The sequence below is a fragment of the Xyrauchen texanus genome, chromosome 37, assembly GCF_025860055.1.
Source record: "Xyrauchen texanus isolate HMW12.3.18 chromosome 37, RBS_HiC_50CHRs, whole genome shotgun sequence".
In the NCBI taxonomy this organism is placed as follows: domain Eukaryota; kingdom Metazoa; phylum Chordata; class Actinopteri; order Cypriniformes; family Catostomidae; genus Xyrauchen; species Xyrauchen texanus.
In genome coordinates this window covers 15,863,858-15,985,753 of record NC_068312.1, presented here as the reverse complement: position 1 = coordinate 15,985,753, position 121,896 = coordinate 15,863,858, and the positions used below count along the sequence as shown (strand labels likewise).

General features: G+C 38.9%; 4 protein-coding genes across 7 annotated transcripts; 3 read left to right on the top strand and 1 right to left on the bottom strand.

Annotated features, from left to right (window-relative positions):
• The first annotated feature begins 250 nt into the window (after nucleotides 1–250).
• On the top strand, nucleotides 251–61,711 carry LOC127630885 (titin homolog). 3 transcript variants are annotated; one of them, XM_052108734.1, is made up of 13 exons: nucleotides 251–911; nucleotides 11,486–11,570; nucleotides 17,358–18,669; nucleotides 24,818–24,896; nucleotides 26,232–29,438; nucleotides 29,536–29,661; nucleotides 50,709–50,824; nucleotides 53,355–53,511; nucleotides 53,690–53,858; nucleotides 54,067–54,209; nucleotides 57,389–57,525; nucleotides 57,654–57,743; nucleotides 59,614–61,711. In XM_052108734.1, exons 3-12 carry the CDS (start codon nucleotides 17,366–17,368, stop codon nucleotides 57,733–57,735), a joined length of 5,520 nt encoding a protein of 1,839 aa, XP_051964694.1. In that variant the 5' UTR covers nucleotides 251–911; nucleotides 11,486–11,570; nucleotides 17,358–17,365; the 3' UTR covers nucleotides 57,736–57,743; nucleotides 59,614–61,711. The 3 variants fall into 3 exon arrangements, with proteins under 3 accessions (XP_051964694.1, XP_051964693.1, XP_051964695.1); XM_052108733.1 differs by having other exon boundaries at nucleotides 251–949; XM_052108735.1 differs by lacking the exon at nucleotides 251–911 and adding an exon at nucleotides 10,963–11,100.
• Nucleotides 61,712–72,784: 11,073 nt separating this feature from the next.
• On the bottom strand, nucleotides 72,785–75,289 carry LOC127630965 (beta-crystallin B2-like). 2 transcript variants are annotated; one of them, XM_052108886.1, is made up of 6 exons: nucleotides 75,229–75,289; nucleotides 74,928–75,019; nucleotides 74,717–74,835; nucleotides 74,007–74,139; nucleotides 73,270–73,412; nucleotides 72,785–73,104 (listed from the first exon to the last, which is right to left on the bottom strand). In XM_052108886.1, the coding sequence occupies exons 2-6, from the start codon at nucleotides 74,988–74,990 to the stop codon at nucleotides 72,936–72,938; spliced, it is 627 nt and encodes a 208-aa protein (XP_051964846.1). In that variant the 5' UTR covers nucleotides 74,991–75,019; nucleotides 75,229–75,289; the 3' UTR covers nucleotides 72,785–72,935. The 2 variants fall into 2 exon arrangements, with proteins under 2 accessions (XP_051964846.1, XP_051964848.1); XM_052108888.1 differs by having other exon boundaries at nucleotides 74,928–75,016; nucleotides 75,229–75,266.
• A 3,300-nt stretch (nucleotides 75,290–78,589) lies between these two features.
• LOC127631211 (kazal-type serine protease inhibitor domain-containing protein 1-like) lies at nucleotides 78,590–84,200 on the top strand. Its single transcript, XM_052109259.1, has 4 exons — nucleotides 78,590–79,235; nucleotides 79,610–79,770; nucleotides 80,026–80,173; nucleotides 82,976–84,200. Exons 1-4 carry the CDS (start codon nucleotides 78,734–78,736, stop codon nucleotides 83,059–83,061), a joined length of 897 nt encoding a protein of 298 aa, XP_051965219.1. The 5' UTR covers nucleotides 78,590–78,733; the 3' UTR covers nucleotides 83,062–84,200.
• Nucleotides 84,201–88,848: 4,648 nt separating this feature from the next.
• Nucleotides 88,849–115,004, top strand: LOC127631068 (docking protein 2-like). The gene is made up of 6 exons (XM_052109033.1): nucleotides 88,849–88,972; nucleotides 91,333–91,464; nucleotides 93,003–93,170; nucleotides 97,706–97,808; nucleotides 113,016–113,191; nucleotides 113,375–115,004. Exons 1-6 carry the CDS (start codon nucleotides 88,913–88,915, stop codon nucleotides 114,374–114,376), a joined length of 1,641 nt encoding a protein of 546 aa, XP_051964993.1. The 5' UTR covers nucleotides 88,849–88,912; the 3' UTR covers nucleotides 114,377–115,004.
• The last annotated feature ends 6,892 nt before the right edge of the window (nucleotides 115,005–121,896 follow it).

Genomic DNA, 121,896 nt, shown 5'->3' with positions numbered 1-121,896 from the left:
CTGTCATATCAGGCATTCTACTATTTACTGTAATCCTCAAGAACATTATATCATATGATACAATATTTTTAGTAAAATAGCCTATTGTCATACTGACTGGAACTCTAAATATTCATGTGCGTAATAAAGAAGTATTTGTATAATACCCGCTCATCCACATACCATGGCACTAATACTGTCAACCAATTACAGTAATAATCCACAACAAAGTTTCAAATGTGAACTGTTAACACCACCTCAAACTTATTTTTTTACTATTTTCAGATCACATCACAATTGTTTTGGAGTACATATCATCTCAGACATAAAAACTAGCTAATATGTTAACAGGTACATGTGAATGGTTTAAATGCTTTAAAAAAAGTTGGATTTTTATTATTTATTTGTACTCAGGGGTAATACAATTATGACCTGAATTACTATGAGACTCATTACAAATGTTAAAATAAAATAATTGACTTTTGCATATATGCACACAGAACAGATTGTGAACGAGATCCTCTATCAAAACACATGCTGAATGTCACTTTATCATCCTCCACAAGGCGGCGCACTGAATGACGCTCCCCCTCCACACTGTCCCAGTCTGGCGAACCAAAACAAATCCTCCATCCTTCCGTGCAATGCGATCCCACACCACCTTCCGGCTCCCGCAGCAAGTTTGTGTGAGCCAGTCATGCGATAGTGTTCATAGAAAGACCGCACACTTTTGCCAGATAACCATCGGAGCCAGCGTTAGTAATAAAGAATGGTGTCCCAGTGAGAACCGTCAAGATAGAGCACCCAAATAACGAGCCAGTCACCGGCGGATAAGACGAACACAGACCGCGATCAACAGGACGCTTCAGTCTTTCCCGACAGGACACCAGCGAGGATTGCTTGAGCTCACATCCCAAAGAGCACACACGCAGGTGGGACAGACAGACGTCTATTGGAAGTTCTTGATAAGGTGCGTTAATGAAATGAAACGTCTCTCTTTTCCGTGTTTGTGAGTTTTACCTGCATTTGTGTCTCATCTGCAGACGAATAAGTGAATTGGTTATAAAGCAGGCCAGGCAACTCAGCTGAGCTAACAAAGAAACTCAAATGACGAGCTATTTACATTTCTGCTCATTACGAAACACACCATGGAAACCATAGTTTCCGCCAAAATAGCTTACTATGTTCTACTGCAAATTGCGAAATGAAGACAGTGACGAACTTGTACATTTTTAATTGGGAACATTTTGGTAATCTGGTAATAGCTAACACTGCCAACAAAATAGAGATACAGCTAAAAGAAATAGGCTAAAGCAAAATGAAAGAGATTGTGAGGCTTTACACTGCTCAATTATTAGGCAAATTGTATTCCTCAGGATTAATTTTATTGTTGGACAAACACAATGCTCTCAGTCAATCCAAAATGTTATTGAACCTCAAACCTGAATGTTAACAACGAAAAAGTGCATTTTGTCTTTCTCAGGGGAATATATAATGTGCACAATTATTAGGCAACTAAAATACACAAATATTTTCTCCCAACTCAATTGTTTATTCTCAATTTTTAGAGTAGGTGCAACAAATAAGTAACACAAAATGACAATTAAATAAAAATGTTGGGCTCTTTAAAATATGCAGTGACCAATATAGCCACCTTTAATTTCAATAACTGCAATGAGTTGTCCATCCACGGAGTCTGTCAGTTTCTTGATCTGTTCACGATCAACTTTCACTGAAGCAGGAACTACAGCCTCCCAAATGCTGTTCAAAGAGGTGTATTGTCTTCCCTCACTGTAAATCTCACATTTGAGAAGGGCCCACAAGTTCTCAGTAGGATTTAAGTCAGGTGAGGAAGGGGGCCCAAGTCATTATTTGGGCATCTTTGAGGCCCTTGCTGTCTAGCCAAGAAGTGGAGTACTTGGATGCATGTGTTGGAGCATTGTCCTGCATAAAGATCATGGCTTTCTTGAATGCTGAGGACTTCTTCCTGTTCCACTTCCAGAAACTGGCAGTAGGTTTGAGAGTTGAGTTTCAGTCCATCTTCAACTCGAAAAGGTCCAACTACCTCATTCTTAATGATAGCAGCCCATATCAGTACCCCTCCTCCACCTTGCTGGCACTTGACTCGAAGTGGTGCCCTGTGTCCATTAGTTATCCAGCCATGGGCCCATCCATCTGGCCCATCAATCCAGAACACATGAGTCACTCTCATTTCATCTGCCCATAAAACCTTTGAAAAATCTGTCTTCATGTATTTCTTTGCCCAATCCTGATGCTTCAACTTGTGAATATATTCAGTGGTGGTCGTGTTTCAGCTTTCTTGACTCTGAGCACTTGACACCTTGTACTTCTGGACAGTCCAGGTAGGTTGCAGTTCTGGAATATGGTAGAACTGGAGGAAAATGGGTTCCTGGTAGCTTCACGTTTTATTCTTCTCAAGTCTTTGGCAGTTTATTTGCGCCTTTTCTTCTCCATGCATTTTTTGCACACCAGTTGACTATTCGCAACAAAACGGTTGATTGTTCGGTAGTCACGCCTCAATAGTTTAGCTATTTCAAGAGTGTTGCATCGGTCTCAAAAGCATTTTAAAATTATTGACTTTTCAGTATCAGTTAAATCTCTTTTTTGGCCCATTTTACCTGAGGTAATGAAGCTGCCTAATAATTATGCACACCTTGATATAAGGTGTTAGTCACACCCTCCCTCATTACACAAATACATACCACCTGAAAATGATTGAATCCAATCAGCATTCAAGTTTATATGGATTGGAGTTGGAAAATTTGCATGGAAACAATGATAAGATCAGAATACTCACTTGCCTAATAATTGTGCACAGTGTATACAATGTTTGAAGGAAATACCAATTTTAAATTAAACGTGTTATGATTTTTCAGTAGGAACAATAACTGTATTAACTAGGGTATTTTGGCTGAAACTTTGCTATAGGGGTAATTCTGTGTACGTGTCTTTGTGCCTTTATTCTCCATTATGGATTTACATTTATTTTAAGCTTTAAATGTTTGGGACTTTTCTTTTCTACATTTTCTCATAGTGTTAATGTACAGTAAAAGGCTCATACTTGCTTGTGGTTTATTATACTGTTATTTTCCAAACTTTATTTTTTTCCTAAACTTTTTTTGTTATTTTTTTTATTTTAACTTAAGGGGGTCGCATAGCGGATACTTCTGGTGGCCGACATAGCACGTTCAAAAATTTGAAACAACTGTTTTCAATGAAGGTAAACACACCCCCTTGTCGGTGGCGCCCAGCTACGTCTCCGGAGGCTGCTCAAATTTCTGCCGCGCCAAAGAGCACAACTCACATATTTTACATTAAATTTGACCCAAATCATTATCAAAGGACATAGATTATTTACTCTAGCATTGTTCATTCTTGAAGAAGGGAAACCTTGGTAAATTTAGTGTTTACTGTCTGCCTGCTGAACCACATCAACATACCTGGTGGTGTTTGATACATGTGCTGTGTCCTAGCTGCGACGTGGCGTGGTGCTTCTCATCCGGTCTGTGACCACCTTTACAGTTTTCGCATAATAGATGATAAAAAATGGGAAAAACCCCATAGAAATGCATTGATGGAATGTTCGTTAATTCAAACTCCAACTGTCAAAAATTCAAATGTAAACAAACCCTAAAAAAAGCATTTAATCTGCTTTAAGCTGCTCTTTCTTTGTCTGTCTGTCTTAGTGACTATCTGCATATAGCTAGCTAGCTAGCTGTTTGTCTTACTGTAATGTCTGCATAACCATCAAAATTAAAACTTTCGTTTAGTTTAAACTTTCAGAAAAGGCGTTGTCACGGCAAAATAAGTTTACTAATAACTTTACCTACTACAGAATCTGGTTTATTAGGATATATTATGCATTGAAATTATGATTATTATTGTTTTTAGTGTAAACATTAAGTGAGTTCTTGCTGTTTATTTCAGGTAGTTGTTATTCAAGTTTTTCTCCAACGAGTCAAGCTGTGAAATATAGTGGATCAATTGTGTACTTGGTAACATTGTAGCACTGTATACATGTTATAGAGTTAGCATTGTTCTTTTTTTAAAACATTTGCATACAGTTCCAAGAGGTCCGGTCTCTACATTACCTTCCCAGCAAAGGTCAGGACAGTATGTTGCTTACATTTTTTTTTTTTTTATATTTTTTATAACTTGCCAGGTGTCAGATAACTAGCACAAAACTTCAGAGCTCTGTCCGGATTTAATTGTCCTTCGGTTTGGATCCGGACCGGAGTCCTCCAATTGAGTACCTCTGGCAAAAAGTATATTTGGAGGTTGTTAATGTAGCTTATGTGTCAGAGCAGATGGTCGAATAACATTTAGTTGTTTTGGGGCTTGTGGTGCTAAGAAAACTCCACTTTCCCTGTAGCCTTTCCTGGCTCAATCACAGTTGAACTTAAAAGATTTTCTGTTATGTTGACATTTCTGTTTCATTTACGCACAATGATCAGGTATGGATGACCGACTGGGCCAGTGCCCAGGGGTCCTTGACTACCAGGGGCCCTTGACTGCCAGGGGGGGACCTGGGATTTAAGGTTGCACAATCCAGTTTGCCGATCCCCCTGCTCGAAAACCCATCAACAAATGAGGGGGGCACTTGGAGATAATTGGCCCTGGGGCCTTTGCAATTCATAATTCGTCCCTAACAATGATTGATGAATCGGGTCAGTTGTGCAGGTGAACTTGAATCGGTTCAAGTGCAGGTGATGCAGGTAATGAGCCACACTAGGGAGGCTTCCATGATGTGTATTGAAGCATTGCCAGTCGTGTTCATTCATTGCTTTTGTTCTTCAGGTAGAATATGTAAAGTATTTTCCTGCTGCAAAACTGGCTGGACCAGTGTTAATGGTGTACACACATGCAGGATGAAAGAAAGAAAAAAATCATTCAGGCAGGAAACACAGTGGCGTCAAGAATGCTTCCAGGCAATTGGTTGGTCCTTGATATCTAGGTACTTGCCAGGTTAGTTGAAAGATTTGCTGTGGTAAATCTGTTTGTCATATGCTGAAAAAAGTGCAACATTCTTAAAGCATCATTTTTTTTCATTTATATTTTATTTAAGATTCAAGCAGTTTGGCTTTTTTTATGTTTTTGGTCAGATGCCTCAGGCTTTTTCTTTGCTAAATTCGCTGGAAAGAATGTGACGTCAGGGTTTTTTTGTTTTTGTTCCTATTAAAACCGGAACCTTTTGCATTTAAGAACTGTTATGTTGTTGCAGTGGTTATAAAACCTACTTACCACCTTTGATGAAATCAAAACATCCAAGTACTAGCTAGTCTCAACAATGTTCCAGAGGGACTTCACGGTCTGTCAAAAGGGTCCATGGACAACAGGGAGGTTTTCTGGAATCTGTTTGAAAACAGCGATTATTTTAGCATTTCCATTTAGTGATGCTAGTGGCACCTGGGCTCGACAATAAGGACTGCCCGATGGCCCGGAGCCAGTGTGAGAAAGATTAGGGCCAGTTGCTAGAACTGTCACTTACCCGATCAGGCCTGTGCTGCATTTATAACATTAGTGCAAGCAAACAACAAGCGAGAGAGCAGAAAAATTACACAGATCGAACGATGTCTTCTAACCGAGGAGTTTGCGCGAGTATATTTATCTCGCAAAGACACGCAAATGCTTAATATACTGGACGCGCCAATGCACAGTCGTGCAGAAGATCATGCAGAAACCGAGCGCACTCTCTTAGCACGGTGCTCGATCTTTTTCAAGTGTCTTAGCAGCAGCTATTACCAATGTGTAGAAAATAGCAGGAAAAAACCCACTCTCTCCATGCAGCATAGTCTGTTTAACAATCATGTGCTCTTGTAAAGGGACAGGGCGCTAGTTTTATTCGCATTTAGAGATGAAGCGGCGAATGAGACATAATAAACTTTGTTAAACCCCAGTTATACACGTGTCTGAAAATCACAAGCTGCTCAATATCCAAAATGTAAGTATACATTTAATTAGGTAATATTTCAAAATGTAAATTTTAATTCGACATGACAATGCCATTTTATATGAAAAGAAGCAAGATCATTATGGCTATTAGGCTATTATTATAAGATCTGTTCAGCTGCAGGGTGAGTTAAATATTTGAAACAGTCTACTTCATATCATCCTCATAAAACACCTGTTACATGTGTCATTTCTGGACCATATAGGTATTTTTGCTTTTGTTCTTTGTATATCAGTCAGTATTGGTCTTGTTTGGGTTGTCTGATTTCATGTTGTATACACATTGTTAACTCACAGATCAGGCCTAACATCTACCTACTGTATATTACACATCATAACCGATTTAGCAAGTCTGTTCTCTCAGCCAATAATCAAATCTTTAACTCTGTGACTAAATCTTTGATCCTTCTTGTGAAAACACTACACATGGGCAAAAGTTGCATGACAGCATGACTAAACGTGTGACCATAAACCCATCATCTCCTCCACAGAACTCTTGGCTTAAAAGCACATTTGTAAATGGCAGGACGGCTAAGGTTAATATTATGTATTTATGAATGTATATCTGTAAAGTGCATATATGGGATTACATAAGGCATAAATCATATCTTGCAAATTATAAATGTGATAAAACTTTGGGGGACATTGTATTTTTTTTCTCCCCTTTTTCTCCCCAATTTGGAATTCCCAATTCCCAATGCTCTAAGTCCTCGTGGTGGCGTAGTGACTCGCTTCAATCTGGTTGGCGGAGGACATATCTCAGTTGCCTCCGCGTCTGAGACCATCATCATTATCACGTGGTTTTTGAGTGCGTTACCATGGAGAATAGCGCGTGTGGAGGCTTCACGCTATTCTCCGCAGCATCCATGCACAACTCGCCACACGCCCCACCGAGAGTGAGAACCACATTATATTGACCACAAGGAGGTTACCCCATGTAACTCTCCCCTCCCTAGCAACCGGGCAAATTTGGTTGCTTAGGAGACTTGACTGGAGTCACTCAGCATGCCCTGGATTCGAACGTGCGACTCAAAGGGGTGGTAGTCAGCGTCTTTACTCGCAGAGCTACCCAGGCCACTGTAGGATATTGTATTAAAAACATAAAATATGTAAAAAATATTTATCTTCAGACATATTTTTTAAAGCCATAATGGTAAAAACTGCTATTTGTCATTTTTGTGTTGGGCCAGTGAAAATGTTTAACCGGGCCAGTAGAATACATCCTTAGCGTTGAGCCCTGGGCACCAAAATTACACTTCAGCTTAAATGTTTTCAATTATTGATTTATTTATTTTTATGGAGAAACTGAATAATACATCACCCTTTTTATTGATTATTACAATTAGGCTGGTAATGCCATTTAAAAGAATAGTTCGCCCAAAAAACAAAATACATTTATGTACATTTTCAGTGAAAATCTTGTCATCCGTTGTGTTTATAAGAGAAGCTTGTTCACATGAGAACTTGTGTTGTTTTTTGCACTAAACAATGCAAGTTCTTGTGTGAACACACCAAGCCAAGCTTTTCTCATCACGTGCATGTACACAACAGACTTAAAGAGTTTAGTTACAGTATCTCTCTGTATTGGACTCCTTAAATCATTATATCTTTGTGGTTCCTTCGAACAATCATTCCCCATTGATAACAGCACAGTGCATTGAGTATTGAGTCCAATTTGTGTCTGTGTATGTATATCTATTTGTAAACCTGATTATCTTTTTTTGCCACTCCCTGTTCATGAGCACATTTTACATCCACAGCATGAGTCACTCCTCTGATCTGATTTTCTCAGGAGCTCTGTTAACTTGTTCAGTTCAAATGAAAGATGTTAGTTCATGCTTTATGATTGACAGCTAGTGTTGTGCCTGTGGATGGTTATCTTGAACAACATTCCACTGTTGGAAATATGATTTCAGATTAGATCTTGTGATTTTGCTGCCCTTTTAAATTATATTTTATGTTCCTGGAGTTAGTTAAGGTGTTGGCTTTTTATTTATTTTTTTGATTAATGGTGAAGGTCAGGTCAAAATGTTGAGAGCAACATGGTGGGAACGTTTTTCATACAGCTTACAAGTTTATTTGATAGCCATGACATATTTTGTACTGGCCTATATTGCCACTCATCTAAAATGTCGCTGGTTTAACAAGCTGTTGATATACTTAAGTGCTTTTTGGACTACGTGTATCTGGTAATAGTTAATTTTGTCAACTTAAGAATACACTAACCCAGTGGTGCTCAAAGTGTAGGGGTGCCCCCAAAGTGGGACATGGAGGAACCGAAAGGGGGCTCACTAATCTCGTTAAATTTCATACATTCAAATTTGCTGTGGTTACAATATACACGCAAGAACCAATGTGCACAATTTCTTTTCCTCTGCTCTTTTCTCCTTATTTGGTGTTAGATTTGCTGCTCACTGCACTTACATATGTAAACAAAGACGTTCTCCCGTGCATGGCTTCAGAAGGATTGAAATATAGTGCAAAAGTTAAATGTTTGAGTTGTATGGTGCTTTTATGTGCTTTTGAAGCTTGACACTCACAATCACGATCCTCTCATCCCTCAGTCTTGTGTTTCACGGATGAAAAAGTCATACTGGTTTGAAACTACATGGATGACTACATGATACATTTTTATTTTGGGGTGAGCTACTACATATTAACATTACTCCTCCTGCAAGTATCATCACTTTATTAATTTTATTTTTTGACAAGAATATAGGCATACTTTAAATGTCTTTGTTTAAATTAATTTATGTAACACTGTGAAATAACAACAATGAAGGCCTATTGACAAAAAGTTCATTCAGATTCATTTCAGTCCTTCATTTTATTTTTCCAATTACTTTTTTCATGACATGAAGTTAAAACAAAATTCATTTAAAGTTTTAAAAGCAGTTTTTTTTTTCATAATAATAATAATAATATATATATATATATATATATATATATATATATATATATATATATATATATATATATATATATATATATATATATATATATATATATATATATATATATATATATGTATATATTATTTTAGCTCAGATATGGGGTAGGGCGCAATTTTATTTCTTGTTTCAAAGGGGGACTTCACCAAAAAACAAAAAAGGGAACCTCTGCGCTATTGGCCAGATTAGAGGTATAAAATCAAATCACTTTGTCACACTACCATGCACACAAGTGCAACAGTAGGTGAAAGTCTTGTGTGCTGTTCAAGTACTATGCAGTGGTTTCTTCGTGGACTTCAGTGGTTTCAGCACACAAGAATCTATTAAAGCGTATTTCTATATTGCTTCGAGTCACTGCTGCAGATGATGAGAACAACACAAGAGACTTTATGTCAGTATGTACAAAACGCATTGATCAGAGGAGTAAAAGCAGCAGCTCAGTCATGGTGTTCAAGACATTATTGATCATGAGCGTATCAGACTCCAGATTGGATTGTGATTTAGAATTTATAGGAATATTCTGGGTTTAATACAAGTTCAGCTCAATAATAAATAAAAAATAATATTGAATACCACAAAAAATTATTTTGACTCGCCCCTCCTTTTCTTTAAGAAATCCAAAACTCAAGATTACAGTGAGACACTTACAATGGAAGTAAATGGGGGTCAATCTGTAAACATTAAAATACTCACAGTTTCAGAAGTATAGACACACGACATAAACCATATCTGTGTAAACATGATTTTAGTGTGATAAAGCTAAAGCCAATTTTACAACTTTGTTGCCATGACAATGTAATGTTTTCAAATCTAAAATCCCTAAAATGACTTTAAAACTGATGATGTAAACTAATTTACATCTTAAATAATGGATTAATTTTAATAGAATAATTAATTTAAGTGCTTTTATAAAATTATAATCTTCACATTTCTGCCTTTTAAACCCTCCACAAATTGACCCAATTGACTTCCATTGTATGTTTCTCACTGTAACCTCGATTTTTTTTCTTAAAGTAGGACAAATATATCAGGTGTACCGATAAATCAGTACTGATAGTTGCTTTTTGGAACTATCATTATTGGCAAAAATCTATGGTGATAGTTGCCGATAGTTTTTTCATTTTATCATTTCAAAATAAGAGTTCAGGTGTGTTTCGGGTTTGTTTATACTTAAAAGTCCCATGTTATGCACCAAATCTTAATTTCTTCTTGTTATTTTGGGAATTTGGGTTGAACAATAAACTGCATCTGGGATTTTATTCATTTAGGACTCTTTGTCTGTTCCCATCATAGTAAGGAAAGAATATGTTTTTTTTTTTTTTACATTCTATACATTTATTAAAAATATTATCATCAGATTAATCTGTTATCTGCCTTTCTCACCACCTTAGTTATCAGTATCGGCAAATTCCACTATCGGTCGACCTCTAGGATAAATGGCTTAAATAAAAATGGACTAAAAGCATCCAAACTATGAGTGAATCAAGAAATGTTTGAGTCATATTTCAGCCATTAAGATTGCACTGTCACATTATTTTCATGGCAGTTGATCTCATATCTCCCCTAAAAGTCGTATTACTGTAATGCAAAATATTATCATTCCCATTACTGTAATGCGTATATGCACAATAAACCTTTTTTTTTTTTTTTTTTCTTAGCATTTTGGGGTGATATTTCAGCATTTTGTTTTTGTTTAGTTTTTTGTTAAGATTCATTCAATTGCTGTTTCTAAGAATCAGTCTGATTTCTCTCTGCCTAGATTTGTACATCTACAGCACACCCTTTTGACAAATGTAATCCTACAATATAACTTTATTTGAAAAAAGGGATAGCTATCATGCAGGGTTGTACAAGTCTATTTTAATGTTTCTATCTCAATGGCTATATTGTGTTTGTGTGTAAACGTCTCTGTGGAATGTCAGAACTACTTCACTAAACACTGGGTTTGAAGCTGTAGATATTAAACATTCCAGCTTTGCAAAGGCGTTTCCTGTCTACGGACTGCCAGTCCACATACTCTGACCAGGATCCTCCTCCTTTCTCTTTCTCCCTCGTTTTCTTGCTGATGGTCTGTTAGCTGCCCCCCTCCTTCCATGTACAACTTCTGTCCCCCTTGCGCAACCACACAGCTAAGATTTCACTAACGGAGCCATATCAAATGGTTTGTTTGGTGATCTGTAGATGTAGGTCAATTGGTCTGGTAAATATCTTGCTTCGGTCGATGTGTTTGCTTGCTTTGTTCATTTGTTTGAAAAAGAGATGGATTAAGTCTTTGCATGTTGCAACACATGTTCCATTTAAGTATGTATTTACTGTGTATTTGTGTCTGTGTTATGTGTACAAATGCATCTCAAAAGTCTTTGTAAACGTTCTTGTTTGAGTTTTCAATCATGATGTTTAGTGATTACATCAAGCTTTAATTAGCACACAGCCCCTCTGGCAACAAGTGTGTGTGTGTGTGTGTGTGTGTGTGTGTGTGTGTGTTTGTGTTTGTGTTTGTGCATGTGTGGTAGTTTATTACAAAGGACACTGATGCTTAGATGTACAGAATTATCTGTCTGACCATGCTGTATTCTCTGCAACAGAGTCTGGCTCCGCCTCCTATATGACATCACTCTGCGGTTACCACAGAAACCAGGGCTCCACTGCAGACGGTTGACAACCAAGCAGGTGAGTTATTGTTGTGGTGTTGTAAAATTGCAGACAAAGCACAATTTGATAACTGCACTGAGAAGCATGGCATACGCATGTGCATTTACACAGGTATGTGAATGTGAAATGAAGCACGTTTTATTGGTGTGTATTGAAAAAATCTGTGTACCCATCTGAATGTGAACACGTGTATGATAGCACGGGGCTTCCAAGACTGACATGTGTATTGCATTAGTGCATATGGCTCACTGGATCCTCCTATAAATTCCTAATGTTTGATGTGTATGTGCCTTAAGTAGCAGAACCAAGCAGGATTTTTACACAGACCTATTCTCAGTCTGCATTCTTAATTCAGCAAATTGATCCATCCCTCCTCGGCAATGTCCAATCATCCTGATTTAATGCAGCCATACACACACTGCATCTGATTAATGGCATGTCAGTAAAGCGCTCGATGTGCTCTTGTGAGCTCTTTATCTGCCAAGGCAAAGTCCACAGCAATGACGAGGAAGAGGGTAAGAGAGCAATGTGATTTTGCTTTGGGTTCATAGACACACCCCACCACAAAAAGATTTCTGAGATTTCTTTTTTTTAATTATTGTTCTGATTTGTTTGGGGTTTTAAAATGTAGTAATAACACTGACATTTCGGCCAGGAAAATGTTTGGCCAAACATGCCATAATATGCCATTTTCGGTTTTCAGCCAAAAGAGTAAATGTGTTGAAAATCTTGTGCAAAAAAACTCAACTTGTTACTTTTAAAATCTGATAACTTCCATCTTTCATATGGAGAAAAAAACAATGTGAATGTAAAATGATCCAGCTTTAATTGCATAATGTAAACATTGGTAGATGATGGATTACATATTGAAGCAAGAACATAATTTAGTCACTGATAAAAGTTTGAAAATATTTAAGCTTTTTACAATTTTGGTTGTTATTCCAAAAAAATTCTACAAAGGCTACAATTAGTTTTGGAGTCCAGTGTATCCATAAAGTTTTGTTTTGTTTTGTTTAAGAATTACATCAATGAAATGTACAGGCCCCATCGACAATACAGAAATTTTTCTGCTTGTCTGTTTGGCCCAGTAGTTCAGATTCTTACTTGCCCTGCCAACTTTTGGAAAAAACAATATATATATATATATATATATATATATATATATATATATATATATATATATATATGTACGTATACTCACACACACACACACACACACACACACACACACAGTACTGCGCAAAAGTTCACTTGTGAAAAATGTTATGAATGTTCAAAAATAATGACATAAATAGTTTCCATTTATTATTTAATGTCAAACAAAGTCCAGTAAACATAAAAAAGTTAAATCAATATTCGGTGTGACCACCTTTGCCTTTAAAACAGTAACAATTCTCCTAGTTACTCTTGGACACAGTTTTTCTTGGTTGTTGCAGATAGGATGTTCCAAGCTTTTTGGAGAATTTGCCTAAGTTCTTTTATCAATTTCTCAATTGCTTCTATCTCTTTAAGTAATCTCAGACTGACACACTGTTCGGTGGGGGGGCTTTGTGGGGGCCATGGCATCTGTTGCAGGGTTCCCTGTTCTCCTATTCTAAACTATTGTATTTGCAAAATTAATGTTTGGGAGTCTAACATTTATATTTTCTATTGACATACTAAAGCTGAAAATGTAAATAACCATAAGACAAGAGCTTTTGTGAAACATCTTATGTGCCTAAGACTTTTGCAGTCTGTGTGTGTGTGTGTGTGTGTGTGTGTGTGTGTGTATATATATACAGGTGAAACTCGAAAAATTAGAATATCGTGCAAAAGTTCATTAATTTCAGTAATTCAACTTAAAAGGTGAAACTAATATATTATATAGACTCATTACAAGCAAAGTAAGATATTTCAAGCCTTTATTTGATATCATTTTGATGATTATGGCTTACAGCTTATGAAAACCCCAAATTCAGAATCTCAGAAAATTAGAATATTACATGAAATCAATAAAAAAGGATTTTAAATACAGAAATGTTGGCCCTCTGAAAAGTATAATCATGCATATGTACTCAGTACTTGGTTTGGGCCCCTTTTGCATTAATTACTGCCTCAATGCGGCGTGGCATGGATGCTATCAGCCTGTGGCACTGCTGAGGTGTTATGGAAGACCAAGATGCTTCAATAGCGGCCTTCAGCTCTTCTGCATTGTTTGGTCTCATGTCTCTCATCTTTCTCTTGGCAATGCCCCAAGATTCTCTATGGGGTTCAGGTCAGGCGAGTTTGCTGGCCAATCAAGCATGGTCATTGAACCAGGTTTTGGTACTTTTGGCAGTGTGGGCAGGTGCCAAGTCCTGCTGGAAAATGAAGTCAGCATCTCCATAAAGCTTGTCTGCTGAAGGAAGCATGAAGTGCTCTAAAATGTCCCGGTAGACGGCTGCGTTGACTCTGGACTTAATAAAGCACAGTGGACCAACACCAGCCGATGACATGGCTCCCCAAACCAACACAGACTGTGGAAACTTCACACTGGACTTCAAGCATCTTGGATTGTGTGCCTCTCCATTCTTCCTCCAGACTCTGGGACCTTGGTTTCCAAATGAGATGCAAAATTTGCTCTCATCAGAAAAGAGGACTTTGGACCACTGAGCAACAGACCAGTTCTTTTTTTCTTTAGCCCAGGTAAGACGTTTGACATTTGAAGCCCATGTCCAGGACCCGTCTGTGTGTGGTGGCTCTTGATGCAGTAACTCCAGCCTCAGTCCACTCCTTGTGAAGCTCCCCACACATTTGAATGGCCTTTTCCTGACAATCCTCTCCAGGCTACGGTCATCCCTGCTGCTTGTGCACCTTTTTCTTCCACACTTTTCCCTTCCACTTAACTTTCTATTAATGTGCTTTGATACAGCACTTTGAGAACATCCAACTTCTTTTGCAATTACCTTTTGAGGCTTTCCCTCCTTGTGGAGGGTGTCAATGATGGTTTTCTGCACAACTGTCAGGTCAGCAGTCTTCCCCATGATTGTGAATTCAACTGAACCAGACTGAGAGACCATTTAAAGGCTCAGGAACCCTTTGCAGGTGTTTAGCTGATTAGAGTGTGACACTTTGAGCCTACAATACTGAACCTTTTCACAATATTCTAATTTTCTGAGATTCTGAATTTGGGGTTTTCATAAGCTGTAAGCCATAATCATCAAAATTATATCAAATAAAGGCTTGAAATATCTTACTTTGCTTGTAATGAGTCTATATAATATATTAGTTTCACCTTTTAAGTTGAATTACTGAAATTAATGAACTTTTGCACGATATTCTAATTTTTCGAGTTTCACCTGTATATATATATATACAGTGGGTACGGAAAGTATTCAGACCCCCTTAAATTTTTCACTCTTTGTTATATTGCAGCCATTTGCTAAAATCATTTAAGTTCATTTTTATTTCTCATTATTGTACACACAGCACCCCTTATTGACAGAAAAACACAGAATTGTTGACATTTTTGCACATTTATTAAAAAAGAAAAACTGAACTATCACATGGTCCTAAGTATTCAGACCCTTTGTTCAGTATTTAGTAGAAGCACCCTTTTGATCTAATACAGCCATGAGTCTTTTTGGGACAGATGCAACGTTTTTCACATATGGATTTGGGTATCCTCTGCCATTCCTCCTTGCAGATCCTCTCCAGTTCTGTCAGGTTGGATGGTAAACGTTGGTGGACAGCCATTTTCAGGTCTCTCCAGAGGTGCTCATTTGGGTTTAAGTCAGGGCTCTGGCTGGGCCATTCAAGAACAGTCACGGAGTTGTTGTGAAGCCACTCCTTCGTTATTTTAGCGGTGTGCTTAGGGTCATTGTCTTGTTGGAAGGTGAACCTTCGGCCCAGTCTGAGGTCCAGAGCACTCTGGAGAAGGTTTTCGTCCAGGATATCCCTGTACTTGGCCGCATTCATCTTTCCCTCGATTGCAACCAGTCGTCCTGTCCCTGCAGCTGAAAAACAACCCCACAGCATGATGCTGCCACCACCATGCTTCACTGTTGAGACTGTATTGGACAGGTGATGAGCAGTGCCTGGTTTTCTCCACACATACCGCTTAGAATTAAGGCCAAAAAGTTATATCTTGGTCTCATCAGACCAGAGAATATTATTTATCACCATATTGGAGTCCTTCAGGTGTTTTTTAGTGTCTTGCACTGAGGAGAGGCTTCCGTCGGGCCACTCTGCCATAAAGCCCCGACTGGTGGATGGCTGCAGTGATGGTTGACTTACTACAACTTTCTCCCATCTCCCGACTGCATCTCTGGAGCTCAGCCACAGTGATCTTTGGGGTTCTTCTTTACCTCTCTCACCAAGGCTCTTCTCCCCCGATAGCTCAGTTTGGCCGGACGGCCAGCTCTAGGAAGGGTTCTGGTCGTCCCAAACGTCTTCCATTTAAGGATTATGGAGGCCACTGTGCTCTTATGAACATTAAGGGCAGCAGAAATTTTTTTGTAACCTTGGCCAGATCTGTGCCTTGCCACAATTCTGTCTCTGAGCTCTTCAGGCAGTTCCTTTGACCTCATGATTCTCATTTGCTCTGACATGCACTGTGAGCTGTAAGGTCTTATATAGACAGGTGTGTGGCTTTCCTAATCAAGTCCAATCAGTATAATCAAACACAGCTGGACTCAATTGAAGGTGTAGAACCATCTCAAGGATGATCAGAACAAATGGACAGCACCTGAGTTAAATATTTGAGTGTCACTGCAAAGGGTCTGAATACTTAGGACCATGTGATATTTCAGTTTTTCTTTTTTAATAAATGTGCAAAAATGATTAAATGATTGTGAAAACTTAAATGATTTTAGCAAATGGCTGCAATATAACAAAGAGTGAAAAATTTAAAGGGGTCTGAATACTTTCCGTACCCACTGTATATATATTTTAGCAAATGGCTGCAATATAACAAAGAGTGAAAAATTTAAGGGGGTCTGAATACTTTCCGTACCCACTGTATATATATATACAGAGAGTAAGATATATACATGCATGCATGCATGCATACACACACACACACACACACACACACACACACACAGTATACACAGATCAGCCACAACATCAAAACCACCTGCCTAATATTGTGTAGGTCCCTCTCGTGCCGCCAAAACAATGGCAACCCGCATCTCTGAATAGTATTCTGAGATACTGTTCTTCTCACCAAATTTGTATAGAGTGGTTATCTGAGTTACCGTAGACTTTGTCAGTTCAAAACTGTCTGAGTAAATTCTAGAGACTGTTGTGCATGCAAATCCCAGGAGATCAGCAGTTACAGAAATACTCAAACATCCCATCTGGCACCAACAATCATCCATGCGATTATCTAATCAGCCAATCATGTGGCAGCAGTGCAGTGCATGGAATCATGCACATATGGTTCAGAAGCTTCAGTTAATGTTCACAGGAACCAACATAATGGGGAACAATTTTATCTCAGTTATTTGGAGCGTGGCATGATTGTTGGTGCCAGATGGGATGTTTGAGTATTTCTGTAACTGCTGATCTCCTGGGATTTTCACTCACAACAGTCTCTAGAATTTAATCCAAATGGTGGCAAAAACAAAAAACATCCAGACTGGTTCGAACTGACAAAGTCTACGGTAACTCAGATAATTGTACAATTGTGGTGAGAAGAATAGCATCTTTATTTTTGAGACCAAATGTAATGCAGAGATTCTGTTAAACTTATTTGGAGTTAAACAATGCTTTTGATTGATGTGTGATACCACCACTGATCTCATTGATTTAATTGATTGTCTATATATTTTGTTCTTGTCCAAGGTGCTGTGATGGCTGCCCAGGTGGAGGTTGATGCTGGGCGGCCAAGCATGGTTGGGGGTCGTCTCCATCTCAGCCCTCTCATAGACTCTAGCAACAAGAGCTTGTTGGAGGATTCCGGTGGCCCCCAGGGGCCCCTTATTATTTCCTCAGAACCTAGTAAGCCTGTCCCTGGCCCCAAGCCCAGACTTACCCCAAAACCTTTTTCTGTGGAGAAAAATCCTACAATACGACCTATCCTTGCTCCCAAACCACAGCCAAAACCTAAATCTGAATCCATTCGGTCAGGCTCCTACAAGCCAGACCCACCCAGCACCCCTAAACCACAGCCAGCAAGTAAACCAACTCTACCATCCACAAATCAAAATCTGCCTGCATCCACTGCCTTTAAAACAAGCCCCAAGCCTAGTACATGGCAAACAAACAAACCAGTGGCACATCCCTTCAAACCAGCATCTACCATTGCCTCCAATGATTCCAACAAATCTACAACGCCCCAAACTAGGGATGTAATGCGAAGAACAAGTTTTGGAGCCACCCCAGCTAGACCCAGGACTGATGTTCACGCCTCCACTCCAGGTGCAGATTGGCCTTTTCCTTCATGGAATAAACAACCTGGTACTTCAATCACTCGTGCTAAATCAATGGGTTACCTAGCAGAGGTTGGGCTGAATTATGAGGACAGTAAAGAGGATACTGGTGCCAAGGTGGACTATTCTCCTGCTGCTCTTCGGCCCCAATCTAAAGGTTCAAAGCCCAGGCCGGTGTCAGCTGTGTTTCTCCCAAATCCAGCACAGTCTAAGCCTGAGGTGGAAACCCCTGCACCTGCCCCTCGTTGGGCAGAAAGGCGACCTCTTTCCTCTGACCTTACCTCAAAATTTGAGTCAATTGGGCTGGCCCAACACCGGCGATCTGCCAAGGAGGACAGCAAAGAGAACACTCCAGAAACACCACAGAGGGAGAAAGAAAATGGTGCTGATAAGGCAGAAGGGCTGAAAAAGACCCCCGAGCCTGAGAAATGGAGTCAAAAGATGGAATCAAAAGATGACTTTAAACCTGAGGATGAAGGAGGAAGCAGTATAAAAAGGCGCATCAGCCTGCTTTTGGACTCCTCTTCCTCACCCTTCTCAGTGGCACATGTGGATACTCAAGGGACTGAGCCTCGTTCACCATTGCTGTCTGTCTCAGACACTGATGGAGCTGTGGGCGTGAAACAACGGATCAAAGAACTGACTGAAGACGTCCCTACTACGCCATCACTGCCCCAGAAGCCACAATATAAGCCACGCAACTTAGTGTCTGATCGCACTAAAAGGTAAGGTCCAGTAATTTTCTAAATTGATTTTTCAAAATTTACTCTACTCATACATAGGACCCTCCATGGACCTTTTTAAATCAACATTTTGGATTTTGGGTTCAAATTTATATGAATGTACTGCATAAGGGAAAGTGTCTCTAGTCCTTAACTAGTCACACGTTTTTCACCATTTTTGAATCACCTCTTTGTTGTTCATTTGAAGGCAGAGGTAGGGTTGGGCGATGTCCCCTAAATTGGCAGTTGACGATGTTGACAGTAAAATATCGCGATGGACGATGATGTTGTCGGTGGGGCGGGGGGATTATATAATTTTCAAAAATTATATGAAAAATTATAATTTCGTTATTTTACTAACCCAACTAATGACTCGTCGGCGCTTTATCAGTAGGTTGCACGACACGTGAAGCATTTTTTTTTTTTTAGCTTTCACTTAAGAGTTGTGCACTTTTTATTTTAATATATCTCTTTACAATACTACAATAAATATTATTTTCCACTTAAAAACTATAATTTCGTTATTTTACTCACTGATGAGCAAAAGGTCGAGGCAGAAATGACCATGTACCTGCAGGAAATGGCCATTGATGGGGAAGAGGACCCGCTGACTTGGTGGAAAACGAACGACAAAAGGTTTCCGTTCATGGCAAGATTAGCACGGAAATATCTGTGCATATGTGATACCAGTACTCCATCAGAGCGGGTCTTCAGCACAGCGGGTAGTGTAGTTACTCCAATTCGCAGCTTATTAAAACCAGATAAAGTGAATATGTTGGTATTTCTGGCCAGAAACATCGAAATTTAAACATGGTCTATGGTGAAAGATATTAGACTTCTTTACGCATTTTTCGCCATCCGTTATGGAGCTATTCGATTTTGCATATTATTTTTTAAACGTTCATTTGTGTAGTTCATATGACCACTTTACAATATTTCAATAACATAATTTATTTTGTAGCCTGTGCTGAAGTTAATTGTGCTGCTAATTATAAGTGAAATGTTAATGCCGAGTTTCGGTCTGAGTGTTGTTCCGTTTTCTTGTTCTTTATTTGTTGTTCTTCTATGTTTTAATAAATGTGTGTTATTCATATTCACCTTGATTCTTTCATTTGATTTGACATTATGGATTTATGGCCAAGGAAATTTTTCTTTAAAAGTATTAACCAGACAAAAGTTATTTGACGTTCAGCTGGTCTGGGTTTATCTTAAACTGCCGCTTCAGTGTATACAAGAGCTATGTGACAATGAGCAAGATTTTCTGAGACACTACAACTACTAATAATTAATTAATAAAGGCTATTTTCTTGTAGCCTACAACATAAAATATTTTAATCTAAATGTACAGTGTAAGACAATTAAAAAAAAAAAACAAGAAGCTAACAATGTCAAGATCAATATTTGTGTAGCCTGCCTGACACGGTATTTTCACAGACTAACACGTCACGTCTCTGGCATATACTACAGTATTTAAAATAGCATATATGCATTAGTTATATTCTCAATTTAATTTACAGAGCAATCCCTGCAAAGTTTTTAGGTTAACTATAGAAGAGACTAGGATTAGTGAGTCACACTAGCAAGACTCGCAAAAGGGGGCGTGGCATCACGATGGTGGCTCTACATCGTGATGTTGGTCAGCCATCACGATGGACGATGATATCGTCCATCGGCACAACCCTAGTCAGAAGCTTACATACACTTAGGTTGAAGTAATTCAAAAAAAAAATTAACCACTCCACACCATTATTAGCAAACTATAGTTTTGGCATCTACTTTGTGCATGACGCATGTCATTTTTTCAACAATTGTTTATGTACAGATTGTTTCACTTTAAATTGACTATATCACAATTCCAGTGGGGCAGAAGTTTACATACACTAAGTTAACTGTGCCTTAAAGCAGCTTGGAAGATTCCAGAAAATGATGTCAAGCCTTTAGACAATTAGCAAATCAGCTTCTGATAGGAGGTGTGCTAAATTGGAGGTGTATCTTTTGATTTATTTTAAGGCTTACCGTCAAACTCAGTGCTTCTTTGCTTGACATCATGTGAAAATCAAAAGAAATCACACAAGTCTGGTTCATACTTGGGAGAAATTTCCAAATGCCTGAAGGTACTGCATCCATCTGTACAAACAATAAGACGTAAGTATATACACCATGGGACCACGCAGTCTTCATACCTCTCCGGAAGGAGACGCATTCTGGCTCCTAGAGATGAATGTAGTTTGGTGCGAAAAGTGCAAATCAATCCCAGAACAACAGCAAAGGACCTTGTGAAGATATCGACATAACCTGAAAGGCTGCTTAGCAAGGAAGAAGCCACTTCTCCAAAACCACCATTAAAAAGCCAGACTACAGTTTGTAAATGCACGTGGGGACAAAGATCTTACTTTTTGGAGAAATGTCCTCTGGTCTGATGAAACAAAAATTGAACTGTTTGGCCATAATGACCATTGTTATGTTTGGAGGAAAAAGGGTGAGGCTTGCAAGCCGAAGTACACATACATGCATCATGTTGTGGGGGTGCTTTGCTGCAGGAGGGACTGGTGCACTTCACAAAATAGATGGCATCATGAGGAAGGAAAATTATGTGGATATATTGAAGCAACATCTCAAAGACATCAGCCAGGAAGTTAAAGCTCGGTCACAAATGGGTCTTCCAAATGGACAATGACCCCAAGCATACCTCCAAAGTTGTGGCAAAATGGCATAAAGACAACCAAGTAATTGGAGTGTTGGAGTGGCGATAACAAAGCCCAACCTCAATCCGATAGATAAGTTTTGGGCTAATCTGTTTGTAAACTTCTGACTTCAACTGTATGTGCTAGTTTATTTTAAATTATCTTGTAGTATGACAGAGGATTCTTTTTTTAAGTTCAGATATTTATTGTAGTCTCTCAATTAATTTGAGGTCATAAAAGCTGCATGCATAATAATTATAAAATATTTTCCAAGATGCAAAAATAGTTTAAATGGAGTGTAGCAAAACACATTGCAGGACATATCAACTACCAACACTGTAAAAAATATAAAGAATTGTTGAACAAACTTAGAAACAAAAGTATATTTACAGTGAGAAAAAAACTATACATAGTCTGCAATGTAATAAAAGATGGCCTTTGGCTATGCCAGAAGTGTCCCAAAAGCCCTACAATAATTTAATCATTTAATCAAGTTTCATCGCTGATCAAAGCCACAACTCCTTTCTCCACTTGCTCAAAGCACTCTGCTAGAGTGTCTCTGCGCCTTTGTTGCCTCTCCTGCCCTGTAGGCCTAGGCTCACTTAAAGGAAAAGTTCACCCAAAAATGAAAATTCTCTCACCATTTACTCACCCTTATGCCATCCCAGATGTGTATGACTTTCTTCTGCAGAACTCAATTGAAGATTTTTAGAAGAATTTCTCAGCTCTGTAGGTCTATACAATGCAAGTGAATGGGTGCCAACATTTTGAAGCTCAAATCATATAAGCCAGCATAAAAGAAAACCTTAAAACTCCAGTGATTAAATCTATGTCTTCAGAAGTGATATGTGTCTTCTCCTATAATGCATAATGAGGTTGGAGAATACATGGCAAAAGATCTGAGACAATTCCTCCATACAGAATCTCTCTAGATGTTTAAATACATGAGGCCCACATGGTAGATTCTCCTCTTCAGTTCACCCCACAGGTTTTCTATGGGGTTCAGGTCAGGGGACTGGGATGGCCATGGCAGAACCTTGATTTTGTGGTCAGTGAACCATTTTTGTGTTGATTTTGATGTGTGTTTTGGATCATTGTCTTGCTGGAAGATCCAACCAGGGACCATTTTAAGCTTTCTGTCTGAGGCAGCAAGTCATTCAGGTTTTTTATTTTTTTATTTTATCTGTTGGTATTTTATAGTCCATGATGCCATGTATCCGAACAAGATGTCCAGGACTTTTGGCATAAATAAGCCCCACAACGTTAAAGATATAGAACATGTAAAGACCATATATAATTGTGGCCATGAGTTACTTTACAAATGGGAACCCGGTCCCATTTGAAGATCCAGTAGTGTCTGCCAACCTGAAGATGCTTGAATTTGTTGTTGGATGAGAGCAGAGGCTTTTTTCTTGAATCACTCCGAAACAAATTTTTGTAATGTAGGTGACATCTGATTGTAGTTTTGGAGACTTTCTGACCCCATGTCCCAACTAATTTCCAGCTGTGATCCTTGGAGAATTTTTGTCCACTTGAACCATCCTTCTCGCCATTCTTGGAGACAATATATACATGTCCTTTTCCAGTTCAATTCTTAACATCTCCAGTTAATTGGAACTTCTTAATTACTGGCCTGATGGTGGAAATGGTAGTAAATAATACATTGTATTCTAAAGCCGCTTTTTGTATTGTCTTATCAATGATTAACTCTTCTGCCACAAGAATGTAATGCATTTTAATTATCTGAATATTTTTTTATATATATATATATATATATATATATATATATATATATATATATATATATATATATATATATATATATATGGGCTGTCGATTTAACGTGTTAATTGAGTGCGATTTAATTTGACAAAAAAATAACGCGTTAAAAAAATTAACACAATCGCATGCCCACGGACCATAATAAGGAAGATTCCTGAGAAATGCAAGCTTGTAGTACCACCTGTTTATTCCACAGGGAAGTAAGTGAAATTTCAGCTGTATGAGCAATGCACAGTTTATACTGTGAAGAAAACATTGTCACTACTCGATCCACAAACATGCGTTCAAACATGCATTCAAAACACTCGAAGGAGCGCAAATATGATCTAAGGGATCTCAAGATGTGTTTAAAGATTGAGTATTAAACTATATTTAACTTGACACAGTGACCTAAACATTTTATGTTTATCTAACACACCCGAGACGTCTGACGTAGGTGTAAATTGACGGGCCCTTAAACAAGCCCTCATAATAAATCTCCAACTGATTGACAAATTGACTTATGATCAATAATATGGTAGTAAACAATACATTGTTATATTACATTGTGTGTATAATACATTCTAAAGCCGCTTTTTGTATGGCCTTATCAATGATTAACTCTTCTGCTACAGGAATGTAATTATCTGAATATGTTTATATTTTATTTATTTATATATATATATATATATATATATATATATATATATATATATATATATATATATATATATATATATTTTAAATATTTAAAGATAACTATGTATAGTAATATATTGATATAAATATGTATAATCATTATATATTGAGTTATTGTTATATGAGGGGCTTTCTCAGCAAATATTTGTATATGTGATTAATCGCGATTAATTAATCGGGACACCATGTAATTAATTAGATTAAAAATTTTAATAGATTGACAGCCCTTATATATATATATATGTGTATATTAGAATAATAGTAGTCATCAAAACTATGGAACAACATTAATGTAACTATGGGAATTATGTTGTGACTAAAAATAATCCAAAATAAATCAAACTGTCTTATATTTTAGCATCTTCAAAGCAGTCACCCTTTGCCTAGAATTTGCAGGAATGTGTTCTTGACATTTTCTCAATCAACTTCTTGTGGTATCACCCAGATATGTTTTTTAAACAGCACTGAAGGAGTTCCCATCTATGTTGAGCACTTATTGGTTTCTTTTCTTTATTATTTGGTCCAAGTCATCAATTTCAAAAACTTTTTTTTTATTTTTAATTTGTATTTTTATAATGAAATAAATTAATATGGTGGCACAATTATGTATGCAAAACTAATTTCAAACACTTAAGCATACGTCTTCAGATCCAAAGATTTTTAAGATCATGAAAAACATTTCAGTCAAGTGTTTCAAAACTTATGACCAGAAGTGCATTTTACTCATAAGAATTTCTAGGGGTGCCAATAATTGTGCCATACATATATTTGATTGCAATTGTTTGATAGCTATATAATTGTTTGATATTTTTTTGTGAATATTTTGAATGAAAGATCAAAAGAATAAACAAAGACATATTTTTCACAGACTTCTTTGCTCATATTTAACAAGGGTGCCAATTTGGCCACCATTGTATTCATGAACGCTCATCTTGTACATACAGAGCATTCATTCCGACGTGACTTGAAGGCAGCATTTGTTTCTAATTTGCTTTATTTGTTTACAGATTTGAGGCAGAGCATGACAGCCTTTGTTCCAGTGAGCCTAGAGGTTCCGAGGAGTTTGAGGAAGATCTTGGCAAAAAGGTATGGGAATATGAAACACTGCCAATTATAATTCTGTTGAAAATCTATCAATCAACTATCTTTAAAAGTTGCATTGTGACACACCTTTTGTAACTGAGTGCTTCAAAGTCCAAAATCTAAATGTTTGGTTATTATCAACATATTATTATTATTTATTTTTATTTACAAATGTAAGCACAGTATACACAATCACATTTGTCATTCTAACTCTTTCACAAGTTGATTGACCACTCACTGATTGAACTAATTTTTATTAATTGTGCTCCATTTACTGTGACTGAAGACAGCCTAATAGTTTAACTAAGATTAAGTAATCTCTCACTTAAAACCATTTTCTACTGTTTTTATAAATGCAGGAAAGCTTTGATATTTTAAACAAGGAGTTATTTATTTGTGTTCCAACTTTACACATTCTTTAAAAAAGAGAAAGATTTGACTTTGAGGGAGAAAGAGAGGAAAAACAAATGAGGTTCAAAAAGGCACTTCTGATGTCACTGGAGGTGTGGCACTCCAAAGGCCGAGTTGTAACCCGAGTTGTAGCTTTAGTCATATTGTGATTATGAAACATGCATACTTCGAAGGGATGGGAGTGGGAAAGGTCAGTTTGTAAGAGAAGAGGACGCTTTGATTATGGCCCCTTCATGCCCCACCCTGCTTTATGGGCTTTGACAAAGAGCATATAGATCCCATTTCACTGCTCACAGTCACACACAGCAAACTCATTTGCTCCTATTGTTTGCCATCTTTTTATTTCAGTCTCTTCTCCATACTTTCTCTGTTTATTAAGTCTTTTCCAATACTCTAATTTGCATAGCAGTTGTTTCTATCTGTTTCATTATCTTGCACTTCCCCCTTTTTATCTCTCTGTTTATACCCTTTTCTGTGAAATAAATGTGCAATATTTGATAATTTGCTTGTTTAAATCTCTGATTTAACTTTAATTGTGCAAATTTTTTCTTTTGTCTGCATTCACACTGGTCTGCTCACTAAAGCAGACATTTCCTCTATTCCCTCTCAAAGTTTACCTCTAAATCAACCATGAACCACTGTAATGAGGGCTCATATCTGAGCAAAGAAATTGTTACCTCTGAATGCCATACCTGTCAGTGCAAACTATAATTACACATGGGGTTGTCAAAGGAATGAATTTGTAGACAGAGCATACTTTGTCAGACTAAAAGTCAAATTAAGTTTTTGGTTCTTGCCTACTTATGAAACTTTTCAGGAAAGGAGATAAACAAGGGAATCTGAAAGTGGATCTGTCAAAATGTTTACATAGTTTCATCTGTAATTAAGTCTGTTTACTAAAAATATATTTTTTTTTTTATCTTATAGTTCGAAGGACGATTCAACAAACAGGAGGAAAGAAAGACATCATCCCAGGGTGCTCAAGACTTTCCCACCCACTCTGATTTTAATAGTGATGCAGTGCAAACGGTACGAGCAGCTATGTTTGAGAATGTGGTGGAGAGGCATAATGTTCAAGTGATTGAGGATAGTGCCTCACAAGGCCCAGGAATACAGCAGGAAAACACAGTTGTACCTAGATGGAGCCACTCTTTGCAGATTCGGGACAACACCTTTAAAGCTCTTGAAGATGATGATCCTGGTAGTTTAGTCAAAGCAACCTATAGAGAGCAATTTTCTTCTTCCAATCCTGTATGTGTGGAGCATGTCTTTGACACTGTTGCTTTGTTTGGAGAAAGCCGTGCTGTTAGTGAAGCTTTACCAACTGCTCAGCTTGAGGATAGAGCTCTCACACTTCGTTCACGGCGATCAGCTCCCCAAGGGGAAGTGGACAGACCTCCCCCTGAAATGAGTAACTTGATAAAGGATGAAGAGAGTACATCTGCTGCCCCTCCAATGGAGCCACGCATTCCTCGTTACCTCAGAGTGGGTGCGCTACAGAAATGGACTGACACAGAAGTGAACCGAGAGATAGGAGCTGAGAGGGAGCGACAGAAAGAAATGGTGAGAAAGATGGAAGAAGAGATACAAAGGCAGATGGAATTACACATGTCTGCAGTAGCAGCATTGGCGGAAGAGGAGGTAGATAGCGAAATGGAAAGGAAGATACAGATAGAAGCACAAAGAGAGAAGGAGAGGGAACGAGAGGAAGTTGCAGCTCCCAAGCGGCCTAAGATGCTAGACTCAGAAGAGCAAACGAATAAACCTAGAGCCACATACTTTGCTCTGACTGGTCAGATTCAAGAGCCTGTGCACCAAGGTGAGATGTTGGATGAGGATGTAATCTTTGGGAGAGGTAAACATGTATGGATGGGTGGAGAAGACAGAGCGATGAATGAGTTGCCTTTTGATGAATTCTCTTTTAGAAAAGAGCAGTGGGGTCCTCCAGATACATTTGCTCCATTCAAAAGAAATCCTACATTAGATGCTGCCATGCAGAGAGATTTCCAAGAGGAACTATATATTAATGACACAAGACAGAAGTTAGATCACAGATTGCAAGAAAGGGAACGAGAGAAAGCAATCAGGGAAGAGATGGAAATAGAGAGAAAAAGACTAGAGTTTGAAAAGTTGAAAGAATTAGAAAGGCAGCGAGAAATTAAGCAATGGAGAGACTTGCAGATCAAGAAACAAAAGGAAATTGAGAGAGAGAAGAGAAAAGAAATTGATATACTAAAAGAGAAGGAGAGACAGAAAGAGTTGGAAAGACAAAGAGAGCAAGAGAGGGAGAGACAGAGAGAGCTGGAGAGACAAAGAGAAATTGAAAGGCCGACGCAGCGAGAAAGGGAACGACAGAAACAAATTGAATATGAGAGAATGAAGGCTGTGGAAAAAGAGCTTGAGCAGCAAAGAGAGTTTGAAAGGCAACGGCAAAAAGAGTTTGAGCGAGAGAAAGAGAGAATGCTTGACCAGGAGAGGCTTAGGCTTAGAGAATTTGAAAAACAAAAGGAGATGGAGATAGAAAGAGAGAGACAAATGGAGTTGGAGAGTCAGAGGGAATTTGAAAGACAAAAGCAGAGAGAACTTGAAAGAAAAAGAGAGATTGAGAGGCAGAAGGGGTTAGAAAGACAGAGGGAATTGGAGAGGCAACAAGAGCTGGTGAAACAGAAAGAGATGGAGAAGGAAAGACAGAGACAGTTGGAAAGGCAAATAGATCTGGACAGACAAAGAGAGCTTGAGAGGCAGCAAGATCTGGAGAGACAACAGGAGATGGAAAGACAGAGAGAGATAGAGAGGCAGAAAGAACTTGAAAGACATAAACAAAAAGAGCTGGAGATTGAGAGATGGAAGCGTCAGAAAGCAGAGGAGAGGGAGAACAGGAGAGAGCAGGAGGAACTTGAGAGGATAAAGGAGCTTGAGAGACAACAGCTTCTTGATTTTGAACTGCACAGACAGCGAGAAAGGCAACTCCAGCAAGAGAAAGGGAAAAAGAGAGGGAAGGATAAAAAGGAACGAGAGGAGAGATATCAGCAGCCTGAACGACAAAGAGGAGTAGAACGTCAGCGGTGGGAGGCAGAGCAAGAAAAAATTCCTACGTCTCCACTTCGGCCCAAAGTTCTAGATCTAGACTCTGTCTCGCTGGATGTTTGGACTGGTCGAGACAGCCACGAGAACAGTCCCACAGCCCGATGGATACAGCCGTCACTTTGTGTTGATGAGCCTTACAAACCAGCCATCTTGGACATCGACTCGTTCAGGAGCCAAACCCAACCAAATACCTTCCCTGTAAAAGGCTTTGGAGGTTTAGAGTCAAGAGGTGTTGGCTCAATGATTCAAGCTCGTCCACAGGCCATACAGCAGAATCTTCTCCAGTCCCACCCAGCGCCTCAAGTTCAGTCTCCTACTCAGACCCAGTTCCACCCTCTGTCCCAGGCTTTCTTCCAGCCCTCACCTGGAGAACGGATGAGAACTCAACTCCCGCCACCTCTGCAACCTCAAATTCTGCACCAAGCCCAGCCTCATTCGCTGCCTCTTGCTACAGAAAGATCTAAGCCACAATCTCACTCATTTATTGAGACCTCCAATTGGGCCTTTGGGCAGCCAAGTTCAGCATTACCCCATGCTCAAACTGAAGTTTGGGGACAGACTCAAGTAGAGTTGGCTGTAGATGAGCCTCTTTGGGTGTCAGCCATGGAGGGATCCAGAAGGCCCATTAGCACCAGACCATCCAACTTTGAGCAACAGCTCTTGCGGCAAGAAGAAAGAGGTACCAATTTGACACCAACTTCAACCTCCACCATATCTCCCATCTTTACTCCTGTACAGCATCCCTCTCTTGCACCACCCATGGTTTCCATTCAAACTCCAACGCTGGTTGTTCCACCAAGTCTTGGACCCTCTGTAGCCCCTATCCTGACCCCAGAAAGATGCTGGACGTCATTGCCTTTGAATGGCGGGTCCATTGAGTCTTTGTTCCCTTCTTCTGCAACACCTTTAGCTAGGAAAGAGTCTTCTGTGCCCAGTAGTCAAGTAGCTACCTCCTCTGTCACTGATCCTATATGGAGCCCAAACTGGGAGCTGGTATCCCAGGGACAGAGAGAGAACCGTGCAACACACAGGGACAAAGGACAACAGGTGAGGAAAGACAACCTCTTGCATACATATTTGGACACACACATTCTTTCACTGGAGGGTTTGTGTTGCTTTTAACTGTGACTATCTTCTTGTATAGAAATTGCGATCTAGGAGTATGTGTCGAAGGTCTGCCCCCGTTGAAAGTTCTACCGATGCCCCACTTGTCCACATGAGAACTCGCAGAAGTCGCAGTGCACACAGAGAAAGAGCTGGAGAGAGCTCGGTGAGTATGAGCATGCTCAGACTTACAGGCCAAAATGGGAACTTGTTTTGTATACTTATCACTTTTGCTCTGTCCTATATACAGTATATTCAGTATTGTTTTATTGCTGATATAAAATTTACTTTTTTTTTTTAAATCAAAAATAGATTTTAAAAACATTTTATGACTCTTTAACCTAGTTTTTGAAATAATAAAGCCATGGAATTTGGCATAATGTTAAATCACAAACAAACAAGCAAAGACTATAAAATGAACCGTCATCATGTGTATGCCAATAACATCAAGTTTTCTATAGACTTTTTAAGTAGACTAGTTTTGTGCTCACAACTTGTCATGACTCGAGAATATGGAAGTGCTAATGCAGATATATTTTACGCCACATCCACACAAAAATGTTTTTGTTTAAAAACACATCTTTTTCTCTACGTATACAAGGAGATGCAGTTTTTGACAGTGAAATCAGAGCTTTTTGAAAACGCTCACCAAATATATTTGAAAACACCTTCTTCGTATTGTAGTGTTGACTAAGAAAATGGATATATCTGAAAACTATGATTCATTTTTCATCATGTGATGCAGTCATGTGGTCCATTCAACCCAAAATAATCAATATGTTGTATCAGCGCTGTTGTGCCTGATATTTGTGTTGATTAAGATAAATGTTACTTTGTACAACCTTCACATTGCATTCCTTCAAAGGCGAAGGAAATTGGAGTTCAAAGATGGAACACAAGGACAGTTGCGTTTCAGATCGTACATGGAACAACAGTGTTTTTATATGCGCTGTAAGGGGAATAAAGAGTTTTCATATGTTTCAGTGTGGACGAGCAACTTTTTGGAAAATGCTTGAAAATGACAACGTGGACAGAGAGAGTTTTGAAAACAAAAACGCTGTTTTCAAATGTATCTGGATTAATGTCTTAGTATATCTCTAATTCACCTCAATTGCAAAAATGTAAAGTTGGCATATTCTCAATTTATTTCTATTAATCAATTCTTTCATCAATCAACTGTCATTTCATTAAATCAGTTCAGAACATTTGTTCAACGAAAATACATGTTTGTAGGCAAATATTGCTTGGAAATACTCCTGCAATTAAATATTTTGCTTCTAACTTGGCAACAATGGCTGTTTGATTGAAATTATGGATTGTCTGATTGAAAAAAATCACTTAAGCCATATCAGAGCAAATCCACATATCAATATCTTTATTGAATATCAGAATTCAAGATATAATTAAGCTATATCATCTAGACCTGGTTTGCACATGTACCAGCATGCAGACGGGCCACTTCGATTAATATCAATGGAAGAAATTGGAATACGCAACCAAGAAGCTCTAGCACCCAATGATCAACAGATATAGAAAGGAAGTCCCACATTACAGGTAAAAGAGCCAATCACCTTTTAGATACAGATATTGCCTGTCAATTATCCCGAAAATACACGTTAGCTATACAAGCCGGGGAAATTACATTTTTAGCGTAATCTGAGGTAAAGCACAATTTATGATATCAGTTTTTTTTTTTTTTTTCAGATTTCACTGCCGATTTACAATATGCTCTTTGATCGTAATCTTGACCAATCGTTTTTGAGTAGATAGGAGCTGCACTGTCATGACTAGAAATGCCTCCTGTGAGTGTTCCAAAGATGCCCGACAGTGGGCTTACTAGCTAGAAAGACATTGATAAGAGTCAAGAGTTTTTCGCTATGTTCTCATTGAAATTGTACAAAAACAAAGAATGGAGAGATTGCTTGGTGGGTTCTGATGATGTCACCAGCTTTTAGTGGCCAGATGTTGGAGAAGTTCCCTGAAAATGTGAAAAACAGCCATCATATGACCCTTTCTGGCATGCGGTGCTTGGCTAGCAATGTTTAAATAGACTTGTTATAGATAGAACATATTGATATAGTTATATAGGCTTAGGGTCATTAAAGCTGTTTGTATTTGTATGCTGGTTTGTTTAACTGTTGTTGGCTATGGAGGCTAAAACAAGATTGTATGTTTGAGTGGGTGATGCAGGAATGCAGTCTGATGGCAGAAAGGAGTGCCTCAAAGTTACTGTGTAATGACAGAGCTATTGAAAATCTTTCTCCCAAAATTGCAACATGTTGCAGTGAATAAAACTGTAACTCTTAAGGAAAAACTGACACGATCATGTTCATAGAGCAAATTGAAAAAGTTTGGTCAAGGTTAAAATGAGTATGCATATGTGTGGATGACACTAGTTGCTGTATATTTTCTGCACTTTGTAAGATAGTTTAAAACAGCTTTCCTGATTTTGTTGACAGATTCATCTGCTGTTGTAGACATTTCTGGGTGATTTATAGATTGTATATGTATGTATTGAGAGAATTGTTTTTCCATTGAGATCATTCCACAAGGCAATCTTCTTTGTGGAGTCCCTCTGTGTGTAAATGCATTGCCATCTACTGTATGAATGGAGTTATTACACCATGGATTGTGAAATTCACATTAAGTGTAGCTATAAACTCTGGCAGCTGAGAATATCCTCTTTCCTTCAGTTTTATTTGTATAGAAAACTTAACTCCACAAAAATAAACAGTAGTTGTCTCACAGCATAAGTGTTTTTTGAACAAATGAGAATATGTAGAAACACAAATAAGTTATGTTAAATACTCTTATTACAAGAAATATTTCCATATTTTAGTGCTTGAGTTTATTGTTGTGGTCCCATTGCATGGTCTGCAAGTAGTCTTAAGAAGAAACTGTCTCTTGCCTTTTGCACCCCTCTCTCTCTCTCTCTCCTCTCAATATTGGTCATCAAGTAAGAGTCATCGCTGTGTGCTCACGGGCACAAGAACACAGATATAAAGAGAGAGAGACAGGTTGAGATATAAAAACAAAATGAGCTTGGTATTATGCACATTCCAATAAATGTTTCTAAAGTGAAGAGTTTTGAATTGTAAGGCTTTGTTGGACAAACCAAGTTTTGTTTAATATAAAGATGGCTTATTGCTTATTTTCCTCGTGCTGTTGGTGGTTATGGGTAAGCATGCTTTATTTATTACTGTTGAGGTAGTAATACTAACATGCCACAAACCACAACATGTACAAATAACTGGCAGGTGTCATAGAGAGACAGAAATCAACCTAGTCTGTTACCTGAGTGGTCATATTGAGACACCATTCTATACTTTTGTCATAGGTTGAGTGAAAATAAATAAGTCTGAATTGTATATGTAGCACTGATGTTTTTTTATTTGTATTTCTTCTTCATTGAACAGGTATATTTCAGTATCTTAGCAAATGTGTTTGTGAAGTGGTTTCTTCCTTTTTATGATGTATTGCTCTGTTCAATATTATCATTTTCACATGACCAAGGTGAGGTCACTGCAGATACTTCCTGATGTCAGACTAATTAAATATACTTTGTTTTTCCTGAAAATTATTCAGATGATTAGTTTTTTTTAATGAACTGTGCAGGGGATTAATTCTTCCTTGAAATAATATGATGTGGAATTTAGGTTGGGCTTGTACAGTTTTAAAATCAAACTTTTAATTTAGTACATTCTACTACTGTTGTGTTGGAAATACACGATGTCATGAAATTGCATTTTTAATAATGAATACAAGCTTTTGTCAATGTTTGACATTTCATACACATTCTTAACAAAAAATTCAAAAGGTTTTGACCTAATAATGAAAATTAGGGCTGACACAATTATGAAATTTGGCTGACGATTAATTGTCAAACAAATCATTGCGATTATGACGATTAATTGTCTGTTTTAGGGCTATGCCTATTGTCTTGTTTGGTCTTTCACGAATATGCTCAAGCTTCTGTGAATGCATTTACAAGATTCATTGTTTCTTTGTTCATTAATCACCTATTGATATTTGAGAACTTCCTGGCGTTTTTAATGCTCGTTAACATTGGCCTTATAAATCTGGAAACAATGTATTTTTGACTACCTTTATGTAGATCTCCTGTTATGGTCATCATGGATTTAGACTCTTTTACCTTCTACTGCTCTGTTTATCCAAGCAAATAGTGTCTTCTTTGGAATCCAGAATAGACTGAAATTATGATCCGATAATTATAACAATGGTGACCGTAAGGAGATACATTTGTTAGGCATGTTTCTCATTGTAATTTCTGTGCATGGCAGCATTTGAAGTTAAATTTCTACTAGCTTTGGTCAGCCTTTCGTTTTAAGGATGCGTCCTAGTCTGTGATTTGTTTTGTACAGTGTGCACCAAGAAACTGTCACTAAATGTGTGCAGAGTGACAGCCTTCTGTCTTGTAGTGAGCTTTTGGGCTTAGTTGCATATCTGATTGATCATACGAGAATCGTCCTGATGATTGACTTGAAAATTGGCTTGTAGTTCCATTTAGCCAGCGCCACACTAGCATACTCCAAAAAACTCTATTTTGGCAGAGGGTGTAACACATGCGGAGATCTCGCTCTCTTCAGTAGGAGGAATGACACTTAAAAAATGGTAGAGGGATGACAAACATAACTCACTGTAACTCTTTCTCTTTGATTCCCTGTTCCGTGGAGCTCACCGAAATTACAACAGGAGCATAAGCAATTATAATAGAGTGATTTAGGGCGTTTTAAGACCTGTAGCTTTCTTGATTTGTTCAGAAACTATGGATTACAATCAGCTGTTGTGATGATATACAGTTGAGTGGGATTCAGTTCAGCTCAACATCTTGTCAGTTCTTCAGTTAAAAAAGAAGCTCTTTGGTCACTTGAAGAGAACACAAAAGCCCACCTCGGTGACAGAACAATTTTTTCAAGCAAAAACAAGTTTTTTAAGCCATTAACTCAGTAGGAACTTCAGTCAGTCAAGTGATTAACAAACTTCCACTGACAGATGCTCATGCACGCTTTCTCACCTACTGGCTGGCAATTATAATCAAGCTCACACCTGAAAAACACAGATAGTGTTGTGCTGGCTTTAGCAGTCATTTGATTTCTAAAACTATAACACCAAAATTATTTCTATCAAAATGATACTTGCCATGTATACTGTCACCAATTGTACAAAGGTGCCTCTGTTTGTTCCTGGCAGGCAGCAGATGCCTTATTCCCACCCTAATCATAACCATATATAAAGCCTGTCAGCCTGAGTCCCCTTCCAGGAGCAACCTGAGTCACCTTTCTCCCATCGCATATACTGTCTAAAAGCGGCATTACGTATAAGTGATTTCAGTTCTCTGACTGGATTTACCATCAGGCAGATGGCAATGTCATGACTCAAGACCAGTCATATGACACTATGACTCCCTAGAATACCAGGTTGATAATATAATGTGACTCCTTGAAGTATGATCATCATTTTACCACTCAGAACTATGGCTAATGCACATACTTAATTGACATCTGGAAGGAAGCCAGATCCTGTTAATGTCGGTTTATGTTGAAGCTTTCTTCCAATTCTTTGTCTCTATGCTGATATTTTGTGATGGGATTTGTGTTTGTGATGTTTGCACTACTTTTAAAGTAGAAGCTCTATGTAAACCCTAACCTCTGTCTTTAACTATTCCCCTGTCTCTATAAAATGAACAAAAACCCATTTGCCATCGATTTGGCTTTCGACATTAATAAGACTCTCTTGTCTTGCTGTTCCGTAATTTAATCTCTAAAGTGATTTTTATGTTCGGTACCAGCTGTACCTCTGAAACCAAAACCTGTATTTTTTCCATTTAAACAGAAATCTGATACACATTTTAAAAACTAATGGTATAAAAAATGTGACAATCTATGTTTGCAACTTTGCTTCATGTTTTATATAGGGACCCCAAAACAGTAACAAAATTGTTTAGCGTTCAAATGTAATTTTCTTAAACATTGACATTTATTGATATTAATAGTATTAATGTAATGTTGATTTGAAAAGAATGAAGTAAAAAAATAAATATTAATATTGGAGGCCAAGAACTGACCAAACAAAACACATTGGCCCCGATTTACAAAAAATGTGCATGTATAAACGTGCTAACATAATAATAGCACGTGCAAAAATGAACAGAGCTGATCTACTAACATACTCTTCTAATGATTGCATCTTTCTGATAGCACGTCTTGGCAATTTTTGGTGCATTTCCCAAAGTGAATATGCAATTTAGAGGTGTGTATCCAAATGCACATAATAAAGGGTGGTGCCAATGCAAATAAATGAATTTGCACCATCAGTGAGATTTATCAAGCCTTAAAGTAATTTTAGAAATGGAAACCGTGAGAGCAAATTAATTTGAATGAAAGGTAGTTATTAATTTGATTCGCACTGTGGTTCATGCTGTCGTTGTAGCAAAACAGAGACTTTGAGAAAAGAGAATACATAGAACTCCCATTGATGACGCACATTATTGTGAAATTAAATCTCAAATTTAAATAATTTTTTCCCCATTATTTTAGAACTCTATATCATAACTGATAACATAGCCTACTGATGGTCATACAACTCCTATAACTCTTAGGAAAAAAAAAAAAGTGCCTATCAAAAATGTATGTCTGAATGATTTTTTTTTTTTTATTTAACTGGCAAAATATTTTAAGTGGTGGATCTATCCAGTGCTCGATTGAAGTAGGCCGGCCGGTACACAACAGTTTGCTGAGCAGGTGTGTGTGGTTCCCGCAAAACCAACAGTGAGCACTGATTCTCTCCCATACAGCCTCAGTGTCTCTTGATATTTACGATTTGAAATTCAGATACTGTATCATTACATCAGTGGTGCAATGGCTTAATGTGTACATAATATTGTATTATAATATTGGAGATAAAGAGAAGAGTGTCATACACAGGTATTCTCATTAACTAGGCAACTCTTACATTTGCTAAATAGTAGGGATTTTATGATGATTGTATATGCAGTATTATATTGAATAAAACAAAATAGTACTGTACGTGAGTGTACATTTGGTGCAATTGGAACATGCAAAAGTCTTTATTTAGAGGGTGTGTCCAACATATTTGTACGTGTAGCACAGTTTGCACTGTTGTGCAGTTTTTCTTAGTAAATCACGCATAATAAGCCCACAACGTGCACATGCAATTTGCAAGTGAACATAAATGTAATTTAATATGGGTTGTATTTATTTACTCAGCATTTGCATTTTGCATGATTTGTCCTGCTCTAGGTGACCCTGTCAGAACTTGTGACACATTTTAGATTGTGACCCACCTGCTTTATATTGTTGTAATAGGTAAGTGTTTATAATTGAGATGTAAATAAGGTCTCATATAAGGTTAGTCATAATATAGAAGTACAGAAAATGATGTTTATGAATTTAATGCACTCTCAGTCCACTAGGGTATGCTGAAGTACAGTGAGTGGGTATGGAAAAATAAAATTTCAGGCCAGGGAAGTACAGCAGGGTTTGGTTGGTCTTTAGGGATTTTTGCATGACAGAGGTGTCCATTTGCAAGACAAACTCATTCATGGTAGCATGTGCTGTGACAGCCACTTTCACCTCTTTAGGAAGAAATGCCTAGAGCTTGAGCTTAATTTGTTTTTTACTTTACCATGCCAATTTTAATCACTTTGAATTACCATTTGTATATGTTATGCCATATAAATAAACTTGCCTTGAGTGATTTTCTCTGTATAACATTCAGGTATTTCGTATACGGACTCACATATTGTATGCTTCCATTAACCCATTCTTTCTTTTGAATCCTGTCATCAAGGCACTGTTCTACTCTCAGCAAAATGAGCCACTGACAATATTGCATAACCAATGCACCTCTCTCCATCGCTCTCTCTCTCTCTTTCTCCCTCTTTGTAAGCTGGAACCATAGCAAGGAACACTGCAGTGCATATATCTTTCTCTCTCTCTCTCTCTCTCTTGCTCATATTACTGGCCCCCTCCCGTCTCTGCTCTCATTCTCCTGCCTGTGTTTTCTCCTTGAGCACAAGTCCTGTAGAACAGGGGATCGGTGGCAGGAAAGCTGACGCATTTGTGGTCTACCTGCCAGTACCTGCAGGGACATCTAAAAGGACACAGAGGAATCAGAGGATAGTTGGACTTCCCGGACGACATCTACGAAACCAACTGGATACTTTTGGCATGTAACTTCAATGTTTTACCGACAGACTTTTATCCTGGAACTCCTTGTACTGAATGAAATAAGGAAGAACGAGATTTAGTCTCAAGATTTCGTTTGACCCTACGTTTGTTGGTTGGAAATCTTCTAAAAAGCTTTTTGGGACGTTTGTGAGCTGCAGTTGTGTTGAAGTAGCTCACGCTGCCGGACAGATTTAAGACGTGACTGGAAAAGTGTGTGTGTTTGAGTGAGTGTGTGCTTGACAGCTCTGATTCATGAGTTGACTTGCATTCGAGTATGTGACTGCTGACAGTTCCACTCAAAAGACCTCTCAAACAAATGTTTCTGTTGAAGTGGTGCGTTGCTAATCAAAGACCTTCTAGAGTGATGCAGCTGTAAGTGGCATGCTAGTTCTCTTCAAATGTGAATGAGATTAATGTTTGTTCCACTTAAAATGTAACCATTAAAGAACAAGGCTTAATGTGACATAAAAGTGGTTATCAAGTCAGTTATGTTAGTACATCACGGCCCTCTATTTTACGTTTCAAGCTGTTATTGCCGGTGCATCTGTAGTTACATAATCACAGTAACTTTTGTTGTTTTGCTGCTTAGCATGAGGCGTTGCAGAGCTGCTGTGGACAGTGCCGAGACCTGCATTTACTATCCTAATATGATATTTTGGGTCTTGGAAAACTGTACTGCAGAACAATGATATAGTGAAGCCCCATTTAACCATGAATTTTATTGAACTGCATAATCAGTGAATGCATGCATCTGACAGTCTGTACATTAATATATAGCTTTCGTTGGCAGTTAAAGACGTAGTCCTCAAGTTGAGGTATGCTACTTAAGTCAAGCATGCTGGGAAGTTAAATTGCAGTTGACTGCATGGTGGTAATTTGCAACTGTGCTTTGCACTGCACTGCAGAGAGTGGATCACAATCTTTTCTGCCCTTGCTGTGGAAACACAGTATAGCAGAATAGCACTTTAATCACTGGACTTGGCTAGTGGGAAAGTTCCTCTGTGCCATAAAGTTTAGTAGCTTCCTAAAATAGTCGAGGACTGCTCTGCAACTATAGAGTTTAAAGAGAGATGAAGTTTCAAAATAACTTTTTGTTGGATTCTGTTTTAAACAGAAGTGTTCCTTGGAAGGGGGAATTTTAGCTTCTCCATTTGCTAATCATGTTTTGGATTTCGCTTGATCTACACCTTGTTTCCAGCTAAACGAACCCCTTGTACAGCTCATCTTGACTTTGAACTTCATAAGGACGTAATTATTTACTGACCACATGCCATCCTTATGATTCAAATAACCTTAGAGACTTCGGCATCTCCACCATTTCATAGTGCTGTTTTGAATGTCTTTGGATCTACACCTTGTCTCAAGCTAAACAAACCGCATTGATAAAGCTCATCTTGACTTTGAGATTCATAAGGACATAATTCTTCCCTGACCACACAGCATTCTGGAGATTCAGCTGACCATTGAGACTTCAGCGTCTCTTCCATTTGAGAGTCTTGTTTTGGATGTCACTGGATCTACACTGTGTCCAAAGCTAAACAAATCCCATTCATAGGGAGCTCATTTTGACATTGGGCTAAACAGATATACATCTCACCTGACCATAAGCCAACCTTGAGATTACTTACTCCTAACTGAGAAGAATGGAGTACATTGGCGACAAGTTGTCAGTGGCCCACTCTCAAGTGTCAGGCTGGGTGGGAAACGTGCGCCGTTCCTTCCAGGGTGCCCTAAACTTGGTCTCCAGCAGCATGGAGAGAAGAACAGGAGGAGGTGGAGAGGACGGAGGTGGATTTAAGAGGGCCGCCTCCCTACGTAGCCTGGCCAGTCGTAGTCAAGAATCCTTTCGCAGATTTAGCCTGCGCAGCCAACAGCGATTGTCTCTGCGCAGACGGACCACCTCACTGGCTTCACCAAGCACTCCATCCTCTGTAAGAGAATTATACTCTTTTCTCTACCACTTTAAGCAATATCATCATCTTTCAAACAGCCCATCTCTCCACAAATGCACAGCACCAAACATACTAATTTCCTTTCTTGCGTTTTGTAGTTCTCAGCCACTATGTATGTGGTCACTGTCAATTTAAACCAATCTGCTTAAAGCCTACATTTTGTCATTGAAATCTTCTCATTGGCTTGTCTGCATAACTAGTTGACTAGTGTAACTGACAGCTGTTCAACAAATAAATAGGCTAAATAACTGTAAACTTTTATTACACAAAACTACTGTAGACCTCAGGAAAAAATTTGACTTAGATTATGCTTGATAATGGGAAAATTACTCAACAGCAGACTATTTGAAATCCCACATTTGAAGTGCTTTGATGGCATTTGCGGCATAGCTTTAAAAGGGTTGAATTTAGAGACATAACTTCTGGAGAAGGTTTTAGCATACTGACAGTCTACAGCTGTTTTAACTGTTAGACTGTCAGTATGCTAAAAACCCTCATACATTTACATTTACATTTATTCATTTGGCAGACGCTTTTATCCAAAGGAAGAACATCAGCGAATCATCTTAGGGAGACAGTGGTACAAAAGTTGCATATTACAAAGTTTCACTATCATCATAATAGTATACAAAACAGATTTAAGTGCAACAAGAAATGTAAATATATATATATTTTATTATTTTTTTTTTTTTTTTTTTTTTTTTTTTTTATTGACCGGTTAAGTGCTTTTGGAAAAGATGTGTTTTTAGCCGTTTTTTGAAGATAGAGAGTGAGTTAGCTTCCCGGATTGAGTTGGGAAGGTCATTCCACCACCGTGGTATGATGAAACTGAAAGTCCGGGAAAGTGTTTTGGTGCCTCTTTGTTTTGGTACGACAAGGCGACGTTCCTTAGCCGACCGCAGGCTTCTGGTGGGAACGTAGCTCTGCATAAATGTTTTTAGGTATGCTGGAGCAGACCCAGTGACTGTTTTATATGCCAGCATCAGGGCCTTGGATTTAAAACGGGCATGAACCGGCAGCCAGTGGAGAGAGACAAAGAGTGGTGTAACATGTGCTCTCTTAGGTTCATTAAAGACCAGACGTGCTGCTGCATTCTGGATCATTTGGAGAGGTCTAATAGCACATGCAGGAAGGCCTGCAATGAGAGCGTTACAGTAGTCCAGTCTAGTTATGACAAGGGACTGAACGAGCAGTTGTGTGGCATGTACAGAGAGGAAGGGTCTTATCTTCCTGATATTGTAGAGTGTAAATCTACAAGATCTTGCAGTTTTGAAATGTGGTCTGTGAAATTTAGCTCATCATCAATGGTTACCCCTAGATTTCTGACCATTTTGGAAGGCGAAACTGTAGTTGGACCCAGCTGCACGGTGATGTTGTGTTCAACAGCCGGGTTGGCTGGAAAGACAAGGAGTTCGGTCTTGGCAGGGTTGAGTTGAAGGTGGTGTTCCTTCATCCAGGCCGAGATGTCTGCCAGACAGGCAGCGATTCGAACGGTCACTGTGGTGTCGTTGGGCTGGAAAGACAAGTGGAGTTGCGTGTCATCAGCGTAGCAGTGGTAAGAGAAACCATGTGACTGGATGATGGGTCCCAGTGATGTTGTGTATATGGAGAAGAGAAGTGGCCCAAGCACTGATCCCTGAGGTACCCCAGTAAGTAACTTGTGTGGCTTGGATACTTCCCTCTCCATGCTACCTCAAAGGACCTTTCTGAGAGATAAGAGTTGAACCAGTCAAGCACAGTTCCAGTGATACCCAGTTTAGAGAGGGTGGAGAGTAGGATCTGATGGTCGACTGTGTCAAAGGCAGCAGAAAGGTCCAGCAAAATCAGAACGGATGATCTCGATTCAGCTCTCGCCTGTCTCAGCGACTCGATGACAGACAGCAGGGCAGTCTCAGTGGAGTGTCCACTTTTGAAGCCGGACTGATTGTCATCCAGCAGCTTGTTCTGTGAGAGATAGGTGGAGATCTGATTGAAAACTGCCCTTTCAAGTGTTTTTGCCATGAATGGGATGAGAGAGACTGGTCTGTAGTGTTCTATCTGTGTGGGGTTAAGTGCAGGTTTTTTCAGCAGTGGGGTTACTCGAGCCTGCTTAAATGTAGTGGGAAAAGTGCCTGCAAGAAGGGATGTGTTAATTATGTGTGTAAGTGCCGGTAGGATGGATGGAGAGATGGCCTGGAGAAGGTGTGATGGAATGGGGTCAAGGGAACAGGTTGTGGGGTGGTTGGAGAGGAGGAGTTTAGAGACCTCAGTGTCAGTTAAAGGAGAGAACATAGGGAAAGAAGGGTTGCATACAGGAGCCAGGTGTTTGACAGGGTGTGGTGCTGTGAATGTATTGCTGATGGCTGTAACCTTATCAGTAAAAAATGTGGCGAATATATCTGCTGTCAGTGATGTGTCAGGTGGTGGAGGGGAGGGCAGAGAAGTGTGTTAAATGTTCTAAACAAGCTACGAGTGTCTGTGGTGCTGTTGATCTTGGTCTGGTAATATGAAGTTTTTGCAGTTTTAACGTTATTTGAAAAAGTTGCGAGCAGAAGCTGATATTTACCTAGATCAGCTGGATCTTTAGATTTCCGCCATCTCCTCTCAGCTGCCCTGAGATCAGTCCGATGTTCACGAAGGACGTCAGACAGCCAGGGGCTGGGTGGTGTAGTCCGTGCTGGTCTAGAGGAGAGAGGACAGATGTTGTCTAGACAGGTTGTTAAAGTAGAGCTAAGTGTGTCTGTGGCAGTGTTCACATCAAGCATGGAAAATACATTTATTGTGGGAAGAGAGGCAGAGACATCAGTGGAAAGGCGAGAGGGTGAGAGGGAACGGAGGTTACGGCGAAAGGAAACCAAAGGTGGGGTCGGTTTTACAATGGATGGGAGAATCATGTTGAATTGAACAAAGTAGTGATCAGAAACATGTAAAGGTGTAACAAGAATATTAGAGGTGGTACAGTTACGTGTAAAAATGAGGTCCAGCTGGTTGCCCGACCTGTGAGTTGCTGTGGTGTGTAGTCTTTCCAAGTCAAATGAGGCCAGAAGAGTATTCAGTTCAATGGCCTGGGGTTTGTCCTGGTGTATGTTGAAATCACCAAGAACCACAAGTGGCCTGCCATCCTCTGGCAAGGAGGACAGCAGGACATCCAATTCCTCAAGAAAGCTTGTCAGCTGACCTGGGGGGGCGACTCATAGAGAAATTGGGTTTCTAAGTCCATCCATTTTAAAGCATTGGCACAAAAATAAAGCTAAAAGTGTTGACCTCACTAACCGACTAGTTGATTGTCTGACAAACTGTCAAGTTAACCATCCTGAGGGTGTACTTTTTTTGTTACACTTTGTTACATCAGAAAGACTTCTTTATGTTATTCTCCCACATCTAGAGCTCCAGCAAATGCAAGCTTTTATACAACACGATATGTTCAATGCATTTTCTTCCTTTATACCTTTCTTTTTATCCTTCCATCCCACACTCTATTAATTTGTGTTGTTGGCATTCTGACCTTTTTTGGTAGGAGAAAAGCACTTCTATCTGACGAGATGCACTGTGAGCTCACAAGCCATTCTGGCAAAGCTAGATCAGCATGATCCACACAAAATATAGAGACCTTCAGCATGGGTACTTTTGTATGCACACTGAAGCCTTGTACATAAGAGGTGAACTAGCAGAACCTTACTAGAGGAATGTTGTGAGAATAATTTATCTTTGTTCACCCTTCCAGACAGGGTCAAAAACGATCTAGGTCTTGGGGTATAAATGCAACAAGAACATAATAATCTATTCAATTAATGAACTTGTGCATAAATAGATTTTTTACACAGATTTTATACTGTATAATTACAAAAAATACCCCATAGAATCTAGTGTGCAAATATTGCCCCTTAATAAAAAGTCTGACACTGCTTCCTTGAAGTTCATTGTAATTGTTTAGGTGTGCTTAAACCAAGGGCAAGGGGTGTTGTCCTATATGCTGAACAAAACAGTGAGTAAACTCAAAAGCAAGAAGCTGGTGTTTGTCTTAGAGTGAGAGTGAAAGCAGAGGATGCTGGTGGGCAGGTTTCCTACTAGATTATAATTGTTATAATCTGATAGCTGAATTTAAGTCATGTCACATCTCATTATACTCATTCACTCAGCTCAGTCAGTCAAGGGCTTTTCTTCCATCACTCAGCTTTGGCTTGTTCTAGAAAGAGTGTGCGAAAGGATGAACTGTACTGTTGATCTATCCATGGTTTTTGTGTCACAGGGAACGGTAAAAAATGGGTATGTAATCATTGTAACTAAATTAAAGTACCATAATAGGACATTTCCTGTGTCCTTCGGTCGTCAACACCCTGTGGCACACACAGGCAGAGTGCTCCATTTCCCCTTTAGCTGTGATATATATTAGCACACATGAGCTGAGATAGGAATGCTTTGCCTGGTATAGTGCTGTATGAACTTTGTTAAAATGCCTTTGGATGTACAGGCTCAGAATTGTGCGTTTGAACTGAAGGTAAATGTGTGAATTGTCATCACTTTAAACAAACAGTAATAACAAAGACTGCGCTCCAATGAATATGATGCAAGTTATATGATAAAATGTAACAAAGTAGTTCATGGTTAAATAATAAAATAATATAGGCCTAACTGTTGTACTGCATTAGGTTAACTTACATTCTGAAAGATGCTCTTCTCAAGCATTGCAGTCTAGACCTTATGCCACCTTTTATGTTATGTCGCAATTATCATATTCACATTAATGAATGCCACCACAATGTTGTAATTAACTCTGGATTTTCTCTTAGCCCCGGTTTCCATATAGGGATTAACATGTTGTAATTCTGAATGTAAACTGGTTTGAGGTTACCTTGACTTTGCGTGTGTTCACACAGAGGTATTTACCTGCAGAGCCAGAGTGATAATGTGCTATTTTCACATAGTCTATTAAACATTCTGTTATCGGTAAACACAAAATCCCCAGAGTAATGTATGATTCATTAAAGCATGACAACCAATTTGAGATTCAACAACCCTACCAGAAAACATACCCAAGCATTATAGCAAGTGAACAACTTTGCCAAACAGTTAAACGTCCACCCAGACTGCTGTCCTGACACTGCTGAAACCCAGTGCTACATGCAACATAGTAGCCTTTCCTTCTCTTCTAGGCTTACGGACATAATGACAAGGATGAATGATGTAAGCCTGCGGTTTTGTGCCAAATCCAACCCAACTGCTCAAAATGTAAATATTAATGTATTTTTACCGTAGTGAGTCGGGCTAAGACAAGGACAGGTTTTTTGAACATGGATTTTTTATGTACTCGCTCAATAATGGACTTAAAATAAAAATTCTGTACTGCTTTAAATGTGCTGTAAGCAGTTGCAGACATTCTGGAGCTTACTCGAGACTGAGTTGAGTCCTTTATTTGTTTTTGGAACTATTCAGAGTAAATTCTACAGACTGTTGTGTGTGAAAATCCCAGGAGATCAGCAGTTACAAAAAAATACTCAAAACAGCCCACCTGGCACCTGGTGAGCAAGTGAGTTTTGTAACGTCTTTCACCGGACCACATTAATTATTTTGCTTAACATTAATGTATGCTCTATGTAGTAAATAGTTGTAAAAAGCTGTTGTAGACTAGTACAGTATGCCTATTTTTTCCACTTTTTTTTTACTCTGTCAGTTCATCAAGTAGGCTACTTTTCGAAGAAGTGCCGGCTGTTAAATTGGTTGAATATCTTTTATTCTGTGAGTGAATGTCGTGTTTTAGGAGAATGTATTAGGTTTACTTTTCTCATAGGCCTGTTTTTTTTCTGTTCTAGCTTTTTTACATAGTAACTGTTATGACATTTTTTAGACTTGGCTTACCTGTTAATTATTAATGTGTGCTGACTATTAAAATATGATGGGTAACTTTTACTTGGTAAATTTTCATACACCAAGCTATTAGATTTTGTCTTATTGGTCCTGCATTGCCTATTCATTCGTTTTTAACAAATTTATCTATATTGGCTAACATTTGATTCTGTGAATGACTGTCATACGTTTCTGTTTAATGTACTATGATCATAATGCAAGCCAATACACAAATATATTCCCTTTATCAGTGGTGAAGTAACAGAGTTGGCTATTTCAATAATAGATTAAGTATTTCAAATGAGTCTCATATAGACAAAATGTTGTTGTTGTTGTTTTGTTTTTTTTTGTTAAGCCCTGAAGGGGCGAAAGACCCCTATTGTTTTTGTTAGTGTTCCTGTTATTATTATTCTGCTCTTGAGCCTATGACAGCTCATAGAACCGCTTGCGTCTCCACCTCAAACCCTCTAGCGCCACCAACTGCTTTTTCTAATTCGTCCTAGGCTCTTTGTCCGATTTGCATGAAAATTGGCCTGCATCATCTAGAGGCACTCACGACAAAAATGTATTCATAAAATTTTGATAAATCATACCTTTTTTGAATGTCGCTTCAATGAATTTAATGAAGAACGCTCAAAATTGAACTTGAGGCTCTATCTCCGTAATGCTTTGAGGGATTGGGATGAAACTTGGCACGTGTCATCACCATTAGGCCCTGAGATTACCTGCAGCATTTTTGTGCACTGCCTCTACTGGTCAGGAGATAGAACATTTTATATTTTGGCTTGTAACTCTTGAACGTTTTCCTGTATGATAACCGTCATGCCCAGATAGTACCTCAGCAGTTTCAGAACAGTGCCACATAAAAGCAATGGGTTTTTATGATTGAAAGTTTACTTTTTCTTACTCATATACTGTTCATCGGACTCTAACAAAAAACATGTCACAAAGCTTCTTTTGCTGCTCATGGTGCCGATAATTGGCTTGACCCCGGTATCGCTGCTTGCAGCTATATTTATTATTTGGATTGTTTTCTGATGGTTTCTTACTTTTTAGACTAGCCAACTACAAAATGTCCGTTTAGACATCAGTAAAATTTGTTGTTGCACATTTCCCTAATTTAAATCGTGATATAGCCTTGAATGGTTACTAAACCACAAAATGCTACTTTTTACAAAAATAATCTGCATTGTCCGCTTTAGTCAGCGCTGCGTGAGAGAGTGGCACCCTCTAGTGGGTGTGTTAGACACACACTGAGCTGCAATATTAGATCATCCAACGTTTACCATATTACCGTTTTAATCGCAAAGCTTGTCAAAATAATCCTTTCCCAAATGTTGGCTAGAGATGCAGCAAACTTGAAACATATCACAGATCAGAGCAATAGTCAGCGATCTATCTGAGGCCATGTAGGTGTCAGAAGACAGAATACCAGAAAAGGTATGTGAAAGCTTTAATGTAGCTTGCAGCAAAAGCTTAAAAGACTTGGTCGCTGTGCCACGTTCTTTGATTTGAACATGTTCCTGCTTTTTTGTCCTTTGCCAATCACTTGCCTGATGATGTCTTCTCTGACGAAAGTCAATTTTTGATTCAATTCTGAGCTTTAGCTCTGTTTTTCTATGTAGAAGACTGTGATATGTGTGTATTAATTTAGAGAGGCCTAGTTGTGGGTGTCTCACTGAAGTTAATGTGCCTTCAACTCATTTGATTTTCATTTTGGGGAAACTAATCCTTTAAAGTTGAATAGGCTGTCATCATTTACTCACCGTCATATTATTCCAACCCTGAACACTTTCTTTCTTTAGAACACAGAAGGTGCTGCTATGCAAAAATCTCAGTCCCCATTCCTTTTGTGGGTCACAAAAGACAGAAACTCTTATGGGTTTGAAAGAACATGAGGGTGATAAAATTGTGTCAGAATTTTACATTTTTGACATGAACTCTCACTTTAAACACATTTTACACTGCTCCCTCATTACATAAGAAAATGGGCTCAGAATGTTTGATGTTCTCTTAGGTAAATGTTCCCACACCTGTAGTGGAATACATTTGTGACAATGCCAGGATAAGAAAATCTGGGAATACATGCCTATAAAAACGTACATGCACTGTTGGAATTGAAGAAAGGCTCATTAAATGCTTGTGTAGACTCTGAAGAGACGTAGAGGAGATTTCTGTTTCAGGATTTGAGACAGAACTGGTCTGTTTCAAGAGTAAATAAAGACACCGACACACACCATTTTTGCACCCTGTCACAGGATAAACATCTGTGTGTTGGTGTTAAAATGACAACTACCCTTTCTCTCATCTTTTCTTTCTATCCGTTCATTGTTTCTTTGCTTCCCTTGACGCAGTCTTCCTGTTCATTTTGCTAGGTTTTCAAGTTCTGCCCTTTCTCTCTCTCTCTCTCTCTCTCTCTCTCTCTCTCTCTCTCTCTCTCTCTCTCTCTCTGAGTACATGAGTTACAGATAAGGGTGTTCTTATCCAGGGCTTTGCCCTTTAAAATAATATATTGTTCCATCTAGTGCCTACACCCTTATATTGTCAATGTAACCCGTCTTAAACACTGTTAACCATTGTTTATTAATGTGTGGTTGGCAGGAACAAAATATCAGTTGTGTTCCAAGACTAATGCAGTCAGGTAGTACATAGGTGTGTCTTAATTCGAAATGCATTACTGTTAATATCAAGCTTCATTTATGAGACTTGGAGGAGCTGTTGTACCTGTTGTAAATAAACCTAAATTGCCTGTTTTTAGAAACATTTTAGTATTTATAAACAAATATGCCCCTTTGTTTAATCTTTGAGGGATGATAACTATGCAAAGATGTGCAAAACTTCACACAAATATTCACAGATGCAAATGAATTTGCAGTGAAATGCATGCTAAAAGCTGTAGGTTAATCAGACACCATCTGTTTGTGACATTCCTCGTGTCCTTTCTGGTCAAGTGATTAGCATGAACCGTGTAATTCCAGCCTGTGTTTGGACTTTGGATTAGTAATGAAGTACATTGTGTTTTTTTATTTTTAGTTATTTTATTTTTTTAAGACACTTACAGGGAGTGCTACAAGAATCCTCTAAAAGCATTTAAACACACACACACACACACACACACACACACACACACACACACACACACACAAAACAGAACCGTTCATCTAATCGTTCTGAATTTGCACAAAAAAAATAAATAATAATTACATGTTGTTTAAAATCGAATTGCTTTCAACCCAAAGATTCACACCCCTATTTATAAATTACGTAAATTATATAAATACGTTTTTCTTTTAGGGGTAGAGTTGAGGTTTGGGGAAGGTTAATTATAATGACCTTTTATTTAAAAAATAATCATTTATAATTTATTTTTTGAATGCCCTCATTTCGATCAAGTATTTGCTCGTGTGTTTGTTTGTGAAATATGTACTGTAGCTATATATTTTGTGGACAGATTTCTCCAGAAATTAGCTAAATCTTACAAAACCTCTTCATGGAGAAAAAGTATTCATAAATAACTGTAATATTTAAATCTGTAAGTCTAAAAATGCACAACGTTTTCTGTTAGGGTTTGTATGTTAGTCTATTGTAATTATAATAATTTATTATGTTGTTTGAAAGTACAGAATGTCCTCATCTAGATAGGTAGGTAAATGTATGTATGCATGCATGTGTGTGTGTGTGTGTGTGTGTGTGTGAGCTGTTTGTCACATGGCAGCAGTGCTCTGTTGTGATCTGTTGTGATCTGGATCTCACTGTTTTCTGTTGTTACTCTTCCTGTCAGGAAAGGTAGAGCCGATGAATGACATCCTGTGCTGTTTTCTCTAATGCAAACAACATTAACACACACTCTCTCACTCACACACACTTTCAGTCTTGATGCTCAGGTCAATACTAATACTCATCATAAACACAAAGTCACACACAAAGTGACAGTTCTATAGACTCAACACACTCAGTTCAGCTTTCGATCAGGGACCGACGACTCAGTGTGTGCGTGTGTTAGATACACTGTATCCTCTGTAGTCTCCTCATTAAAAAAGACATGGTTCAATGGGCACCAGTTCAACCAGTATATTTCTGTGAGGTCATCACAGTACTTTCATGGGATCTTTCTCTCGATAATCTGCTTTCTGTTTTATTTTCACAGTTTGTTGTCACTGCATGTTAGTTTTTGCCTCACACAACAATGAAACATGAAACAATGACAGATATCAGCAGCTGCCCAGTTGGCATTTATCAGTTTTTTTTATTATTATTAAGGGGTAACATTTATCCCCTGAAATTTATTTGGACTCGTAAATGGTTTCAGATCTATTTTTTTGTTCACTTTAGATGTAATAGCAGGGTATCAGTCCACTTTTCATTCACATAGACATTTTTTGGAACCCAGTCAATTTAAATATATATACTACATGTTGTTCTGAAAAATGTTCACAAGATTCACATTTGCTGCTACTGAGGTTGAGGTACAGGTAGGTTTAGAAATAGGGTCAGGTATAGGGGTTAGGTTTAGGGTAAGAGTTGAGGTAGAGTTATTAGTGTAATTACAAATGTAATTAAATGCTGGTACTTTAAATATAAGAACAGTGCAACAGCAAATATGTACATAATAATACGTAAAAGTACATTGAATAAAATACTTTAGTGCATAGCAGTTAAAGATACCTAATGCAAAGTTAAATCATTTTAGATGTTTTTTACCACTACATTTTAAATATCTGAGTGTTTAAACACTTTTTATTTTATTTTAGCCCTAAACCCTGGTTAATTTCTGATCTGACCTGTGGCATATAGTGTAATGCTGTTTCTGAAGCTGTTCCAGTTGATTGAGGTTTATGGTGCAGTTTGTAACAGGGCAGTGAACTGATGCAGGGTGTGTTTTTAAGCGGTGAGTTTGTTGTTGAAATGTGGTTAGGGGTTAATGGCTCTGTATGCAACACTATTCTCAATGACACACACACACACACACATATGTTGGAAGATGGTTTTCTTCTCGCTCCATTGTGTCTCTCTTCTCTCTCTGATTGGCTAATGTCCAGCTCTGAGTGCTCTGTCACACCTAAAGGAAGTGGCTGAGTTTTGCTCTGTGGCTGTATGAACTCCACCTTGTGGTCGATCACACTTCTGCAGTATGATTGAACTGCCTCTGCTGCTTATTGAGAATCACATCAATGTGATATCTGTTTAGTTTAAAACATAAACTAGTTATTTTTCCTTTGTCTGTGCAGGAGCTGGTAAAGCAGTGTGTTAGTGGACACAAGGAGAATAAAGACACAGACAATCTGGTGCAAGAGGCAGACAGTCAATACGGCACATGGGAGACGGGACTTCGCACAGATGACAGGTGGACACACATATATACACCCCTATCAGCATAATATAACCAGATCAATATATAACTCAAGTCAGATTTTGCACAACACAAGTCTTCAATCTTTAATCAGAAATAAAAGTTCAAAAGTCCACAATTGTTCACCAAAAATACATTTTGTCATAATTTACTCAGCCTCATGTTCTCCAAAACTGGAATGAGAATTTGTATGACTTTTCAATGAAAATGTAATTAAATTTTTTAATAGTTTCCCGCCAAATCCTGGAGTATGCCTTCAGAAGACTTGAAATATGATGCACGAGTCACATGGACTTTTGAGTGCGTTTTAGAAGTTTTGAAGTGAGTCAACGTGAATTGCCATTTTATTGAAAAGACGGACCAAGATATTAATTTAAACATACCCTTTTGTGTTCTGCATAATAAAGAGAGTCATGTGGGTTTGGGACGACATAAGTTAATGAATTATTCCTAGCATGGCAAAAAGGCCAAAAATAATTTTTAAAATGCAATCAAACTCACATTTCTACATAAAATAGAAGTTATTCTCCTGAACATCTCAAAAGTTAATTGAAGTCACATTGATTGTGGCTATTCTAGCACCAAAATACAAAACTGCATTAGCTTAGTTGTACTTACCAAGACATATTATGTATAAACTATGATCTCAAAGTGCTATGAAGCAGTTATATTTTGCTGAACCATTCTTTGTGCCAAAAATCCACACATGCCTTACACACTTCACCTGAACAAATCTAGAACTGTGCTCAGCTACTGTTTGTAACTAAACACCAGGATCAATAACATCAATTGAGTCTGTAACAGAGCTCTGTCTCCGGCTATTATGGCTTCATGGATCGAGACACAGAGATGTGTCTTCATTATTACATTAGAGACTAATCCATGAGATTTAGATTCAATGAGAGTGAAGCTGGTATGAATGGATCACTGGGTGGTTGGGCTGTGCAAATACTATCAAATATCGAAATATTGTGATACTTTTCCCATACTTACTTTAGATCCCTGTATTATATTTTTTATTGAACTATTTGTATTCATGTCATGTCATGTCCAACGTCTAAATAAGTAAAAAACCTCAGAGCGGCGTTCCTCAGTGCAATCAGTACATTCTAATCGTACATTCGCATTAAAGTCCCTGTCCTTAAAGAGACAGTTCTGGGTTTTAACATGTGTTCTACCTATTGATATAAATACTTTTAAATAGTACAAATAAGGCATCTAAACAATAAACACGTGCACAAATGCACAAACGTTCTAATGCACATAACTGGTAAACTGGTAATCAGAAAGTCGCTGGTTTGATCCACACAGCCACTACCATTGAGTCCTTGAGTAAGACACTTAACTCCAGGTTGTTCCGGGGGGATTGTCCCTGTAATAAGTGCACTGTAAGTCGCTTTGGATAAAAGCATCTGCCAAATGCATAAATGTAAATATGAGTGGAACTACTTTCTTCTGCCACAGATTCAGTGTCTTACTTTAATACAGCTCAAGCCTTCGTTGCCAATTCAAAAACATCACGTTAGAATTAGCAATGGAGGATAGCGAGGCTTGCACTGCTTTAATAGAGGACTTACTGAAGTAATGAAGTAGTGTGTTTGTGCTTGTGTGTGTGTGTAAGTTCGTATTTGAGGGATAGAAAGAGAGAAACACATAAACTGAGATCACTTCTGGGATTACCTTTTTTGTTGCAGCTCTCATCAGAAGTAACATCGCTTCAAAACCGCCAAGTTGCGGGTCGCCATATTCCCGTTGTAAACCTTAATCACTTTTTTCATCCCCACTAAGATGCAGGAGTGCGCTGACTTGATGACTCTGTTTTTCTCTCACGTGTATGTTTTGGCCTTAAGTGTGTGCGTTACGCGTATAATGTGTGGCCACGAGTGTGGGAGGGTGTGTGTGAGAGGGGGAGCGTGAGGGTTTTTCTCAGAAATATTTCAGATAATATAGTAACTGTTGTATTGATCAAGTGTATCTACCAAAAATTATTGGAATAAAATTGAGAGCATGTGAATCATAAGGAAATCGAACCATGATATCTTGTTTATATCGTATCGTGACATATGTATCATGATGCGTATCATATCGTGAGGTTGCTGGCAATACCCAGCCCTACTGGGTGGTTGGTTTAAATTTCTAGCTGTATTTTGTTACTTATACGCCCAGTCCTGTGCTCGAGCCTCTCCAATATGGACAGCACGCCAAATGCGTTTACCTTAATGCACTCCAGGACTATATGTACCAGTATACACATTAAATTATATAAAACAAAAGACACACTGTTTAAAATTAATATGAAGTATTTGGCCACTTTCTAGTTTTCAAACTTGTGTAGCATGTAGATTACTTTTATAAGTAATTACAAACATTGTTTAACTTAAATGTTCAAATAGTTTTTGGGGTTAGTTATATTTCTTCTTTCTCTGTGTATTCTCATTTTCCAGTGCAAAGTGTATTTTCTTCACAAATTGAACATAACCACCATATAATTGTTTAATTACCATTTATTATTACTCCTCTTCAGCCTCACTCCACCTACACCTTCACCTGAAGGCAACCTCACCCCATCTTCACGGAAGCCCACACCACTGCACACATCAGAACATCCCCTTCTTACTGACACACCTGATGGCTCCATCTCCTCAACTCATGAGCAGACGGATCTAGCGCCTTTCCCAGAGGTTAGTCCTGACCAACCCCATAAACCTTAAAACAATACCTGCTTTCTGAAGTTTATCTTATAGATATGTAATCCATGACAAGGTGACCAGTTGGGTGGTTTGTAAAGATACCCAAATTGAAAGGCAAACACAAGCTCTTTACCACTTTTATTTGATAAGTCTCTTTCTTTCTGTGTAGACGGCCACAACACTATTAGACTCTAGTGCATTACGTGCTAGGGTTCAGTTGAACAAGAAGTCTCGCAGAGCCCCACCCTCTCGAGCTGCCCGTCACAGTGCCCTCTTATCACAAGTACCTGAGGGAATTGGAGTAGGAACTGATGAGTGGCGCTACAGGGACTCGACAGGTACTTTCACACATCTTAGCAGCTGAGTACCTGTGTTTATACATTGCTACAAGGACTTCTTATCCTATTAGCTTCGATTTGTAGTAAATTGTGTGTCCACTTTGGCTCGTAACATAAAGATAATTGTCTCTCAACTGTAGTACAAGTCAATACAATCTAGTCCTCAACTCTCAGTTATTTCTCTCTCGTTCTCTTCCTCTGTCTGTAGATGAGAAGGTTGATTGTTTTAAGGAAGAGGAGGAATCAGACTCTGAGGAACAGGCCAAGGCAATCGAGGCCCGTACCTCCTCAATCTCCTCTCAGCCTCAGAGAGTGGCTCTCTTCCCTGGCATGGACCCTTCTGCCCTGAAGGTGAGTTGAGTTTTTCAGAACACACCTTTCAGAACACACCTACACACCTTTCATAATTCTTAATTCTTTGCAATGAGCCATTGTTTGTAAAAAAATAAAGGGAATTGAATAGTACTAACTAGAGGTCAACCGATGTACATGATCTACTTTCTATGAATTACTGCTCATATTTGTTATACAATATATATCATTATTACACAGTTCTCTTGTGTACTTTATTCTGATTGGTCAATAATACACACGACACGGTCCTAATCGTGCCATGACACGGTCCTAATCGTTCTGTCAGGGTTTATGACAATATAGGGTTTATTTTGCTAATAATGACAGGCTGACCGTAGATTATCCCACTTATACACAGCAACCTACAAAATAAATTATTAAAAGGACATGAAATGGTTATTTGAGTTGAAATTTTGTTATTACCGTAATTTCCGGACTATAAGCCGCAACTTTTTCCCCATGCTTTGATCCTCGCGGCTTATACAATGACGCGGCTAATATATGGATTTTTCCCGCTTTCAAATTTTATAAAAAAAAAAAAAAAAACATTCGGTGACGTGCTCAGTTTTTTTGGCAGCGTGAAGCTTTCATTAGACCAATGAAATTGCCGAACGGGTTAAGGTCAAAACAACTTTTTTTTGTTTACTGTTTAGATTAAATCGAGCGCGCTCAAACTTCCCATCATTCTGATTACGGTAGTCATTTTGTCACCCTCAAGACACGGAGAAATGCATATGATGCTGCTTTCAAGTTGAAGGCGATTGATCTGGCTGTTGGAAAAGCAAATAGAGCTGCTGCACGGGAGCTTGGTCTTAATGAGTCGATGATAAGACGTTGGAAACAGCAGCGTGAGGAATTGACTCAAGTGTAAAAAGACAACTAATCTGAGGCTATTCAACTCGGACACCGAAGGAGATGACTTCAGTGGTTTCAGTGCACAGGACGAGGAAGATAGTGACCAATGACTTTCTTGGTAGGCTACTGTTTACTGCAAATGTTTTATTACAAGCCGTGTGTGGCAGCGGGGGCGTGGTCAAGCGCCCGTCCGGGGAGAAAAGCTGTAAAGTGTCTAATTTCAAGTGCCCTGCTTCACGTGTCCTTCTTGGGAAAACTGTCACACGGTGACAAATTAGACATAATTTAGCTCAGGTGTAAGCGCCCTTACCGCTTTTCTCTCCCGGACGGGTGCTTGACCACGCCCCCGCTGCCACACCGTGTTTCGTTAAAGCCTATTTATTTTTGTTACAAGCCGTGTTTCGTTAAAGCCTGAGTAAAGTTTCAATGTACCGGTAGGCACCTGCGGCTTATAGACAGGTGCGGCTTATTTATGTTTAAAATAATATTTTATTTAAAAATCAGTGGGTGCGGCTTATATTCAGGTGCGCTCAATAGTCCGGAAATTACGGTATGTGAGAAGAGATCATGGAGTCTTCAGAAACAGCTGAATTATGCCTTCTTTTTGTGTCAGAGTTCTGTTGGAGTTTATATTGCAAAGAAAATACCATCTGACTGCTTGTTATCCCGCTTATTATACAGCTGCTTAAACATTCAATATTGATTTGAGTTCAGATTACTTTAAAAGCTTATTTGCGAAGATCAAAGCGTAATACGAGAAGTTTGAATGATGACTCGCAATACCTGGATGAGCACTGAAATGTCACTTTTTCCATTGATGTGCTGCCATCATTATCAGGTTAAATAAGTTAAATTTCAGAGTGCTGGATGGTACATTTTACCAATAATAATCAGTTATTCCAGAGAGGTGTGTATTCATTTCTGATAATGATTGACCGTCCAATTGTAATATGTTGTAGATGATTGATATTTGGTTTCCCTTACATGTTTGTGATCTGCCTAGTGCACAGACATTTAAAAACAAAGTCATTTATGGATTTTTGTAATTTTTTCCTATATTTTTTTTCTTAATTTTTGGTTGCACAATAAAATGCACCTGGGATTTCACACATTTTGGACACCTGATGTCAGGCCACCCCATAGGAAATGTTATAACAAATTCAATATATTGCTTTTAAAAAATATTGTCCAATAATTCAAAGAAATATCTTCCTGAATTCAGTTTTTCCCCCATTTTTGTTATCAGTATTGTGAAAATCCATTATTGGTTAACCTCTAATTTTAAAAATCTAAAAGCCCTGGCACACTTACAGCGAAGTGGTTCTTCGTTCTTTGCTCAGAGCTCAGAAAAAGAAGTTCGAAACAGCTGAGCAACTAAAAACTGTTTGCGAACATTCAGACACTGGCCACGCTGCTGGGAGAGGTGTTTAGAGGTACATTTATATATTTGGATGCTCAAGAGTACATGTAAAACCGTAACTAATATGACAAAACTACTGATGATTATTTTAAGTAATATATATGCAGTAGATAATGTGTAATGTATAATGTTTACATTCTAATTTCATGTAGCTAATGTGCTAACATGCTAAACGTGACCATAAAATGTGCCGATAGCATTCTCTAATTGGATTTTATGATGATGCCGATACTGCTGAAAAGATGGCTGTATAAAACATTAAAGTGTTAATGTGTAGAATAAAGACAAAAGAATGATAAGAGGCTCACTTTAGGTTGATGTGTGAATTTCTTTCAGCTGCATATTAAACAACCGAGTTAATGGGCACTTAAAGAGTATTTGAGTAGATTTGATTCCTTTTGTAGATTAATGAAATAAAAAAATTGCATGACATGCTCTTGGAAAATGTCTCTACTTGAACGATCGTACAGATTTAGGTATGTTTGCACCAGCTCACTAATTACTCTGTACGCCGGTGTGTTCATGTTGACTGATCTTAACTGACTGAATGGGAATTCGCTGTCGGCCTCAAATTAGGTGGTGCTCCTGGTCAAACCTACCGATGATATTGACCAATGGCAGGAAGACGGTGTCAAGCAGCCTGTAAGAAGTTTTCCTGAAAGTTCTCCCTGGCGAGTTGTGACGAACCAACAATTAACTTGAATACCATTTTGGCTGGATTTTGTTCTAAATGACAATAAACCTGTTCGATTTTCGATTTCGTAGTGAGTGCGCAGGGGCCTTAAGTGTCAATAATGATGATAATTTAAAAAACAGCATTTAGTTTACCAACATTTATCATATTTAGAATTTAATTCTAAAGTAGTTTGATGTTTGATCTGAGTATTATTTGTTGATGCAGGCTCAGCTGAAGAAGAGAGGAGAGTCAGAAAATCAGACAGATGGCCCCTCACCCTCTCAGCCCTCACGCTCACCCAAATCTCCATTCTTGCCTCGAGCTGCCCGTGTGCTTCCCTCTGCTGGTGGCAAAGAGAATCGGTGAGTGCCTTTTTGTCAGTTGAGCTCAAATTGCTGCCTTCTCCAATGTGTATTTTTGTGTTGTGCTCGTCTTGACTTTATGACTGTGTGTTTTGCATCTGAATTCCTTTCTTTACATCCCCTCTCAGAGAGGAGTCATCACCCCAGTGGCTGAAAGAACTAAAGACTAAGAAACGATTGAGTCAGTATGAAACTGATAGTACAGCCTGAAGAAGCAGGTGAGTTGTCTCACATGTCTGTATGAAAACTACATTATAGTTAGGGGTTGTCACAATACCAACATTTCAATTGTCAATACCATTACTATTGATGTTTCATGTTTCTTCATACCAAGTTCGATACCACAACAAAAAGTAATATGATATAGAATGCACTCCTTTATTTAAAAACAATTAACACCCTCTTTTAATTTTATATTTTGACCTGACAGTTTACTACTACTTTTTTCATTGTGTTGCTACATTTTTAACTGTAAAGGGCTGATCAAAGCTACTTAAAGGGATAGTTCACCTAAAAATGAAAATTCTCTCATCATTTTCTCACCCTCATGCCATACCAGATGTGTATGACTTTTTTCTTCACAAATAAATTTTTCAGCTCTGTAGGTCCTAACAATGCAAGTGAATGATTATCAAAATTTTGAAGCTCCAAAAGCACAGAAAAGTAGCACAAAAGTAATCAAGTGGTTTAATCCATTACTTCAGAAGCAATTTGATAGGTGTGGGTGAGAAACAGATAGATATTTAAGTCCTTTTCACATTTTGTTGTGTTCACTTTTGTTTTTTGGTGATAAACCTTCTTCGTACATATCGCCACCTACTTGGTAGGGAGGAGAATTTACAGTAAAAAAAGGACTTAGATATTGATCTGTTTCTTGCCCACACCTATCATTTCAGAAGACCTGGATTTAACCATAGGAGTCGTATGGATTACTTATGTGCCTTTTTTAAGATTTAAAATGTTGGTACCCATTCACTTGCATTGTGAGGACCTTCAGATCTGAAATATTCTTCTAAAAAAAGTGTTTGTGTTATATTTGCACATCTGGGATGGCATGAGGTTGAGTAAATTATTAGATAATTTTCACTTTGGGTGAACTATTCCAACTAGTTATCCAACCAAGAACAGTTAGCAGTTTTCCCTTTTTTCTTGTCATTATATTTGTTTGATTAATAATAATGACATAAAATACAGTGCCTTTTGGGCTGCATTTATATTGCAAGGCCTAATGCACAGATCCACTATTTTGACACTTTAATTGTTTTGTCCCACCTGTTGATATTCACTTAAAACATTTACATATGCATAACATTATTATTGTATGACATTATTTTATGACAACCAATAATTCACCAAAAAATTACAATTTTATTCACTAACATTTATGTCGTTCCAATCCCATATTATGTTTTTCTGCAGAACACAAATGGATATATTTTTAAAGAATATTGCAATCACTGAATGCCATAAGCAAACACTGTTGCTAATGTAGATCATAAAAGTAGACCATGCTTTAAAAATACCAGATTGAATCGGTATTAGCTACTTCTATCAGGAAGACTCGCAGACTTAAGTGAAATTCAAGATGACATTTATTTGATGAATATAAAACAGCAATGTAATGTCCCTCTTTGGCAAAAGCCCCGTCTGGCAGTCCGAAGAATTTGTACTCTGAACCGTCATATCCTGCCGGAGATAGGAGGCAGTGGCAAGGAGCCTACCCCCGTGCAGGACGGGACAACTGGTGGTGGTGGGGTGGTGGGGTGGTGGAGGTTGCCGTGTTAGCACAATGAAACTGCAATGTGATAGATTGTGAGCAGACTTATAAAGCATCGGCTTGCATGTGATTGGCTAGGAGTTACCTAGCTATTGGCACGATGATGTACAGCTGCTAGTCTTCCCGCTAGAACTACGCTGTGCTTTCATTTCCGATATAGTTAAAAATACTTGTATCAATACTTTTTGTAAACTTGGCTATTTACCTGGTATGGAAGTACTGGTACTGGTGTTTTTGACATCTCTTATTATGTTTCTCACTTGTGTAAAGGTACTTTTTGTAAAGGTTTTTCTTTTTTTCTTTTGTTTCAGCATTTCAGGATGCCTTATAACCAGTAGCTGTAACACTTGACAGAAGCCTTAACATTTGACCTGGAGTTGACGTGAATCTGCTGCTGCTGACTACGACATTGTTGTGTGTTTGTTTATTTGTTGATCTTCCCCTCAGACCTAAGTCGTGTACATGTGCATGGTGCCTTTCGAAAAGATTTCTGGCTCACTTAAAGTGCAAAGCGGAGATCTGTGTGTGAAAGTGTGTGTCCATGTTATATGTTATCTCTTAAGCCCTTTGTCTGAAATAATTATTTTTGCATACCTCTAGTGAGCAAAAGATCAGAATTTATGGTGGAACTGACAGTTGAGTCGACCTGTGGGACCACACACACTACGAAAAAATAGTTTTCTAATCAGTATTTTTGTCTTGTTTTCCATTAAAAATATCTAAACGTCATTGAAACAAGTAAAGTTTCCCCACGAGAAGTAAAATTGCATTTTAGAGAATTTATCCTGAATTAAGAGTATTTTTCTTACACCATTGAAGAAGAAATGTAGTTAAATGTACATTATCTGAAAACAAGTCTTATTATCTTACACAGTTTTACTCAAGTGAATGTATCTTGTTTTAAGGAGGTTTTAATATTTTTACTGGAAAACAAGGCAAAAAAATTTAAATTTGAAAATAATTTTATTTGCAGTTCATCTACAGTAACATGAAGTGCTTCATTTAACTTGAGTATGGACCGATTATTGATGTTAGTTTATTTGTATATTTTATCTGTTCATATTAGTTCAGATTTCATAATTTTTTTTGTTTGTTTGTTTGTTTGTTTGTTTGTTTAATTCCCAATGTTTTTGTTCAGTTGATGGTTATAGGCATCAGTTGCACTGCATTTTCATAGACATCATGATTTATTTCATGACTGGAATAGTCAACAAATCATTGCTAGCTAGCCTAAAAACAGACTGTATAGAAAGTGTATTTAGTTATGAAAAATTTTAATATAGTCTCAAAATGTTATATTTGTAGTAATGCTGGTTTGAAAGAGTTATTGCCAGAGGAAAATGGTATATGTCTAATAATCAACAGGAACAATCCACACATACTTAGACCATATTTTTCTATGTTTAAGAAGACCTGAGGTCCTATGAGTTGTGTGTGTGTGTGTTATTTTATGAATGCAAGGTTGAGAGTGGGAGTTTGAATGGGCCACTGAATGCACCAAGTGTATAATTTGTTTGCACACGTCTTCACCTCTAGATTTAGGTTCAGATTTGGGGCTCTCACACATATTTAAAGGACTCTGTGCTGCCTCAGTCTAACCGGATGGCTGTTTTACAATCATTTGTTTAGCGTACTGCATTCATTACATTCTCATTTTCATGAGCATTCAATGATAACATCATGATTAGAAAAAAAAAAAATGCAATTTCAGTGCATGTACAATCAATCATTCCCGTTTATTACGCTTCATTTTCTTATTTTTTTATTTGACATCCCATTACTTTTCTTGCTTCAATTAAGGGCCAAAAATGAATGGTAAATAATTGCACAAAGTTAATCTATCCTGTAGACCAATTCTCCTCTTCCCTTACAATGTTTGTAATAATGAATGAATATACAAAGGGAAAAGGTTTCATTTGTGTCCCTCACTCTAGGTCACACATTGTGAAGCTTGTTCTGTTCTTGTTTACTAGTTCAAGGGAATTCTGAAAATGTCAAAGTACTGTAAGCATTGTTCAAATGACATTGCACATTTGTTGTCACCATATTTTTGAAAAACCCAGAGCCATGGTGCCACTCCCACCTAAAGTTCCTTCAACAAGCACTTTTCACCGATAACGAACAGCTGTACTGACCAGTAGTCACTTTTTTTAACGCATGTGTCCACCTGTCAATCTAGTGATGTTCGTATGCTTAAGGTATGTGAGTAATGTGTCCTAAGGTTATTATTTTTTCTAATATCAGCTTTTCTCTGTCTGCCTATATGTGTTATAGTCTAAGGGTAATTTGTCCATATTATTTTAAATTTGTCTGTAAAAATGTTTATTGCACTGTGCTGTAATGCAGTGTCCAAGACTGTAAGTTCATAATAAAATCATATTAAATCTATTTATAGCAAAATTTATGCATTTAAGGACTTAATGTAATATATTGACTTAATATATTGATAGTTTGATTTGAAATCACATTTACATTTTTCACATTTAACTGATGAAAATCTGCAATTTCCTAAGGAGTGTCTGGAAATAACAATCATTTAAGGTCCACTCATTATTTTATTTTTTCCTCATTAAAAATGTTTATTTTATTGTAATTTTGAAACGTATGTATAAAATCATGAGCACTGACATGAAATGGAGACTCCAGTCATATAAGTAATCTTATAAAAGCTGTTTTATTCTTCATGGACAGGGTCCCCTCATGGGGGCTGCCATGTTATGATCACATGACCAGGCGAATATTACTCCATCTCAGTAACCAGCCTGATATTGGACACTTTCACTCATGGATTAAATTAAGTATGGCTGACTGTGAATAGTGAATAACTACAAATGTATCGGTCAACTGAAAATGATTGTGTTTCAAGGCCCATACGTGTCCGTGCAAGTCAGAGACAATATACAAAGAACACTGAGTGTACCTTTATCGATTTTAGAAGTGAAAATAAACCACTACGCAGTTATGCAGGGATTCAGGAACATTTGCTAGGACATTTAGGTGTGTAAACATGATAGGAAGCTGTCGCGTATTAAATGGAAACGATATCCGGTGACATCACTGGCTGTAGTGAATGTTGTAGGAATTCAAACGAGTGCAGTAGTACCATATCATAGGAATTAGCCAGATTTATTAAAGTCATATGAATCCTGACGATTTCACCATGAGAATGTGTTTGCGCTCCCTCACTGAATAATTTAGAACAGTTTCTCACACAGTAAAATAGTATCGTGTCGAGATATTTAATAACACAGAGAAAAAACAGCACTAGATACAGTGGAAATGTACCTACAATCAACTGATCTGTTTTTTGAGAGGTAAATGTGTGAAACTTCAGCCAGTGCTGTCATGTGAACATCTTTAAACTGAAAGTGTTTTTGCATCCACTCGTGCGGTTTTTCAACAGCTAGATGGATGTCCTTTGACAACTGCGAGTTCCCTCTCGAGAGGTCTCTCCTATTGCTGTTTTATCATATGGTTTGCCTGTTCTTAATCTAGAGATATGTGACGCAGTGTTTTCTGACCATATGCCGGTATTATTTGAGACTGCCCTTGCCTGTCATACATTTAAACCTCGCGCTGCTGCAAGGCGCTGTCGCATGATTAACCCTTCCACTGCTGCTCAGTTCTCGGCTGCTTTCAGTCAGAACACCATCACCCCTGAGTCTGTATTGCACACAGAAGAGCTTAGCTCATGGTTTCACTCCACCTGCCAAACTGTTTTAGACACTGTGGCTCCATTAAAATCCAGGCAGCCAAAAACTAAATCTGAGCCCTGGTTAAATGACATAACTCATGCTGCCAGACGTGAGTGCCGTAGAGCTGAGCGCAAGTGGAAGAAGGACAAACTGCAGGTGTCTCTTCAAATGTTAAGGGATTGCTGGCGTCATTTCCAGGAAACTGTGAAAGATGCCAAAAGAAAACATTTCACAGATATTATTCTGGCAAATAGTCGCAAGCCTCGTGTTTTGTTTAACACCATTGACTCACTTTTAAATGCACCACAGAATGCTTGTATGGAGGCATCCCCTGCTATGTGTGAAAATTTCCTTTGCTTTTTTATTGATAAGGTCACTTCTATTAGGTCTCAAATTGCGCCTTCAGCTTCAGACCCTTCAATCTCTGTCCCTTGCTCGGTTGTTTTTGATCATTTTGAGCCGGTGACTTTTTCTTTTTAGAGGAGGTAGTTGGTCACTTGAAGCCCTCGGGTTCTCCAAATGATGCTGTTCACCCTCGACTATTTAAGGAGGTTTTCCCCACTGTAGGACCATCTGTGGCTGCAGTTATAAACAGTAGTCTGACCTCGGGTGTGGTCCCTGAAATTTTGAAACATGCAGTGGTTCAACCTCTGATTAAAAAACCTGCTCAGGATCCGTCAGTTCTTGCTAATTTCAGGCCTATTTCCAAATTGCCCTTCCTTTCAAAAATCCTGGAGAAGATTGTGCACAGTCAATTATTGGTCTTTTTGGAAGAACATAATATACTAGAGGTTTTCCAGTCCGGCTCTAAAACCTTGCACAGCACCGAAACCGCTCTTTTAAGAGTTTTTAATGATATCTTTTTAACGACTGACTCTGGCGACTGTGTTATCCTTGTGCTTTTGGATCTAACTGCTGCATTTGACACAGTGGATCATGAGATATTGATTTCACGTTTAAGGCAGTGGGTGGGCATCAGTGGCATGGCACTGGAGTGGTTTAGGTCATATTTAGCGGATCGAACTTTTTGTGTCAGCATAGGTGAATTTGTTTCCTCCACTGCTCCTCTCTTGTGTGGGGTCCCACAGGGCTCAGTCCTCGGCCCTCTACTTTTCTCTTTGTATTTGCTTCCACTTGGTTCCATACTTAGAAAGTACGGCTTTTCATTCCACTGTTATGCAGATGACAGTCAGATTTATGTACCCCTTAAAAAGAAAAATGATAACTCTGTTGGACAACTACTCAATTGTCTCGACAACATAAAGGCCTGGATGGCTCTGAACTTTTTAAATTTTAATGATAAAAAAACAGAAGTGATGGTTTTTGGAGGCACAACTGGGACCCCGCCTGTAGATCTGGGCTCCTTGGCACCCTATATTAAATCTAACATTACAAATCTAGGAGTTAAAGTGGACCCTGAGCTTAAATTTGACAGTCACATCAAAGCTGTTGTCAAATCAAGCTTCTTTCATTTGAGGCAGCTGGCCAAAATAAAGCCAGTTCTGTCAAGACAACATTTTGAAACTGCAATCCACGCCTTTGTAACTACAAGGCTGGACTATTGTAATTCCCTATATGTGGGGGTTAGTGGGTTCTCCATCACCCGTCTCCAGATGGTACAAAATGCAGCAGCATGTCTTTTAACAGGCACACGTAAACATGAGCACATTTCCCCTATTTTAGCTTCATTACATTGGCTGCCTATTCAATTTAGGATCCATTTTAAAATTCTGTTATTTGCTTTTAAATCTTTAAATGGTCTTGCCCGCCATACCTCTCTGAGCTTCTACACTCTTATAAACCCGTCCAGCTCTCAGGTCAGATGATCAGCTGCTCCTGATTGTGCCTAAAACTAAGCGTAAGCTCAGAGGGGACCGTGCCTTTGCTGTGTCTGCCCCTAGACTATGGAATGATCTGCCTTTGCATGTAAAGCAGGCCTCTTCTTTATCTGTTTTTAAAACCCTTCTTAAAACCCATCTTTTCTCTGTGGCTTTTAACACCTAGTGAGAGGTCGATTTTATTTATCCAATTTTATTTACTCGATTTTATTTACTTGATTGTATTTGTTACTTTGTTTTTATTGTATGGTTATTAATTGTACATATGTTTATGTATATTTTTCTATATTTTTATGTACAGCACTTTGGTCAACTTTGGTTGTTGTAAAGTGCTTAACAAATAAATTTGGTATGGTATGGTATTGCGTAAGTAGCTTACGCTATGGGAAATATTTAAGTCTTTATGTAAAACGCATTGCAGCTGCACAGCAGACAGCAATGAGCGAGGCAGCTCGGTCATTGGCTGTGCTGCGGCAACTTGCTCGAACCAATGGCGGAGTGACTCTGAACGCGCGACCAATGGGCTCAGAGCCCGCCAAGATGGGTGTGGCTAGGGCTATATATTAGGCACCCCGTCATGAGAGTTCTTTAGATTTAATCTCCTTCAGCAAAGACCTTCTCTTCGCTGGATCCTCCGGATTATTGGAGTCTTTTCGCCCGCCGTCGACAAGCCTACAGCAGGACTGCTACGAGGACGCCGGCGCCTTCAGCCGCCTTCAAAGCCTTCTGCTATGCCATCCGGCGCGCATCACCCTGATATCCTTTTGCTAAGCTACTTTGCAAGTGTTCGCCTCTGCGACGCTTTTTGTATTTTAGTAAAAGAGCAATTTCGAGGCGTTGTTCCAAATGCATTCCACCTGCGCCTCGTGCAGAGGCCTTCTTCCTGACGGGGACCGTCACATTATCTGCACTCGCTGCCTGGGACCCGACCACGCAGAAGCTGCTCTCACTCGAGGTGGATGCCCCGAATGTGACTCCCTGGGCCTTACCGAGCTGCGCGCTCGCTTCGCCGCCTTCGCCGAGCCTGCTACCACCGTGCTGCCGTCCCCTCTGTTCGAGCCGCGCAAGAAAAAGCGCCGCTCACAGAGGCTGCCAGAGCACGCGGACTTCAGTGACGTCACGCCGGGCCAGTCCCCGCGTGCTTCACCACTACCCGAGAACTCCCCGCCACCAGTCCATTTCACGCAGGCGGACCAGCACCCCTCCAACAGAGCGGTTGGTCTCGTCTCGTTCGGCGCGTCAGGGGACGACGGTGAAAAGGATGACAGCCTTTCCATTGACGCTGCATCCGACGACTGGCCGGGCTCGGCCTTCGACCCCGCGCCGTCGACATTAGCGGACACGAGCACGGGCACCAGCATGGACTCGGAGATCGTCCGCATCCTATCTAAAGCCGTGGAAGACCTCGGGCTCGACTGGTCTTCTCCGAAAGAACCCGCCCACAGCCGGCTGGACGAGTGGTTCCTACAGGGGCGCCGGCAGGCCCCTCGACAGAGACCCTCCCCTTTCTTCCCCGAAGTTCACGACGAACTCACAAAGTCATGGAAAGCCCCGCACTCTGCTCGCCTGAAGCCTTCTTTCTCTTCCTCGCTCTCCTCGGTAGACGGCGCGAGAGAAAGAGGCTACGAGGGAACCCCGCCCCTCGAGGAGGCTGTGGCCAACCATCTGTGCCCACCCTCCACCGCTGGATGGAAAGCCAAAGCTTCTCATCCCTCGAAGCCCTGCCGATCTACCTCAGCTCTCGCCGGTCGCGCATACGCCGCCGCCGGCCAAGCTGCATCAGCGCTTCATTCCATGGCTGTTCTGCAAGTTTATCAGGCCAAACTTCTCCGCACCATGGATGAGTCTGGACCTGAACCTGAGGCTTTCAAGGACCTGCGCAGCGCCACTGATGTAGCCCTGCGAGCCACAAAGGCCACCACCCAATCCATCGGCCGGGCCATGGCTAACCTGACTGTCCTTGAGTGCCATCTGTGGCTGACGCTAACGGAGATGAAGGACGCGGATAAGGCACCATTCCTCGACGCGCCTATCACTCCAAGCGGCCTGTTCGGACCGGCGGTAAGAGAGTTCGCGGAACGCTTCACTGAAGCTCGGAAGGATTCGCAGGCTATGCGTCACTTCCTGCCCAAGCGCTCCAGCTCGTCACAGAGCCGCCAGAGACTGCCTCAGCAGCAGCAGCGAGCCAGAGCGGCGCCTCCCGTCTCCCAGCCAAAAAAACAGGCCTGAAACAGACGCTCCACGCCGCTCGCATTCCGCTAACCGAAAGCAGCCGCCTGAGCGACGGGGACCTCGGCCCAAGATCGTGCTGAACCCGGAGCCTCGTAAGTCTTCCTAGCCATAGGAAGAAAAAGAGAGAGTGCGTGTCTCACAAAAGCCGGACCACTCTCTCCAAAACGTGTAAAACATTACCCAGTCCCCTTACAGGCGGCTGGAAATGTCTGTACAGCAGTCAATGGGCCAGTCACAGAACTCGCTCACCTGCAATCAAACGCCGTTTTAACGGCGACACACAAAAATCACAAAAAGAGTCATTTTCTGCTTGTGTCACTAAGGGGTCACGTGTCCACACTAAAGCACGCATTCCCACATATCAATACTGTCCAAACAGTACTGCCCAGCTCCAGCTGGACGCCCCATAAATGTAGATCATGTGCCTATTGTCATGTATGCACCACTACACACAAGCACTGTTCCCACAGTTATAAACACTTCCCCAGTAAAAGCGGAAATACTATAAAGGTAGCGCTGTGCCTGCTGTCATGCATGCACCCCTACACACAAACACTGTATGCATGGCCAGAAACCCCCGCCCATGGCGGAGGCTTTATGAAAGTGGCGCGACGTGCCTACTACAGTATATGCACCCCCACCCATAAGCTGCCCATACAGTTTCAAACAGTTCTCTGGCTCATGCCGCGAGCATCACAGATGCGACGCACGAGCCAAGAAACTCCCCGCTAAGGGCGGGAAGCTTTATGAAAGTGGCGCGCGTGCCTATTACAATGTATGCACCCCCACCCGTAAACACTGTCGATACAGTTTCAAACATTTCTCCAGCTCATGCTGCAAGCATTACTGAGATAGCACGCGTGCCTGTAATCTCACATGCACCCCTGCACTCGGCACTCAACAAAGCTGCTCAGCGCGCGCCCGCGCTTCTGAGAGCTGTAAGCTCAGTGTTAGCACAAGGCAATTCGCCGGTGGGGCCCATACGTCACTGCGACACGCCCCCAGCCAGCATTCAGCCCATATCTGTGCGAGCAAAAGCCTGGGAAAAAATCCCTGACATACCGAAATGGGTTTTGAACATAATAAAACACGGTTCCTCGCTTCAATTCGCTCGCAGACCACCCCGCTTTTCAGCGGTGGTCGAGACTAAAGTGAGGAAAGATGTTTCACATGTTCTACGCACCGAGGTGCTCAAACTGATAGAGAAGGGCGCTATAGAAACTGTCCGTCCCTCTATGAGCTAGGCGGGTTTTACAGCTGCTATTTTCTCGTCCGAAAAGGACGGTGGCCTCCGCCCCATCCTAGATCTCAGACATCTGAACAAAGCTTTAATGATTCGCTCGTTCAGAATGTTAACGACCAAACATATCCTCGCGCAAGTTCGCCCCGGGGATTGGTTCCTATCAGTGGATTTGAAAGACGGTTACATTCACATCCCGATAGCGCCTCATCACAGGCCTTTTCTGAGATTCGCTTTCGAGGGACAGTCATACCAGTACACAGTACTACCATTCGGCCTATCATTGGCCCCCCGTACATTCACGAAATGTGTGAACGCAGCACTTTCCCCCCTGAGACAGCGGGGAGTGCGGATACTGAATTACCTCGACGATTGGCTAATCATAGCACAATCAGAGAGTCAGTTAACAATGCACAGATCTTGGATTATCAGCCATCTAGAATGCCTGGGTCTGAAAATCAATTTTGCAAAGAGCGTGCTATCCCCCAGCCAAAATATCTCTTTTCTGGGAATAGTGCTAGACTCAGTGCAGATGACGGCGCTCTCATCAGAGCTGCCGCTATTGCGCCTTGCAACATCATTCAGAGCGGCGCGCACGCTCGTCAAACGATTTCAAAGGATGCTCGGTCTCATGGCCTCGGCATCAGCTGTACTCCAGCTAGGATTGTTGCACATGCGTCCTCTCCAACGCTGGCTCAAGAGCCGTGTCCCCACTCACGCGTGGCGCTCGGGCCACTTTTTAATCAGAGCGAATCACGGCTGTATAAAAGCCCTGACGCCCTGGATAGCCGTCGGCTGGTATCAAACCGGCGTGAGTCTGGGCGTGAACACACGGAGAAAAATTATCACGACAGATGCCTCCAAAATAGGATGGGGGGCCCTTTACGAGGGCAGGCCTGTCTCCGGCTTTTGGTCAAACCCGGAAAAGTGCCTACATATAAACTGTCTGGAAATGAAAGCGGTCGCCTTGGCTCTCAGAGCCCTGCTTCCATACCTGAAAAACGAACACGTCCTGGTCCGAACGGACAACATGACGGTAGTATCGTATATAAATCGCCAGGGTGGACTCAGGTCGAGCTCCCTGCACTCTATGGCCAGGGAGCTCATCTTATGGTCACAGCACAACCTGCGCTCGCTGAGAGCAGCGCATGTGCCAGGCGTCCTGAACCAGGGAGCGGACATGCTGTCCAGAGACAAAGTTCTCCCAGGGAATGGTCTCTCCACCCCTGATGGCTCAGTGGTTATGGCAAACATTTGGCGAGGCAGAGGTCGACCTCTTCGCCTCCAGGGAAAATGCGCACTGCCCTCTTTTCTTCTCAAAAGCACGGACGCTTCGCCCAAGTCTGGCCGAACCGCCTCTTGTATGCTTTTCCCCGATCGCGATGCTACCTCAGGTCATCAGTCGGATCAGGGAAGTGAAATGTGCAGTGCTCCTGGTAGCCCCACTCTGGAAGAACCAGACGTGGTTTCCAGAACTGATGCAGATGATGCAATCTGCCCCATGGCCGATTCCTCTACGAGGCGCTTATATGCCCAAAAGTGGAAAGTGTTCAGTGACTGGTGTGATACCAAGAGCTTGAACCCCAAATCGTGCGAGATATCAAGTGTACTCGCCTTCTTGCAAGAGCTGCTGGAGGCGGGCCGCACACCCTCCACGCTCAAAGTCTATGTGGCTGCCATAGCAGCGTCACACAATCCTGACAAGGGACGCTCATTAGGGAAAAACGACCTAATCATTCGTTTCCTAAGAGGCGCTAGGAGGATGAACCCTCCTCGCCCCCCCTCAGTGCCGATCTGGGACCTGGCCACGGTCCTGGACGCACTCAAGAGTGCCCCGTTCGAACCTCTCCGAACCGTGCAACTTAAACAGCTCTCGCTCAAAACTGCAATCTTGCTGGAGCTCGCCTCAGTCATCAAGCGCTGCTTGCCTGGAATTTGGACCTAACGACTGCAGAGTTGTCCTTAGGCCAAAGCACGGGTATATTCCTAAAGTGCTCTCCACACCCTTCAGAGTACAGGTTATATCTCTGGCAGCGCTATCGTCTCCAGCAGACGAAAGCGATGCTAATTTACTCTGCCCGGTCAGGGCGCTCAGAGTATATTTGGAACGTTCTGCCCCGTTCAGACAGACGGAACAATTATTTGTATGCTTTGGCGGCTGCACTAAAGGTCTCGCAGTTTCAAAGCAAAGAATATCGCGCTGGATAGTGGATGCTATAGTGCTGGCTTATGAAGCCAAGGGCCTTCAATGCCCCTTAGGCGTCAGAGCTCACTCTACGAGGAGCATGGCCTCCTCGTGGGCGTGGTCGAGTGGGATACCCATTGAAGATATTTGTGCTGCGGCAGGCTGGACCTTGCCTTTGACATTTATCAGGTTTTATAACCTACAGGTCCCCTCATGGCATTCCAACATTCTATCAGCCTGACTGTAGTATGAACTGGAGTATGTATTTGCTGAGCATTATCTCCTCCCTTATAAGGTCCGTCTCTGACTGACTTAGAGGGTTTTTATGCATATCAGTAAGTAAAAAATCAGTACATAAGATATGTGCTTATGTTTTTACAATGAGCTCCCACCATGGGCCACCTTGGGGCAAAGGCGCTCTGTATTATCCCATTATATAGCTCGCCGTTGGCCGGCTCGTTGAATAATCACTTTGCTTTAAGGCTCAGGCATCTGCCTCTGGCTTTATAGAGCTGAAGTCAGCACGCACGGCGTTTTGCATGGTGTTCCCATAGCGTAAGCTACTTGCGCAATAGGAGAGACCTCTCGAGAGGAACGACTCGGTTACTAACGTAACCTCGGTTCCCTGAGAGGAGGGAACGAGTATTGCGTAAGCTGCCGTGCTTGTGCTTGGTCAGTTCAGCTTCAGTCGATTGAACCTAAAGAACTCTCATGACGGGCGCCTAATATATAGCCCTAGCCACACCCATCTTGGCGGGCTCTGAGCCGTGAGCGCAGCGCCATTGGTCGCGCGTTCAGAGTCGCCCCGCCATTGGTTTGAGCAAGTTGCCGCAGCACATCCAATGACCGAGCTGCCTCGCTCATTGCTGTCTGCTGTGCAGCTGCAATGCGTTTTACATAAAGACTTCAATATTTCTCGAGAAACTGAGTTTTCCCATAGCGTAAGCTACTTACGCAATACTCGTTCCCTCCTCTCAGGGAACCGAGGTTACGTTAGTAACCGAGTCGTTTTTAGCATTTCTCACGGGAGCGCTGATTTTTTTTTAAACGTGGTCAAGTTAAACGGTACTTCTTAAACTGATATAAACGCGACTTGAAACAGTGTTCTGATCTATTCGTTGTGGTGCGTTTTGCTTTTTGAGCGCGTTTGTTCTGAACTGTTATCTACCTTTTTCCTGAACGTGGAAGTGTTCCACAATTCGACTGTTTGATCAATTTCCGGTCTCCAGTGTTTTCGCTTGCATCTGCGTACCTGGTAATGTTATGTAATGTTTAAAGTTAAAGGCATCATGTTTGTGAAAATGTTTACAAATGTAATTTGTAAAAAGGTGAATAACAGTATATATATATATATATATATATATATATATATATATATATATATATATATATATATATATATATATATATACACACATATACACACACTTCTCACACACACACACACACACACACACATATATATATATATATATATATATATATATATATGTGTGTGTGTGTAGTAAGCACACTCGAGGTTTGTTTTGATCATATCATTACATATTTTGAGTTGCTATGACAGCCAACAACTGCATAAGTTGAGCCTGAAATTATTTTTACTCCAGATAACACTTACTGAGTCTTGCAACCAGAAACAGGCAATTAAAATCATCATGGCATCAGCCAGTGGTTGTTCACGTAAACTGTGGATTTGTAGAAACGCTTTAGCCAATAGTTATATGAATGCTACTCATACACGAGATAATTATAATAATAAAAAATGCTTTTCTTAAAGTGACCAGAATTGAATGCTTTGGTGTTGATTTTTTGCAAAATAAAATAATAAATCTCCTGGGGGGAACATGCCATCGGACTCCCTAAGGTTGTTGGCAGATTTCTGTGCAGACTGTCAGATGATATGCAGGCCTGAATGACTGAGTGATACGTGATTTTTTTTTTGTGTAATGTCATCATATTACACAGTATAAAAACATATATTACAACAATAATTGCATGCTGTTGTGTTAGTATCTTTGTGGTGGACTGGTGGAGAATAAATTAATGAGCTTTGCTGAATATTGTATGTAATAACTACTTCACAATACATATTGTGTGGCATATGAAATTCCTTTTCTGCTTTTGACTAAATATTATACCATCGATGATAATGTGTCTATTGTGATGGCATTTACAGTATGTGTGTGAATCCAGCTCAGATCATTTAGACAGACACAATCATCCATGGATTTCAATAAATTCCTAAATAAAATAAATAATCCCATATAAAAGCTCAGATGCATTCAGTCACTCTTAGCGCAAAATCAGATGTTTATTTCTCTGCAGTAGCAAATAGAATCACTGACACAATTGCAAGGGGTGTAAAAGATCAGCATTCAATGGTGAAGAGTTGGGAAAGAAGGGGGCATGTCAAAAGCTGTGGATAAAAGGGTGTGCTGGCCGTTTAGTTAGAGGGGTGAAAGGTCCCTCTTGGGTGATATTGCATGTCACGTATACGCCTCACCGACTGTATCTGAGGCAGCACGGCCCCAAACTCGGAACACTCCTTGTACTCTCCTTTCTCAAACAAGTACTGGTAGCCTCTGTATCCGGGGTACTGATAGCCAACCCAGCTATTAAGGAGATAAGATATAAAGTAAAACAGTTACTACACAGTAGGACAATGGCTGTTTTAAAGGTTAGGATGTAAAGAATAAGAAATTATCCTAAATATGAGTTAAATGTTGTAAATAAGACCAAAAAGTTTGGATGTCAGTGATTTGGAAGGTTTTACTCACGTGCCACTCTGCACATGAACTGAGGAGACTTTCTCATGGTATCCATGAGCGTGGAAGCTGGGAACATCGTCGTCTATGATCTCAATTTTCTTCCCAGCGAAGCTTGGGTTTTCATACAGAACGATCTTGTGTTCCTGGCTGTCCTGCAAAGTGTAGAGCAATATACAGTATATTGAACAATGTCCATTTGGGACGACTTGATATATATAGTGGGTTGCAAATGTCTGAGACCATATAAAAAATGTAAAATGTAAATAATAAAAAGTTTAATGATTCAGAAAAGTTATGATGAAGAAATACTTTATATTCTCAACTATTTCTAGGTCACTAATCAATAATGCCAATTGTTGACACTGACCGTGTTAAACCCTTTGTACAAAAGGTCCTTGCTTCTTTTGAAGCACACAATATGGTTTTTTGAACATTCTCCAACAATGCTGGAATAACATGGCATATCAGGTTTTTAAACTTGTGGAATCCATGCCAGCTTAAGTGCATCTCGCACCTACCAAACACTTAACAGTTCCTATAATATCTGAAATTCCTGTAGGATTTATTTTTCTATTTTTTTTGTTTTCAGTTCAACTTTGCACTCAAATTGTTATACTGAAATTATAATTTATAAAATAATGCAACAAAAATTGCATTTTCACCAGTGGTCTGAAACGTTTAGATCCCACTGTATATACAGGACAAAGACATTTGAACTTCCTGTAGTAAGTTGTTAGTTACTCTACCACTTTGATGGGGCGCAAGGCGAATATGCAGTCACTGCGTCTGCTGTTGGTCCAGGCATCCCAGCGAGGATACTCACCCTTCTCAAACACATACTGTTCCCCCTTACAGTCGGGCTGCTCATATCCCACCCACCTACACAAAAAAGTACATCTCAGTCTGTCTTTGAAAGGCTCATGCATTGATTTCATCATCCTTTTCTACCTTTTTGTACTTCACCGTGCTTGTATTTCTCTCACTGACATTTATATTAGAACTCATGTTCTGTCTGTGGTCTGAAAGCCATTTTGTGATCTCAAAAATGACTTTAATCTTATGAGAGGTGATTTTAAGCAAGGTTTTAACAATAGTTTTGTTTAAGGTTTTAGAGTGCCAAGGCATAATCAACAATGTGATTTTGTGGAAGTCAGACTGACCCTAAATAGAAGGAACATTTGTATCCACCTAAAAATCACCTTTCTGAAAAGTGCATGTCTACTTTGTAGCATAAAAGAGAAATAAAGGATAATATCTGGCTCCTGCGGTTTGAATGGGTCAGAAGAACATGCACACATATTTATGCATTTGGCATACTGTATATATATATGGGAAAAGGAGTGTATTTTGAAAATGCTACTATAATTTTAACAGACACAATATTGGGATTTGTGGAACGCCAAACATAAATACTCTATTGTATTCCTCTCCGACTCACAAAAACAAACACACTCACGGTCCACACAGCACCAGAACTGAGCCCACTTTCTCCACGCCCACCTCCTGGAGATTGTTACAGGGTCCAGTCAGCTCATGACAGCGGCCTTGAAAGTTTTCCTGTTCGTAGATCTCCAACTGTGGGATAAAACAGGGAAGAGAGAGTAGAAAAAAGGATAAGCAGGAATAATGGACGAGTAACACACTACCACAAATATTCTGATATGTACCTTGAATGCACTGGCAACTGGTTGCTTTTGCTTGGTTGCAGGTTTCTGGCGATCAGTTGCCATAGTGAACCAGGAATGGGTATGGTGAGCTTCTTAAATAGAGGGGGAAACACAAATAATTATTCATGTCAATTAAATGATATGGTGAAAATAAAGGACATAGCAAATGCATATTCTGTAATATGTCTACATGAGAATATTGAGCAGTTGCTAAAAATATTTACACTTTTACATGCCTTTCACATAGCAGAAAACAATATGACAGGAGAGCATGAATAAACAGATATATGGATAATCTTACCAGCTCCGGAGTGTGTTAGTCGCTGTGTGGTGGCATCAGAGGCTCATTATATATTGCAAGCACAGGGGCGGAAACTGTGCCAAAACATTTCTATGTCCAGAACACATTCATAATCACATCATAATAGGCTGGATAGTTGGCTCTGGGAGGGCTGAAGGAACAGCAGCCAAACACACATCATCATCCTCACCTCACTTTTCTTTTGATGTCCCACAAAGTTATTTCATTAGTTGTCAGTTTTGCCCAGCCATGCTTTGTTCCATATCCCATGATTCAGCACAACCTGTGCCAAGAGTCCAGGACCTAACAAGAGTGATAGACTCTGTGGTATTACAAAAAATAAAGCGTCTATGCTATTCAGAAATAGCGCAGAACACATGTATGGCATCCTGTGAGGTTTTAAATTTCAGATGCCATTTTAAACTTGGTTTGTATAATAAAATGTTGAATGTGTTTTTTCCTTTTTCTTTTTATAAAACCTAGAGATCATGTCTTAGTTAGTCACTACATGTGTCTGTCACAAAAATATCTGCATATACTACTCTTCTTGTTTTAATGCAATTTTAATTATTTTTTTAATCGATTATCGTTTTAGGAGCACACTCAAAAGTGTGCTAGCTTACTGTTCAGATGGACATTGCACTCCAGTGACCACAAGATCTTTCAATCCTTTACTTACTTTTCTATTTCTAATACAATTCAACCTCTCAGAATAAATAATAATAATAATACAAATATTGATAAACCATTACTCAGATATAATGACTTTAATTAACAAATATGGCTGAAACAAAATTAAGTTTAGACCCTTCATGAGAAGGATTTACATTAATGAGAAGAGTTATAACACATAACTGTTACATTTACATTTATGCATTTGGCAGACACTTTTATCCAAAGCGACTTACAGAGCCCTTATTACAGGGACAATCCCCCCAAGTAATGCCTTGTTCAAGGACACAATGGTGGTGGCTGTGGGGATTGAACCAGCAACCTTCTGAATACCAGTTATGTGCTTTAGCTCACTACACTACCACCACTCACATCAGGCAGTGTTTTTTTAAACCAATTTATTTAATTTCATTAACCCTTAAATTAATGAGAATGTCATCCAACACTCTTACAGAGACCCAGCACAGGTATATCTATCACAAATGGATCTACAAAATACCCAGATAGTGTACTTATATATATATATATATAGTACTGTGCAAAAGTTTTAGGCACTTGTGAAGAATGTTGCATAGTGAGGATGTCTTCAAAAATAATGACATAAATAGTTTTCATTAATCACATTAATTCATTATAAGTACATAAAAAAAAGTTAAATAAAAATTCAGTGTGACCACCTTTGACTTTAAAACAGCACCAATTATCCTACATATACATGGACACGGTTTTTCTTGGTTGTTGGCAGATAGGATGTTCCAAACTTCATGGAAAATTATCCACTGTTCTTCTATTTATTTAGGCTGTCTCAATTGCTTCTGTCTCTTTATGTGATCTCAGACTGACACACTGTTCGGTGGGGGGGCTTTGTGGGGGCCATGGCATCTGTTGCAGGGCTCCCTGTTCTTCTATTCTAATCTTTTCTATTTGTAAAAGTAATCTTTGGGAGTCTAACATTTATATTTCCTATTGACACACTAAAGCTGAAGATATAAATAACCATAAGACAAAAGCTTTTGTGACACATCTTATGTGCCTAAGACTTTTGCACAGTACTCTGTGTGTATATATATATATATATATGTGTGTGTGTGTGTGTGTGTGTGTGTGTGTGTGTGTGTGTGTGTGTGTGTGTGTTCAAGACAGGTAGAAAATAATAGAATATAATACATTTTGAGTTTCATGAGATGCCTGTCAAACACATATTGAGCTACACATACACACAAGCTGCACAAATGTATTTTCTCAGGCACTTATTGAGTGTACACAGATGCACTAAATGTACATACTTTTAGTAGTACTCCCAAATGACAATAGCAAAATCAAACTGTTCATGTGTTGTACTTTTCTATAGTTTACTTCCATGTTGTTTCGTCATCAAATGACAAAGTAAATCAAATCAATCACTGACACAACAGCACCACCTTCAGTAAGAAATAGCATGTATACACACATAAGGAATACTGAAAATGCACCATTGTTGCACAGAAAATCTATGTGACATAGTATTTATTTGTATGAATAACATACCAGTTTCTTCTGTAATAAACAAATAAATATATATATCCTGTAATTAAACTTTTCTAGATATGAAATGATCATAAACATAATTTATGGTAGTTCAAAATATATTGTAAATATATATATAAAAAATATTTTTGTAGAATATATTTTAATTACATTATTATTATTATTATTATTATTATTATTATTATTATTATTATTAGTAGTAGTAGTAGTAGTAGTTGTTGTAGTAGTAGTATTTGTTGTGGTGTTACAATATTTATAAGAGAAAGATTGAGGAATACTAAACAAATCCAAATCACAGGGAGTGGAATGGGAGTGGAATGAGGTCCCGTGTCACTAAAGACCCAAGGTATGCCGTATGGGTTACTTATTAATTATTTTAAATATGTAAAATAAAATAAAAAATATATTATTATTTTTTGTAATTAAAATAATACAACTAACCACCAGAATCCTGAAAAGCCCACTGAAAGTCCAAGTTGCCTAAGAGGGAATAGCGCCATCTAGTGGCGTACTTAGATATTTGCGCGAGTTAAATTCACCAGTTTCACATACGCTCCTTTAAAATCGATATTGATTAATAAACATGTAATAAACCACAAGCATTCATCATTATTTTTTTGCTACAACCCTGGTATCTAAATGGACAAAGCAGGAAGTTCCCGGGAGTGGGGGAGAATTCCTGCGTTTATTTTCGTTCAGCCACAAATGTCTGAGAGGCTGCAGCCTACTTAAGGTGGAGACAAGCAGAAACACCGTTAGGGAGGAGGCCACACCTTAACCAACATAAGGGAGCGCAGTTTACATTTTTCAATATGAATTTTTTTTTTGTCTTTTTTTTTTTTTTGCTAAACATTGTACGCGCGTTACTCTACGTTTTTCTGTCTATGTCGCGTCGTTTTCATTTACTTCGTCCTCTTAAAAGTTGCCTTGCGTCCAGTCGCGCTTTGTGTCTACATAAAATGCGCTATACTGACCTCTTTGACTGCCGCATTTTTAAGACGCGAGTGTCAAATTAAAAAGATCTTCAACCGTTAAAAACAGGTCTTGAGACACCTGCGTTCGTTTTAACGCAAGTATACGTGTTCGTTGGGAACGCCCCCTTAGAACTTCAAGTCGCCACTCTCGCCTTCATAGTTCTCAAATGCCTATGTAGACTCGGCAAGCAGTGTCTGAGCTGATGAAGATCCATTTAAATACGTGCAGCTCATGTTGCTTAAAACTTTGGGAAAAGAAAGAAACTGTTTGAAGGGGGAAAAAAATCACATGCATAGTTTGGGCACAAGACAATCCCTCATAAGCTCTCAGAATGTCCTTGCATTTGGTTATTTGTGCTGTGCTGGTCTTAAGCATCAGTCCTGGCGACTTTTTTCCTAATTACACATATGACTACATAGACGAGGACTTGGCCTCCTTTGATTATTACAAAGGGACGGATGAATTTGACGAGAGGAACAGGACGGAGGAGTGCGACGAGTGTGCGCCGGAGCAGTGTCCGCCCACGCAGGGCTGCAGAGCGGGGCTGGTGAAGGACCTCTGCGGCTGCTGCTCTGAATGCGCAAATCTAGAGGGACAAACCTGTGATCCCGGACAGAGAAATGTGTATTATGGACTCTGTGGAGAGGGGTTGCAGTGTAAACTGGACAGCTCGGATGGAGTCAAAGGAGAGGAACAAGAACCTCAGTGTGTGTGTGCGTCTCAGAAACCTCTGTGTGGGTCAGATGGAGAGACTTACATGAATCTCTGCAAGTTCAAAGAAGCGGCTTTCCTAAAGCCTGGACTTAATATGAGCGATGGGCCGTGCAAGACAGGTATGTATAATACACCCTATACAAAAAGTATTACAAAAAAAGTCCCCCCTCTCCTTTCCTTCCTTCCATCATTTCTATCGTTCTTTCTTATATGGAGTAGAACTGTTATCTGTATACACAAATTATATAAAAAGTTTCTTGAAAGAAAGAAAGAAATTAGTAAGTGTTATCTCAAGAGCATTTTTCCCTCTGGCTGTCTGCACTTGAGATTTTGGACCTGGCCCCTATAATTTTCCCAGTGGCTTTGTAAAGGGGGGGTTTATGACCTTTAAACAGCTCTTGAACTCACACTGAAATAGTGTGAATATAATACTGAATATTACTTCTCATATGGTTTCTTTTCCACTCCCTTTTTTCTGTTTGTCCTTGGTAAGTCCCCATCATCAAGGTTCCTCCACACAATCTGGTAAATGTAACGGGCAGCAGTATAGCATTTCTGTGCGAGGTGTTTGCATTTCCCATGGCTCTTGTAGAATGGAGGAAAGACGGAAAAGAGGTCATTTTACCTGCCGATGATCCCCGCATATCTGTTCAGGTAAAGTACTGCTAATTGTGAGAGCTTTGTTTTGAACTGAAACACTTTTAGAGCCTTGATTCATGTCTACTCATCTACTGCAGGTGTTTATGATTCCAAGATTTAGGACATGGTAGACATTCTGGGTTTTATGTCTCAATGAACATGTCAAGAACTGCAAATGTTATATATGGATCTCAGCCTTGCTTAGCAGATAGGAAAAAAATGGTCTTTTGGGATCCAATTCTGCCTGTCCATTTTTCATTTTTCCTGTAGTCACGTGGTGGCCCTCAGAAGTATGAGCTCTCCAGCTGGCTGCAGATTGAAGAGGCCAGTCAGATGGACTCTGGAACATACAGGTGCATCGCAAGAAATGAGCTTGGCCACGTATCAGCCACTGCAATTTTAGAGGTGCTACCACCAGGTAGTAGATATTACCCTGAGCACAGGGGCGAAAATTTCATCAAAATGTTGGGGGGGACAATAAACATAACAATTCTCAAGAGCAATTTTTGAAGGGGACACCAAGGGGTTTTTTGTTGTTCCCCCGTTTGCATTTGTATTATTTTACTTCTTAAACAATTATTTTAAGAATATATCATTATATTATTTACAATACAAACATTTTAATGATATTTTAGGGGGGGACAACCCTCAGATGGGGGGGTCCTGACACCCCCGACCCCCCCGCGATTTCCGCCTATGCCTGAGCAGTAATATATCCAGGGACTGACATTAACTTTTAGGCTCAGCATCTCCTGTGGCTAGTGCTATTGCAAAGTCACTAGCCAATCAGCATTTTCACTAGCCAAAATCCCCCACCCCACAAAAAAATGATAAAAGTAATAAGAGACTGAAACTGCATGCATTTATTGGAAATGTTATTTGAGCAAGAATGAAATGACTTCAGCAGGACACAGGCCTAATGATTTAAGTAATCTCTTAGAATATCTGAAGACAAACGTGACCAGTTAGAACAGAAGTAGGATAGAACAGGAGTTATCTCTTGAGCACGATGATGTACTCTGCCGCGGCTCACCTAAAAGCACGTTTCATTCACCTTGTGGAGATGCGCGTGTCAGATATGAGAAGTATCGCTTGAGATGAACGTTGCTAGTAAGAGTGATGGAGTTACCTGTAACTGCAGATTTCTACCCACATTTGGCAGGTGGACGGGTGTTAATGTCAAGCCCTGAATATATCACAATAATATTTCATTTGCTATTACATTTATAGTGAAAATGCTTCTGTTTATATTTAAGCTGAATATGTTCTTTTAATCAAGCACATTCCTAGTTTTGATACATTTAACATTTATAAACTATCAGGATAACAAACTGAGTGATTATCATAATTTTTTTATTAATGTTATTTAAAAACCTGAACACAGGCTGTTAATCCATTTTATCCCAGGATGATTTGAGAACGTTCTAACAAACATCTCCTGTGCTCCAAAAGATGTGGAAGCCTATGTAATGTTTCTGGCTTATTAAATATTACGTCATTCATTAACTGAATTCAGGCATCACATCCAGTCAAAGCCGGCCCTGCCTAATAAGTAACATAAGCAGCTGCATAAGGCTCCCGTGACCACCAGAGGGCCCCGTATCAAAGGTTCAGTATAGACATAATTATTTGCACGAATGTAAATAGAACTGGCAACACAGCCTGGCCAAAAGCACACCAATATTATGATGGAACCAGTCAAAACTAGGAAAAATATGATAATATTGTAATAATATAAAAAAGACACACAGACATAAGTACATCAATTTGACTTATGATTACTTAAGAACTGTTGTGGCAATGTTTGTATGGCAGTTGAAAGACTAAATATTATATTGTCCAATTTCACTCTTCTCTCCATATCAATTCCAAGTAAGCAACGACAGACAGTGTTTGTACGCCATCGTACAGTTGGTTCGGGTAGGGCAGGCGGCCGCATGCATACCTTTCATCTCACATGCCGTTCTATATGGATCTCAGCCTAGCTTAACAGATAGGAAAAATTGTCATTGTCATTATTATTATTATCATTATGGTGGTGCGGTCATCTGGTCCCTGGACCTTAAGAGACCGTTGTCTTTAGAGCCGCTCTGCATTTAAAGGCAGCATGCACCATTACGTGACAAATCAGGTGTGTTTCGTCCCACTGCCAGCGATGTATTGAAGTTCTATCATAATAGTATTACTACATACACTGAATGTTGTTTGTTTTATACACTGCTGTGCAAATCGTATCTGCCACAATTTACACCAGGCTGCAAGTAGGATGTGCCACTATTTACAAAAAGTGTAAATGGCATCTACCAAACCTTAATTTGTTTATTTAATAATTTTTTATTAATTTGCACAGTCTTTCAGAATTTTATTAAATTTAATTATTTGTGCATGTGATTGGTTTGTTTGATTGTTTAAAAATTATACATATCTACATATAAAATATTGCAGTTTGTGGACTGCTGTGTGCATCACGACAGTTTGCTGTGGAAATTAACACTATAAAAGGCGCTACAACAACAATGACCGTTTCGTGAAAACGGCAGATTGTCTGTTCATAAACACTTATAATTTTACCCTAATTATTCCTTACACCATACTATCTAATGACAGCAAAACACTTTAACTGTCTTGTAAGGCTATACACTTGTACACTTATACACATTTTGCAATACATGAACTACATTTACAAGCTTGTTCAAGCATGATTAAATTGCATAGTATTTCAACAGATAGAGATTTGCAATTGCAATGCAGATAACTGATGTATGAGTCCAGCAAAGCATGCAAGTCAACATGTGAGACAAAACGTTGAGCAGAAACAATATAACATGACGTGGTTGCTTCAGCAACTGCATTTTTCATCTCACATTTGCTTTTTTATTACACTATTGTTTAGGTTTAGGGTAGGGAGTATGTGCCTGTTGATTTAATACATTAACATTACATAAAAACCTAATCTGTTTTGAAGAAAATATTACTTGCTTTTTTCTACCTCTCAGTGGACATTTCACCTTGGATCTGCCTCGATATGTGTAAGGAACCACATGATATAATTTTGCAAAAATTACTGAAGACATGCAATATTTATGAGCTCAGGCTAGTTTATTTCCAGGTTTACAGTAAATACATTTTTGAATCACAGATAATTTTTTAGATACATTTTTAAATCACTCAGACTTTTGAACCCTACTTTTTATATAATCTGTCGTTTTCTTTGTCTTAGATGAGATGACTGCCTATTTGGAACAAAACATGAATGCAATGATGGGCTATGACCAGTTACAGGACTACGACAGGGATTCTTACTGAACTTTAGATCAGGAAATTGACCCAAGACAAACAACAATTTTTTTACTGATTGAGACTTTACAATTTCAGACTTGGCATAAGGCGCACAGGCAGGGCTGGACTGGGAAGAGAAATCGGCCAGGGATTTTACATACAAACTGGCCCAAATCACCGTTTTGTGGTCCGTTCTGCATAACGTGGCTCATTTTAGCTTATCTTGGCCCATTTCGTGGCCGACCCACTGGCCAGCTCAGTTCTCCTGATGGCCAGTCCGCCCCTGATCAGCCCCAAAGTGCGTCGGCCCACCTGGAAAATGCCCGGTATACCAGATTACCAGTCCAGCCCTGCGCTCAGGCAACAACTGTATACAAGCCTTTAAAAAAACACCCCCAGGATTTATGCAACATCTGGATAATCAAACATGGCAACAGCTGGGAAGAAGCTTGAGTGAATTCCCAATGGAACAGGGCTCTGAGATGGATGAAAAACACTGAATGAGACGAGTGGAGTAGCAAGCAGGGCAGTTCAGGAGCTGCTACAAGCTAGGAAGTTTGTAAAGAGAGTGTTGGGCATGAATGTCTTTTTTGTTTCATCCCCCTGTGACCCACTGGATAACAAAACACAGAGTGAGAAAGACATGAGGAACTGAAGAGTGAACTTTGAGAGAGCATCAGCCTCTGAGTTTATGTATGTTTCTGAGTTTCCCCTTTGAGTGTGTGTGTTTCAGATTTGTTTTGAGTCAGTTAAGCCCACAGCTGACTTTAATATACCTCTATAATCTCCTGTCTTTGGATATTAATGCAGGCGTCCTATTCTTGTGTACTGTAAGGAGTACCCTGGCGACCACCACTAAGGGTCGCTAATTTTTTTTTAATTGTTTACAACGTGTCTTTTATTTGATAATGGGTTTTGTGCTTCTTTTCCTTCTCGTTGTTGATTGGTTCTTGTGTTCATTGTCATTGTCAGGTGCCTCTCGTTTCATCATTAGTTCTCTGTATATTTAATCCCAGTGTTTTCCTCGTTGGTTTTTGTTCTGTTTATTTCAGACTGTAATATAGCTATGTGTTCTAGTTTTGCAGTTTCTCCTGTGTGTTGTGAGTCTTTTCAGTTTTTTTCATTAAGGAACTGCATTTAGATCCAGCCTTCTTCTGCTTGCATTTGTTACAGAGCAGTGTTTCAAAAATGAAAAAAAAAAAAAAAACTCAAAGACTGTTGTTTTTTACGTAAATGTACAGTACTGTAATTTTACTGTAAAAAAGACTGATGTAGAGTCATATAATACAGTATACAATTTTTCTTTCCAAAAACAGTATATTTTTAACTAACCAAATGTAACAACACATGGTTTCAGGGTCCATTTTCATGACTTCCACTCAGCAGTCAACTGTTAAAGCAATTCAGGCAAATCAGGACTAAATTATTCCAAACTATGAGCACCCTGGGACACGACGGTTTCCTCTCGTCTTAAACAACCAAACAATCTGCAAACGCAGAAGAACCAGGCTCAGAAGAAGACCGTATGTATCAAATATGATTAAAGGTTTTTAGGACATACTTTACAACTACAGACAGGGCTATCACTTCAAGGTCCACCAAAATTGGACTCCTGGCATCCAATATGTGAATGATTTTCTTTCTTCTGCAGAACAGAAATTATGATTTTTAGAACAAATATTTCAGCTCTGCAGGTCCACACAATGCAAGTGAATGGGTACCAAAATTTTCAAGTTCCAAAATCCACATAAAGGAAGCATAAAATTAATCCATATGACTCCAGTGGTTACCAGGTGCTCAGACATGATATGATAGATTTAGGTGAGAAACAGATCAATATTTGAGTCATTTGTTATCAAAACGTCTCTTTTCTACCCAGTAGGGGGCGATATGTATGAAGAATGTGAATCAACAAAAACGGAAGAAGGTGGTGAAGGAAAAAGTATATTGATCTGATTCTGACCCACACCTACCATATTTCTTCAGAAGATATGGATTTTACCACCAGAGTCATCTGGAGTCCATTTATGTTGCCCTTATGTGGATTTTGGAGCTTCAAAATTTTGGCACCAATGCACTTGTATTGCATGGACCAACAGAGATGAGATATTCTTCTAAAAATCTTTGTTTGTGTTCAGCAGATGAAAGTCAGTCATACACATCTTGGATGGCATGACGATGAGTAAATGATGAGAAAATTTAAATTTTTTGGTGAATTAACCCTTTAACTTCATACAGCCTGGGATCAAATGAGCAGGCTACACCATAGAGGACCTTTAAAAGGCCTTCTGTCAGAGGGCCCGGACAATGTTTTCAGTCACCCCCTAATGACGGCCCTGATTACAGATGTATTTTACCACCTGATACTTTGTGATTTTGTTGCAAAGACTGTTCCCATCTAGACAGTCCAAAAAAGTGCACATGTACAGTAGTTGTTTGTTTCCAGCATATAAAAAGAATAGATAGGTCCTTTTTCAATGGAGTCAGTTCTTTCCTTTCCACAAATCGTATGGAAAAACTGGGGAAATAGTTTAGGGATTGTGGGAAATTCCAGAGGCGAGGGGCTTCCCATGCCCAAGCATCCACTAATATCCTGTGTCGTGAAAATCCATTACTGGCAGAGATGGAGACCAAACAAAGACTGAGGCAAAATGCCTGAATTCGTGTAGACAGAAATCCATGTGTGCATAGACAAATTCAAACAGACAGCAGTTTTGACAAATGCGGTAAAATATAGTAGCAATAGATTTTTTATTTTTTTTATTTTGTTGGTATAAATGCATGCACAAGGATTCATATAGAGTTTTGGCCTTATTCTTGCTTCTTGGTTTCTGAAACTAATAATAAAAAAAAAAAAATAAAAAAAAAATATATATATATATATATATATATAGAGAGAGAGAGAGAGAGAGAGAGAGAGAGAGAGAACAAAATGAATGTCATTAGTCCATCAACTGTGAATCACCACAGGCATTCATGTTTCCCTGTAGAATTCACTGCATGGCTAAAGCTAAACCATGATAGCCACATAGAAATGCCTCTCTGCTCTCCAATAGAGCTGCCGCTTAATCATTTCAATGCTTTTGTTTTACTTTCAATTTTGAGGAAACTGAGATCCATGTGCACTGAGAAAGATCATACATAACTCTTACGAGTGGATTTATTGTAATCAATAAAGTGAAATAAGAGGACAACAGGAGTTCATATTCATGACTAAGGATGACTAAAATGAGGAACAGAGTAGACAGTAAAAATAAAATTAACAAGTCAGATGAACTTATAAACAGAATGTATTAAGTTTTCACAAGTCATTAGAGGTTAAGAGTGGCATCTTACAGTTGGATAGTTGACTCATCAAATATAATTCCAGTAGGCTTCTGACATAAAGTAGCATTTAAAATTTCCAATACAGCATATCATTCTCTCTCACAAATGCATAGGAAGCCCACCATATTAGATAACTGCTATGGTTGCCTTTGGCTAATTTCCATTATATAAATATTGTTTTCTTCAGGCCCCTTAAAAAGGTTTCTGAAGTACCAAATTGGCACTTTAGAAAGATTTCATAAGCGTTAGGTAACTTTAGGTAACTGTGTTTATTTTATAGTAGACTGCAACAATGCCTGCTGAAAATAGGGCTTTAAATGGTAAATGGTAAATGGTCTGCACTTATATAGCGCCTTTTTAACCTTTTCGGTATTCAAAGCGCTTTACACTGTTGACTCGTTCACCCATTCACACACGCATTCATACACCAATGGCGGCAGAGCTGCTATGTAAGGTGCTAGCCTGCCATTGGGAGCAACTTGGGGTTCAGTGTCTTGCCCAAGGACACTTCGGCATGTGGAGTCATGTGGGCCGGGATTTGAACCACCAACCCTGCGATTAGTGGCCGACCCGCTCTACCAACTGAGCCACAACCGCCCCAAAAATAACATCACAGGTAAACTAAAAACATAAACCTTGGAGGACAGGAACATATTTTTCTTTCAAAAACAAAAATGTCTTAGCGACTACAAACTTTTGAACGGTGGTGCTGACAATATATTATTTTACAGAGCAAATATTTTAAGAGAAGTCTGTTAGATTTAGTCAAGTATGAAATCTTATGCAGAGGCTTTTTTAAAGCTCTAGATGGCAGTGAGAAGACAGCTTGAAATTTTCATTGCATTCATGGATGTTTTATGACTGGTGCTTGCCAAGACAAGAATCCCATATTGCTCGAATACCAGTTATGGATATGAAAAAACCTCTGATGTTTAGCATTAAACTATGAATCAAGTACTTAAGTATTTATGCTACAGACATGAACGATACCTTACCTTTTGTTGAAAATAGGTGTGATATCACTTTCCTGTAAAGCAACCATGCTTACAACTTACCATTCATTTTAATACTGGTGGTCTGTCTTGGGCTAAAGAGGTCTTTGGTGCCACTAATATTTAATAATAATAATAATTATATATATATATATATATATATATATATATATATATATATATATATATATATATATATATATATGTGTATATATATAAGATTCATACAATCATAACATTTTATTTGTATTTTTTAAATGAAAGACCTTTACTAAATGAGTAGTCTATACAACAAAGGCATGCAAATGTTTTGTTGATCTGAAAGAAGCTGGCTTGTAATGATAACAGTCATGTGACTGAGGGTGTGTGATGGAAACTTGACACACTACAGGAAAGGAAGTTTGCAGTTGACCACAGTGCCAGGAAGACCTCAGGTCTTAAAATAGCTCTTATGTGACGAATTTAAATCAGCGAAGGTCATGTTTACATTAAAAGACTGATGAATGGTTTAAACTAAATTTGCCAGTATTTACAAAAATAACAGAAATAATCATTTCTTTTGATTTACAAAAGAAAATCATCCTCATACCCTATACAAATTTAATTGCATTAGATAAAAAATATAGATTATTTTATTTTTATTTTTTTATCATGCTTAACAGATGTATGAAATCAGTTCCTCTCAAGTTCACACAGTGTAACCACAGATAGTTAATGGACACGTCCAACTAGGTTTGACAACCAGGTGTCCAAATACGTTTTGTTATCATAAAAAAAAAAAAAAAAAAATATATATATATATATATATATATATATATATTGGGACACTCTTTATATTAGGTGGCCTCAACTACTATGTACTAACAATATATACATAAAAGACTATGTATTTACTTTGTAACAATATGTTGTTCTGTAAAATTCCCACATTTGATGCTACTGAGGTTGAGGTGTGGGTATGTTTAGTAATGGATGGTTAAGGTCAGGGTAAAGTAAACAGTGAAACTAAAACTGTAATTAAATGCAAGTACTTTAAATGTAATTACAATGCAACAACAAGTATGTACATAATATCCACATTTTATCAAATGGTTAAGTACATAGAAGTTAAGGCCACCTAATATAAAGTGGGTCCATCTAATGCTTATTTATTTAAAACCTTGCAGACCTCTTTTTGCCATTTTTAGAAGATTAAAAATGTGGAAATATTTTGTTATGCAAAGGAATTCTTACTTTTTTAATTGTGGTCTAAGTATCCATTTACATTTGGGGGCTATCTTTGAGGTTTTACTTTTGTATTTTGATTATTTATGTAAAACAACATGAGGAAATTAATTATCTTGAGTAATCATTGTGGTTTCAGGCGCACTTGCACAGAAAGCGCACACAAACATGGTGGCTGTTGCAGAGCTTTGCAGAGAAGTGTAAACTCTGGGCAATACAGGAAGTAGATTTGGCGGAACTTGGAAATGCTGCTTGTGTAAGTAAATACAGCAGAAGAACTATGATACACTAGATGCAACAGTCTCTAGGAGCTGGGTTGGACAAAAGGCAGAAAAATGGAGGAGGACATTAGAAAAAGGGGGATTCTGTACCTACTACAGCAGAGGTTTGGGAAGGTAAGATAGAACATACTTTGCTTGCAGGAGGCTTTGGGTCAGGTACAAAAATGTTGTAACTGAATATTTTCAGAACATAGAATGAAGGCAGTGTTAGAACCAGAGGATTGAAATCATGTGCAAATGTAGTGACTACATTACATACATTTCTATAATAACAAAATCCATCAATTTTGTAAAAGTACATTTGTTTTACACTTGTTTAGTCTGATGTGAATGTTGCAAAACCATCTCTTGCAAAATATTACTGTACAATCGCCCATGATGTATTTCCTGTATAACAACCACAATACTGTGTGCATTATTTAAAAAATAAATTAATTAATAATAACAATAATAATAAATGAATTCAGTGTCACTTCTCAAAATACAGACAGACAGTTGAATGAATGAATAAATAAACAATCACCCTATGTTGAGCAGTTCTGCAAAGGAAACACATTGAAGTTATGAGGGATTTTTCACTCATTTCTCAGTTCTGTGACCTCTGGGATTCTATATATTTACATATTGGATTGTTATTGGACCAGTTTCCACTAATTATCATTGGGGATAATTGAGATCATTCTGCATGGGTGCAAAAGTGTGTGTTCATACCTGCGTAACAGTTCAGTGTGCTTAATTCTATGACAACTCACTTCCCAATAAAATTATGAATATAAATATGTCATTGAATGATGACGTCTGCTTTGTATTCTTTATGCAGAGCTTGTTGAGTTTGGTCTATACATTTCAATTAGCACCCTTGACTTGCCGTAATTTGAACCACATGTTTGTTGGCACATACTGTATATTTATGGAACAATTACAAAGAGAGACAAATTCATGCATCATATTAAGCTCACTGGCAGTGCCATGAAAAACATCCTGAACTTTGTGTACATGAACTGGTTTGGCACATTCATGTTCTCATGTTCTCATTTAAAACCATTTCCTCTTCATTTTGATTGATGCCGCTTACAATGTTGTTGGCCATATGGGATTGCATGAAGAATTAGTCCATTGGCATCATTTTGAGAAATTATGGGCTGCTGAAATCCATAAAAAAATGCTGATGTTAGCAATTTGATCAGGTCTGTCTTTTTAGCAAACAACTAGGAATGGGTTGCATCTGTAATAAATTATGTTCTGTTTGAGGCCATGAATTTAATTGAAATGGTAGTTAATACCTGCACCCCAGTGCTTAAAGGAATATTACAGGTTCATTACAAGTTAAGCTTAATTGACAGCATTTTTGGCATGATGTTGATTAAAAAAAATTATAATAATTTTGACTCGCCCTCCTTTTCTTTAAAAAAAGCATAAGTCTGGGTCACAGAGAAGCACTTACAATGGAAGTGAACAGAAATGTGAAGCTGATCATTTTTAAAAGCACTTACATTCATTATTCTGTTAACACTCATATATTATTTGAGCCGAAAGTTATTTAAATTGTCATTTTTAGAGTCATGTTAGGGTTTTAGAGTTTGTTGACATAACATCATCATAGCAACAAAGTTGTAAAATTGACTATAACTTTACACAAAAGGTTAGTACGTGATTTTATCATACTAAAATCCTGTTTACACGCATTTTGTTTATGTCTTGTGGTTATATATAACGTATATATATAACGTTCAAAAATTGCCCCCATTCACTTCCTTTATAAGTGCAACCTCCATTGTTGCTTATTTTTAAAGAAAAGGAGGGACAAGCAAAAATTAAGTTTTGTGGTAATCAATATTATATGCCACAAATGCTGTCGTTTGAGTTTAACTTGTATTGAACCTGAAAGAATACTTCAAAAATATTGGCAATACTTTGTGCATACTTTAGACCACTGATGTTGTGAAAAATGTATTGAATTTTACTATACAGCTTTTACATATACTACAGCATTAATATGCTTTAAAAAAGGTTTTTGGCAATTTACATTTAATTTAATTTTAAACTTTGTAATATACAGTTAAGTGGGGTACAAAGTGAAAATGCTTCTATTTACTTATATTATCAGCATAATAATAAGTGTGATAAATTGAACAAATTAACATGAATTACTTAATATTTGGTACATCTCCCACTTCCCCCTTTGCTTTAATGATTGCCTCTCAAGTTTTGCAAAACCTGATGATCCATGTTATCCCAGCACGATTTGAGAATGTTCCTAAGAGCATCTTGACCATCAAAATCTGACCATCATGGTCAATATCAAAATTTGCTTATGTTGATTAGTGGCCTAAATACAGAGTAGAATCTTAAATATTTAATTTGTAAACTTTTCCTAATTTTTACATTTTTAAATTCAATTTAATACCCATATTTTCTATGTGGTCTTAGACTTGTAGATGGCACTTTAGTTCTGCAAATTCTTTCTGTTTCAGAAATGGCGCAAGGTCTGGTCCGTGCTGTACCGAGAAAGCTCGTGCTCTATCTCTCGTCTTGAGTTTTTTGAGTTCAAAGATGGAGCTGGCAATACACTGGAGAAACCCAACCGTAAACAGGACAACAAAAAGGTAATAGGAACACAAATAGGGATGCTCAGATATTCTCTCTAAAGCAAACATAACAAATAAGATATGATGTATCTTGAGTACGATGTAAATCTTTGATTTGTCACTCATGGTATACCAATAATCAAACTCTGTAGGAGGTCAGACACATGGCTTATGCGTGGAAAGACATGTACAAACAATGTGCAGGAAGTACCATTTAATCTCTTCACTAGAGCTATGTATTGTGACTTGTTTGTATGCATGCAAGAAAAAAACACCTAGAAAAGAAGTCAAGTAAGCAACTAACAAAACATTATCACACAAAACACCACTCTCAGAAATGAATGCATGGATGAGGATCAGTTCTGGGAAAACAGTGCACATCATGCATCAAATCACCCAACCGAATGGGTAATCTAGATCAGCTTGTACAGTAGTGTAGTACCTGTAGTAGTCATGTATGAAACATAACCATATACAAATATTTGAGCAGTTTATTACTGACATATAGAGTATGTAGATTGCCCAAAAGTTTTAGTTAAAGGAATAGTTCACCCAAAATGTTCATTAATCACCCTTGTAAATAAATACATTCAATAAAATAATAAAATAAAATAAAACGTTTTCATGCAGATCTTTTCCTTAAAATGGGTCTTAATAGTGAATATGTCTATCAAGCTCCAGAAATGAAAAAAAAAATTCTACAATCACACACACACACACACACACACACACACACACACACACACACACACACACACACACACACACACACACACACACACACACACACATGTTGGTCTACCTATCATTATGAGGACTTTCCATAGACATAATGACTTTTATACTGTATAAACTATAGATTCTATCCTCTAAACCTAACACAACCCCTAAACCTAACCCTCACAGAAAACCTTCTGCATTTTTACATTTTCAATAAAACATTGTTTAGTATGATTTTTAAGCGATTTGAATTATGGGGACACTAGAAATGTCCTCATAAATCACATTTATAGCATAATACCCTTGTAATTACTAATTTGTAACTTACAAAATTGTCCTCGTAAATCACAAAAACACACACACACACACACACACACACACACAAAAGTACAGTAGTACTTCTCATGACTCATGCGCTCATCTTTCAACTCTTCTGAACAGATTGAAACTTAAGCCATTATTTTCTGGAAATCTTACCCTCCGCCATAGCTTTCAAATCAAATATGCTGCCTAGCACATGTTAGAGGTCAATCACATCAAATCTAATTGGTTTTTACGTGTGTCATGACCAAACTGACCAAATCAAACCTGTTGCAACACGTCTAAAGGTGGCACAACTGATTTGAGAGCTGCAGACTATCAGTGAATAAAAACTAACTTTTGTCTGTTCCTCACACAAGGTTATCATTTGAGTTGAGGTGTATAAATAATGGCAGAATTAAAATATTTGGGAGAACTATTTATTTAAAGATTATTTGTTGACATATTTCAATACACATAAAATATACAAAGAACCCCCCACATAATTCTCTAGTTTTATGTTTTTGTTGTTACAGGTGATAAAGTTGAATGACTGCATTCGCGTGTCAGAGGCTGATGTCGAAGGCTGTCCAAGGGATTGTGGACCATTTTTGGTGGAGACAACGGAAAAGACGTTTGTTTTTGCTGTTGAGACCGCTGAACTAGATGACTGGATGCAAAAACTCTGTGAAATCGCATTTCCGGTATTTAACTTAAATTGAGTCCTTTGTCTCTGTCCAGTTTTTAAAGAGGAAGTGTGTAATGTTGTTGAATGTGTAGCCAGTATGAAGTGGTTCATGAGTTTATAGGTAGCAGCCATAATCTCTCATATTTAGAATTGATTTAATTGATTCACTTGACAGAATCGAACAGTATTTGACAAAAAATAGACTGAAATCGGAAACAGGAGTTTCTTTTTATTAAATAAAATCATAAATGCTTACCAAAATGTGAAACACTGCCCCCAGTGGCCAAAGCCATATATGTTGTTTGTCGAATGGGCACATGTGAGCTCCATTTTCCGGGTGTATTGTCCATGGAGGGGCACTAAAAGCAAGTTGTGAAGTGAGTTGTTTTATGCTGTACAGTCTGTAATACAGTGAAGAGGAATGCATACTTTATAAAATGTACCCCAATCCCAACCCTAAACCTGGACATAACCATCAGTGGAGTAAAACTGTAATGTAGAGTGGAAAATGTAACATCTGAATCAAAAACATTCAAAACATTGCTTTGTCTGTTTGAGCGTTCTGATTAGCCTGACACAGCACCATTTGCTCAACCAATAGTTTGATTTAGGTGTGGGACTGCTGTATCTGTTTGTAGACAGACCAATGGTAGACAAGGACCACATTTCTATGTTCCTTTCTCAGCTTAAAAAAAAAAATCAGTTTAACACACCTGGGTTTCTCTTGGAGAACACGGCTTACGTGGATATGTAAACGCATAAGGTTTTTGAGGAGTGTTCATTAACATGAACAGGCCGGAAAACATGCGTCATAGGATGGAGCCCAACAAGTGAACACAGTGGAAGCAATTCAACATTTCTGGGAGTACAGTGGGAAAAGCACATACACTATATACTATACCCATTTATACTGTAAACACCAATGTAAAATATCAACTGCCCCTCATGTTCGCTTAAATGCGCTCGTACATTTGGGGAATTCCAGACTTTTACATAAGAAGGAAACCCCACTATTGCAGTGCAATTCTGCTGCAGGTCGTGAAAGAAGGTTAAGGAAACAACCACAGCAACTACTCTGGAATACCTGGAAATGAAGCAAAGCAACAGAGAATATAAAAGTGAAGTCTTCCTCAGATGTCATATTTGTTATTTATACAAGCATCGCAGGGAAATTAGCTGTTGAGAAAGCTGCTTACTGGCCGAGCTGCATGTATACACCACTTATACTGTGCATGTAAACAGGAACACTACTTTCATTCAAGCGGCAATAAGCTGCTTTCTCACGATAAGCCAGTTTCTGGTGTTGGTGTAAATATAGCCAGGGAAACCTGTTTGCAATTAAGTTGCATTTTGCAGATGCTTGTGGCACAGAAAATACACCTCACCATTAACACTTATTCTGCTTTTGCCCTCACAACATATATTTCTCCAAACTACATAGGTCACTGTTCTTTTTTCTATAAATATGAAAGCCCATATTTGACCTTTTATGGAACATTGTGGTCTAACAGCTCATCAGACACTTGATTGCAACAGTGATGAGAAGTCGCTTCAAAGTTTCCAGTCTTTTCTTGTAATCATGGCACAGTTGAATTTGTGTTCTCAAGACAAGTTTACATCTGTTCTCAACCAACACTACAGAGATAGTCTCTGATGACATCTTATGCTGAATTTCTTCAGACATGAGGTAAACGTTTCAAATTGCAGCGGATTGCTAGGGTTTCTTGTCACATCAGCAGACGTAAATGCCCTTTGAATCTGATAAAAAAACTTTGCCGGTGTGACTCACTCTCAGCTTCCTCATCCTGCTCTAGTTAATGCAAGTTCAGAGAAGAGATCTATTTTCAACGTTTTTTGTGCGAACTGGTTTCTTATATCTTTAAGAGAATCTGCTTTTTTTTTTTGTTTTTTTATCTGATGGTACAATGTATTTTTTGTGGGTGTCAGTAATAATTAAAATAAAGGAAGTAAGCACAAATAACATGGACTTAATGTATGCAAGAGGTATCTAACATCACTTTGGGTAGTTGAAACTTGCAGAATCTCTGAATTCTCAGTGAATACTTGTCCAGGGTTAACCACTGTGACAGGTTCCCTTCTTAGAAGTTACTTACCTCCTATCTTATCACTCCATGAGAGCCTTTAGTATGCCACACCCCGTGTTCTGATCTAACACTGTTTTTGTAGCATATACACTCTTATGTACTGTAGCTAAAATAATATATTTTCTTTCAAAATGTATTCTATGTTCCAAAGCAACATGATCTAGATATTCTAGGATTTATGAAGACATTTTGAGTGGTGCTTGCCTGTGCAAAACTCATCGCCGTGATGCTAGGGTGTTGTTGGAAGTTGCATTGCTTCTGTATGTCCTAGGTGGTTGCTTGGATTTTACTTACCGGCCCAATTCAAGTCTTTATAATATTCTGTTTCCAATGGCACAGGTACCTCCATCACTGTGAGTCTGAGATTTGTTCACCTGTTTTATCATTTACCAGGCAAAAAATCTAACACTCATTCTGTTCTATAATAAATAGCACACCGTTCTTTAATAAGCCACACAATTTGAAGTTCAGGTATTCAAATCATTCATATAGCTCATACAGTGTGAGATGAGATTCTCGTTTAAGTTTATCATTTAGGATTAGGAATTTGAACAAACCCCTAACCTTAAGTGTGAGCAATAGTAATGGTGATGCTAACACACAAGCTGCACCCAACATAGTATACATCAGCACTATTCTGTGTCATTTTGTAGTGTGAGTAGTGTTCACACATCAAAAAAACTGAGAATGCTTCCGTGTAATAAAAAACAAAAAGAAAACTTCCACTTTGAGAATTCATGCACTAGATCAGTGATTCTCAACAAGGTATACTCTTAACCCAGGGGGTATGTAAGCAGGTTCCAGGGGGTATGTCCAAAGAATTGGATTTTGCTCTTTCAACCTATAAATCAAAATGTATGACTTAAAATAAAAAATAATAGGGATTATGGTTGGGTAAAATCTAAATTCCCACTAATCTCTATTGTCATTTGAAAAATCTCAATGTCGAGTCAAGATCCATGTAATCCATTTGTCATGGGTAATGTCTCTTTAAAGCTCTTTCTGTTCTTTACAGTTAATAGTTGATTAAAAACAACTCAAAATAAACATCTGATTATAATAAGCAAGCCTTGTGACTTCACTCTCGTTAATATATGCTCAACCAAAACAAAACACAGAACTGCCGGTTTTTTTAAAGAGACAGTACCCTTTTAGAACTTGTTCTACATGTCAACGTAAACACTTGTAAATAGTACAAATTGTGCATGTAAAAATATACAGTATTGTCTACCAGAATTATGAAAAACTATATAATTAATATTAATATTTAGCAGTTTACCAAGTTCCCCTGCATAATTAACACCATTAGTCTGTTCTTATTGCACATTTTACCGCTCATTTGACCTGGTTTTGTTTTTGCTGATGAGTAAACATCATAACTTATTTTCATTTTCATGTATTTTTGACCTCAATGACATATCGTTGGTTTTGTGTCAATGAAGATGTATTTGAACCTTACTGGTGGTGCTGTGGGGTTACTTTCAGCAAAAAATATTGGCAAACACTGCATTAGATGGCTGAGTGCATAGTGGGTCATTTAAGACACAGCTGCTCTCCTTGACTATGCACTAATGAATCAAATGACAGCCCTTATGCTTTAATATTATGGTCAAATTAAAATATTGTATTCCAAATACTATCAGCTTATAAGAGAGATTCTAGGGAATGTGGAAATTATAAACAAGAGCTTTTGGACTTTTCCTAAAAATGGGCTGCAGTCTTTCAGAATTAGAATCAGAAGAGGTACTACAAAGAAAAAACAGCATTAGAAGCTTTGCTGTGTCTTTTGACTGACGAATGCTTTATTCTTTATAGGAATGGAGTAGTTTGCAATGTTTTTTTTTCTCTCGATGTGTCTCAGGATGTGATTCTTCTACATAAGCCATTTTTCCAAACCTCACTGTGGTGAACTCAACTGTATTTCAGCTAGTGTGAGAGGCGCTCTAAAGAAAGCAGCACTGAAAAATGACATGCAAAAAGAGTGAACTGTGCTCACGTTATGTTTTGTTTGGATATGTTGTGTGGGTTTAGTGTTAAAGGTGACATGTGTCTTTGTTACTAGCACCATCAAACTGTTTTCAAACAGGTTCCCCCAAACACTCCCTCCATCTGCCATTGGCCATGTGAAGCAGGTTGTCCCGCCCAAACTCACAACATTGGTTAAGCCAACATTACTGTGTCAGTCTGGTCGGGATTCTCAAACAAACAGGAAATCAACCTACAATTGGAATACTTATAGTTGTCTCTGCATACTAAGCTGGGAAATGATAAAGTATTTTAACACAGAAAAAAGCCCACTTCAAATACAATTTTTGCATGTTCAGTGTGTATTCAAAATAATTTTGTTTGATGAACTGTAATTGTTGTAGCTGTACTTGTGCATGCTTTTGGGTTTGTTGTGTGTGTGTGTGTTTCATAAATGACAGTATGTTTTTGTATGTCGTAGATGAGCTGGAAAGAGAGAGGAACAACGAGAGGAAACAGTTTACATTCTGATCCCGTTGATGTCACAATGTCGGATAACACCCTCTACTGCAGCAGAGAAACTGGTAAGACCATGCAGGTTGAACAAATACAAACAAAATTACAAAACAACAAATGTGAACACATAAGACTTCAATCATAAAGTGAGTTGCATTTTGAACTGCTTTGAAAGATTAGTTGGACTCTGGTTAAGTAGCCTACCTTAAAAAGGTCAAGGGCTGCTCATCTGCCAGTTACCGTGAGAAACACACACACACACACACACACACAGACATGTTGTGTTTCCAAGTTTTATGGGGACTTTCCATAGACATAATGGTTTTTATACTGTACAAACTTTATATTCTATCCCCTAAACCTAACCCTACCCCTAAACCTAACCCTCACAGAAAACTTTCTGCATTTTTACATTTTCAAAAAACATAATTTAGTATGATTTATAAGCTGTTTTCCTCATGGGGACCGACAAAATGTCCCCACAAGGTCAAAACTTTCGGGTTTTACTATCCTTATGGGGACATTTGGTCCCCACAAAGTGATAAATACACGCTCACACATACACACACACACACACACACACACACACACACACACACACACACACACACACACACACACACACACACAGAGCTCTGCCAACCGAATATTAACACATTTTCCACAGCAAAAACACTTACAAAACTAAACTCTAAAAAAGCAGCTTATTCACTTCGATTAAATGTGTGCACTAGAAGTAGTGTCTGACAAGTTCATTTAAGGCTGTAAATAATCTGAACCAGAACAAAACGTCTTCATTCTGTGATTACGTAGTGGAAAGTTGTGGCTACTTTTGTCCTCTTGTGGTGGAAAAGATATCACAAGTCTCTGCCTTTTTTACAAATTGACCACCATCCTTGTAAATGTGCAATATCCTGCTGCTTTCAAAGTGCAGTACTCTGTTTGCCTCCATTGATTTCCAGAATTATTTTAAATTCTTTTTCTCTCAGTAACTAATTTATTCCCACCGGTTACATTTGTGACCAAAATTGTATTTGAAATTTGAACGGCCTTAAGAGTTGTATTTTACTATGAAAAAGAGTGCAGAGTGTCTCGATTGTTCGTGTTTTTACATGAGTATTGAAAATAGTCACATGACCATAGCAATATAATTCCACTTCGCCCCTCTGAAAGATTACGTCTGTGTCAAAGCTCCATAAAAGGAAGTACATATACAACTACCATATTTGGTAGTATCAAATATATCAAATTTAAGGGTTATATTATTTATTAATTAATAAGATAGCTCTTGCTCACTCTTTAAGTGATCACAATTGTGACAAAGCTTATTTTTGAATAGTGAACTGATTGAGACACAATATGATATTAGATTTCGAAGTATTGTAAAAAAACTAATTACATGAAGTAACATTAAAAAGAAATATGCATTTATTTTTTCCTTATCATTCCCTTTGCCCCAACATATGCCTGTGAGGAAATTATTTTAAAATTCTCTTAATTTATTGTTTGCTATTTTGTACCGTGTCTTATTGCGCAACTGAGCAAAATTGAGCAAAACTTGGATTGCTTCATAACAGATACTGAATGTGTTTTTGAACTCTTATCACATATATGAATGTGATTCAGCCTTTCTAAAATGTCAAACCTTTCTGACTCAGAACAACTTATTGTCGCCGTTCAAGTTTTGACATTTATTTACAACGTTGGGAAAATTGAATGTTAATACATCCTTCAAAGGGGAAATTTAGGATCTTACCAATATAAAATGTCCCAGTTTGAGTAGTTTTTTTTACATGGCAGTGGGATGAATCTGCCAAACTCTCTGTTCTGCAGTGTTTCTACTTACCATTTACTTTTCCTTCTTTTCTGTTAATGTGTTTTGACTAAAGTTTTAGAGTTTTTGTAATATGTCTTTGTCAGATTTTGGAATGACATTCTGCAGATGTTTATTATTCTAAACATGAATATTTAGAATGGATGTGAACCCACTCTTTTTATATTGTTAATCAGTTGTTAGTACACAATTATGACAATTAAGGCAATGCTTTCCAAATTATGTGCTGTTTAAAGGGATAGTTTACCAAAAATGAAAATTCTCTCATCATTTACTCACCCTCATGCAATCCCAGATGTGTACGACTTTCTTCTGCTGAACACAAACAAAGATATGTAGAAGACTATTTCAGCTCTGTAGGTTCATACAATGCAGATGAATGGTGGCAGGACTTTGAAGCTCCAAAAAGGAAATAGAGTCAGCATAAAGGTAATCCAGAAGATTCCAGTGGTTAAATCAATGTCTTCTGAAGAGATTCATTTGGTTTTGGGTAAGAACAGACAAAAAATAATTCCCTTTTCACTGTACATCTTGCCATTACGGTCTCTAGGCACAATCATGATTTCAAGCTCGATTACACTTCCTAGTGCAGAGCACTAGATGATGCTATAGGAGGTGTAATTGAGCTTAAAATCATGATTGCTAAGGAGACTGCTGTCAAGATTTATTGTGAAAATGTAGGTTTGTTCACACCCAAAACAAACTAGATCACTTCAGGAGACATTAATTTAACCACTGGAGTTTGTTGGAGTATGTTTATGCTGACTTGCAGTGCCAGTCATATCCTTTGGGGGGCCCTAAGCAAAACTTGTGTGGAGGTCCCCTGGTCAGTGTGTCCATAACTCCCCATATGATCACCCACCCCTTAAGCCTGTCTTGCAGAGCAGTTTCATATTAAACAAACAACATACAGAGAATTAATTCTAAGGAACATTAGTGTTTATTACCTTTTTATACTAACAATAAATCAGACAATCTTCAGTAAATAAAAGAAAAAGGAGCATAAGGCCAGTCTGCTGGGTCTGTAGGCAAGGCACTTTCTGGCTCTATATTACTGGGGTCTGTACTTGTGTCTGCTTTAGCTATCTGTACACCGGCATCTTGCTGGCACTGCTTGTCTTACTGATGAACATGATAATTGTCCCTGAAGACAGATACACATTTTTTTTTATCCTTCATTAAAAATGGCCTAACACTGTAACAGGGCTAAATGAAAAATAATTTTGATTATACAGCTAAATGCTTACCAAAAATAACTCTCATGTGCCATCTAGCTATCTGAAAAATGTTCACCATGTAATACTTTTATGATCGCAAAATTTACCAGAAAATATGAAAGCTCTTTTTTCTGAAGAAATCTGATGAAAACGTATGAGCATATTTCTCATGACATGACATAGCCTATTCAGCAGAATGATTGATAAAGAATGTGCTAATGACATTATTATTATAAATCACATACAGTATGTCGTGTTTTGATTTGGCATGCTTTGATGTGTACTGACACAAATTAAGAAATTACTTTTGATGTCACATTTCTGTCATAAAACATAGCAAAGCTGGAGAAATGCAGTATTAGCTTTCTAATGATAATGTAAAGATTAAATAAGAATTTTAAATATAATAAAAGTACTTGCCGTATTCTTGCTTGATCGTTTCACTTGACTGGCATGTTTTCTCCTTTTTTAAGCTCCTTATGTTTAGTAAATCTACTATGTTATGCATCTCATGCGTAATGTCCAAAATAGAAACAAAATAGTAAATTTTTATAATTATATCAAATTTGATCAAAATCTAGTGCAATTTTATTATATAAAAACACTGTCCTTCTCCTCTACAGTTTACATTACATTTATGTTTGCATGTCATATATATATATTGATCACTATTATTATGTTTGCATCAATGAGCACTCTTGTTTGCATGGCAACAAATACCAGTACTTTGGCTACTTGTAATGTCTTCGACAGCATGGGGGCCCCCTGGCAGATCGGGGGCCCTATGCAACTTGCGTATGTTGCGTATAGGGAGGGCCAGCACTGCTGACTTGACATGCTTTTTGTAACTTCAATGACCTGGCCAACATTCACTTGCACTGAATGGAGCAACAGACCTGAGATGCTTGTGTACTGCTGAAGAAAGAAAGGCATATACATCTTAGATGGCATGAGGGTGAGTAAATGATGAGAGAATTTTCAGTTATGGGTGAACTATTCCTTTAAGGCATTTTTAAATATATGTATTGTAATTTATAATACATGTAGAGTGTGCTGGATCTTTCAAACGCTTTGTTCTTCATTCTTTCTACTTGTACTTCCTTTCTTTCATCGATTCAAATACACTGAGCAATTTGAAAAACAGGCCAGCAGACAATCCAACAAACACAGAGAAACACCAAAAAGCAGAAATGCATCCACAAAATAGGGAAAGACAAAGTTTTCAGTGGACACCTTTCACACTAGTTCCAAGCACAGATGAAAGCAATGAAGAGACGAAGGGATATTATAAACAAACAAACCAATATATCACTGCTGCTGCACTTTTGCCATGCAATTTGTCTCAACTAATCTGAATTCATTGGGCATCTGCAAACAACCCTGTATGTTTAATCATGGGTGATTATGTTGACATACATGGCCTCAGTCAGAAATACATTTAAAATGATCTCATTACACTAACTGACTTATTTCTGTCTGCAAAAAGTTGAGCCACATGACTGTGCGAGCTACCGCTGAGCTCCATCATTCTGTTTTAATCTGTCCTCTCTGGAATGTGTCAGGCTTGAGGGAGTTTCATATTTAGAACGTTTATCAAATCCATCTGTTTCAATTTAAATATCAGAAGGCATTGTTCTGTCAAGCGACAGCAGTATGTAACAAAAATATGATGGGAAATGCAAAACTACATCTGTTTTTACAATACATAAACATATTTACGTTATAATGGGTTACTTCAAGGCTCTACAGTTTCACCACCAACACAAAATATATAAATTAATCAATGAAGAACAGCTAATAGCAAAGTTAGAAAATGTTTGTATTCAAAATTAAAATAGCAATGCCTGTTTTCCAAACCAACACGTAAATCGCTCATTATAAATTTAAATTTAAGTGCTCCGTTACTGGAGCTGTCCATTCCAAAGGTGCTGATCACTTTTGTAGTGATATCAGACGTGTGAGATCGCTACTGAGTGAGCCACGCCCCAAGCAGGGGGTTTGTACTCTGCGAGTGTTCAATAAAGTTCAGTTATGTTCCTGCTTGGCTGTGTGATCGCTGTCTTGGCTGATTAACAAACACAACATGGTGTCAGAAGCGGTAGAACAGTCTCCAACGAGCGATAAACTGTTGAATAAGCCCAGAAGCACCGCTGGAGGAGAAACGCTACAGTAGGACCGTGAGAAATAAAAAAAATAAAAAAGGAAATAAAGAAAGACTCCAAGCGGATCAGCACACGCTTAAAGTTAAGAGCGGGGGAGGGGTACGGTCGCCAGGCAACCGGGGTGCAGGCAGAGAGGCCTACATAAGCGTATGATTTATAAAAGTTGAATAAAGTGCTCAAGTTTGAAAGAGCTTTAAGAAGAAAATAGGAATTATCAACTAATAAAAATCTACAAAGCAAATGGAGGAATTACCAGCACCCACAACTTCATATCAAATCAGACCTCCTGATCCATTCGATTTTACAAAGCCAAACGACTTTGAACGATGGATCAGACGATTTGAAAGGTTCAGAGTTGCAAGTAACCTAGCCCAAGCATCAGATTTGCACCAAGTTAACACACTGATTTATTGCATGGGAGACAAAGCTGATGACATTTTGTGCGGATTAGCCATGACTACAGAGGAGCGTGGAAATTATGAAACTGTGCAGAATAAATTCAAGGAATACTTCACTGGCAAAATAAATGTGATCTATGAGAGAGCAAAGTTTAACTCCAGGAAACAAGAGCCAGATGAACCAGGTAATGATTTTATCACTGCGCTGTATTCATTGTCGGAACGCTGTGCTTTTGGAACTCTGAGAGATGAACTTATTAGAGACAGAATTGTCGTCGGATTAAAAGATATCAAACTGTCAGAGCGCCTTCAATTACATGCAAACCTAACTCTGAACAAAGCCATAACAATGGCCAGGCAAAGCGAAGCAGTGAGAAAACAGCAGGCTGAACTTAGGCAGGAAGAAGACGAAGACCTAAAGGTAGATGCTGTACACAAAGAGATGTACAGGCAGGATTCAACCAAAAAGCCAAAGTCAGGAAAAGGTGGGAATTGGCTGAATTTTCAGAAAAAACATGAAGAGAAACCAAAGATGTCAAGCTGCATGAGATGTGGAAAATCCTCATATCATGTAAAAGATCTCTGCCCAGCCAAAGAAGCTGTCTGTCATCAGTGCCATAGGACAGGGCACTATAAGAGCCATTGCCATTCAAAAACTGTGCTTCATGAGGTTAAAGAGGACTGCGATTCAGATGAAGAGCAAGCATTCCTCAAATAAAAACACAGGCCTTAAGAAAACGCGCAAAGTGCTGATGGGACCAGGAAAGAATGTCTTGGACGTGAAAGGAGTATTTTCTACCACCATCTCGAAAAATTAGAAAAATATAGAGGAAGACATCTATGTGGTCAAAAATCTCTTCACATCTCTTCAGGGCTCCTTCGTAAAAGAGACTTGTTCTCAAAGGATTTCCCTGGTTAAATAAGGGTTAAATAAAAAAAAAAATCACTTCTGGGCAGACATGCCATTGAAAAGCTTAACCTTATTACAAGACTGGATAACATCACAGAATGCAAGTGGCAAGAGAAATATCCAGAACTTTTCACAGGCTTAGGTGAGCTGAAAGAGGAATACTGTATTAAGTTACAGCCCAATGCAACACCTTTTTCTGTAAATGTAGCCTGACGGATCCCAGTGCCCTTAATTGAGAAGGTCAAAGAGGAGTTATCCAGGATGGTGAAGCAGGACATCATCAAAAAAGTCGAAGGACCTAGTGACTGGTGTTCTGGTACGGTTCCGGTTCTTAAGCCTGATGACACAGTAATAATTTGTGTTGACCTGACTAAATTAAACAGTGCGGTTAGACGAGAGAAGTTTATTTTGCCCTCAGTAGACCACACACTAGGACAGTTAGGGGGAGCAAAAATCTTCACCAAATTAGATGCCAATTCAGGATTTTGGCAGATCCGTTTGGCTGACGAGTCTCAACAATTGACTACCTTCATTACGCCATTTGGGCGCTACTCTTTTAAGAGACTTCCATTTGGGATTTCCAGTGCTCCAGAGCTGTTTCAAATGAGAATGTTTCAGATTTTGGATGGACTGGATGGAGTAACATGCCACATGGATGACATCCTCATATATGGAAGATCTCCAGAGGAAGATGACATCAGACTCGACGCAGTATTAAAGAGGGTGCAGAAAGCTGGCCTGATGCTTAACAGAAAGAAGTGTGAATTTGCAAAGACTGAAGTCAAGTTCCTAGGCCATAAGCTATCCTCAGCTGGATTACAGCCCGACCCAGACAAACTGGCTGCGGTTCAAAATATGCGCGAGCCTAACAACGTGTCTGAGGTACGCAGCTTTCTTGGAATGATGAACCAATTGTGGATGTTCATTCCAGACCTGGCCGAGAAAACAAAGCCTTTGCGAGACCTCCTTTCACAAAGAAGTCTGTGGTCCTGGGACGCACCACAGCAGGAATCATTTGCATTGCTGAAAAAAGAGCTAACCACAATGCCAACTTTAGCACTCTTTGATCCAAGCAAGGAAACTAAAGTCGCAGCAGACGCATCGTCCTTTGGTCTGGGAGGAGTGATTTTTCAGAAGTCCAGTGATGCATGGAAACCCATTGCATACGCGTCTAGAGCATTAACTCCAACTGAGCAGAGATATGCTCAGATAGAGAAGGAGGCTCTAGCTGTTGTTAGGGCATGCGAGCGTTTCAGCTGCTATCTCATTGGGAAGCATTTCTTTCTCGAGACAGACCATAAGCCACTTCTGAGTTTACTGAGCACAAAACATCTGGATGACTTACCACCAAGGTTGCAAAGGTTCAGAATGAGACTTATGAGATATTCCTACGAGATTAGCCATGTTCCAGGAAAACAGTTCACAACTCCAGACACACTGTCAAGAATGCCCAGTATGAGCGATATAACGGTTGATGACTCAACTCTCATGGAAGACACAAATATTTACCTTGCCCAAATAGGCAAAAGCTTCCCTGCCTCAAAGAGCCGCCTAGACAACATTCGACAGGAGTTAAAGAAAGACCCTGTATGCAGCCAAGTAATGAGGTTCCATGAGCATGAAAAACTCAGACCTTACTGGCTGGAAAGAGACATGATTTCCATCCTCGACGGAATGCTTCTACATGGGACAAGGTTGATAATCCCTGCCTCACTCCAAAGTTCAGTTCTCCTTCAGATTCATCAGGCACACCAGGGAATAGAAAAATGTCGTCAAAGGGCAAGACAGTCTGTGTGGTGGCCCGGTCTGAGTTCACAATTGCGAACTATGGTGCAACAATGTGATGAGTGTAGAAAGGCTTCCATGGACAGTTGTAGAACCGCTACAACCTACAGACTTTCCACCATATCCATGGCAGAGAGCGGCTACAGACCTGTTTGAACTAAAGGGACAAAAGCACCTTTTGACTGTTGATTACGATTCAAGAGATGTCGATGTAATCAAATTGGCATCAACTTCTTCGGCAACTATAATAGAACATCATAAAGCAGTGTTTGCACGGAATGGGGTGCCTGAGATGCTAATATCTGACAATGGGCCACAGTATAGCAGCGCTGACTTCCGGGAATTTTCGAGGGAATATGACTTTAAGCACATAACAAGCAGCCCACGGTATCCACAAGGGAATGGTGAAGCCGAACGAGCGGTGCAAACTGTCAAAAAACTCCTGGGGAAAACGTCAGATCCGTTCAAAGCCTTGCTTGCATACTGCTCTACACCACTAGCAAATGGCTATAGTCCAGCAGAATTGTCAATGGGCAGAAGACTGAGAACAGGCTTACCAACTCTGCCGTCTCTTCTCACACCTAAACTTCCAGATGTTGACAAACTGAAACAGTTTGAATCCAGCTTACGTGCTCGAACAAGAAATTCGTACAATAAGAGACATAGAGCAAGATCTTTGTCACCACTGAAACCCGGACAGACAGTTTGGATTAAGGACCAAGCTGTCACTGCGAAAGTGATCCGACAGCAGGGCCCAAGGTCGTTTGTTTTGAAAACCTCACATGGAAATATTCGACGTAACAGACGGGTGTTGGTGCGACTCCACCACCCTGTAAAAGGAAAAGAACACACAGTTGATTTGCCAGACTTTTGTGAGGATGATCATGTACCTGACTGTCAAGCAGCAACAGTTCCTCAACCAGCTCCAAGTCCGCAGCCTGCCATACCTACCCGACTGGGGACTTACACAAGGTCGGGACGTTGTCTGTCCCACCAAGACGAATGAACCTTTAGTTGATGGCCGGTGATCACAGAGGCAGAATAATCCTCTCACTGTGCCAGGAGTGCTCAGGTAGTCCACCCTGACCTCTGCTAAAAAAAAAAAAAAAAAAAAAGGTGAACACAATGCTATTGTAATAAAATTGAGGAAAAGTATTGTAAAGGAAAAAAAATAAATAAATAAAGCAAGACAAAATGTTTTATAATAATTAAATAATCTTCTTTCATGTGATAATAGAAGTATGGCATAATATTGGTTTAAATGGTTAGAGTATGTTTGTTATGCCAGAACAGTAATATTCTTGGGTTCGCCAAGTTCATTGTTTGGAGGAGGGGAGATGTAGTGATATCAGATGGGTGAGATCGCTACTGAGTGAGCCACGCCCCAAGCAGGGGGTTTGTACTCTGCGAGTGTTCAATAAAGTTCAGTTATGTACCTGCTTGGCTGTGTGATCGCTGTCTTGGCTGATTAACGAACACAGCAACTTTGACCAGTATGCCCAGGAGTTTGTCTTCTTAACATAAAAATTATGTAGAAATACTAACGAACATGGAAGTTGTTTGTAACCTTGTTGAGGCACTGAAATGTATTAACTATTACAGTTAAATAAATAATTTTGGATTCCAGATGAATGGATGCTGAGATTATTGAAAGTGATGCAATGAATGCATGTAACATGAATGTTTGTGAAGTGAATTATTCAGGGGCTCTCACGTAGCCCCATATCATGTAAAATGTGTTACTTTGGCTGTAAACTGAACAAATACACAAAAAAAATGTAAATGAGCATCAATATTGCACTACTCATACTCTGGTTAGACTTTAATGCACTGTGTACTTACTGCCATTATGCAGCATGCAATATGTGACTGCCATGTAAAAAGACTATAGGCGAGCTGATCTGAACCAGCCATTGGAGGAATGAAGTAGAGGAGGAGGATGAAGAAAGAGAGAGGGACTCGCTCATTGCACACTCTTGTTAACCATATTTTAACTATTTATTTAGGCCTATTTATTTAAGTTTTAAACTGTAGGGTCACAATGCTCATATATTTCTTCTTAAATAATCTGTTTAAAAAGAACATGTCGTCTTTGTATTGCCATTATAATGATGCTTATCAAAGAAGGCTAATATAACGGTATACTGTATTACAGTATGCTTCTTGTAAATTTAGACCTATACACATTGCAGATTGTGGATGGAGACTGCCTATTGGTTTCAAAGCAATTTTTTTTCAACACTATTTTTATCCTCTGAAATGGTTTACAATGGCTTATCAATGATCAAAATATATTAATATAATTTATTAAATGTCCAGTAGTCTTTGATAAACTGAACGTCTGACACATTTAAATTGCACTTGATGGTTTAAGAACGGTTCAAAGCTCTCATTAATTTATAGACATATTTACATATAGAACTACTTAGATGACGATGCTTTTGGGAAACTTTTGGAAAGTACTACTTGCTACTAACAAACTACATAGTTCTTCAAGAAATCCAGCCTGTGGCCCCCCAATATGTGTATCTCAATCCCTGCTCTTCGACAGGACGATCATTTGCTCTCACAAAAAGTAGGACCATAGATGAGTTTCTAACTTCTAACTTAAAAAAGTAAAAGCTTTGTCTTTTTTTATCCATTGTGACTGAAGCAGAAGTATTTATGTATTTTTTCTCAGATGAGAATGGGAATGAGTTTCTCTGGCAGGTGTTAACCTTATGCCTGACCAGTAGCCACTGGTTAATGACTTCCTGCTAGCAATCCTGATTGAATACCACAGGAAATTCACCTCAAGTGTTAAAGTCCTCTGTTTGTGCCATTATAACAGAGCTAGATCAAGGTTTCATATCTCATAGGTCATTACTGGTGGAAGTGTTTCTTTAAGAAAGAAGTCTGTGAATCAGTCTAAAGGGCTTTGACTTGGAAGAGAGCAAAGGATCAACATATTGTGAACATGAAGTGGTCCAGATGATAATACACTGTTAATCCATGCACAGTGTAAATGTTCCATACTTAAACCATGAATAACCAAAATGCCATTACCTTCATAAAATGCTGTCCTGCAAAGGATTTTGCAACATTTATGATTTAGAATGAATGTGAATCTGCTCTATCTGAACATACTTAGCGTTTTGTTTGATTCTGAAACAAACCCCTCAACTGTTTGTGACTAAAGTAACTGACGATTAACAATAAAATAATGATTATAGTCAGTCATAACACATTTAAAAACAACAACTGTTGACCAAAGTGCTGTACATTTAACCAATTAAAATAAATATAGCATTTCAAGATTCACCATAACAACACAAAGAACAAAGATACATTTTAATAATATGGTTATGATATTATGATTATTTGTAGTGCATGATCCAAATGGAATGCACATTCCCTTCCATTTCTGCAGGCTGGCACATTTCTTGATCACATATGACATCTCAGAATGAGCTATAACACACATAATGTTTGTGACTCTTAAAATAATAATACTTATTATAGGGTCAATTATTAAATGTATAATATAAAATAATTTCAGCTTAACACATTCCATGTTTTAATATTTCAGTAATCCTTGATTTTTGCATAAGTGTGTTTTAAGATGGTAAATTTAAGCAAAATTGTATAGCTAATTTAGAATAAATGAAAATGTGAAGTTACTGATGTAAGATTTCTGTGTGAAAACATTGGCACACTTGTTTCATGCATAAATATTACAGGCTACTTGGAATTTAAAAAACAAAGCATCTTCTAAGGTTTTTACTGGGGGCTTTAAACATTGTAGTACTGTATAAAATGTAAGAGGTATCCAATTGCACCTTTAACAACTGATGAAAGACAATACTTTTTAACTACTTCCTGAACACACACCTGGAGGGGAGAATGAGAGATAGAGATTGAGACAATGTTATGCAAATGAGGTCATGTGGAAACTATGGTGGTTAAGAGAACTGGAAATGGGGGTTTTAAACCGCAAAGCATTTGTTGTAAATTTGGTGCAATGCCATCGTGATGCCAAACGTATTGAGACAGAGAAAGAGAGAGAGTAACAGATATCTAATTCTAATCAACTTGAATCTCACCAGTTCTTGCTCAGTGACAACAGGATGCAAATGTGGAAATGCTCAGATATTCTCGGTACATATTTAAACTAGTAAATATATTGTGGCTTTTCTGTTCTTTTGAAGAAAGGAACTGTGTCATCCTACATTTGTGGAGAGATGTTTTAACAGCTGCAAACAGAAACTAGCATTGTCTTTGCAAAGGCACATTTCCTCTCAATAAAGTTTTACTGTGGCTGGAGAAGACACAGACACAGTTTTTATGTTGTGCAACACAGATGTGATGGTTAATAACAATGAAGAAAATAAAAAAATGGGGGAAAAAAATACCCTTTTATGGATTTCAGCTTCATAAATGTGACAACTGTCCAGGGTTGCGTTTCCCAAAAGCATTTCAGCTAAAGTTGATTGTAGAGATCATTGTCATCAACGGTTTCTATGATCTACCTAGGCTTATGATGCTTTTGGGAAACGCAGCCCTGGGACATTCCATGAATTAACAAATGAATTCGCAAATTTGCTGAAAAGTTATTGTACCTTTTAAATGCACATTAGGCAAATACTGTTTTTTATGACATAGAAAGGATGATTTTGAAGGTTCATTTTAAATACAGAAATGAAATGCAGTAAACGTAATGTTAAAAAGTGTCATTTATGGGGCACCAAACATAATTGCAATCTGTTTGTTTGAGTGGCCCAACTAGACATACAGTAACAACATTTGCTCAATCAAAGGCATTATTGGGGCTGGAATATGTGTTGAAAATTGGTTTAAAACAATTCGGTTTGACACCTCTAGTGACACAAGAAAAATTATTACACAATGTTACATTATTATTTTAGTATTTTTAGCAAAGTTTTAAACCCCTTTTAGTTTAGTGAGAAACATCTACATTTCCATTAGATTTATGTAAAGTCTGAATTAATATCCCACCACTGTGAAGCCAATTTAAAAATTTCGTGAATGGCATAGGGAGAAACATCTCCTTTTGACACTTCACCTCAGAAAATGTATGGGATTTGATCTTGTCTGCTCCTGTGCAGGAAAAAATCTGCATGGTGTGCCTCCGCATAGACCTCTGGAGAAACAGCACAATTTCGCAGGCCAAAGAGTTCACACCATTGTCCAGAAATAACAAAATTAATGGTTGACCTTTCTTCCCTGAGAACATCTAATGAGAAGCTTTTAAATTCTCTGCTGTGCTTGTGCAAATCTTTACACTTGTTGAAAAAACAATTATAATGCACACAACTGACACAAAAAGAAATCTGGTGTTTTGTTTTGTTTCAAGAAAACACTGAAAAAAAAAAGCCTAAAATTAAAATTCTGTCATTATTTATTCAATCTTTGCAGTCAAACAAAAAAGTTACATAAATGATATATATAAAAAATCTTTGTCGTTTTTTTTTAGATACTGTAGATTGTGTTCTACTAAAAGAATGAGGGTGAGGGTGAGCAAATGACAGAATTTTCATATTTAGGTGAACTTTTCCTTTAAATTGAGGATTAACTGGTTGATATATCCAGTGACGTGCGGTGATGTCTTAAAGAGGCTAGGCACTGAATTATGAAAGCCAGATTACCTGATTTATTGTTTAAACTAATAATACGCAATAGCACAAGCACGGCATAACAAGAAATGTACAAATCAGGATGTACATCGTGTACTCTCGCTCTCTCTCTCTCTCTCTCACACACACACACACACAAGCGTGTTAACAGTGAACGTTACGCACAAGTGCGGCATATCAAGAAATGTACAAATCAGGATGTATATCGTGTACATATCAAGAAATGTATATGTATTTTATATATGTATTATATATAATATATACGATTTTGTTACTATATCTTCATTAGATATTATTATACAAAATTCAGTAGTCAAAACACAGAACATATAACAGAACATAAGTTCTGTTTTCCTTTACCTTTTCATTGTGGTAGGTTATATTCAGCTTCCTTTGCTCATCAAGTGCAAGGACGATCCGAGATTTTCCAAAGGTTTTCAGTGTAATTTGACACTGGATGTGAGCTGACGACTTTTCATGCTTGGTTAAAGCTGCGGGCAGGTTGTTCAAATCACAATATCCCGCTGAAGTCCAAACAGTCTGACTGGTTGAAAAAAGCAGGCAGGGATAGCAGTACAGCCGCTGATTGTTAGCACAGCCACATAGCCAATCTTTTCTTACATACCAATCAGTTTGAAATGATCGGATAATTTTTGGGCCCTTTCGCTGTACTAGTCCATCTAAGGCTGGCATAGACCTCCCTCTTGCAATTAACTCATATTTGGAATTAAAATCGAGCTTGGAAAAATGTCTTAATTCCGTGATTATGGCCGGTGCTGTCATTTTGATTTTGAATTTGGTGGGGATTAGGCATGTATGCTAGCTGTGGTGTAATGACGTTAGCTACGCAAATGTCCAGGAATATCTCAATTTTAATTGGTCCATGTCTGATAAGTAACGGAGATGATTACGGGCATAACATATTTACATCAAAAGGCACAGCAGATTTGTGCTTATTGCCATACATGTTAAAGAATACAGGATTGACGTGCGCATGCGCAACATGGGTTTTCCGCTTGTCGTCTGCAATGAATGGACCGTAAAAGTACTGCTTATTCTACCATTTGTTTTTAGTTGATTATGCGTAACTGCTACATTTGTCATCATAACGTCTAAACAATTGGAATATCACACATATTGCATATATAAATCATCAGTAAAAATACAAATACAAGTTTATTATTTAATAAACATTTTATTTTTGAATTTTGGCAGGGTAGGCAGTGCCTAGTTTGCCTACCCAGACAGCACGTTAGTGGATATATCTGTATATACTATATTGGTGTGATTTTTGTCATGTTTTTTATGTAAAGCTTCTCCTCCCTGTTGCCTTTAGCAATGAAAGACTTCAAGGTGTCAGTGAGGCGCACAGAGGCTTCTGAAAGATGTGGCCTGAAAGGACTGCTGTTGTTACGGACTGATTTTGATAGCCTCCTTCTGAAAAATCCTAAAACGGGAGAGGTTCTCTACTCCTGGCCCTACCGTTTCCTCCGCAGATTTGGACGTGACAAGGTAAAGCTTTAACTTTGTTCTTTAACCTGTCATTTAAAGCTTGATGCAATGCTTGTGCAAGTAATGCTGGCTTTGAGAACACTGCAGATGACACTTTCAGAGATGCAGAGATATTTTCTAGAAAACTACAGTATCTTAGCACATTTTCATGCTGCTTTCTATTCTTTTCTCATTCATAAATAGGCAACATTCTCCTTTGAGGCTGGGAGAAGATGCGACTCTGGGGAAGGCAACTTTGAGTTTGACACAAAGCAAGGAAATACCATCTTCCAATCTGTAGAGGCTGCAATCAATCTACACAGAGCTAATTTGCCTCAAAATCAGTTATCAAGTGGGGATCGAGAATCTGTGCCATCTACTCCTCGAGCGAAAGGTCCAGTAGATAATTCCAGTATCTACAGTATGGTGTCTGAAGGAGCATTTAGGGACAGTACCCAACAACCAAAACAGAACCCCCAGCATTCCAGACCTGAAGCCCCAACAGAGAAGCTTCTCACAGGGGTTAAGAGTCTGACCCTGGACACCAGGCCTCCACCACGAAAAAGCCAGGTGAAGAACTTCAAAAGTTGTCCTTTGGCCAACACTGAAGTTGAGATGTATTCCCGGGCTATGGCACCGGGTCCAGACCCAGGGGATAAGGCAGATAAAAACGTTCTACGGTCCACCTGCTCCAACCCTGGGGACTCTGACTACTCTTTGCCATTTGACAACATTGGCAAGAATGTTATGGTAGATATTTTGCCAGCATCCAACCTACCAACCACTTTAGCAGAGTCCAGTTGTGAAAATGAGAAGAAAGGCATTGTAGAAGGCACAGAACCCCTTTATGACAGTATCGATGAAATGGCCATCAGAACGTGTTTCTCACATGGACCAAAGAAACACTCTTTCACTTTCAAACATGTGGATCACATTTATGATGAGCCAGAAGGTTGTGGTGTGGCCACAAGTGGTCCTCCGTCACTCTATGATGAACCAGAGGAGGTTAAAGGTCATGCCTGGAAGATGCTGGGTACAATAACGGATCCGGGTGGTCACGAGTATCCGTACAATGCTTGTGTCGACGACTATGCGGTTCCTAAACCTCCCAGAAGGGCCTTGCTGCCAGAAAAGAAAGACAATGATGAAGATGACAGTTCACCATATGATAATATCATGGTGAGAGTAACGCAAAATAATAATTAAGGACTGCTTCAAAACCTTTTATATCAGTATCCTATTGATTGGTGATGCTCAGTTATGTTTGGCATTACCACTACAGAGGACACAGTAGAGAAATGTGAATTAGTGAGTGAGTGAGTAAATTAATGAATGAATGAATAAGTGAATTAATGAATGAAAAAATGTGTGCACGAATAAAGGAGTGATTGAGTTAATGAGAGAGAGAGTAAATAAGTGAATGAATGATTGATTGAGTGTGCGAATGAGTAAATTGAGTATATAAATAAATAAATGAATGAGTAAACGAGTAAATGGCTGAGTAAATTAATTCATTAGTAAGTGAATAAATGGGTTAATGAATCTGTGAATTAATGAGTAAATGAATATGTGTGTGTGAGTGAGTGGATGAATGAGTGATTGAGTAGATGAGTGATTGAGTAGATGAGTGAGGGAATGCATTATGAATGAATGAGTGATTCAATTTGTAAAATAATATGTAAATGAATGAATAAGTAAATGGGTGATTGAACGAGTGACTGAGTAAATAAGTGAGTGAATGAATAAGAGAATTATTGATACAATGAGTGAATGAATGAATGAGTTAATTGATTGAGTGAGTAAGTGAATGAGTGAGTGAGTAAATTCGAGAAAGAATGGGTGATTTAATAAGTAAATGAATGAGTGAATAAATCAAATATTTAACCAACAAATGAGCAGAATGGACAATACTTATCAGGGTGTTTTACGGTTATGTGATAGCAGTGATGTGCACCTTAAAGACTAGACTGCAAATCACATTGGTCCATTTAATAAACTCCACTGGACTAAAATAGGACAAGAAAAACTCCACTCCAAACATTAAAGCTCTGTGTGTGCTAGTTGCAACCAAGCATATACAGTGTACTACTATGACCTTTGCTATCTACAAAGAAATGGTTGATTTTATCAGCTTGTAAATTCAATAGTAATTTGGTTGAACACGGGGCACTAATAGCCCTTCTTCTCTTCCTTTTCTTGCCGTTATTTCAAAGGAACTCTGCTGTGACACACAGGTAATTAAATTCCTGCAGATCTTTCCCTAAATGGATGATGCCCATCACTTAATCTTCTGCTTCTAATCGTTGAGCAGGGAGTTCCGCAGTGTCAATGTGTTATTCAGGGCAGACTTGGACTCTCCCTTTCACAGGCTTCCAATTTTGAAGAACACATGAATAATTATAACTCAACTTGCTGAGGAAAACTGGGGCACTGTTAGGATGCTGTCAGGCTCCCTTCCTGCTAGAGCTCAAGAGTCCCACATAGACTTGGGACTTTTAAAATCCTAAAACACTTTACAGTTCTCATTCATTCAGTTGCTGTGTCTTGTTTCAAAATGTTCAAAGAATATCAATTACAGCAGCTCTGTTTATTCTGTTCACTTGTATTTTAATGCCCGGAACATGATGTGAATTGTGTCCCCTATCTGTCACTCACTTGATGTTGTGTCGATGAGTTGACACTAGGGGTTGCTCCTGCAAAGCCCAGACACCTCTGATCTTGAGAAAAGGTCCATGGAAATTGCCGTGTGGAATTTGCTTGCCACTCCCCCAGACATACGAGTATAAGAGGGAAAGCCACTCCAGCGTCTCCCCGACCCGGTCCTTCTACTCACGGATATGAGGCGGGGTTGGTTAGCACTGGGGCCGATTTCAATGGGAGCTTCTCCGCCGGGAAACCCCCCAAGGATCTCCCATTCCCCAGCACGCTCGTTTGCCCCAGCGAGTTTGTGATGTGGCCACCGGCTCGTCTCAGGGCAAGTTTGCGGTCACGTTCGCGGCTCGCGAAGTGGATGAGCTTTTGATTACAGCATCGGAGAGTGGGTTGGTTCAGTCTGAGTGGAATCCTCCGCTCCCCCCTGAACCCTCGCGGCCTGGTGATCGGTCCCGGGGCTCCGAGTGCTGCTTACGGCCGTGCCTCGCCCCCGTACCTTTCTTCATGGAAGTGCATGATGAGCTCACGCGATCGCAGCGGCACCTTTTACTGCCCGGACCCGGTTCAAGGGCTCGTACTCTTTAACTACCCAGACAGTGGGGCTGCCAGGGGGTGCTCGGCAACTCCCCAGGTTGTTAAGGCGATTGCGGTGCACTTGTGCCCGCAGAACGCCGCCACCTGACGGAGCCGTCAGAGACTCCTGTCCAGGGCCCGTGGGTTTACGTCGTCACTCATGACTGAGCCTACCGTGCCACTGGATAGACCGCCTCCACCCTGCACGCCACGGCTCTCCTGCAAAAGCTGTGGCGCTCAAAGAACTGCACAAGGGTAGCTCTGACCCGAGATTTATGCAGGAGCTGCGCTCAGTGACTGGTCTCGCCCTCCAAGCGATGATGGTCATGGCATGGTCTCTCAGGCAGGTGATGTCCACCTTAGTGGTCCAGGAGCGCCACCTTTGGCCGAACTTGGTTGAACCAGTTTGGCCTATTCGGCGGCACCGTAGAGGATTTCGTCCAGCAATCCTCATTGGTTATAAGGCAGACGTGGACCATTCAACACATCCTGCCCCGGCGCGACGCAACGCAACACTATATCGGCGCATCACGATGCAGTGGACGGTAAGTATTAGGGAAGCACGATTTGATCATCAGGTTCCCGAGAGGCGCGAGGAGGTTAAACCCCCCCAGGCTGTGACTCGTTCCCTCGTGGGACCTCTCCATGGTCCTGCTGGGCCTTCGCTGCTGCCCCAGTACGGGGGTCACCAGGTCCCCGTACTGAGGTAAGTGCTCCACATGTGCTGGTTGTCCCCCTAGGCAACACCGAGTGATGTATATTACGCAAAATGGTAATAATCCCTGCTGGTAAACCGCGTCTTCCTTGGGCAGAGGGCCCTCTATCCTTAGTCCCTGTGTTTGTAGTAACTCCTCCCCCTTGGGTAGGATCTACAATGACGCCGCTCCGCACGATGTGCTTCCGCTCCTAACCGGTAAAGACCGTGTGTTGTATTCCACCTAAAATCCCCCCACCCCCCTCTCGGGGCTGGGTGTGGTCTCCGCGGTGTCCTCCTCTTTGGAGGGACACCCCCCAGCTTGGACCATATATTTGCCCCCCAGCCAAACGATTTAGTTCCTTTTGGGGAGAACAATAGAGAGAAGGCCACGGCTGGAATTATATAGTCCTTATACTCCTGAGCAGTTAGCCGTTAACTTAGGTGCAGGGGACCGCTTTATGCCTGCCAGTGTGTTGGGGGTAGTTATGCGACGGCTTGCTGCGCTGGCTACGAGGCACACAGAGGTCTGCCCGTCTCGCACCGCCAGTCCGCATAACTCGGTTCAGCTCTTGTGGCGTTTTCCATTGGGACCCCTAGTGTCAACTCATCGACACAATGTCAAGTGAGTGACAGATAGGGAACGTCTCGGTTACTAATGTAACCTCCGTTCTCTGATGGAGGGAACGAGACGTTGTGTCCCTCCTGCCACAACACTGAACCAACCGCTGAAATGGCCGGGTCTTTGGCTCGGCTCCTCAGTGCAATACCTGATGTGTGTTTGCAGCGTCACTCCTTTTATACCCGTATGTCCGGGGGAGTGGCATGCAAATTCCACACGGCAGTTTTTTTGCCTTTTCTCAAGATCAGAGATGTCTGGGCTCCGCAGGAGAAACTCCTAGTGTCAACTCATCGACACAACGTCTCCTTCCCTCCTTCAGGGAATGGAGGATACGTTAGTAACCCAGACGTTTTTGTTACTATAAATTACTTTAACTATATTTTAAAGCAATAATTCACTTAAAAATCATAATTTACTCCCCCTCCTGTCTTCCATGGAACACAAAAGGAATATTTATATAAAAAGTCCAAGCTGCTCTTTTCAATTAAAGTACAATGAAAGTGAATGGTTACCACAACACAACTCTGATTGTTTTGCTGTGCTCCTAACATGGCTTCAGAAAACTTGGAATAAACGTAATACATTAGTCATATGGACTACTTCTTTCTCATTTTTGTCCTTTTTGGAGCTTGACAGCCCCAGGGATGGGTTGCACCAGATGTGCATAAGGTCACACTTAAGTTGGGACATAAAGTTGAATAATATGACCTTTACCTGTACTGATCGAATAAACAGCCTTCAAATTTGTACACAAGTGTTAAAAAGCCATGAATTTCAGTTTGATCTTTTTACGGTTGATGTTCAAACCTTGTTTGCTCACGTAACTGTTAGCTGTAATAAATGATATCCACATTGAAATATAATACATAACCTGATTTAATGAACAGTATATTTCTCCTATGTAAATAACAATATTCAGGAACTGCAGGAAAACAGATATTTATTAATTTTAATATCTTATATATTTTGTATGTGTTCAAACTTGACACCAGGCGAATCACACAGGAAAGTGTTAGATCCGTTTCACGCTGAATAGCCATAAAGAAGTACCTTTTTTTACAAAATGTTCTCTCTTGCAAATGTAAACGAGTGTAAATGTCAAAAGGATTGAAGCCTGTTAAAAAAAAAAAAAAAACATGAGCTGATTGATGTCATTAAATCAATGTGCTTTTTTATTCCAACCATGCACGGTGCACGCTAACACACTTATTCCAGCTTTGGGAGTCTGGTATGTGATGAAATGCTGAAAAAAGATGAAAGCTCTGCTGAGCACAATCTATGGCCTAGTTCCTTGGTGTGTAAAATAGGTTATTTAACACCAGGGGGAACTGTTTCTCCTCAATAGGGGACCAGTGTAATAACACTGTGTGGCTGAATTGATAGCATGCATCTTTGTGTCAGAGCTCCAGAGGTGTTGATTATTTATTTTTTTAATAATAAATAGAATATGCTCTCTTTTTGTTGCACAGAAAACAAGTTAAAGTATTCAGTGGTATGTTTCAAATTATTAATGTAGAAAATAAACTTAAAATGCACTTGGTGTTCCCCCACTAAATAAATAAGAGCACTGCAAGCTTTTTTTAGATGGAGATCATGAGCCTTATGCCAAGTTGTGTTTCATGCCCACAATCATTATGAACTATACTTGACACTAAGTCAATTCAAGCCTAATCTGGAAGCTATGAAAACAGACCCATACCAGCTTTCTCCTGTCTTTACGGTCTACATTTGCATTTTGTCATTGCTGTTACTTTTGAAATATGATCCAAATAGCAACATCAATGTCACCTTATACTGGTTTAGGATAGTTCACTCAAATATAAATAAATTGTCATCATTTATTTACCATCTTGTTGTCCCAACCCTGTATTAATTTTTTTCTCCCCATGGAACACAAAATGTGATATTAGACAGAACGTTAGTCTAAGCCACCATCCACTTTCGTTGTTTCTTTTCTACATACAATGTGAATGGTGACTAAGACTAACATCTCCTTTTGTGTTCCAAAAAAGTCTTCAGGGTTTGGAACACTATAAGGGTGATGATGATGGTTTTGACATTATTTTTTATTTTTTTTTTTGTAGGTCAAGTGAATGGTGACCAATTTTTTTAATCTCCTAAAAGCATATTAAGGCAGCATGAAAGTGATCCATAAGACTCCAGTGGGTAAATGTGTGTCTTTAGAATCACATGAGTGAGAAACATATTTGAGTCCTTCTTTTGAATAATCCTTGCTGCCCAGTATGTGGTGATATAAATGAAGAATGCAATCAAAACACAAGAAGAATGTGAAAGTGGAGATTTATATTAAAAAAGGACTAAAATATTTATATGTTTCTCACCCACACATATCAGATCGCTTCTGAAGACATGGATTTAACCACTGGAATTGTATGGATTATTTTAATGCTAATGCCAAAATATGGTTGTGCCCATTGCATTGTATGGACCTACAGAGTTGAGATATTGTTCTAAATCTGCATTTGTGTTCAGCAGAAGAAAGAAAGCCAAACATATTTGGGATGGCTTGAGGGTGAGTAATTGATGATGTGAACTATTCCTTTAAGCTTAAGTGCACCACTTTACCTGTATTCACTACAGTACAATGGACCCATCTGAGGACACTGACAAGCCAAGGCATGCTGTTAAGCATATTTATGACATAGCCTACTAAATTAACAAAGAGCAGGTAAAATGTAAATTTTGCTTTCTTTTTATAAATCACCAGAAAAATGGTGAAAATCAAATAGAATGTTCAAGTAAAAAAAAAAAAAATATATATATATATATATATATATATATATATATAGAGAGAGAGAGAGAGAGAGATATATATAGATATAGAGAGAGAGAGAGAGAGAGAGAGAGAGAGAGAGAGAGAGAGAGAGAGAGAGAGAGAGAGAGAGAGAGAGAGAGTTGTGCTCTGTGATGCATTCCTTTGTAGTAGAGGTTACCATAGGATTGTAACAACTACCACAAAGGTTAAATCCCAGGTAACAATGTAGCAAGGACTGATTCGTAGCAAGAACCGAGTTTACAGTCCTGCTCAATCATCATTGTACCCTTGAGCAAAGCACTTCACCCCAGGTTATCCCATGGGAATTGTGTGCACAATTAGTGCACTGTAAGCCACTTTTGATGAAAAGCATCTGCTAAAATGGCAAGTATCTATCCAGAATAATAAACTACAGTTGGGTCTTCATACCAGATGCAGACATGGTCAAACAGAGCTAATCTCTTATTATGCTTATTTATTTATTTTAATGTAAGAAAAAAATATTTTGTTTTAATTAGCTGTAATAACATATTTATTGCATGCATTGTTGAAGAGGTTTTTCAACCAGATTGCCACATAATGCTAATTGTCCCACTTTAAACCAATTGTGTCTGATCAATAAATACATGAGGATATGCAGCAGTCAGTGTCTTGGAGTGGTTAATTGGCTCCAGTGGATCCAATTTACCAGTGGCACTTTCTAATGATAAGCAACTATCTAATTGAATGGATTTAACATAACAGCCATTTCACATACAGGAGCAACGCCTTTTGAATTCCAATTCATCAACACTGATAACACTAATGACAATATCGAAAGATTCATATGCACATGGTGTGCTTGTAAATGCCATAGACACATTTATTCAGGGTATAAAAGAACCACATTATTACTATATTTAAGTTTTTGCAAAACAATTAATAAAATAAAAATTAATCCTGGTGAAATAAACACAGGAGGCGCTATAATATCAATGACAAATACCTCAGCAGATTATTAGGTCATAACCTTGTTCCTTGCACTATGCTTGTAACATTTGAATGGTCTCCTGTCCACCAGAGGGAGCCTTCACCTGAATTCTGCCACATCAGTTCCTGCAATATCACTTCCTGTTTGTATTGTATATAAGCAATGCATTCACACTCCCTTATTGCGAAGTATTCCCAGTTTATCTGCATTACCAAGCATTTATCAAGTGTATTCTCGTTCTACCTTATGTTATGATCTTCTGCCTGTTTATTGGTTTCACTTTTCTGGATTACCCTTTCTGTTTTGTTGGCTTTACTGGATTGTTTGCCTGTTGCCTAACTCTGCCTGATATTCTGACCATGTTTGAGCTTTCTCACTTAGATTTGTTTAATAAACTCTTCTGCATAATAGATTTTAACCCGATCTCCAATCTGAGTTC

Coding starts and splice junctions, on each gene's coding strand:
- LOC127630885 (XM_052108734.1), top strand. CDS start 17,366: ATGGCTGCCCAGGTGGAGGTTGATGCTGGGCGGCCAAGCATGGTTGGG. Junction 24,897..26,231: donor AGGAAGATCTTGGCAAAAAG/GTATGGGAATAT, acceptor TTTATCTTATAG/TTCGAAGGACGATTCAACAA. Junction 57,526..57,653: donor GCTGGTGGCAAAGAGAATCG/GTGAGTGCCTTT, acceptor ATCCCCTCTCAG/AGAGGAGTCATCACCCCAGT.
- LOC127630965 (XM_052108886.1), bottom strand. CDS start 74,990: ATGGCAACTGATCGCCAGAAACCTGCAACCAAGCAAAAGCAACCAGTT. Junction 74,836..74,927: donor CAGTTGCCAGTGCATTCAAG/GTACATATCAGA, acceptor TTTATCCCACAG/TTGGAGATCTACGAACAGGA. Junction 73,413..74,006: donor CCTTGCGCCCCATCAAAGTG/GTAGAGTAACTA, acceptor TACACTTTGCAG/GACAGCCAGGAACACAAGAT.
- LOC127631211 (XM_052109259.1), top strand. CDS start 78,734: ATGTCCTTGCATTTGGTTATTTGTGCTGTGCTGGTCTTAAGCATCAGT. Junction 79,236..79,609: donor CGATGGGCCGTGCAAGACAG/GTATGTATAATA, acceptor GTCCTTGGTAAG/TCCCCATCATCAAGGTTCCT. Junction 80,174..82,975: donor TTTAGAGGTGCTACCACCAG/GTAGTAGATATT, acceptor TCTTTGTCTTAG/ATGAGATGACTGCCTATTTG.
- LOC127631068 (XM_052109033.1), top strand. CDS start 88,913: ATGGAGGAGGACATTAGAAAAAGGGGGATTCTGTACCTACTACAGCAG. Junction 88,973..91,332: donor TACAGCAGAGGTTTGGGAAG/GTAAGATAGAAC, acceptor TTTCTGTTTCAG/AAATGGCGCAAGGTCTGGTC. Junction 91,465..93,002: donor GTAAACAGGACAACAAAAAG/GTAATAGGAACA, acceptor TTGTTGTTACAG/GTGATAAAGTTGAATGACTG.